The sequence below is a fragment of the Notothenia rossii genome, assembly GCF_949606895.1.
Source record: "Notothenia rossii genome assembly, chromosome: 12".
Taxonomy (NCBI): domain Eukaryota; kingdom Metazoa; phylum Chordata; class Actinopteri; order Perciformes; family Nototheniidae; genus Notothenia; species Notothenia rossii.
The window spans coordinates 18,193,652-18,337,830 of record NC_136911.1 but is presented as its reverse complement, the minus strand read 5'-3'; the positions used below and the strand labels follow the sequence as shown (position 1 = coordinate 18,337,830).

General features: G+C 39.8%; 1 protein-coding gene across 2 annotated transcripts; it reads left to right on the top strand.

The window, feature by feature from the left end:
- Nucleotides 1-65,118: 65,118 nt before the first annotated feature.
- LOC307026122 (cadherin-18) lies at nt 65,119-140,252 on the top strand. Of its 2 annotated transcripts, none has more exons than XM_079661267.1 (12): nt 65,119-65,296; nt 82,419-82,969; nt 94,306-94,600; nt 100,104-100,223; nt 109,050-109,217; nt 110,348-110,535; nt 111,779-112,032; nt 117,504-117,640; nt 120,695-120,816; nt 123,341-123,458; nt 134,917-135,168; nt 139,466-140,252. In XM_079661267.1, the coding sequence occupies exons 2-12, from the start codon at nt 82,736-82,738 to the stop codon at nt 139,975-139,977; spliced, it is 2,400 nt and encodes a 799-aa protein (XP_079517393.1). In that variant the 5' UTR covers nt 65,119-65,296; nt 82,419-82,735; the 3' UTR covers nt 139,978-140,252. The 2 variants fall into 2 exon arrangements, with proteins under 2 accessions (XP_079517393.1, XP_079517394.1); XM_079661268.1 differs by lacking the exon at nt 65,119-65,296 and adding an exon at nt 79,665-79,725.
- The last annotated feature ends 3,927 nt before the right edge of the window (nt 140,253-144,179 follow it).

The following is a 144,179-nucleotide window of genomic DNA, read 5'->3' as shown; positions in this document are numbered from 1 at the left end:
GATTACGTACATATAAACCTTCGGCGGAAACACCCTCTTGTCTGTCAGTGTGATGACTGATTTGATAAAGGTAACGAAGAAACGCATGTCAGGGCAATGTTAGTAACTGCAGTGTGATTACTGAATTATAAAAGTAACGCGTTACACTACTCCGTTACCGACAAAAGTAATATTATTACAGTAACACCCAACTCTGACTGGCACTTAAGGCATTTGGCACGTATATGACTGCACATAGCCTTCCTGGCAGGCTTTTATTTGTATGTTTCCAATTGAGTATTTCTCATACAAATTAAAGAGTGCAAACACTAATCCAACGTGTTTTATCGACTAATAGTTGAAAAAGCCCTCGTTCTTAAAAGCTTAATCCACCCTTGAATAACAAAAAGAAAAAGAGCAGCATCCACTTGAGAAGCCCTTTAAGTGGTTTGCCTTAATGAGGCAATACACCTCTTGACAGGCACCATAATATATACTGTAAGACAGAGTATTACATTGTGTTGAATTAGTAATTATCTATGAAACCCATACTTAAACTTGTATAATATTACATTGAACCTGAAAGTGTTATTCTCACTGGTAAACTAATGCAAAATAGTTTCCTTATGAAAAACCTTTAATAGGCACGGGCCAGCTGAAAGCTTTATGGCTTCTTTCCAACTATAATCTTGATAAAACATCATGAATCAGGGGCACTGCCCTCATAGTGCTGATAATGCTTCTCTGAAACTATTCTTCTGAGCTACGGGGACCTGGGGTAGGAAAAGGAATCTGATGACCCACGCTTTAATTATTTGGACATAAAATGGCCTCATTAATAGTGGTCTGTGGGTCAGACGAACGTCCGTTACAGACATATGAACGTTAAAGTCAAGGTTACAGTAGTTATGATTAAGTATTATCTCAGGAACAATGCCTTTTAAGTGGGTCTCCTAAGTGTTCTATGAATGCTAATTAAGCATGTCTAACAAATTAAGCTAGTTTATGGAGATAATGCACTCTTGATAAATATATGCAAATAAATGATGGTTCCTTTCTGAACTAATTTAAAATCTAAGTCATTTCCTACCTGAGGCACACTGGGGTTCGGGACTCAGGATGTACATGAGGACTCTAAGACGGAGGGTCTTTGTCAATTTGAATCATTTCGCAGTTCAATGATTGCCCCCTCAAGTCTTTGAGCAGCCTAAATATTTCCCACTTTATTACTCATAAAGCACTACCCATTGTATTAGTCATATGCGGGCAGATTGGATTACGCTAAAGCCCTTTGACTCTATCCCTGTTGATTTCCCACGAGGCCATAGAATCAACTTTAATGAATATCCATTTTTACCAAAACTCCTGCTGTGAGGTGCCTTCATTTAACATGTCAGGGGCAATAAATGAATCAAAAGCCCAGACATCTGAAATGACTAAAGGTGGCAGGTTTTGACCAGAGTCAGTAATTTCTGATTAAGTTCCATCAAGGTGAAGGCCTTAATAAAAGAAAATTGCCAAAAGACATTTGAATATTTCACAAAGTGATTCAATGCATTGCTAAATACTTGCTAGTGAACTCTAATGGGTGTGTTACATTCGTGGACATATTTAATAAAGCCAAGAAGTGAACAGTCATATTACATAGCAAGTGAAACGAGGTCACCGTGTAAACTAGACACAGGTTGCATTAACGGTTTGCATCAAATAACACATACAAATTCCTGATTTCACCACTATCTTTTGTTGTTAAATGCATCATTATGTGCTTAGTGTCCTTAACTGTGCACAATCTGACTTATTTTAGAGATGCAACAATCTCAGCTAATTTCACAAAGTTTATGCCATGTTTTAAAAGCACTTAGCTTTCAAATGAAAGCCTAACTCACAGCAGAAAACTTTCTTTTCATGAACTTGAGCAGTCAGACTTTTCCGCTCCCATCAGTAGAATCCTATTGTGTATCCACCAAATAATCCTTTCATTGTGGGCAAATGTATTCCTCTTACTTACTCATTCCTCTCACTGCAATTTCAGACTGTGCTCATTTCATGCTGTCCTCTACCAAATGAGAATTTGCTTTGTGCCACATATTTATATCATACAATATTTATGCATGCATGGTTCAACCCTGGTGATTGCTCAAGGAAATGTCCAAGGTCCCTATATGGCCATCTTTCATTGTCATCTGTTTCTCCCACACATGCTTGGTTCTTGGCCTTTTCTAGTTGCTTGTTGGTGATGAGAGAATTCAAGCTTATTAGACTCAGCTGCTGCGTTTAATAGCATTGCCTTCAATCTTAAAATGTGAAATGCAAATGTAGGCGTGCCGTAACTGATATCTAATCAAATCCACAGCGGTGACCTGACATTATTCTTCAACATGATGCAACTTGGTTGCAATGTGAGTTAAAATTCAGCATGTCTGATGCAGGGATTAAATCAGCCCTACGTGAACCATCAATGGGCCCCCGCTGACCTCCACGCTGCACACTAAGGTTAAGTCTTAATGAGAAAGGCTTTAACAAACGTTTGCTCCTTAAGTTGCAGCACAAAATGTCAAAAACAAGTAGGTGTTTTTATGTTTTTTTCTATTCTCTACACTACAGTCTACTTTTGACATACGAATTCTCACATTGCACAAATGATTGCAATATCAAATTGTGTTTGTATATTCCACACTGTTTTCCTCTCAGATGGCTTACGCCACAGACAGCTTAAAAACACATTTCAGTTTCCTAAAGCTCTTGTCAATAAAACATATAGGCTTTTTTGTATTCAAACCGTCAAAGACAAAGAACCTTGACAACAGATATGTGCTTATATTCCAGTGTCCATGTGAGTAAATGATGTCTGATGCATGTTTTTTGCTAAGATTAGTTCGTTTTAACAGCAAGGTAAAAACACCAAAAGTTATTTTGTATTCTTATGCACGAATGACAATCTATATTTAATTCTTAATGTATAATTTATTTACAGTCTCTGGAGATTGCAGCTCCATCATCGACCTTGAAACAGCTTGAATACAGACACATTAGAGACAAATTATGATTTGAAAAAGATATATTTCAGTTATGGCTTTCCGCTTTCCGCTTTAACATGCAGCGCCATCATTGACCTCAGACAAATTAAAACAATGATAGTTATTGAAACGTGTTTAACTACCGAGGTTGATGTACTGATTTTCATCATTCTCATAAATATGAAACCTCACTGTAGTTTGAATAGCCCCGGCATTTTTCCCAGTGTACTTACTTTTCAATCTGATAACTTCATGGAAAATAATCATTTTACCAACTTTCAGGCTTGAGAATACAGAATTGATTATTCTTTTTTTAGGCGGCGCATTTGTTTATCTCAATGGAGTGGGGACCAGTCATTGTGACAGCATGTCAATTTCAAGATCAATTGTTGCCTCCTTGCCTCTGGCCTTTGCATCACATTACCATAGTAATGACTTTTTGACCCCCCTTTTTAAAGTAGAGATCTACATTCCTAGCATGAGACAAATAGACCTGCGAGTCATGTGTGTTAATAGTCAATTATTCACCATGCCGTACATCAAGAATAATAACTTCACTGAATGATTAGGATGTTTCCAGTTATCTGTACATACGTTTTGTAAAGTAAACACTTAAAAACTGTGACTTGCTCGTAGCTAGATTGATTTTATTTCTGTATATAAGAGTCACTTAAACAATCTGGGGGATAACACGCATTGTTATTTACAACAAGGTTATTGGAAATTGGTGTCATAATCATGCAATGTAACAGTACATCAAGCAGTGTGTTTTATCCCCAGAACACAGTATCAATACTAATACATATTATTTGTACCCGGTGAACTTAAATAGAAAACACGATATAAGAACGAGATGTGAAAATCGTTTCCATCACAACACAAGAAGTTTTGATTGTTATTGTCATTGCATATTGTACCCATATGAATTAATAACATGCATGAATGTGTCATACTCAACACCATATACAGTCAACATTAGCTTATTGCACTATTCAATTAAATAACCAAGAACTGTCATGCTGCTTCTTTGTTTTTAAAGCATACACAAAAGTGAACAAAGACATTGAAATTATTCTGATCCTTTGAGTCATATACATACACACACAAGAGTAAATGACAAAATATGTACGATACAATAGAGAGAAATCCAGAATGAATACTAATTACTTATTTCCTGTCATCTGTCTACTGCAGATGATTCAATCAAGGCATACAATTCTTAAAAAAGTCAATTGAAATAAAAGATTATAGAATAAGATAATCATAATATCATTATTTTAACGGTATGCAACATTACATACCATTCTACGGTACCCCCAACATTTGCATTTTACATTTTAAGAATGAACGCTATTAAACACAGCTGCAAGAACTTGTTTGCTAAAACAGAATTGCCGGATCTATTTCATCAAACATCTGGATTTTAAACTATGTGTATACACATCATCTTTTAGGATTGAAGTCCTGGAGCACTGCAAAAATCCTGAGGGTATTTTTTCAATGTAACGTCCAACAAGTGAGACAATGAATGAAACACATTAGAAAGAAAAGCTGTCTTTGCATGTGTCTCAATGAGTGTGCATACTGTGCTGCTGTCTCTACATAATGTATCGTACGTGTGTGGTGGCTGCATGGGAGCTTTATTAGAAGCTTGGACAGTTGAAACAGTGCTGGCTGAGAACATGGAGAGGGGCCCTAATTAAAAAAATAATTAAATAAGCTGGTCGTCTATTCACAGATGGCTGAGAGCCTGCCATGCAACATGTCCCTCAGGATAGGAACTTGCTGTTGCTGCCAGGCAGATATTTGGCATTTTAAAAACTGTTGGCGAGCCTCATTTGCTCTCACAGCATCCTGCGCTAATAACACCGTAAAGTCCTGGCTGGGTTCATGCGAGAGATGTTCTCCATTCCAATAAAAACGTGCTCAGTAACATTAAAAACTGGCTTAAAAAAGACATCAGAGTCAACAGAATAATCATATGTAAAGACTTAACCTGTTCTACATAAACGCAGCATGTTGGATGGAAATGACTCCTGCTGTCGGGAGAAAGTCAACAATCATTACCGTCAATAAAAACATCACATGTTCTGGAAATCAAAAAGGCTCTGTAAATACATTTAAAGGAATAATTCACCCATGGAGCGACCATTTGAAAGTCAACTGCTCTGCTTGTACTTCCTGAATTGAATCTTTAACTCGTTTGAATCGCAAGTTCCTTCACCATTTCAAGTTTTAATTCTAACAATAAATGTCATTTCATCATAATCATTCTTCTATTCTCAACTGTTTAAAAATGAACCTTTAAGAGATTTATAGATTAAAATGTAGTATACAGTAATGTAGCAGCAATTTAATGATGTCATTTACTTGAATTCTCTGTGTTTTTTATGTTTTGTTCACTATAGATCCACGCAAATGACACCATGGTTGAGTCATTCTACAGAAAAGGTGGAATCTGGGTGATAAAAATCTGCTGAAATATATTCCTTCTAAAAACATCTAAAACCTGTTAAATAGCAATAACTAACTCTTAACTTGATGAATCCACAACAAGTAGAGCTTAAAGTATTTTTATTATTTGTATTATTTGGAATGTCACTGGTGTTACGTGTTACCAGGAAGAAGAGTACAACACCAGTGACAATTTGGAAAAAACACTACCATTTGAACAAAATGGCTGCAATGTGTCAGACCAAATATGGCTTCAGTCAATATCAAAATCGTTTAACTCTTCAATACAATACATTTTCCCATTCAAATGTTCACCCCTAGGGCTATGCAACGAGTAACACTAATGACAGACTTGAAAGACGCACGTAGCATTTGAAGATAAAATGACACCTTTAACAAACAAAGTAAGAAGTATCTAACTTTCCTTATGTCTTTGTCCACTGCACTGCCTCAAATGATCTCTTGTTACAGGAGGCACTTCAGAGACAGTACATTATTTCAAAAATAAAAGCGTTTTGTGTAGCAGTAACACCAATGACATCATTTTGGGTGACTGACATTTATTTGATATTATTAATAATAATTTGCGTTTTTTTTTTTACCATTTCAGTGTTATATTTAATGTTATGTAAATATAAATTAGATTTATTTATTGAAAAAAAATATTTTAAATTAAAACTATAGGCTCCACTTCCATGTATGATCAAAGTGACAAGGCAGTTCCTTGAATTTGGCATTTTAAATAAATTGCAATTTATGTACCATTGCAAAGACAATCTCTTTTTATTCAACATATATAATGAATGTGAGTATTAGGTCAACGTCATGTATTTTGGTGTCTGCAAAAGTAAGTGACAGTACTTCCACCTTTTCTGTAGAATGACCCTTTTCTTTTAACATTATCGTCATGTAGGTGAGCCATTCCGTGAAGAGCCAGAGTGTCAAAATACAACACTATTGTAACACTTTATTGAGCATATTATGGCACATTGGTTCTTCAACAGATAATCGTTTTTCTTCGTCACTGATTGACTGAAGGAAAGAGCCATATCTTTGATCGTTCACTCCCAGCAGCCTTTGTGTTTAGCTCAATAGCAGCAAAGATCACCAGAATGATTTTCCTCATTTTAACAGCTTCACTGATGTCTGTCTTGTAATTTGATTCTGATCTGACCGTGTAGTGTCCCCTCCTCTGTACCTGAGGAGTTGAAGGAGAGCACACATTTCTCCTTGTGTCACCTTAAACCAGAACGACTAGCCGATTGATTTTCCTGCCATAAATCGATGCGTTCGTATACATTCAGCTCTGGCAGATGTTACAGAGTTGTTTAAAGGAACTGGTTCACCTCAAAAATTGAAATTATGCCATTAGGTATTCAGCCTGATGTCAGTCCAATCTCCAGTGAAGCTTAAACGGCCACTAAACAAACAGCGTTCGGTGTTTTCAGACATTATATGATGAGCGATCTGAAAGACGTTAACTTCTCAGCTGTGGAGAGCAAATGCAATATAACGTATTTCTTGTATTAAGACTAAAAAACCTACACTTTCCTTTCAAACTACATTAATGTTTCCCCTCCTATTACTCTTGAATCTTCTGAACCCATGCTGCATTACACATACTCTGTGTATCACATTGTTCACACTCTTGCTTTAAGTTAAAAACCATGTCTTTATGATTTTATTATTTAGTCAATTGGAAATACACATTGAGTATGTTTTAGGGAGGACCCTGATTAGACAGAGCCTAAGGTTTTGGGATGTTCTCCTGAATGTCTGAATTTGTTTTTGTATCCTTCTCATTTCATTAGAGGCCTTGTTTTCCCCTTATGTTACCCATGTATCACACTCAATTCACACTTGTTCAAACTCTTTATTAAAGCTCTGTTTGATTTGTATTCAAACCCAAGAGCCATCATATTAATGGTTGCATCAATCAATCAAATGTTAAATACTTTGTGTGTTTTAGGATAGTGTGTTCGGATGGTAGTCAAATGGCTAGAATTTAACTGATAGATAAAACAGATTTCACTGCAAAAAAATACGTTTTTTACAGTAACAAAAAAACTGAATAAATCTCATGGCCTGGTTATTGTTAGGTTTTTCAAACACAGAAATCAAATTATTCGGATTGAAAATGTTGCTTGAGGTCCTGAACAGACGGGGACTAAGGATTTCAGATCTACCTTTTGTATCTCTGGAACGGCTCGATGTAATGTCTACATTAGTTTTTGTAGTCCTTATCATTTCATTATTTGCCCCATTACTTTGTTTATCTCAAAGAAAGTAGCTGTTGCAGCACTCATTGCACTTTTCAAAGAACCTTTGTTCAGGTCGGCATATTTTCCGTAGATTTTATGATGATGATTCCAGTCTTCGGAGATAACAATCCTCCCTTTTGTTCAGACGTAGCAGTTTAATAATAATCCAGTTGGTCTTTGTATCACAGTCGCCAGTGAAAGCATAAAACTGTTCATTTCCTCCAGCAGAGGATTTCTTCCCCTGAACACCCAACAGACTGGGGGGGAGGGGGGGGGTTATAAAAGTAAATGAAAGCTTCCCCAGTTTTATTTACTGTAGCAGCGCGTCATTCCTGATGGAACATCGTCCTCATATCGCTCTGTCTGTGCAAATGTGTGCTGCATGTAAAGAAAGTCCATCAGTAGCGCTTTGCTAAAGTGCCTGTGGAATCATTTTAAGATTTTATAAATCTAGAAACATCTTTTTGTGATTTCTTTGAGAGGATTATACCTTGTTAAAGGTTGAGCGTTAGACTCATGTTTTGACCATGAAGATAGCTGTGGTCAAAATTAAATGAAGGCCTGATGGCAATGTGTTTACCTCACTAATGAGTTCAGCATAATAATGAACAAACCTCTTCCTATTCACCGAGTCTCAGATTTAAAAGCGCCACACAATTACATACAAAAGGTTTTTGTTTTAAGGAAATGTTAAATAGTCTCAATACATCCAGTAAAAACTGGTTCAGCACTGTAGATACTTTCCAGCTGTGTCCTGATAAATATGTAATACATTTAAATTACCATCACAGCTCACTAAACAGAGCAATTCTCCCTCATTATAACAAATATAATACTTAGTAATAAATCTATATTATGTATTGCTATGACGCTGGCTTTAAAATAATGCTCACTTTTACCCTTTGGTTTGCCATGAGTCAACTTCCAAGTGCAATAAAACACTTACACACTTCAAACAACTAAATGCATTTTCTTTTTATTTCCCCTGGGCTCGACCTCTTCTTTGGAAAAGATCAACAGTTAAGTATTGAAGAGCAACGCAATATGTTTTAGTCTAATGCAGAAATAAAAGATATTGCCCTTGGCTTTCTCTCGCCGTTGTAATTCTTGGAGGTGCAGGCTGCGATGCACGTGGAGGAAATCATGTATTACTCCCTCTTCAACCACTCTCACGTCATCTGAGTCAAACGTTTGGCGAAATATATCTGATGTTACCTTAACAAAACAGACCTGCCTTCAAAGAAATATGACATGGTGGGAACAAATCCAGATTTATTTTAAATTTTTCAATAAGGATTAGATGAGATTCCAGCAGATTTAGAAATTATTTAAAAACATTCTTAAGGTGTGGAAACTGAGATTAAAGGTGCCCTACTATGCTTATGTTTAGGTTCATAATGGTATTTTGTGCCTATACTGTACCATGTCTCCATGCTTAGCCTATCACTTACAATGTGTTGGAGCGCTGGCCAACAGAAGTGCGACTGTAACATAGTGATGTCACTATGCTACAGAAGTAAAGACAGGTGTCCAATGAGATAAATTCACCTTTGCAGACCATTTACATGCTTAAAAACCTATATTACACACTACGGCAAAGGGAATACAGCATAATAGGGCCCTTGTAAACTGAAACTGACATAATTTGATCAATTAATGCGTTACAAGGGATTATTATTTACTTGATACGGGAGAAAACTTTGAATTGATTAAAAAAATAATTAGAACTCAACCACTAGTACTGGATAATTATAAGCTAGGTCCTCAATACAAGGCAAGACATATCCTTATAGATTAACTAGACAGCATGCTACCAACAAATTAACTTTTGTACATAAATAAATCATATTTAAATACTTCATCCATAACATAGCGAGTGTTTTGCGTAATTGCAGCAGGCTCTTGATGTGACAGCATCATGAATAAAATGCAACTTGTTTTGTTTTTCTATGAGTCATGCAGCACTTAAACATTAGAGGCGTGGAAAAGCAACACGGTATATAATTTCCTGCATTCTGAGGCAGAACCTATATTTTTCAAATATGTTTTATTTGGATTCACATTCAGTGGCCTCGTAGGAGTCTGGAGGTTTGCAGATCACCATCTCACTGCTGGCTTGCACAGGAAATGAAAATAAAAATGAAAGAAACAAACATTGCATTTTATAGAGAAAAATATATGTTACCGCACAAATCTGAAGAGGTTAATGTGCTCTGTGTTTGTGGAAAATACATACTGCAGCAGCTAAACATTTTGGAGTGGTGCCATTCAATCTTTCTTAGGTTTCTTTCAGCAGCAATTCAGAACATTGTATTTTATTTTTCCCTCTCAGTTCACCTTACCCGGCCCTGACTGTTTGACTGATTATTTCAAAAATAATGAGCAGGGAAAGGAAGGAAGGAAATCACTATTTAAAATGTACAGACGTCCCTCATCTGCAACTATTCTGAATGTACGTATCAAGCCAATTTCACAGGGCATGATTCAGTGTAACTCCTCCTCCCCAAGCTTTCAAAACATGAAAAACACTATTAATGCAAATCAGTAAAATGATTGAATTTGATTTTGAAATTAAATTGAGGGATTGGGATGGTACATTCCCAATGCAGTAATGAAGGGCCACAATTGTAGATGTCAACGTTAATGTGCTAGCCTTGGCTACTACTGAACAACACAATGGCCGTTTCTCAATCGCGAGGATACTGGCTTGGTAGTCGCATACTTCCAAGTCACTTCCTTCAGAAACGAAGCAAGTATACTTCCAAGCCACGGCTTCGGAAAACAAAGAAGAATGGAACAGGCTAACAAGTGTGCCACTCTCTCTAACGGGTTCAACATAAACTGTACCGAAAATAAATACCTCACGATGTCTATCTAATTATGAACTTGCTCTACTTTTACGGAACACATTTTTGGTGATAACAAATACAACAAAATAACATATTTACCAACACATGTTCTACGCCACTACATACTTACATTTAAATGTGTGCTGTGCTGCATCGGTTCAGCCATTCTCCGCAAGGGTTTTTGAAATTGGTCCGTGCGCAAAGCATTGTGGGGATTTGAAGGACGCGAAGTCTACCCATGTGCAGCCTCGAAATTACCCCCAAACCAAGGACATGGCCTCGGTGGAATTCCAAGTATGCTGGAGATTGGAACAGTCCTTCGGCGGCACTCAATGACGTAGTATCCTTGAAATATTGGCTTGAAAGCCAGTTTCCTCCCGATTGAGAAACGGCCAATGTCTTATGTCTTCTGAGACTATGGAGTTTAAAGTCTGAAAAAGTCACTTGAGTGATATCAATTGGTAGCTAAACCTTATATAAAAGTATTTAGCTGGGAGTTAGCTTTTTTTTTTTGTAGCCTACGAGTCTTTGGTTAGAGGCCTGAAATAACGAGTGTCCTTAACACAAGCTGAAGAGGGTTTTTTTAATGACATACATTTGTCAGTTAATACAATAGGCTACAATACAATACTTTGGGGCTTTATTGATACACCACTTGTCAATGTCTGACAAACATTAGCCGCCTTTTGCTTAGTGGTGGTGAGGGGAAGTCATGTGACTGTCATGTTTTTCCTTTATAGCTGTTTTGTTACAGCTAAGTTTTGGTCTTGTTTACATTTTTTGGGGTATTTTTTATGTACCTATGTACAGTATGGTCGTGGTCCCTTTAAGAGTCAGGATGACATCATCAGACGGGTGTGTCAGGTGATCGTTAGATAGGAGTAGGTCAAGCATGGCTCTGTCTGTGAGCAATGCGTTATTGTATCTAAATAAGTCCATTAACATCTGCATACGTCTTCTTGCCTTTGATTGCATCGTAGGTACGTATTGTTTATTATACTTTTAAAATATAATGCCATTTATAACTGTTTGAGTTCCAGAATTACAATAAATACATTAAAAAGCTTACAGTAAATATAACGAGGCAATTTAGTTCATGATAAAACTATGTTGATCGATATACATTGTGCATATTTTTGCATGTAAAAACGATCATAGAGTTGATTATATTTAGTCTTGTTTATTTTTGTTTCACATCATCCTTGTACCAATAAACCTGAGGACAAAGGTTTCACCTCTTCGGAGTCTTGATATAGGCCTACGGAGGGAGTTTATCTGGCTGTTAAACTATAGCCTCGTTAGCTTTGTGCTTCTGATGATTCCATTAAAAGTGATGTTAATATGTGAAGTTTATTCCTCTAAATGTGTTAGTCACACATTATTTTCTGCACTCATCCAAAATTCCGTGGACAAATGTGGCTTTTTGTTAAGGGAGCCCTTGCAATGATAAGTTCAGGGTTGGCCTATAAGAACACGCCATCACTGCACCACTCTATAACAATTAGGTTTGGGAAAGATGTTGCAATTTACCCGGCATTGAGTCCAATGAAATATTCTATTGAGTGGCAGGGATCTTTATGTGAAAAGCCTCCAGGGCTGATCTCATGGCCACCTTGCATTAAATGAGTCCCTCGCTCGGACTCTGAATTGTGCAACTTTGCTTTTTTAACTGTTTTGTTGGAACTTTAGAGTGTATCTATATATGCTTCACCCTGTGATGGCGGAGACGTTAGTGAAACCCACTGTGTTTTTCAATACCATTGATTTTCACCCTATGTGCACACCTCTGCTCCTAATAGGCAATCTCAGTCGCCATAAGGACAAGAACATAACAACAGAATGATTCATGAACTTTGTTTTACATACACTGTTCTCATTACATTCAGCTTCCGACTAAACTGTGTACCTGCAGTTATACATATCAAACCACACGATGCTCACTATCAAATCAAACAACAATGGTCAACAATTATGTTCTCTGACAGCATCATCTAACCTATTATGTTAAACTAAGATATAATAACAACCTGCAGGAAATAGTTGCTTTTGCAGCCTTATCAACATCTGAGTCTACCAATGCAGCTTTCAAAATTAAACCAGCCAACGGGCAACAATCAATAATATACATTATGCACATAGTGGATGATTGAGGAAGTAGAAATCACTTGGACTCGTGGGAGGAAAAATAAAAAAGGCATAAGCAGGGACAAAGGCATTTTCATCTGCATGAAGAATGGCTCTGTTTGTTGATTCATTGCACTCCGGAGCCTCTTGACTGTTAGGTTCAGTCTACGATGAGTGACAATCACTCAGACTGCCAGTAGCTGTATTTCCCAGCGGCTTAAAATTAGGAAAAACACTGCATGGTCTGGGTATTAAAAAGATATGTTGCTCTGTATACGACCTAAGTACATTGTGCATTCATTTACACTTAGTCCCTTGTGTGAATGTGTGATAAACATGTTGAAGGTTTCTGTATCGTTGCGATTTAGCACCAATAGAGTGCATTGCTTTTATACATTGCTGATTTAAAGGCGAGTCGATGCCTTTGCTTACAAAACCAAACATCAAGCCCAGTCATCAGTTATCGTAATGTGCATGTTGTTGTATCAAGTACAAATCAATGATCCAACACAACCATCAGCCACGTTGATTCTATGCAGTTTTGCTTACACTTTGTATCATTTATGGCCAAAACTATATGGATACCAGTGGCGAACCGTCAGGGCCTTCAAGGTATTCAGAGAATACCCTGGAACACTTAGATAAAACAAACCAAAAATCGATTTAATTATAGAAATAAAATGTAATAAAATGTATATAAAATGAATAAATGAGAATGGTATCTGTGTTGTTGATCTGTAATATTACAGTGTTACGCTGATTTGTTTGTCCTTCTCGGACCAGGCACTACGCATTTCAGTGGTTTTGTGTTATAAAGAAAGCAACCAATCAGATCTTGTTCTGGGTCTCTGGGTAGAACATCCTTCAACCAAAGGTATTCTACATCCTTGATCGAATGCCCTGGCCGTTGCACTGAAAGAGAGCGTACGTTTGGACTGACAGTTTGATCAACCAATCATATATTGATTTGTAGCCAATGGGCGTGTTCTTTCAGAGTTTCCCTCGGTTCCAGGGTATTCTAGAAGGCCCGCTAGTTAACTGGCTCGAGACAAAGGATCTAGATGAATGCGACGAAGCAATTCATGCCGTTTTATTGTTTTTAACGTTGAAATGGCAAGTGCTACAGGTGAAGATGTTGCGGAATTGTTGTGAGTACCCTTTTCAAAACGACGATTCAGTGAAAAGACGGACATTATAACGCGGGGGGGGGGAGGTCCAGTTGTGATAGACACGGTTCGCCACTGATGGACACCTATGTGGATATGAATGTTGTGCGATTTTGTTCAGGGGTTGTTTATGGTTTTGGCAATGTAGCTTAGTTACTATGAAGTTAAATCAAAATTGTAAAGCATGCAATGATATTTATTGTAATTCCAACAAAGAATGATCTAAAAAGTTTGCTAAAAACCATGCCCACAAAAAAAGAACTTGAAGGCTTGAACGCAGACTGCCTTATCGCCAAACATCCGCGACCTTGCTTTCACTTTTCTGCCTGATTATAATATATTGTGGGAATATTTCCCAAAAGCATGTATTGATTCTCATCAATTTGGAAAAAAAAATTAAAGATGGGTGAAGTTTTTTATAGTCAATAAGTTTGGGTCATCTACAAACATTTTGATATCGATTGCAACCATATCGCAATGCCGATATCACTGTTGATAAGTTGCATACCAAAGTTTGTTTTGTAAGGCATTGGTAAAAGTCGGAATAACCTGAATACAGACTGTGTTGAAAAGCAGAGTACATCATAAGTTTCTGTCTGGGTCATTTCACTGATCCTTGGGAATGCCAATCGAGACACACTGTAGTACCTTTGCACCAGATGTCACCAAAGTACAGAATACTTTTGACCTGAATAGAAAAGCGGCCTCTTTCTAATAGCTCAAACTCAACAAGCTGCCGTGGAAACAGCGATAAGTCAAATCCCTCTCAGAAACTTTCCTCAGGGTCTCACCTTTTACCGTGATGGATTGTAGCAGCTGATTTATGATCTGTCAGAGCTGAGAAATTTGGATTTTTTTTCCCTGAGCTGCATCAGGTCATAACCTACTGTCACAGTGTACGTGAAATATCGAAGGTAATTATCTGCTGTAGCTGGTGGACACAGCAGAAGATGGTGGGTGTTCCTGTGATTTGGATGACAACGTGTTACATTACGTACTGTAGCCCATGATAAAGTGGTGATCAGCAGGAACTTGTGGAGGCTACAACTTCCTCTCTGTGCTGTGGTGCTTTGACACTGTAGTTTCCATATTATCAGTTGCCAATCATAAGCAGTGTGGGTGGTACTGTTTTGGATTTCTCTTCCTATTATATTATCTTGAAAAGACTCTTTAGACTTGATAGCTTTTCCTTTATGGTCTAAATATCCAGCTTTCTGTCTTATTTTAAATAGTTTACTTGGAGTTTGCGAACAGTTTGTAAAAGGTTTATTTTACTGTTTTCAAGTTGTGAACCACAACACAAATATTGGACAACCCAAACCCGAGAGAGTTTATAAAACATACTTTTCTGTATACCTGCTTTTTATTGAATCTTTATCAAACCTTACAAGTCTGGAGGACTGGCCTATGAGAACAAAAAGATGAAGGAAATCCAGCTACACCATGACCACAAAACCACCCTCACAAACTAAACTAAGAAATAAAGCAACGAAAACTCGACTACAAGATCCTTCATGTTTAACAGAAATAATAAATAGACATAGACAAAGTTTGAACATTCCGTTTTTGGTAATGGTGACACTAATTTGCATAAAAAATACATGTGGGACATCCAGACAACATTTTAACATAGCTCATCATTTTCTACATACTTTTTCCACTTAGGAAACACTGATTATAAGAATATTTCTGTGTCGGTGCAAAATACATCGTTCTTGGTACAAGACTAAAATGCTATTTTCTTGTAATGGCGGCACTAATTAGCATAATAGCAATCACTTTAAGAATAGTTTTATTGTGTTCCTTGACCCTCAAAACATGGACCTGGATACCTTATTTGTTCAATTATCTGCAATAATGGCTGAGATATAGTGAAAGGTGTAAAAAGAGTGAAACTCGATTTTTAGGGTAAATAAACACTAATTTGGGGAAAAAATATACGTGGGACAATTTGCCAACTTTTTAACATAGCTAATCGTTTTCTACACAATTTTTCCAATCTAGAAAAGCTGATTAGAAGTATATTTCAGGGGGGTGCATGATACCCCCTTCTACTTTGGGAAGAAAAATAAAGCGTAAAATCTTCAACTAAGGATAATTGAGTGCTGCAGTGTCTGGCAGCTTAAGCAAAGAGGGATAGGAAGAGATCCTTCTCATCTAGCCTTCCTTTTATATTGGCCATTAGTGAAGATCAGAAAGAAACACCTGAGCAGAGGCTGAGCCAGGAGGGGCGGAGCCAGGAGGGGCGGAGCCAGGAGCAGATCAGGTGCACCTGAGCAGGGGCGGAGCCAAGAATGGAATTGCCCAAATACAACACTAACACCCATAAAGACACAAACTTCTTGCAGCATTGAATTCTTCATCCAAAATCATTTCAAATTAGTACAACAAGCTATTTTATCTGGTTGCAGGTTTACCATACTGTACAAGCATGTATTGAAAAACCCACATTGTTTATGGAAAGGGAAAGAGTCATGAAAAAGAATACAAACTCTGTTCCGTCTCCTCCTGCCTCACCGAATGGCTTTAACCGACAACCTTAGAGAAAACTCTACAAATCAAACGTGCATGCACTTCCACAGACACACACAGACACACATAGGCTGGAGGTCAAAACAAAGTAGTAATGCCAGAAGAAAAGATTAGAATGACAAAGGAGAGTGGCTTCGATTCAGGAGAGCTGTGGGGAGGAGGACAGCAGAGATGGAGATGCTAAATAATCGCTCTCTTGTGGATAAAATATAACCTCTGCTGAAAAAGAGGAAAACAGTTTAAGGGAGTGACCATGAGATTTTAGAGAGAAGAAGAAAACATGAAGTTAGGATAGAATTCCAGTTAAAAATGGGGTACAAGCCAGCATGTGTATATAGTCACATATGTATCTCATCATTATATAATCTTAACAGTTACTATGTGGTTCAAACTCCTGAATATACATTTAATGAGTCAACATGGATGGATATAAGCTTGCCTGACATTCTATATTATTCCAGTAATTACTTTTTATTGTCAAAGCCGGATTCATATATATATATATATATATGGAAGTGGGATTCTTCACTGAATGGAAGCTGTGATGGTGGAGGTTTTTATAGTTGGCCAACACTCCACTCTGAGAGGATGTGATGCCTTTCATCATCATACTGCAGCTCGTACTTAGGGAACATAAATGAGACGGTGCCCACACAAACAGCAAGTCTATTCCTTTTACTAACTGGGGATAACATTTACTGCAAGGTAAACGCAAGAGCCTACAGTACATCCAAGCTCCTTTATATTCAATTAATGGACGCCCTCAATCTATTGCTGAAGACAGGTTAAAAGAAGGTCAGCCGTCTATTTTATGCATGTCAAATATGAGTAATAAGGTTATTAATCCTCTCACATGACTCAGAAGTAATGCATGCTCTCTTGCTCTGCTCTCAAATGAGAAGAGGGGTCAGGCTTTATGAACTGTAAAGCTAATGCGAGTAGCAAAAAGGAAGAGTAGGAAGAACAAAACAAGATGGTAGATAACACAAGGCTGTGGTTTGGATTCATTACAAAAAACTCAGAGAGCTTGTGAGAGCTTTAATACTTGAAGAGATTAATGACCATGTTGATGATTAAACAATATCCACCTAGCCCTAAACACACAGTTGACATCAAAAGTGTAAATGCAGTTTTCTCAGTTTTCTTGGAACTGTGAATGTGAAAGCCTCCCCTATTTATTCCGGTTTCTTTAAAGACTTTAAATCTGTGTTGTCCTTAAAGGTTAGTTTAGTCAAACCTAAGTGAACGTTTAGTGGAGAAGGTTTTGTTAAATGTTCTCATGCATGTTTCATTTAAAACTTGGTTGCAAATTCACTTTGTGTCAAAGTATTCTAACATTTCACTGAAATCTGTAAAGTAGTTTCTGAGATATATCATGCCCACTCACAGACAAAGAGCTGAGAGGAACAAACAGGACAGAAAACATGACCTCCTTTGCAGAGATAACATTGTAAAGTGCTTTTATCATTTGAGCTTCAGTATCTGAGATGATGCACTTTCCAAGTTCTCCCACCGCAGGTTTGACACAATCCCTTTTGAAGCGTGACCTAACACATGACCTTCCATAATTGCCTGTGTTAGCCGGCCAGGCGCAGACCCTTGACATGGCCATTTGGCCGCTTAGGGCTCCACTGACCAAAACACAGTGGAGTAGAGATATTAATAATATTGTAATCAAGCGTCAAAACCGTGACATTGTGCATGCACAATGGGAGCTCATCCCCTATCGTGGCTAAGCAGCGAATCCCCCCCTCCCTCAGTGGAGCGGCGTGGTGGGAATGGCCCCTGTCTGTCAGCATACAACAACAAGGTCAACTGCCGTTTAGCGGCGCAGCGTTCCTCGAATGGCAGTAAAACAGATCCCTCTGCCCAGGCTGCTGACCTTGTCTTGTTTAATGAAATGTCGTGACCATGCGTAACTTTGTACCCTGTCAAACAGCCTGTGGGCTTGCTGTGTATGAGCAATACAGAGTGTGATTTCCTGATCACCGGACTGTAATACTAAACTGTATCACGGAACAGGCCTTGCCAATGAGCGTGCATGAGTAGTATTTAGGAATTACAGGAGTGGCTGATTGGAGGGATTTGAAATGTTGCATTGATAATAGATAGTGAAATATTACCTAAATGTGAGTTATGTTGCTGGGAGAGAAGGGGCGTTGCTGAACACTTTTTTCAGATTTCTATTCCTCTGCAGCAGTAACCCGACTAATCAGATATGCAGGCAGAGTTAAAGGGCACCAAAACATTACAGCTTGCACTTGCATAATAATACCGATAAGAGACTCATAATAAAATAAAAATACTGTTAATTCTCCCTTTTCAAGTGCCCTCTTGCTCACTCTCACACTGCATCCTTACACCTTTCAACTCAAATGAGGGCAGACTTTACTGCCAGTGAACATGCTTCATAGAGAATGAAGTAGAACTCGGAGAGGGAATGATATTGCGCGATGACTTGATTCAGACGAGAGGAAACAATCCTTGAAATATTTTACCAATCATTAATCCACTCCTAATTGGGTCAAAATGGGTCTCATTAGAATTATGCTGATTCTACATTGTGGCAGGTGCCATGGCAACAAACTATTGATACACATCCTATGTTAGCAAGTATCATTAGTATTTAGTAGGGCCAAATCATTCAGTGATCATCAAATTTTATGATTGATTATATCACTAAAGAGTAGGCAAAGATTCTTCCCTTTTTTATCAGACAGACAGGGCAGGTCTAGCTGTTTCCCTTTAATCTAAGCTAAACTAGGCTAACTTTGTCCTGGCTTTTGGCTGCAGAATCGACATACAAAGTAATGTCAATATTAACATTTCACACACATGCAAGAAAGCAAATTTAAAAGAACTCCCCAAAATCGTAATTGTCCTTTCTGGTGGCTCTAACTGTCTGATAATGGCAAACACAAAGCAAACCAAAGGGCTCAGTTCTACAAGCGTATTTAAATTAAAACGGGAAGTATGTTGCTTATTTCAAGATTCATACTTTCATGTCTAAAAAACACTTCTCATACTGTCTTTTTCGAATTTACCTGTATTCTCTATCTGTCTTTTTAAGCTCTGCTTCTGAAAAAGCCCAGTCTGCTCTAATTAGCTTGCGAGAAAAATAAAAAAGCCCATTCAAACAATTTATAGTACTATAGAACCATTTTTTTTTTTCATGCCTTCTTTCAATCAAGAATGTTCAGCTTTTTAAATGTTGGATTGATTGTAGAATGACTGAGTTTTTCTCAGAATGCTTTTCCAAATAATCCAGATTTAATTCCTGGCTAAATGGAAAATGTTGTCCCATAGGCACCTTCAGGTCAGCCGAGGTTAAGGCCCTCCATGGTAAGGGGTCCCTGCGCTTTGGCCCCTTTGGCCTTTTCAGTTATCCATCCTTCAATGTCTCATGCTGGCATCATGAAAGCATAGAGGATGTAGTTAACAAGCAGTGAAACGTATTGTTCTTCACCTTAGGTAGCTACAATGCTTCTGTAATTAAAAATGGTTTCAATAGAAGGTTCATATTACATCTTTCTTTCATAGGCTGACCTTTTAAGACGGATAAAGCTGAAGGTGTGATTGAACTTTCAGCTGCTCTAGGGCTAAGCTTCATCGTAATCTGAAGCTAAGAGGTCAATTATTAAATAATTCATTCCAATGACAAACTGTATGCTGCTCCTGCTGCTACTGTCACCTTGTGTAACAGAGATGCGACTATTCCCATGGTACGTGCCTCATCTCGTTGAAACATTAGCCTTGAAAGGTACTAAAAAATAGTTTGACTGTAATGTAATTTAGCCCAACATGTCAGTCCCCTTGACGGCTGCATCCATCATTGTCAACCAAGGCTACATCAGTGCAGCGCCCAAGGTTTCGCCAAAGGATACTTGAACTGTGAATGTCTCACTCAGGTGTCTGAAGTCATTTTGGTGAGGAACAGAAGAGCCTAAGTGGAAGTGGCAGGAACACCGTGCCCTGCTTATTCCGAACAAGGAACATCTTTCTGACTGGGAACAGTGATGATACACACACATGAGATATGAAATACCAACAGATGTAACACTCTCCGGTATGTTTAACTGTAAACATGAAACTTAACATTTGAATACTGTAGATATCAAGGTTAGATTAAATAGTGTACACACAGTATATGCTCAGTGAACATGCTAATACATAAAAGGTCTGTTTGTGGTTTGTTTACTGTTGACATTTAAGATCGATGATGGCTAAGCGACCTGGTATTCAGTGGGAGGTTATTTTTATCATATTTCATTAGTGCTGCTCATTAAGTGGAGTTTCCATGGAGCTGAGTGATTTCTGAGACTGTGCCCCCCCCCCCCCCACAACCCCCAACCTGTACCTTTAAGTAAGTCATTAAGTAAGTCAGTCTACCAAAAAAAAGGAAACATCAAAGACTTGGGTCTGCCTTTCATCATGGGGAGGTTGGCAATTTCACAAACCAGTCAATTACAGCTATCATTAGTTATTTAAGTTTATTATATTATTATTGCCTTTTGATATTAAACAAATATTGAAAAAAAAATTAATTAGTGAATAAACACGTTCCACCTTGTTTCCATAGCAATAGCTTCATTAGAGCACACCATGGATAATTGCCACATCTGATGTAACAGGATTCAGAATATTGCTCGACACATTCCTCTTGTTCCTTCCATTTTAAAACTGGGGGAATCTCGCATCCAGAAGACCAGAAGAAGTGTTTAACTCTGAACGATAGATGGATGAAACAATGGGATTAGTATTATCAGGGGATATATGTCCTCCCGAAACATGGAATTGGAAGCTTCTCCTGGAATTATATTAATCAAATCTCCAGGATTGTTATGAATCACTTGATCACCTCTGGGAATATTAGCCACATAGTACATAGATCAACTTTTCAAGAATTTGGGCAAAACTACACTTGAGCTTTACACCATTAGGAAAAAAAAAACCTTCTTCATGATTTATGGCCCAAATGTTTGTTTCACTTTAAATGGCTCAGTAGAATGGTTTATTACATTTTGGTTTTCTTCCAACGTAAAATGGATGCTCAATATCTTTGTATTGAGCCGCGTGTTCCACTGCGTTTGTATCCTGAATCGTGCCTTTGTATAATGTTAATGTGTGTGAAAATGCTGGATCATCATTTTCTGGTACTTCTGTCTTCTTTTGGTTCCACCTTGAACCAGTTCCTTGGCCGAGTGAAAGACACAGGGAAGATTAATGTCACTCCTTTGAAATCTCAGTCACAAAGCTGCAGCACCAGCTCAACCATGAAAATACATCCCGAGTTTGCCATCTGTCACCACGTTGACTAATATCCAGGTCCAAAATCTAGCCTTGAGTTTTACCCAAATTGAAGGGAGATAAAAGAGAGACATTGGAGAGGGCTGATAGCATCTCTGTTAAACAAGCATGTTTTTGTTGTTGCCTAGGCTACGGTCTTGTCAAACCGATGTCCAAACATATTTGACGAGTTGATGCTGGGTTTTAAATACATTTGGATGCTTCTCTGTTACCAGAACTTTTTTTAAATAAATACTCTGACTGCCAGTGAGGATCACAACCATCTTATATAAAGACATGTTTTATTTACCATTAGCTCGATGTACACTGCCCTGATGATAATTCCAACATTAGAACATATTGTGATAATATGAAATCAATAAGCTCCAGGCTAGGCTTGTTGTTCAGGAAAGTGTGGTCCATGGAGACCAAAAGATATTATTAGACTTCCCATTCCCTATATTAGAAAAACACAGTATGTACATTGATGATGCAAATGAAAGTGCTTTAACCTGGTGGGCTTCACGACCATTGAAAGTACAGTACGCTACATTAGTTATCCCAGGAGACTTTGCAGAAAAGATAGATAAAAGTGAGTAAACAATTTATATATGTTAACTTATTCTACCTGGTGCCTATTTTATAAAAATGATGGGATGCAAATTTATGTCACAAATTATTATCTGCCACATGAGACATCAAAGAAGTATTTGAGAAAGTTTCTCTTGCCACCATATGTTACAGAAGTTGAAAACGTGTCTAGAATGTTGAAGCTGTCTGTTTGTCCTGCTGCTGGTTGTCGTTACTTTGGAGGTGCGTGATGATGTCTTACTGCAGGGGGTTCACATTTCAGACCACTGAAAAAACCAGCTGCTGGCAGTGGTATGGATCCATGTAATGTTTCCCAGCAAAACAAGGTGAACTGAGGTTGTGTTTGTCAATAGAAGCTGCCAAGTAAAACAAAAGTCTTAAGTGTGCACATTGTCTGCAGATCTTTGGAGAGATCTGTGTTGCTCTTTAGACTAGGATCTACAAACCTTAGCCGCAGTGTGTGTGTGTACTTGTTTTCCTGTCCAACAGTGGACATAGGTGTCATTACACACCCACACACCAGGGACTTCAGGAAAACAGTGGACATTTTGGAGGTCTTATAGTTTCGCTTGTTGTGGGTCATAAATATTCAAATCTATACTAGTACATGTCTGCATGTGAGAATGAGAACACTGCATGTGCATTTGTCTGTGAACATGTGAAACATTTGTAGTGTAATGTGTGTCAAGTGTATGCTGGCTCACACACAGAAGGGGTTGCTTTGGAGTATTAGGTTGCATGTGATGTGGCCTTTCACGCAAACAAATCCAGATACATTTTTCCTGCAAGTAGCAAGGCTTTTAATTATTTAAAAGGGAGCATTGATTTCATGAATTAGCAAATAAAGGCGAGGCAGCATTGTTGTGCTGTGTGCTTGTTGAGGGGAGTAAGTAACTCTGTCTCTTCTTATCAAGGTCCTAAATTCTCATGTTATTAGACCTGCCTTGTTTTAGTCTCAGAGGAATTTGAGGTAATGAAAGGCATAACAAAATCTTTAAAGGTTGTATTATTGAACAGGAAGCTCTTTCCTTGTTTATTATAGAGAAATCAACGCTTGGTTCTTGAAAATTGTGACGGAAGAGTTTTCTATCAGAAAGCAGTCAGAACAATTTTAGATCAAAGAGAAAAATTGGGCCAGTGGAGCCATGTGTATGTATGAAACATTATTCAAAGTAACTCAGCCCACACATCTGTCTCTTTATATTTCAGAATTAGCCAGTAATGGTTTAGAATCCTCCAATAGTCCCTGATGTGTTCGATGTTATGACCGGCCCGTTGGCCACAACAGAAAAACGTGGAGAGACGTTCAAAGTTTCCAAAAAAACCACGGCACTTTATTTAGCAACACCAAAAACAGGAGAGATGAGGGGAAAGGATCACGGTGGGAGTCCTTCCGCAGCAGGCTTGGAGAGAGTCATGACCGCCCTGTGACTCCGGGCAGCTGGGCTTAAATATTACCTCCGGCCAGTTGTCCCCGATCACACTGATTGGCCTCTTCAGCTCCACCCCATCGCAGGACCTGCAACATTCACACACTCACAGGCCCCAGGCTCTGGGGCCGTCACAGCCCCCCCCCCCCCCCATGAAGTCAGGGTCCCCCATCGGAACTGAAAAACAATGGAAGGCATCGGCTACCTAATCACACTAACACGGCACTGAGCTACTAATCAACGACTAGCTCAGCTAACTAGTGTGTTACGTTTTCTTTCTACTCTTTTTCGCCATGTCACGGAGCCTGGAATGCACCCCAACTTAGTAAAGAGGTTCACCGGCAAAATGCTCCCACTGAGGTACCCAGTATCCCATCCGAACATTCTCCCGAAGCGAACACCCATAAACACGACCCTTCACCCCCACACCAGGAAGAACACCCTCCATCCGACTCTTCAGAGACTCACCGTGAGAACCAGACCAGAGAACACCACATGGCATACAATGCCGCTGTGGGGTGGACCTGATTTTCCTCGTCTGCATGCGCTTCATTGCACGTGTCGCAGCGCACGCTGTAAACACATCAGGCTTAACACTGCTAACCCGGGACACTGGCACCACGATAGCAGGAGGTGCCCCATCAGCACACACCCGACTCCCCGCTATGTCATTACCCAGCACCATGGTATCCCCATCTACGGGCAGAGCCGGCCGCACGCCAACCGCCACCTCACCCTTGAACAGATCTGAAACCAGCATCATTTTATGGAGAGGCACCTGAAGAACATTTAACCCCATACCAAGTGTCGGAATGAACAACCCCATGTACTGTATGTGTCCTCTGAGAACGGTAAGGCAGATGCTAACATGAACGAATCAAATGATCCGGTGTCGCGTAATAGCTTCACCCGCACCTTCTTATCGCTCCCCACCAGAGAAACAAAACCTTCAGTCATGAAAGGCAAATAAGACTGCAGTTCTGGGCTAGATCCCTGCGGTTTCCACTCACTGTCTAAACGCCCAGTCACCTGCTCAGCGACAGGTGCCATGAACATTGCTGGCCTGGGACTACCACTAGTCCCTTCCTGCTCAGCTTTAGCCCTAAATGCACAGTCTTTTCTCCAGTGCCCTTGCTCATGACAGTAATGACACACATTGTCAGGCTCACGTGCACCATGTACATACCCACTGTCTTGCCCAGCAGGTCTCACTGGACGACCAGACCACGCTCCCATACCCGAAGAATTTCCACCATGACTGCCTTGTATGGCAGCACCTCCACCAACGTGTGTCAAAACATAGTCATCTGCTAATGCAGCAGCTTCAGCAGCTGTCCCGAGTGCGTGCTCACTGATATACACTGCAATGTGCTTCGGTACAGAATTTTTGAATTGCTCCAAAATAACGAGATCCCTCAATGCCCCGTGAGAATCAAAGTCAGTTGCCGCACACCAGCGATCGAAATGAGTGGAAATATCCCGAGCAAACTCAAGGTGAGATTTATCACCTCTCTTCCAATTCCTAAACCTCTGACGATAAGCTTCAGGCACCAGCTCGTAAGCCTTGAGAACGGCAGATTTAACTAAATCATAGCCCAAATAGTCACTGCCACTTAAAGATGAATAAGCCTCCTGAGCCCTCCCGGTTAACACACACTGTAACAATAACACACGAGTGGCCTCAGACCACGCCCTTACACCTGCGAGACGCTCAAACATTGAAAAAACTTTTTCCGGATCCTTCTCATTAAACCTGGGAACCAACTTCAAATAATTTAAGTCATCCACTGACCTCCCTGGGGCCCCGCTTTGAGTAGCTGGATCATCAGGAAACAGGACATCAGCCGCTACTTTGCCCTCTCTAATTAATTCCAGTTTCTCCCTCTGAAACTCCAATTTAGCCTGCTCAGTTTCCTGCCTCAATTTCTCCAAGGACACCGCTCTTTCCAGCTCAATGCCCTGTCGCATCTTCTCCACGGCCAACTCCTTTTCAGTCTCCAACTCTATGCGTAATTTGAGCAACTCCTTCCGCTGCTCAAAATTCAACACGGCACTCTGACCCGTTACAATATCCTCCATTTTATACAATAACCGCTGCAATTTCTTAGAGAGGAAATGCAATTTATTAGCCCACCTGTGCACACAGTAGGAATGAACAGCCCCACGAGCTGACTTCCTAACGACAAACTTACTTGATAACTCCCCCCTAGTCTTCATGAGGCGTAGCGGTGGGTATTTATGCACTTAAAGCCCGCTGGACCGAGAGAGGCGACCAGGTAACCGGCAACCCCCCTGAACCACGGAAGTGCTCCCGAGCAAGTTTAGGGAAAAGAGAAAGTGAAGCTCTAACCGCCGTACCCCAACACTATCAAGACCCCCCCAGACAAATCCCAAAGGGGAAACGCCTCTTGAACCTACCAGGGGGAACACTCCTACAGGTATTGTATACACAGGCGGGGCCACTACCTCCTATGTTTCAGCAAATATATAAGAGAACAGATCACAGCTACCGGACAAAAACAAACCTCATCAATACACCCAAACCCGGGACCATACGCGTTCCAAAATAACACCTAGGCACCCCTAGTGTACATATACAACACCATATAAGGCCACATACGTCACTGTCATCCGAGGGAACCCCCAACACGTGACGTAACAGTCATATGAGTGATACGTGCTCCCAGCTTCTCTCCATAAATAAACTCAGGCTACCAATTAGCCACGAACACAGGTTAACTCAGGTACAGCTGACGCCACACCAACCCAACTAACTCCCGGTTCCTACTCACGATAGACGAGCCCCCAGTTGTTATGACCGGCCCGTTGGCCACAACAGAAAAGTGTGGAGAGACGTTCAAAGTTTCCCAAAAAACCACGGCACTTTATTTGGCAACACCAAAAACAGGAGAGGATGGACGAGGGGAAAGGATCACGGTGGTAGTCCTTCCGCAGCAGGCTTGGAGAGAGTCATGACCAGCTGGGCTTAAATAGCACCTCCGGCCAGGTGTCCCCGATCACACTGATTGGCCTCTTCAGCTCCACCCCATCGCAGGACCTGCAACATTCACACACTCACAGGCCCAAGGCTCTGGGGCCGTCACATCGAGTACTGGATAGCATAGAGAAAACAAAAAGTGCCTCTACTGAAACTCTCCCGAAAAACATGTTTCAAAGTTAATAGCAGCACATAAAGTGGAAACTGGCTCATAAATTCCCAACATGTCAGCAAGGATGTAAGCCATGTCATTTCAGCTCATGTAGATTTAAAAGACATTAGCAGGCATACTATGATGGTCTTATGAATTAAATGAGTGATTAAAGAGAGTTTAGTAATCCAAATTTCACACATATGAGTATTTCTGAAGGGATGTCTCAAAGTGGCCTGAGGGACCAGATGGTGTGAATACAATTTTAGTTGGTGGAGAGGAAAGAAAAATAAGCCTGCAGCAGTCCCAGTTTACTTTAATTTAATTGTGTGTGTCCTGTGAATTGCTTTCTGTTCCATAGTAGAGTTTATTATAGGAAATTGAGAGCATTTTAGCCAGTGTGTGCTTCACATCAAATGTATGAAATTACCATAAGTACCATAGCAGTATTTTTTGAGAGAAAAGATTTTGCAATTGCACATTATAGAAATGTGACTTAGGTGTGAAATCCATGTAATAGAAAAACTGTAAATCAAGTGGTTTTCTGGTTAAATCAAGTTTGGTTGCGGTAGTCAGACATTCCACAAGCTTGTATTTTTTCTCTCACAGAGCTGTCAAATGTTCAGGTGTTCAAAAGACCTGATGTTTTCATGCAGGTGGAAATATTTAGGTGTTAAAAAAGTGCCTTTCAGAGGGACATTGTTCAAACTGAGTGAGAAATTGAGTGTGGACAAAGGACGAAGTAGCAATCACAAGCTAGGGGGCAATAAACTAAATGCATAGTACATGAAATATTGCATCTGATTTTCCCACACATAATGCCACAGGAACGCAAAAAAACAACTGCACCCAGGGACACATCTATATACCTGTTTGAATTGACATTTACAGATGGAAATATTACTCATGTATGTATTTATGTGTAAAGGCAAAGGGAAGTCATTCCGGCAGTTTAATTTAACACTTTGAATTTCAAAAGGATGTTTGTGGACACCTGCTATTACATGTATGTCGGTTGTATGTCTGTGCTTCAAGCTGTTGTGAATGTCTACTTATCAGCCAAAGGTATGTCTGTGCTTCAAGCTGTTGTGAATGTCTACTTATCAGCCAAAGCAACAATATTAATAATTTTTGCCTTGCAGGAAGACAGGATGATTTTTTTTTTTTAGCATTTTCCACCTGCACCTGATATGGCTTGCTTGAGTCGTAGCTCCTCACGACACCATTCATCTTCCGCCGGTGTGAGGGTGAAGGACCTGCTCACCTGACTACCACGTATCATTGATTGCAGTGTAACACTATGCGACTTTGTGAGAATGCATGTCACACTTTGGCTGCGCACGACTGCTTCAACAGGCGTACTGTGAAAACATTTACAGTTTAAGGGTCCGTTGGGAGCCTCTGCTTTACAGAGCTGGATCGTTTTGAAAAGAACAGGACGGTTGTGAGAGGTGCTCACTCTGCAAGCAAATGCAATGGTATTTATGGATGACTTTCCACAGCGTGTTTTACAAGCAACCATATTAGGTTTGTGAGTTCAAACAGTATATTTGGCTGCCATTGCAACAATAGCATAAACAAATTCAAATAGAGAGTTGATTTTTTTTTTTTTTTTATAGAACGTCTTCTGCCAGAAGAAATCAGAAAAAATGAATATGCTGTACGACTTGTTTTCCTGTTGTTATGACACCATTTTGTGTAGAAAAATGTAAATCAATAATGAAAATAACATCAAATTACTATCAATTATTAGGTCAAACATATAGTTAGTTGGCAGTTTAATTTCTGCTTTCACTATTGCAAGTAATACACTAGCCCTGCAGTTATTTCTAAACAAGTAAATATGGCTGATCAGCTTATATATTTAAAAATAAAGATAATATCATTTTAATTTATGATGTACTAGATTGATTTGCTTAATAATGAGTTAGGAATATTTCATATAAAGCTATGCTGACATATTAATTCAGTGTCGAGCGACCTATTGTTGAAATCATATAACTTTTTTTCAAATCAATATCTTATAGCACATTTGCAAAAAAACTAACGTGTCTAGAATTTGCACAAATACCTACACCAGGTTTACTAAACTGAACAGTTGATATATAATGTCATATTTTCACAACTTCCAACACGTATCGCATCACATGCAAAATGATCTATTCAGTGTAGAAAATCCATGTATTTTACATAAATATATGACATAGTGTTATGTAACACTTGTGGATACAGCTGTTCCAGGTCAAGGCTAATGAATACAGTTAATGAGGGAAACGTGCCAGGGGTGAAGGTTAAAGGAGGAGAGAAAGAGGGTAGATGGATAGAGTTCATCATGTCCTGTGTGCTCTGTATTATCCTCTTCATAATCATGCTTTTCATTCAGGGCTACATTACCATGGCACACACCCTACAGACTGTCTGATTTTTCAAAGGGCCTTTGCATATTGAATCAAATCAAGTGAAACAGAGCCAGCAAAACTTAATGGGAAATGTTGCTCCTCCCGACAGGCAGAAAGGCCCTGTCATGATTTTAGCACATCACAGAGTCTTCTGTATGACCACAAAACACATTCAATCACTCGATCCAAATTGACTAAACATGCATGCAAATGGTGTTGGTGATTTGAATATAAAAGAAGATGAAATTGATTATTAAAATGGTTTTCATAGCAGTCGTTGGCGTCCTTTCTTTGTGCTTATATGTTTTTTGATATACTACAGGGAATGAACAGCCAGGAGAAGGGGATGTGAAGGCCTTGCTGAGATAAACACAAGCTTTGTTCCATTTTATCTGACTGCTATCTTAGTGAAGGCCGTTTTCATAACCAATCATAAGAGGAACACCTCACCTCCGATTTTTTTAGGCTTTTAAAATGTGTGTGTCCCAACCTGTCCCAGAATTTCCAGTTCATTGGAGGAGCCTCTTGGGTTGACTACATGTATTCTGCTGTGGGTTATATCTTTTTGGGAGAAGAGTGTAAAATGCAACACAACATGTCTTTCCGCTACATTCTGGTCTATTGAGGCTACCAGCAGTGTTAAAAATGTTACTCTGCCTTTAATCTATTTTTCTCTTTGTGTCTAGCTTAGTGCTCAGTGCAATATGGCTGGTTCAAGTACAAAGAAGCTGAGCAAAGACAAGTTTGTCATGAACATTGCCCATTTTCTCAAGTGTGTTAGGTTGAATATTTCATTTACATGACAACAACAGATTACTATCGACCTAATAGATTTGTATACATTCATTTAAGAGCTCTGAGGACATGTAAAGACATTAGGCAAAGCCAAGATGAAAAGACAGAATAATCAATGTATGATGAAACAAGTTGCTTTTTAGGCAATATGTCTCGCTTGCTGCTATAAAGCAGTCAGTGTGGGAGGCTGTGGCTCAGTGGTTAGTGCGCTGAACTTCAAATCAGGGGGATAGCAAGTTTGAGTCCCACTGCAGTCAGCATGTCGTTGTGTCCCTGGGAAAGACACTTCCCCCCAAATTGCTCCTGTGGGGATTGTCCACAGTACTGAATGTATGTCGCTTTGGATAAAAGCGTCTAACAAATGACATGTAATGTAATGTAATACTAATTATGTTTTAACATGGCAGAACATGGAAATGGCAGACCATAATTGTGAGCATAATTGGAATGAAATTAATCAAGCAATTAATAATACAAGTAAATAAATTCAGCAGGGTAGAGGGTTGATAATTATCTAGTAACACACACTGCAAAAAGATTTTTCAGATGGCTTTAAGAATTAAAATCATCATTATCCCCATGATAACATCTTTTACTTTTAAGGATTTTGAATTTAAGAAAGGAATACATTACTTTCTCAGATGCATGCTGCTCAAGGATTGGCTGTTGTTCTGTTTATCGTCCCTCTCTCATGGGGTCATGCTCGTTGCTTGTGCTATACTACTATTCCATGCTAGTGGTTGAGCAAAAAAGAAACAGGAAGTGCAACCTTGAATGGGCTAATCGTTGGCGGGAAAGCATCAACAGCTAGCATCCACAGATATTCTGTCGCTAACTGCTACATGGTTACATTAGCATAGAAAGTTATACAAGAATATGTATTAATATTATACATTTGGTCTTTCTTCTTTGTTTGCCTTGGTGTTCTTAACTTATTGCAATCTGGGGATAGATATTTATCAAATGTAAAACTGCAAAACACTCATTTTAATTCCATTCCAAATTAGCACCTTAATTAGCACAAAGCTGAGTGAAGTAGTTCCAGAAATGAGTGACCCTGTGTACTGTATAAAGAATAATTTAAAATAGATGCCATGGTAAGTTTCACTGTCATGTTCACGATGCAGAATGCATTTGTGAGGAAGGCAAACATCAGTTACGAGAAAGATAGCTGGAGAGGCTTTTGAAGTGAACTGAAATGTAGGCAGGCACCAATGTGTTTGTTTCTTTTGATGGCTCGCCTACTTCTTCGCTCCTTCAGTTCTAATGCGTACCATGTTCAAATCGACAAATGTGGTTTCATTTTAGTCTTAGAAATTGGATTTCACAAAGCCTGTCTTTTGTTTGAGCAACTAGTGTGATATGAAAAGAAAGATGCCTGTCTGAACATAGTGTTTCTAACTTGTATATTTCAAGTGGCTTCTGTGTCTATCTGAATTCAATTTCTTGACAGAGGGAACAAGAGTCCTCTCTTTCACTCTCGGGCTCTGGTTTATCTGCAGTGCTCCCTGCTGTGTTCTTAAACACTGGCATCTGTATCTCTGTGGCAGGGTCGCTGATCAGCTGGGCCGCCGCGGTGGCGGTCACAGTAAAGCTAAGAGCTCCATGTCAATAAGATCTCAGCTCAGCCCTCGAGGCCTGGGGCTGTCGGATCGTGAGTCCCATCACACCACATTGGAAAACCCAGAGAAAACCTCTGAAGCTCATATTAATGTGCTCTAGTTTGGTTTCCCTCTGCAGTCATGTGGTTTGTGTGAAAAAAAACTGATGATTCTGAAAGCTCTTTGCACTAGGGTGGTGCTACAGAATTGAATCAGTATGCTGATGGAATGACAGCAAACAGTGGCCACTCTGATGATTTCTTAGCCAATAATCAGGGACTCAGAGGACCTGTTTGCCTTTCAAACCTGGTGCAAACATTGCTCAGAGAAGGTCAAATCTGTGTGAAGCCTCATCCACTGACTCCTATGACCCTAACAGGAGGATTATGGTGGGGATCATCTCTGGAGCCACAGTGAGGGTCGTGACTGCAGACCTCCAGACTCATTCTCTCACCTTTCCATCAAGATATCATATGTACCGAGTTACCAAGCAATTAAGTTGTTGGGCTTTGATTGTTTTTGTTGTGCTTCATCTCAAGGGTGTAGAGGAGATAAACTGCTGCAATAAATGACACACTTCTTTTAAAGCATTGCACCTTTCTTTAGCCCCGGAACAATCAATACCTGCAAAGACATCAAGTAGTGCTGTAATAAAAACCAAACAAACATGCGGTGGAGAACCTCAGCTAACCCCCGCTGTGAAGTGACGTCACTCTGGTGCGAAAACACTCCCCACTCATGGATGCGTCAAACATCAATCATCCATTACTCGTTCCATTCGTTAGATAAATGTTTGCAACGGTGCTATTGAGATGACAGGGACGCCAGATCAGAAATTCTTAAACTGTTTGTTTAGAAAAGGAACAACAAACATCTGGTCTAGTGTTGGAGAACTCACCACATTTGTTGTGAATCCATTGAATAGGAATCTAATACACACTGCTGGCATTTGTTACATGAGTTTTGATGAACCAAATTAAGTAATTTTTTGGTCATTAGAAAACCACAGTATACTCTAGGTGCCGGAGCATTCAAAAGGTTGAAACCAATGTTTCTATACATTTTCTGACTGAACCACCCTTGTTTCTAGCATTCCTGAATTACTGACATTCTCCACTTTCCCTTGTTATACTGAACTTTTTTGACCTAAAAAATGATACAGTGCCACACAGGAGAACAACAGTCTCAAATTGCATATTGCTTTTCAAAACAAACAAACACTCTCTCTCATGGACCCAAATATACGTTTTTGAGTATGCTGAAAATAACAATACAAGGGCCGCCTAGCTACGCCAAGAAGTGGGGTGTAGTTTGAGGTGCACAAGGTCTGTTTGAATGTAATTTTCAGTATTTCATAAAGCCTCTTGTTGTGAGCCTCTCTTTACAATGAGAGCAAAAGCACCACATTATTTATTTGTTTCCCATTAAAGCAAATAGAGAAGCAACATTAGAGAGACAGTAACAGTGAAGCCATTAGCAAGATTGGAGACTTTAGAGCCAAATTGTGTGTGGCGCAAACTATTAGGAGACCTCTTGATTTAGCACACTGTAAACACAGCAGCTTGTGGCAAGAGATGGCATCTATCAGTGGGAGAGGAATTAATAGAACAATCCCAAAGCACAACTGCTCTCATTGAGAGACACCCTACTGACTTCATAGCATACTTCTCTGCAGCACAAACAATCCCTCACACACACACACACACACACATTTCAGAATGCTAGAAATGTCGTAGGTCCTGGGGCTAAGAAGCTTTCTGATTTACTTTGGTAATCCCAGCTGTAAGTCCCCTTATGACTGCCAGTGTGCACTACTGATGCAACATAAGAAAAACAGAGTGGTTAAAATGTAATTACTCCAATGGTTATTTCCTTTTGGAGGTAATTAGCAAGTGAACATTATAACCTTGGGAAGATTTGTTTTGTATGCCAACAAATGAAGTGAAAATGCACTGTACTGTGTATATAGGGGCTTAGCAATGCAGGCTAACCAATTACACATGATTAGCAGTGGTGTGCCTGTGATATAAATGCCACTGTTAATACAAATCTAATTACTGTGTGACTTTAACAAATGTTTGTTTTTCAAATGAAAAAAAGCAAAGCGAAATGTTCATGGATGGTAAATCATGATAATGAATACAAAGAACTAGACATTGGTGGAATTTTAATCAGTCTACCGTGTCCTTAAAATATGCTTTTTCTATCCTTTTAATAGTCAGTGCTGGATTTAATACAAATACTATGGTCTTAAAGAATATGGATGCTGCGAGGTTAATGGCTATTTGGAAGCAGGGAGCATGCTATATCTTATTAAGAGTTGCTATATCTCCCCTGGAAGGAACAATAAGGCTTGTATGTAGGAAATGATAGCTGAGGCTGAACATAATGCACTATGTCCCGCACAGTAAGGAGAGGAAAAATGGCTTTCATTAAGTTACACTGAAGTTTATACATCAGTGATGATAAGCTCTCCGGGGGGCATCTCACCAGACACAAGATTGAAGTGTCCCGTCTCCCACAATACGATGGAAGGAATGATCTTATTCATTTTGCGCAGATGCATACATAAAAGTAAATTCAATCAGAGGGTAAAGAAAAGACAAAGTGAAAGACGAGCACAACGGTTTATCATGTTGCGCATCATGAGCAATGAACACATATTCTGGGATATGAACACGAGTGATGCAGGTGCTGGAACAATCTGCTACACTGTGGAGCTTAATAATGACTGTTATTACAAAGACCAGATGTTCAGCTCAGAATCCATCCTCTAATTTGATTAGCAAATTGTCAGTACAAAGTAAGGCTCTTTAGGGAGGCTACATCTTTTTGTATCAAGCTCTAATTTAGCCGTCTGCTATCACACGCAGCTTGTAGCAGCGGGGGCACTGGGTCATCAGCGTATGGCAGCCTGTTCAAACTTTTTTCGGAAATTTCAAGCATATGCCAGGGATGCTCTTGTCATTAAAGTGAGGCTTTTAGGATATCTAGGCTCTTAGAATAACTTAGTGCTATTAAGAACTGGACGGCGGAAAACTTCGTACAGCTCAATGCTGATAAGACGGAGGTTCTGGTTGTTGCACCAGAAAAGCTTGCACCCATGATTGTGCAATGTATTGGACCATATTCCTCTGCTGCCCACGTAATTTAGGGGTAATATTTGAGCAATCCGCGTCGTTTGACACCCATGTTAGGCAACTGACCAGATCTTGTTTCTTCCACCTACGAAACATTAGCAAACTGAGAACTGTAGGTTCAACGGCTGACCTAGAGATGAGAATACATGTGTTTATTTCATCTCGCATTGACTATTGCAACGCACTTTTCACCTCTCTCAGCATGTCTGCTCTTGGTCGTTTGCAGGCAGTCAAGAATGCTGCTGCTAGACTTCTCACCCGGTCAAATAAACGGTCCCACATTACGACCTTTATTTCACCTTTACGACCTTTACCTTGTGGTAAATGCTTGTATGCTGCTCATGCTCTTTCTGCATATCATGTATTTCTGTTTGCCATGTATATAAATGTTATGTTCATAAATCCTGTATGTGACGGGACTACGGATGGACACTAGCTCAAAGCTCAAATCCGGCTCATTTACATTTCAAAGCATTATTTTGTATACAATGTTCATTAATGTGCATTGTCCCGGTTCAAATAAACGACTAAATGAAAAAAAAAAAAAAAAAAAAAAACAATACTCAGATCTCTTCACTGGCTCCCTGTAGATTATAGGATCCAGTTTAAAATCCTCACTCTCACCTACAGAGCATTGCACGGTCAGACTCCTGCATATGTGGCTGACCTAATTCATCCGTATACATCCGCCCAGGGGCGCCGTAAGGGGGTGAAAAGTTAGAACGATTCTAAGGGCCCTTGACTGACAGGGGCCCAAACAATTTTAGAACATTAAGAAAAAAATGTTTAAGTAACCAATGTGATGTCTTTTCATGGGGCCCAAAATCCCTGCCGGCACCCCAGGGATCCGCCCACTCAGGTCAAACAGGCTCAGTCTACTGTCTGTCCCATGTACTCACTTTAAGACCTGTGCCGATCGAGCGTTCGAGGCCGCGGCTCCTACCGTAAGCTATGGAACGCTCTGCCCGCTCACCTACGGTCCGCAGACTCTGTTGACTCTTTCAAAAGTGATTTAAAGACATTCCTGTTTGGGCAGGCGTTTGGGTAACCTGTGTGCTTTCATTGTATCCTATGTTTTTATTGTGTTTTTATTGTGTTTTTAGCACTTCTTAACACGTGGCTTGTGTGGTCATTTATTATTTTTTTTGTTTTGTCAAGCACTTTGTCTCTGAAAAGCGCCTTATAAATAAATGTTACTTACTTACTCACCTACTTACATATCAGAAGAAAGGTGTTATTAAATCTGTAGGCTACTGCAAAGCCATGCTGATAATAACAGCGGTTACCATGGATGCTTGTGGACGTCTCCCGCAATCCAGTGAGTGGCTTTTACTGAGAGGAAGAAATGCCACAGTTAAAGTGCCTTGAGATGCTGGTTCCACAGTTAATTTTTAACCAATTAAATCAAATTGACTTGGCTCCGGTTTGATTGTCAGTTGAACAGCTTGCATTGGATCAGTAATTTCACTTCAAAGAGGGTGAAAGAGCAAAGGATACGGCGGAATGGCTAAAGACATGTATGCAAAATGTGGGAGCAAAGAAAAACGACATTTGATGCAAGATGAGGCAAACAAATCTGGTTTCACACTCGAGTTTACCATCGATGGAAGAAAGAGGCGTGTCTGACAGGCTCTGAGTGGCTAAAGCAATCTTAACAAGCCAGCTTTCGGGAAAATTACAAAATGTTAAAACACTTGGTTACCATTTGGACATAGTGCATTAGACTCATCTCAATTACATTTTCAAGCTGTGCAAAAAAAGAGGATGGATGGCTGTATTGGAAAGCTTTATGACTCAGTTTTGCAGTTTCAGGGGATGACAACCGGGTCCTTTCTATATCAGGAAAACACACAGTTTCCTATCCAAGTTTGTTGTTCCTGTAGTAGCTTCACATAAAGCACGTCTGACTGGAGAAGGCTGCGTTGAATGGATAGGGCCAAGGGTATTTATCGGTCAAGATTCACGACCTGCCATCCGTGGATCACTTTTCAGGGTGAAAGTCAGTATAGGACCCGACTGAGCTCCTTTAATTTACACTGCATCAGCTCACTGCGTAGCAGAAGAGAAATGTTACCAATATTCCTGATGTGTTGTAAATCCTCGAGTATGTGGACCAAGTTCTCCAGGGCCACAAAGGAAAACGCAATTCAAGACGGATGACATCTACAAGTATGAAATCTATAGGGGTTAATTATGTTGGTACGCATGCAAAGGTGCCAATCAGCTTAAAGCTGTGCCGTCGGAAAGGTGTGAATTTGAAGACAACGGAAAGAAAAATGGCTGCGGAATGAAATTGGAAAGGTTTGAAAAAGTTATTGCACATGCTGCGGCCCTTATCTTCGCTCAGAAAATCATTTCAGGTGTCTTATCAATGCACTTTTCATTCATTCATCACTTCCTGTGTCAGCTGTGCTTGCTCTTGGAATATAACGGTGCAAGCAAGGATTAGTTTACCTGGCTCCTATATTTGATAATGTGCCGCAGTTCACATACGGGGTAACTTATTTAGCAGAAAATCTATAACAAAGGCTTCATATTGGATTGTGCGAATATGGATGGGGGGAAAAAAAATCGTTATTTTAATTTACCTCGCAGCCCAGAGTGTTTCACAAGTTAATGTGGGGAAATTAGTTTGTTGAGGCTGACAGCTCTGATCACTTTAGAGGATTTGACTTTGTTCTGATTGAGGCATCCCCTTTCTAAATCAAACAATCGCAGATCAAATGCATGGTGTTGTGTCTGTCGCTTCCCCTGATGACGGGGCAGGAAAACAACTGAATGTGTTTGTGTTCGAGTCGTTTAACAACCAATTAGTCATAAAGCTTTAAGCACAATTCAAATGCACAAACTGAGAGCTCACTGTCCTCCCCGCCAGGCTCCAATAAAAGAGCTGTCTGACTTCTGAGGATTTTATTTCCACGCCCCAAAGTAACATTAGTATCAGGTATAAAAAGTCCTCCTGAAGGAGCAAAGTGGTCATTACCATTAGCGTGTATCATAGTTGTCAGTTGTTAGTGGAAACAAGTTGTCATTTTGCATGCAACACCCTCATCAGGTAGCTTGTGATTCACTTTCTATTTCAGTGTTAATGTGAAACTCCCTCGTCTCCCTGCGAGGATTACATGTAATGGCTGTCATACCAAATTGCAATGTTGTGGAGAGAAAAGCAGAATGAGCACATTTAGGTGACAGAGAAATCAATCAGTTCAGCTGGTCCTGTGTAACTCGAGTAAATGTTGGTGGACCAATGTGTCGTGACCTGAAAAAAACCCGAAAACACGCAAATAACAATAATAGAAGAAGATTTAAGTTAGGCGATTTACTTTATGGTAACATTTGGAAGAGGTAGCTACAAGAAAAATGTGCTTTTTAAGCGACAACAAGATGAAATGACTTTTTAAGTTGACATTCTCTCTGCAAAACATCTTATTTGTCTCTCTATCATCCCCTTCCCTCTCCTTTAACAACACCTGGCAGTTGTTTATTCGAGTGAGGGAGTCTGGGTTATACCTTGGTGAGACTTGCTGATGTAAGGCACGCAACACCAGTCTCAAAGAGCATTTCAGAGCTGCTGTACACGGTAAATGCTGATGATGATGATGGTGATGATGATGATGGTGATTTTGTTATCATGAATTGGATTTTTCACTGCACAAATGTTTTAAAGGCCTGTAAAGAAGCAGCACGGTGAGTTCCTTTGTAAGAGTGATTCAAAGCTGCTCTATGATTGCAAGGCCAAACGCGGGGCAGTTTGAGCCACTGTAATGTGCTGTAATTTGACTGCCCCCCTCTCTCTGTGAGAATTCAACACAAAGTTCCTGCTTTCATTAAAATAGCTGCCATTTTCATCACAGCAGATGTCCATGCACTCAGCATATGTGCAAGGTCATAAATCCAGATTACCTACTTCTTGTGTCGCTTCTTAGGCCATCTGGTGTGATTCAAGCAGAGGGCCACACTTTCTTCCAACACCCCCCTCCCCACGACCGTAGAAAAAGGATTGCACGTCTCAGGAATTACTTGGCTACAACTTTGGTCAAATAAAAAAGAGAATAAGTCCATTAGTGAAGTAATATATCCCAAGGTTTTACATGTTTTGTGACTATCATTTGTCCTGGATAGTAGAGAATGAGTGCATACACTTTCTAAATGCAAAGGATTGATATGAATTATCAAGAACGTTTTTTTTGTGTGTTTGCACCTGGGTCTGGGACATCTGCATATGCTCGAAAGTCATGATATGTTCTTTTAGAAACACACAAGTTTACACACACGGTAGGGTTAAGCTTGAGTATGACAGGGAAGTTTTAGTCCTCCAATTTTCCGAATGGCATTTATGATGTTTTTTAGGAAATACTATGTGTTGTTTGATATATACAATTCACGAAAGAATGTACACTTCAGTTATTTGCAACCAGATTTTTTTTAAGGATATAATGTTACCGTCCTAGTTTCCATATTCACTGGAGTGCCTGTTTGGAAATCACCTCCTGGCTACTGTACACACTCTGTGTAAAAATGAGCCAATGAAATCAAAAGGAAAAACAATGGCTGCATATCAAACGCCCTGTAATGCTGGCTCGGCACAAAATGGTATCTAATCTTCTGTCTCTCCTCCGTCTGGACGGATAAAAAGCATCATGTTAGAAGAACTTTATTTGCAGTTTGTAAGTCCCTAACGGAGAGAAAGCCTTGTCACACTGTGAGAAAGAATCAAAAAGCTGTAAATGCCAGGTGATCAATACACTTCCAATATCTAATTCTGCGGGTCCATCTCTCTCCGGACAAAGAGAATGCTCACTGAACTTCAGGAGATTTATAAAAGGTTTGTCCTCACATATGTCTGGGGGTCATAACTAACACCAGCACTTATTTCAAAGTGTATTACACGAAAACACCTAGACACGCATCCAGACAAAACGACAATCATGTATCACATACTGTATACATTACAACTGTATTGTTTTACAAGCAGCCCGTTTACAAGCTCATTTTAAGCTTATAAAAAGTCTTCTTCAGATGATAACTCAGGGGTTATATTGAAATGTTGTTCCATTCTTGAACAGGGACTACTCAAACTTTATTGGTGAATACTACTTGAATAAATTATTAAATTTCCTGAGCATTAAATAAGCCAAACCTTGTGCTACGTGGAGAATTGAGATTTCCTATTTATTTATTTTTCATTATTGGCCAATATAAAGGTATACAACCAGATTGTTTCACAAGCCTAGCTCATAACCGTATCTTATAAAAAGTAATTGCCAGAGAATACCCGATGGGTTCTGAGATTGTCTTTCGGCAATTTGTTTCCGCCGTTTGCTTTCTCAAACAGGGACTGCTCACACTTGATTGTTCAACTCTGCTCTGACTACAAACAGGGCTTTGTGTTACCAAAATACTTTCCAGTACATCTGAATGCAGTGTCTGTTTATAGACATTAGTTTCCAGTATGTTACGCAGGTTTGTCCTTAAACTGCAGGTACAGACTTTGTATTTTTAGTCGTAGCACTGCAGCTCTCCTGGGCCGGTTTCAGGTGCTTCACACTGTCACACTGTGTCCTTGTTGCGTAACATTGTTGCTCAGTGCAGCTTGCAATTTGGACTGTGAGTTTTGAATAAAATCGGACAGCAGCGTTTCCTGTGCCAGGAGGTCTTCTGTATCTGCCAGGGACCGTTGAGGATATGGCACTTCGTCAATGTAGCGGACCGGGAGAGCTGCTGACACCTAGGTAACCCTGGGCCCCGTGATGGAGCGTCCCCACTCGCCAGGTGGACATGCTCGTTGTCCGGCTACCTTATCTCTTCAGGGCCATTCCTCCTGAAGATCACAGGGACTGACAGAGCAGAAACATAGGCATTCCTACAGAAATGTCTGGAGCAGGCAAAGCCCTGGGGAAAGTGTTGGCGATGCAAGCGGGGAAAATCTGAGGCAGCTGGACCAAAGGCTGTCTGGAGGATCCTAAACAGGCTAACAGAGATTCAAAATCTAGCTTGTTAATTACCATCTCTGGGACATATAATGGAGGTTTCCCCGATGAGGGTGGTGACGCATCTCTCTAACTGTTTATGCTATAATGTACAGTGGAACAATTTACAGCACCCTTGGGACTGGATCGATGAGACAGTGCGTTTGTGTCCTGATGCATTATATTTGACATGTGATTCCATATCTCAGGATGGATTGCCATTTTGTGACCAAGGCAGGGCTGTAGTTCGATGTGATGGAAAAATCGTTCCATTACAGACGAAAATAAAGTGTTTTAAATAAGTTCTGACATTGTGCCACCTTCCACTATCCATCTTAATATTTAATTATGTATGTTTGTCCCACAGTGAGAAATTTACACAACCATTTAAAAGATAGATGAACATGTCACTAAATGTTACTACCTTTGAAACCTCTTTAGACATTATTTAAGCCTTTTGTGGAGCAGCGCAGACTCAAGACAGGACAAATGCATACACATTTGCGTTAAGGTGTCACAACTTTATGTCCCTGAGTTGATAAAAAGGGATTATCCAGGTATTTACAGGCCCCAAAAGTGGATGGTCTTAAACACACTGCATGGTGCTTTTCTTACAGTAAGCCTGCTTCTGCCCATGTGGGGTTTTTCCATCCCTGCAGTAACGCTGGACTCAAAAGTCAACGTTTTTCCGCTTCTGTGCCCGGAATGAGAATTTTATTGCACATTACATAGTTTAATGAGGGAAGGGATTAAGATGTTGCCCTCACAAAGAAAAGGATGTATTAGAACACCGGATTGAAAGTGGCTCCGTGGGCCACCTCGCGCAGCATTGTTTGGAGTGAGCGTGATGGAGTGCTGTGTGATTACTCCACAAATCTCTAATTTGGATGTCATTTCTCACCGTGGAGTTTGGTGTTTGCAGACAGGGACTTCTGTTAGCCTCATAGGCGGACGGACAGTTTTCATTACAATTGAGTCAGAGGTTATTGCATGATGTAATTACACTGAGATGGTGTGCTGCCACTTTTAAATAATATGTAATTAACCCTCTCGGAAAGAAACTGTCTAAGATATGACAAAAGTTCAACCTATTTTTTGGTTGAAAGCGAAATAATGTCACATACAGTGAGGCAAAAAAGTATTTAGTCAGCCACCAATTTTGCAAGTTCTCCCGCTTAAAAAGATGAGAGAGGCCTGTAATTTTCATCCTAGGTATACCTCAACTATGAGAGAGAAAATGAGAAAAAAAAATCCGGAAAATCACATTGTCTGATTTTTAAAGAATTTATTTGCAAATGATGGTGGAAAATAAGTATTTGGTCAAGAACAAGTTCATCTCAATACTTTGTTATATACCCTTAGTTGGCAATGACAGAGGTCAAACGTTTTCTGTAAGTCTTCACAAGGTTTTCACACTGTTGCTGGTATTTTGGCCCATTCCTCCATGCAGATCTCCTCTAGAGCAGTGATGTTTTGGGGCTGTCGCTAGGCAACACAGACTTTCAACTCCCTCCAAAGATTTTCTATGGGGTTGAGATCTGGAGACTGGCTAGGCCACTCCAGGACCTTGAAATGCTTCTTACGAAGCCACTCCTTCATTGCCCGGGCAGTGTGTTTGGGATCATTGTCATGCTGAAAGACCCAGCCACGTTTCATCTTCAATGCCCTTGCTGATGGAAGGAGGTTGTCACTCAAAATCTCACGATACATGGCCCCATTCATTCTTTCCTTTACACGGATCAGTCGTCCTGGTCCCTTTGCAGAAAAACAGCCCCAAAGCATGATGTTTCCACCCCCATGTTTCACAGAAGGTGTTCTTTGGATGCAACTCAGCATTCTTTCTCCTCCAAACACGTCTAGTTGAGTTTTTACCAAAAAGTTCTATTTTGGTTTCATCTGACCATATGACATTCTCCTAATCCTCTTCTGGATCATCTAAATGCTCTCTAGCAAACTTCAGACGGGCCTGGACATGTACTGGCTTAAGCAGGGGGACACGTCTGGCACTGCAGGATTTGAGTCCCTGGCGGCGTAGTGTGTTACTGATGGTATCCTTTGTTACTTTGGTCCCAGCTCTCTGCAGGTCATTGACTAGGTCCCCCCGTGTGGTTCTGGGATTTTTGCTCACCGTTCTTGTGATCATTTTGACCCCACGGGGTGAGATCTTGCGTGGAGCCCCAGATCGAGGGAGATTATCAGTGGTCTTGTATGTCTTCCATTTTCTAATAATTGCTCCCACAGTTGATTTCTTCACACCAAGCTGCTTACCTATTGCAGATTCAGTCTTCCCAGCCTGGTGCAGGTCTACAATTTTGTTTCTGATGTCCTTTGACAGCTCTTTGGTCTTGGCCATAGTGGAGTTTGGAGTGTGACTGTTTGAGGTTGTGGACAGGTGTCTTTTATACAGATAACGAGTTCAAACAGGTGCCATTAATACAGTTAACAAGTGGAGGACAGAGGAGGCTCTTAAAGAAGAAGTTACAGGTCTGTGAGAGCCAGAATTCTTGTTTGTTTGTAGGTGACCAAATACTTATTTTACACCATAATTTGCAAATAAATTCTTTAAAAATCAGACAATGTGATTTTCTTTTCTCATTCTGTCTCTCATAGTTGAGGTATACCTAGGATGAAAATTACAGGCCTCTCTCATCTTTTTAAGTGGGGGAACTTGCACAATTGGTGGCTGACTAAATACTTTTTTGCCCCACTGTAATTCATTTAAACACATTTTGTAATTAACTTTCTATAAATATTTTATTGTTTGTGAAGAAGGTCAAAATGTTTGCCCTGAAATCAAATTGTGTTTTTAACTTAGATTACATTGTAGATACTCTAGTTGCTCTTATGTTGTATCAAGGAGCATTGGCTGTAGCAATAAACCAACATTAATGTTACTACGGTAACCACAAGATTCGTTAACTCAACTCAGACTTAAATATTATGGTAAACAACTTTTAGGAAAATAAATGAATCGTCAAAGGTTATTATATTTCAGGGACAATTAATATTGCTTCCTGAATAGATATAGAGCTTCCATCTTGGAATACAATACATGGCAATCATATTGTAATATGATATTTCATAATGTGCCCTATACTGTTCTGTTATTTTTTATCCTTGAAAAGGGAACATGCTTTCCTAGAGTTGATGTTGCAGACTGAGGGAAAGGGATTTATTTCAGCTGCTATATGAACCTGGGAGGTGAAGTCCTCTGCCTCCTCAGGTAAGGATGCTATCCAGTGTCTGTGTGACATAACATCGCTGCAGGGGGGTTATGGGTAATATCGATCGGGCTGGGTGCAACGGAAGCTGGCCTTGAGTTCACAACCAAGATACTGTAATGCTCCAATCTTGATCTCCTCCAGTTTTCAAGTGTCATGTCTCGAGGTCTGTGTGACACCCTCGGGTGAGATGTTGACTCTTGATCTTTCTGGCAGTATAAGGAGTAACCTCTTGAAATTCATGTTGGAAAGAGATGCTTGTGTTGTGTAGAGGCAGCAGAAAGGGCAGCGTTTGACCTCATAATATCAGGCATTGATTACATGTTATTAAATGTTTAGAGCCCTTGTGAGTATAGCAATTATGTCCAGATGTGTGGAACTACAAAAGGGTCAACCAACCCCAAGTGAGAGGAGATTGCACATAGACTTTAAAAGGTATTCAGAAATCTACTAGTGGACCAACCGATATTCATTGACCTGACTTACACACACTGCTTGTCGAGGGGGGTGAGAAGCTTATCCCACCAGATTCCCGGAGCCTTTCAGCAGCAGCCGGCTGGAGGCCATATTTAGCAGCAGACGCTGACATGCTTGACCTCTGCCAGCAAGACACACAAGCAGGATTACCTGGTGATACGCTCCTGATTCTCTAATCCCAGATCTGTCTCGCAAAGATTAGCACAGAGGAAATCAACCACATGCAAGGAAAGGAAGTGACAAGTCCTGACTGCCCCCAACCCTACTGTTTGTTAATATATTTTTTCTTCAACCAAAGTCAAACCAGCTCTTCGTAAATAGTAGCTTGAGGAGCCTATGGCTTTTAAAATATTCATTGAGCTATTTTCAGCTTCCACAAACATTGCTCTCATTAGATAATGATTTGCCCACAAACAGGAGCAGAAGGGAGGTTGTTGTTGAGTTCATCAGAAGGAAAACACCAAAGACAAATAAATTCATATATTTGCTTCAGTTGGAGGTACAGTTTGGTTTATGCAGGGAAAGAATAATTTACATTAAAAAGAATTATCATTTTCACAGGTGTTGATCTCTAAATGTGGACTGTCACTGTTAAAGGGCGTTATTATGTGAGTGGGTTTTTGGCTTGTAAATGTGTGATATGCATTGAGAGCTTTTCTTTGGTTTTATAGAACATTATGAGTGCCGCCTCGTGAGGAACTCACTGTGTGGGAGAGGGAAACTAAAGCAGAACCTGCACACATGAAGGAGCTTGAAACATTTTGAAGAGCCTCACTTCACAGTGGGAGAGCATCTTGTTTCTCCAAGATTATGGAGCCTCACTCTCAAAAGGAAAAAAAGATTGTGTTGTGCCAGAGCAGCCATGACTGAAGGACAAAAGGAATCTTTGTTTATGGCAGATTCAAACCATGCCTGATCTGCACAGTAAATGTTGAAAACTTGTTTATGAAGATAGCTTTTGTCTTCTTTGCTCCAGACTTTTGCTCAAAAGGCAAATTCGTTTTTAATGATTGACTGAGTATGGTTTTTATGCATAACACAGGAGTTTTATTTATATCTATTATGTCTACAATATTACTAGAATTGTTCAAATCTGTGTTTTTTGCGTGTTAACACGGTTCAGTTTCTTATCTGTGGGTATAAACTTATCATGAAAATGTTGTTCACACGCCAGAAGAAAACAGATATCTAACAAAGAAGAGTGTTGTAATTTACACGTTTGGCGTGATGCAGGCGCACAGTGTTGATTGAAGAGTGCTGTGTTAAACAAATTGTGTTCTGTAGTTATTTCCAACACCTGGACTTTTTTCATGCGTAGCTTCACTAAATTCCATTACATGTTACTTGTTACTCTTTTATCCAAAGCGACTTCCATACTCAATACTGTGGGCAATCCCCACAGGAGCAATTTGGGGTGAAGTGTCTCAGGGACACAACGACATGCTGACTGCAGTGGGGTTTGAACCTGTGACTCCCTGATCCCAACACCAACGCACAACCCACTGCACAACCCACTGTATGGTATTGAAATTGAGCAACTATTAGTCGAACCGCATAATCCTGCTTTATCCGACCATTTCTTAGTAACTTTTGAAGTACTGTTACTAGACTACAAAGCATTAGCCAAAAGCTCCTGCAGCAGAAACCTATCTGTTAGTGCTATAGCCAAATTTAAGGAAGAGATTCCACCAATACTTAACTCGATAGCATGTCTGCATGTAGGGGAGGAAACTTATACAAAATGTACACCACCCCAAATTGATCATGTTGTTGATAGTGCTACAGATGCGCTGCGAATAAAATTAGACTCTGTTGCTCCTTTGAAAAAGAAGAAAATAAAACAACATAGATTAGCTCCATGGCATAATGCCGAAACCCGCAAAATAAAGCAAAAGTCGAGACAACTTGAAAGGATATGGCGTTCCACTAAACTTGAAGAATCTCGTTTAATTTGGCATATTACTCTCAATGAATATAAGAAAGCACTGCGTAAAGCGAGAGCAGCATACTACTCTTCATTAATAGATGAGAATAAGAATAATGCAAGATTTCTTTTCAGCACTGTAGCCAGGCTGACAGAGAGCCACAGCTCGACTGAGCCTTCTATTCCCATAGCACTCAGTAGTAATGATTTTATGTGCTTTTTTAACGATAAAATTGTTACTTTTAGAAACAAAATCAATGACCTCTTGCCTTTGACCAGTATAGTGTTATCAACAGCTCCCGGAAACGTAAGTTCTAATAATATTACACTAGATAGTAAACTAGAATGCTTTTCAGCCATAAACCTTGAACAATTAAATTCAATGATTCTCTCTTCTAAACCATCAACGTGTATCTTAGACCCGATTCCAACTAAGCTGTTAAAATAAGTTTTTCCATTAATTAGCACTTCTTTATTAAATATTATGAATAGGTCTTTATTATCAGGCTATGTTCCAAAATCATTCAAAGTAGCAGTGATAAAACCGCTTCTTAAAAAGCACAACCTCGATCCAGAGGTTTTAGCCAACTATAGACCTATTTCTAATCTTCCGTTCCTCTCAAAAATTCTTGAGAAAGCAGTCGCAAAACAGCTGTGTGATTACTTAAGAAACTATGATTTATTTGAAGATTTTCAGTCTGGCTTTAGAACACAACATAGCACAGAGACAGCTCTGGTTAAAGTCACAAATGACATTCTAATAGCCTCTGACAAGGGACTTGTCTCTATTCTTGTCTTGCTCGATCTTAGTGCTGCATTTGATACTATCGACCATGATATCCTATTGCAAAGACTAGAGCACTTAGTTGGCATACAGGGAACTGCTTTAGGCTGGTTTAGGTCTTATCTATCTGAACGCTCTCAGTTTGTACGTGTCAACGATGAATCTTCCATGCAAACCAAAGTTAGCCATGGAGTGCCACAGGGCTCAGTGCTTGGACCTATTTTGTTCACCCTATATATGCTTCCGTTAGGCAATATTATAAGGAATCATTCTGTAAACTTTCATTGTTATGCGGATGATACTCAACTATATTTATCAATCAAGCCTGATGAAATTAATCATCTAAATAAAATTCAAGACTGCCTCAAGGACTTAAAAACGTGGATGACCTTAAATTTTTTGATGTTAAACACGACCAAAACTGAAGTTATTGTACTTGGCCCGAAGAATCTACGAAACAAATTATCTAAAGATATATTAACTATGGATGGCATTAATTTGGCCTCCAGTGAGACTGTAAGGAATCTTGGTGTTATATTTGATCAGGATTTATCCTTTAACGCCCACATAAAATCAATTTCAAGGACCGCCTACTTCCATCTACGTAACATTGCAAAAATCAGGCATATCTTGCCTCAAAACGATGCAGAGAAACTAGTCCATGCATTTGTTACTTCAAGGCTGGATTATTGTAACTCCTTATTATCAGGGTGTACCAAGAAGTCAGTCAAGTCGCTTCAGCTGATTCAAAATGCTGCAGCTCGTGTACTAACCAGAGTTAGGAAAAGGGACCACATTACTCCTGTTCTGGCTGCCTTACACTGGCTCCCTATAGAACACAGGATAGAATTTAAAATTCTTCTTCTCGCCTACAAAGCCCTTAATGGGCAGGCGCCATCTTACCTTAAAGAACTCATTATACCCTATTGTCCTACTAGGGCATTGCGTTCCAAGAATGCAGGGTTGTTGGTTGTTCCTAGAGTCTCTAAAAGTACAATGGGAGCCAGAGCCTTTTCTTATCAAGCTCCACTTTTGTGGAATCAGCTTCCAGTTTGTGTTCGGACGGCAGACACCCTATCCGTTTTTAAGAGTGCGCTTAAGACCTTCCTTTTTGATAAAGCTTATAGTTAGGGCTGATTAGATTCAGCCCCTAGTTTTGCTGATATAGGCTTAGTTTGTCGGGGGACATCTTACTTCTTCCTTCTCTCTGTCTATACCTGTGTACTCTCATGTTCCGATTAACCCAGCTTCCCCAAATTTCTTTCTTTTTGGTGTCTATATACGCCGGGATCCGGAGTCATGGATGATCCTGCGGTCCTGTGTCATGGATTGCGAGTCCTGGATCTTGAGTCGTGGCTGTGGTCCTGGATCATAAGTCCTGGATGGATATCCTCGTGGATTCATCTTCCTATTATACACACATGCATTTCAAAACATTTGGACTACCTATGTTGCAAATGTATTATCTTTTCAATTTACACACGGCATCTATTGCACGTCTGTCCGTCCTGGGAGAGGGATCCCTCCTCTGTTGCTCTCCCTGAGGTTTCTCCCATTTTTCCCTTTAAACTGTGGGGTTTTCTCTGGAAGTTTTTCCTTGTACGATGTGAGGGTCTAAGGACAGAGGGTGTCGTATTGTCATACTGATATTCTGTACAAACTGTGAAGTCCACTGAGACAAATGTAACATTTGTGATATTGGGCTATATAAATAAACATTGATTGATTGACTGTACCACACGCCTCCATTCAGAGCTCGTTATTTTATTTTTTTTATCATTTTATGAACCGTTTGCATTTTATGCTTTTCATATTTGAATAACCTGATTTTGAATTTTAAAAATATTATTTGCAGCAACTCTACCTCCTCATCATTTTAATCTACCGTACTCTGGGCTAGAACAAGTCATTTATATTTCCTGTTTTTCGTTTTTGCTGGCTTTGTCACCAGAAGCTTTATTCAAAACTGTTTTTTGAAATTGAAGTCAGAACTTGACAATGCCTCGGGGACCCAAACTGGGATAAAATATAGTTTCTGTTGATATACTCTTTTTCTGTTTAAAAAAAAGTAATAATGGGTCTTGAATGATTTTGATGGCCAAATAGTGTGTGGTGTTTGAATAGAAACACCTGTCCCCATTACTTGCAGATTATCTCTGTTCAGGGTCAGGTGTGCTAGAGTCTGCAGGCAAAGACAAAGGCACCGGCTATCTCTGTTCATAACATGATGTGGTTAATTTGAAAAAGTTGGAACTTGTACAACGTGGGCTCGAAATGAGTCAGGGTAGATTAAAAGGGAAATTTCATAAAGGCTGTGCTGCTCTGTTGGCGGAAATAATCAAATTAGTTAAGAGTGTTATTCAACAAATGTGAAAGCAGGAACACTCATAAACATATTAATTAGACTATAAATGGGTAGAACTTTTTTGATGTAAGACTTACAGCAGCCATGGGTCGAACAGTAACATTTCTCATCAGAAACAGGAACATTCTGGTGTTTTATTTGATAAACTTAAAGTCAAGTGTGCTAAAAGGACTCAGTGTTTCCTGTGAGATTTTGAATGATCCCTTCCTGTCACTGTTTCCTGTCTGCGGCCCTCTGATCCTGTCGTCCGAGACAAAATTCGAAATACGCAGATGTCTGCCTCCTCTTCACGAGAATGACATCTGACAGTGTGGATTTCCACCAAACAGCACGCTTCAGGCTCCTCTCAGCTCGCCCCGGCCCTTTCAGACATTTAGGGGGTGCTGCTGTAGGAAGCACGCTTGTCACTTTGAGTTCTATCAAACGCTCCTGACTCAGCATAATGAGAGAAGCTCACTACCAAAACGAATCTTGGATCTGTGCCAGTGATGTCTGCAAACTAACTGCATTTACCCGTCTAAGAGGGGGTAGAAGATATTGAAAACGATCCTCTTGCCTGAAGGGATTGTCTCTGTTTGGGCAGCGGCTGACTGGGTATTCAGTGGTGAAAGGACATTATTCTAATTAGTCCCTTTAATGGTACAATCCTCATGTATCCCTGTAATTCTAAGATAAGATAAGATAAGATTAACCTTTATTGATCCCCGTAGGGCAGGGGTGTCAAACTCAATTTCACCACGGGCCACATCAGCATTATTGCACTCAAAGGGCCGGTTGTAAATATAAGACTATATAAAAATACATATATAAATATTTAATATATATAATGTATTATATTACATTATCGGATAGGGTAATAACGTCATAATTAACTAGGTCTGAAAGCAGAAGTCTAGGACAAATAATTGCAAGTCTCTTCAGTGAGAATGTCAGAAAATGAATTAAAAAGAAAAGCCACATTCTGGAAAAAAAAGTCAAAATAAAAAAAAACATGTGAAATATTGAAAAAAAGTGACATTTTGAAAAAAAGTCAAATGAGGGATGCATTGTGGGACATGTAGTTTATGGGCAATGTGCTTCTGTAAATCAGCCTGTAACCATATAATAAACGTTTTATATCATTTGCAAGCTCTTGTGGGGCCGCATAAAATGAAGTCAGGGGCCGGATTTGGCCCCCGGGCCTTGAGTTTGACACCTATGTATGAGGGAAATTCAGGTCTTAAAGCAGCAACAGAGAACATTTTGAAATACAGGACAGTACAGATAAGAGTTCACACAGGGATAATACAATAAAAAAATGTAAATATAAAGTACTGCAATTTAAACTGTCACTATATATTATCTTCATTTTGTAATTTTAGACTTAACACACACTTAACAAATGAAACACCCTTCCACCCCAGTTAGAGATGTTTATTGAGTGTTGGATATCTGTCAATCTTCGCCCAAAATAGGGTCACTTTCTTGAGCTTAACCTTGCTTCATGAACAGAGAAAATGTTCTTTAAAGTTAGCTGCAATACAACATCTAATTCCCCAAGCTTATATATCTATCAAATAGGGTTAAGGGTTTAAAAATAGTATAGTCTAGTAAAGCTGATGTGCAGACAGAGCCTGTGGCGAACGCTGTCTGCCAGAGAGTGAAACCTTTTGACCCATGACTTTCCACCATCCATAAATCCATCCATAAATATCACTGAACCTTTTCCTCACAGAGGTCCCCGAAGAGCTTTCTTCCTCCCAACTGAAAGTCTGAGAGATGTAGGACGACATTTGAAACCCTTATCTTCTGTAATAAAACGTTGGTGTACTTTGAATTGACACATACAAACCAAATATCGATTATTTTTTGTATATAACTCTGTGGAGGTCTTTGCCTGAAGACAGATTCAAATAGAAAGGTGAATTTGAACCTGATGTTACAGCCTTTGCAATGCCACTTAAATCAACATGATATCTTTATCTATATCTACACTAATATCTAGTGTAAACATAGGCACGTCAAAAAGCATATTCAAATCATAACTGACCACTCTAAAGACTTAAATATGACATAGTATATGTTTTATACTAGAAGTTATATACTACTTTTTGTGACATCACCATTTTAACACCTATAATCTCTAAGTAGGTTATGTTTGGGTTCCATTTTGTTTTTGTTGATTTGTTGAAACGGGGTATAAGGAATCTTTACAAATGCATCATTTTTCTTACGTAATATAATTAGTATTACTGTATGTGATACTACAGCCCAAAAATGTAATCCAAAAATAAATATATATACACTTCTTCGTATGTGGCAACATGGTTTGACAAAAATATGAAAGTATTATTTGGAACCGTTCGGTGGTTCAGACAGACACAGGAATCTTTTTTTTTTATACATTTCCCACCAACCATAATACTGTGTATCGAAGATATATTTCTCTTTGTTGTGACTCCTTCTGTGTAGTTCTCATGCAACCTTAAGAGTAGTTGTCATTCTGTAAATCTGTCACCTTCACCTCTCGTTTCTAATATTTGATTTAATCCGAATAAGTATGTTTTTCTGCTGTTTTTGGAAATAAATGCTATTTTCTACCATGATCATTGGCTAGCATTAACCCAGTGATTTGTTTTAGAAGCACAGGTTAAACAACATGTGTGCTATGACATGTGCATTTTGTGGTGTCACTAAGTCATAGAAACTTACAGTATCATTGGATGCATTACAAGGTTATTGACCCATAAGATGAAATGCATCCATGTTTCCAGCGCTAACTTCTTCTGGAGTGTCCTTCCTAATGCATCACATGTTGACCATCATCCGCCAGGCAGTCTCTCATGCAGCTATTATTATGGATGATTCAATGCCTTGTGGTCATTCCTCCTGCCCTGATATTAAAGTTCCGACTCAGATTTCATCTTCAGCTGCAGCGCTCAGACCCAGTATTGATCGCGTCAATGATTCAAAGGCAAAGTGAGTCACCATGCAGCAGCCATGAAGTGACAATAACAAACATACTTTTATTAATAGTATTTCAATTGAGAGGCATTTTGTTTTGGAGCTTTTATCAGTGATGAAAAATACCAAAAACACTTTCTTACTTGCTCCAAATAAAGGCTAAAGTAGTGTGCTGTTTGCTCCGGCAGTGACTTCCCAGGACAGTGACTTTCTCTCTGCAAATAGTAACTTTGTCTGATACCATCATTCCTCAAATCAGTCCTCCGGTAGATTTAGGTTTGTTTTTGGAAGGTTTCTCACCTGAAAAAACATTAGCCACAATAAGCTCTTTTCATCCTGGTAAAGTTCCTTCACTTTGTGTGAGCATAAAGCAGTTATTTCTACTCCACTGATTCTCATATTGAAACATCTTTTATTCACAATTCTAATACAGTATACTCTATACAAGAGGCTGTGTATATCCATGCCTTCAATTGGATGATGTTAAAAATATGTTGTCGATGTATCAATCTAATCGTACTTATATAAGAAAAGGATGAGTAATCTCATTTATGTATTATTATATTTCCTGAAATTAGCAAATGTATTTATATACGCTCATCACTGGGGCTTTAGAAAGGGTTAACTGAAACATTAACAGACAATGAAGTTGACAAATGTCTGACATATGGCTCATCGTGAGAGAGCACTGTTGGCACGACGGGGTTTTATATTGTGTGAAATAGTCTCATATTCTGTGGTTGTCACATTGTAACTCTGTGTTAGGGCCCTTTACATGACCATGCACACTCATTACTTTGGATGTAATGAGGCCCATTAAAGTATGGCCGTACCAATACAAATCCAGAGTCGTGCTTTTTACCGTGTTAGCAGCAGAGTAAGGTCTTTGTTCTTACTTATCTAACCTTTTTATCGTCACATTCATGCATAATACAAGGAGATCCCCATTAACTGTGCATTTGTCTTGAAGACAAACAGTCTCCTGCCCTGCAGTCAGAAACACCTCACTTCAGTTTGTTGAGATAAGTGGATTACATTTGTGGCCGTTTATGAGGCTGTTGTTTTGTACACATCAGCCATTTTTGGATCAATACTTTCTTTTCATACACTTATTAGAAAGGAGCGAGTAATCAAATACTGTAGATCATAATTTTGCATTGCAATGTCAATATTATGTATTATTCAATATGTGGTAATGAGAAATACAGTTGGTTAGCTGACTACATGCTTTTTTACAACTTGAACAGTTCCATAGAATAACAGAAACACGATAACAACAACCGACAGGGCCATTAATACAACAAAAAGCAGAACATAAACACACTCAGGGAAAGTTAGTTTGAGGACAATTAAAACTAACCAAAGTTTATTTAAAAAAAAATGTTCTATTAAAAAAATGCAATCTGTCTGAAACTTTCCAGAATTTGATTTATATATTTTGTAATCCAAGTGGCACTTTTTCAGCTGCTGTCTCAGTGGGACAGAATTCTTTGAGCCATCCTGATTGGTTGCTGCGACTCTATATAAATGAGATCTCCATGCATGAGAGGACAGAGTTCCAGAGGCGCTGCCAGAGGCACCAGCACACAGTGGAGCAGAGTCTCCAACATTAACCTGCAAAACATGTATACTTTGTGACGTTATAATTTCCTCATCTGACTGCAAATGTAACCTCACTCACTCTCATGTAAACACGAGAAAAGAAAGCAAGCCGTCCGCCTGCATTATCACACAGCATGCTTCACACAACATCGCATAGCTAATGGTGTATACCACACCTTCGTGAAATGTTAAATAATTCATCCTCAGCTACATTTCAGGCTTGTCAGACAGAAACTATAACGGGAACAGGGACTTTTTTTTTCAACGTATCCATGGGTAAGAGTTTGGGATACAGTGTAACAGAAGTAGCAATGTGACCTTTGATTTGACTAGGAATAAGTACAATGACTACATGTTCTACAATTATTAAAATGATTTACAAAGAACTGTGATTGGAGTTGTATTTACGTGTAGCTACAGTACCAGCATATAATTACATTTTAGTGAAAGTCCAGATTTGTATTTTTCTTACTTAAATGGAAGTGGATGTTTTTTTATAAGCAAAACATACTTTAAAATGAAGTTAAAGTTTGGATTTGACCTTATTTCGAGTAATATGTTATGGTTGTATGTATGTTCAACGTGAAGCCAAACAAAAATAACAGTATTTTTATACTTTTTGGATAAAGGGATAAGCACACACTGTATTGTCAGAGTTTTATGGCCACCCAGACAAATTAGGAAGTCAAACCCCATGTGAATGTCGACTCGCTTTTCCAAAATGATATATTCGCATGCCACTCCAGTACACTCTTTTGGAAAGTCTTTCCAAACACATTTTGGGACCTGGCTGCAGGGATTAGCTCCCATTCAGCCTTCGGAGCATTTGTGAGTTTGGCCACTGCTGTTGGGAGATAAGTTCTGGCTGCAGTCTGCATACCACTTGATCCGAGACCTGTTTGATGTTCAGGTTGAAGTCCTGCGAGTCGATAATGTACTTCCACACCATAAGAGAAAACAGTGGCATTCATTCGGGGAAAGCCAACGCACAAAAACAGGTTTATAAATCTGGAGGTCTGTCTGATGTATTTTTGTATGCTGTAGTGTTAAGACTACGTATATATTCTTAAGGGGCCATGTACAAACTATTCAAATCTGCTCCGGACCAAAACACACGTACTTTGAGCCAAGTAGACATTTTTTTAGGAGGCAGACATCCTCTCGTAGGCTTAAGACTTTTGATTATGCAGAAGCTTGTGTTTAGGGCCGTCATTCATGTTTGTCGATCTGTTCAAGAGTAGTGTGTGTAAGGTCCCCTGCTGAGACAAATGTGTTTCGTGAAATTGGGCACTATAAAAACATTTGATTTGATATAGATTCAGTTCTTAGATATAAAAGAACGTTTCCTTTCTCACTCATTATTTCTGCAGTTCCTAGAAGATATCTTCAAAAGAGTCCAATATTTAGAGCCTTATAAAAGCTAGCCCTGGAGGAGGTAAACAGGGAATAAAGAGAGAATTCTAGGTCAATTCTAGAAATCAAGGTCGTCATTGTGTTTCCTACAGAGAGACCTTTGACCTCTCAGCTTAGCCTTCAGGTGGAATAGGAATGACAACTTATTTCTAGTACATGATAACGTTTTTAAGTTTATTGTAAACCATCAACAGCCTCTTTTTTTTATGCACGTTAAATACATTTCAAGTCACGACTGTTTTAGTTTAGTTTATTTATTTATAGTGTCGTGGACAGTCCCCATCGATGAACGGTCACAAAAAACAGTAAATGGAGCAGCTTTAGCCAACATGGCTAATTTCCAGCTGTTGTCCCCGGCCAGATGGTAATAGACACCCTTAGAATCACAATACAGTATATCAACCGCATTAGTTAAAAAATATAAAATAAAAAGAATGAAAGACAAGTAAATACAGGCGAAAGGATAACAGAGAACAATAAACAACACATGTTACTCAGTACATGTCACATATAGCACATCACAATCACATAACAGAAACGAGGGGCAACATCCATGATCCCAACATGTAACACACACGCCATATTCAACACAGACTAGTGTGTGCAGATGTGGTTCTCAGTGAACCATGTTTTTAAGTGAGCTCTGAAGGTGGTATGTGTATGTATGTCTTTGATTTGAGTGGGTAGTGAGTTCCAGTTTTGTATTGCTGTGACCGAGAATGATGACTGACCAAAAGTACCCTTCCTGAATGGGACTGATAGGTCGCCACGTGTGGAGCTTCTAGTGGTCAGCCTGGTGTTGTTACGTTGAGTAACCAATGAGTTAAGCGGGGGAGGGGCTGTATTGTGCAGTATTTTGTACACCAGAACGATGGTCCTATACTTTATTAAATCTTCCCAACTCAGGATGTTATGTTTGTTGCGGATGGTACAGTGATGGGAGCTGTTTCTGGTCCATTACTTTGAGGGTTTGTTTGTACAGGGTTGCTAGTGGCTTCAGTGTGGAGCTGTTAGTTTGCCCCCAGCTTGTGAGACAGTATGATGTGACATGATCATTGCAATCATGTATAAACAGTTGGCTGTTTCGGTTGAATAATTCGCCCTGAAGCCAAACTGCAAGGGATGAAGTTGAAATTGACTGTTGTTTAAGAAGGAGACAAGCTGTTCTGACGCCCACTTCTCAGCCACCTTGGAAGGTAAGATGCTAATTGGGCGGTACTTGTTGATGTTCAGATGGTCCCCTGACTTGAAAATGGGGGATACAATTGCAGTCTTCCATGCACTTGGGAATGTCCCATGTAATACAGATGAAAGGCCCTGACACACCTACCCGATTTTGGGAGTCAGAGGCCGTCAGAGGCAGTCGGGCATTTGCGGCGCCCCCCTCAGGTTGGTGTGTCCCGCACCGTTGTTGCTTTATGGCACATTTGCACACCTCCCGCGTGAGGCCGACATGTTGAATCGGCCAAAGAAATCACCCTGATTGGCTGTTGCCTCTTTTGAATGACAAATACACACTACCGCTGCCTGCTGGTCAGGACTGAAGTCTTTCCTGTGTGTTCGTAGACGGGCGGCGTAGCCGACGCAGGCAACGTAGCGGACGTAAAAGTCGGGACGCCTTCGGTACGCGTTCTTTGGTCTCAGCTTGGTGTGTAGTGGCCTGAAGAGGGCAGACTAGGTAATCTTGCAGTGATTTAAGCATTGCAGAATCCATAGCGTATGTGTCCTTAGTTGTTGAAGTTTTACGAGAATTAATAATTGCTTTGGTTTTTAATTCCGATATAGGTTGAATGCTAAAAGACATCTTACTTTCGTCGACTTTGATAATATCTTCTGCTCTCAAGGGAAAGTTCTGTGCAATCTCACCTAGAGTTGATCAAATATGTATTAAAAGCTATGGCAAGTTGTTCTGGGTCTTGCACTAGGTTACCATTCTCTTTTAGTTCTAGCTGCTTTTTTGGCCTGTGCTTGATTCCCATTAAGGTTTTTATCTGTTCCCAAATTATGTGAGTCGTACCTTTTGCCTCATTAATTATTGTTATGAAGTAGTTGGCTTTGGCCTTTCTGATTGTTTGAGTTACTTTGTTACGTAATGAAGTAAACCTATGCCTGTCAGTAACTAATTTAGTTTTCAGTGCTCTTTCAGTGCAAAGTCTCTTTCCTTCATCAAGTTCAATATGTCCGTATTGAACCAAGGAAGTGCATTGTTTTTGTTTTTTCCACTTTTCATTTTTCTGGAAAACATCTCCACTAAATCATGTAGCTTGGTCGCAAACATTTGGCTGTCTGTTTCTACACTACTCCCAGTTAGCATACTTTCCCAGTCAGTCGGTTCCACAGCTTGCTCAACACATTTTTCGGTATTCTTAGTTGTTCTAGAGGTTTGTAAGAGTGGTGGAACCGTTTCTTTGTGAGTTGTAATATTAAGTTGTGGTCAGATAGTCCAGTGATGAAATTAAAGGTTTTATCCACACACTTTATTGCTTAATATTAAGTCTATTTGTGTCTGTGAGGATGAGGTTATTCTGGTTGGTCCTTCTGTCATTTGTGTTCAGTCTAAACTATATGTGATTTGCTTAAGGGCTTTCCTACTTACAATTCAGGTCACCAAGCAGTATTAATTCTGTTTTTAAATCACATGCTTTAAGAAGTTTTTTCAATGTGGTGTTGAAGTCATTATTTGAAGAGGGTGGACGATAAACAACAATGAGCACAAATGACATTTCAGGGGACAGCATTATTTGTAATCCAAGACATTCCAAGACTGTGAAGATACAACGACTTAATAGACACACAATGTCTCTTTGAAATGTACACATATTAATAAAAAATATGAATACTTTTACGTGCAATATCTCCTTGCATGAAGACCACGCATGGTTATTCATTGAAGCTGTTGGCATGATGGAAGGTGTTACATCTGCCACTTCTCCAATGTGCCGATGTGCTGATTTCTCAGTCTTAGTGCTTTGTGAAGAACCTTCTACTTGAAGGTGTCAACTTAAACAGTTTGTCGTGTTTTCATTTTTGTGTTCTAAAAACGATGTTTATGTCAGCATAAATGCTTTCGACAGATATATGTTTTGAGAAAAAAATAGAATCGCTGCATAGATTAAATGTACTTACAATGTTTTCTTTGTAGACTAGTGCATAAGAATTAAACCCCGGATGGTGTTTCATTTTCATTGTTGTGAATATAGTTTGAGAAAAGATTACATTGTGTTAACAATTATTTTTGGAAAAGGATTGATTTATTAAAAATAATTTTTAAAAAATCAAGAGGTTCATCAACAATGAGAATTAGCTGTAGCCCTTCTTAAAACCAATCAGCAGTTTATTGGAAAGTTTGCCGTGCTTTAATAAGAAATGAAATACTTTGACCCACTTCTTTAATGGCACCTCTTGTTTTCCTTATCAGACGTTCATTGTTCAGTCACTCGGCCCATTAAGAGTTTTAACTCCTGACAGCGTCTCCCTCTCTCACACCATTCCCTGTATTCTGTCTTCACTCAAAACCATGGTGCCTCTTTAGGCATGAGTGCAAAGAAATGTGGATTTGAAAGTCAATGACTCATAGCATTGATTTATTTGTGGTCAGTGGGTATATTTCCATTGATACTGGTGTTATTTTATATCAGATATAATGGCAGTTACTCTAACACTCTTTCCATCGTGAATACAAGATTGCTGTAAACTTCCCCTTGTGTAGAACAGATTGCCTTTTGACATTCTCCCCTCCTTCCCACCAGGCAATGCTTGTGTCTGTATAGTAAATCAGATGTTGGAAATTCATAATTAATGAGGGCATAAAATGTGGGTTGGGAATATAAAAAAACCTTGTGTTCGATAGAATATAATCATCCGCTGTTTATATTAATGCATTAGGTTAGAATAATTCTGTATCTTTATATTTGTATGTATAAGAATAAGAACAAGTATTCTGCAGCAAGTATCCTACAGTGTTAGATGTAAAAATACTCAGATTTAATATCTAATTGAAATAAAGCAATGTGCACGACTCCCCGCCGCCCGTGTGTCTGCATTTTCAAAAGCGTGCAGCAAAAACAGCTATTTGTTTGATTCCTGAGCAGCAGTTTGTTTTGGCGGAGGAAGTGCTCAGGGGTAACAGCGCTCGCTGTAGCCTCCACTCAGGGAGGAGTAGTATATAGATTTTCAATGGTGGGATGCGGTGTAACCTTGATGTGCATCAACCACACATAAATTAGAAGTGCTGCGGGAGGCAAACAAATTCCCAGTCCTACTGCTGATGTGTGTCTCCCAGCTCCGGCAGAGCCCGCTGCCTCACCCATTTGTCTGTGTCCACGGCACTTCCCCTGCACACACCCACCCGAACCAGCAGCTTGAAATGAGATTCACTCAAGTGCATAATCCCTCAGTTCTGCTTAGCTGTGATTAATTGACCAAATATCTCTTATGTATGGAGGGTCCACAGAACCAGCTTGCACCATTTCATAAAAAAAACCACATCGCAAAGAAGGTCCTCTGAAGTTTGCTAACTTGAACAGAGAACACATTGTAATCCCAGTTTGTCGTTAAAGGCTCCTCTTCAATTAGCCCCCCTGGCAAAATAATTCACCGACCTGTCAGACTAAAACACGTCGAGGAAATGGACATCATGCAGAGAAATGGCGCTTTGGATCGATACTTGAGTAACCCTTATACAGTAGGCACTGTGCTGCTTGTTGTAAGGAAAAGGGCATTTGTGTTCACAGACTCATATACTATATGTGCAAAAAGGCTCTCCAGGCCCTCACTAATAAACCATCAGTGAGATCTATGGTCTGTCCACCAGTGTCACTAGGGGTGAATGGTTTGTACACAACTATTTGATTACTATTTTTTTCCTAAATCATTTGTAAATGCATACACCCTGCATCAAACCCGGACTGAAATGAAATGCTCTTCCAGCAAGTAAATGTGTATGAGAATGTGTGAAATGTGATAGTGTCGATAATTGACAGGAAGTTGAGTGTGATTCACAGAGGATAATAGCTATTAGTATGAAGTCTTCTACCTACATTGGATATTTCCGCTTTAACACATGCAGTATATCTTCATAGTCTGACTAATGAATTGTTTTCTGGATGATGGCCAGATTCTGACAGTATTCAAAAGAATTGGATGTGCCATAATACATTGATGAGAGAATCTAGGCAGGTCTATGCCTCGCGTGCTGATAACCACAGACGAGAAATGTTCAAATATACAAACCCATCAAAACGTTCTCACAGTGGCTTGTGGAATACTGATTGGCTCTTCTTCTTTGCTTTATCAGTTCAGAGTAACACACCCCAGCCACGCTCGTCCAATCAAGAATTTAAATTATTCTCTGATGCATTCGCAAAATGAAGTGGTTTGAAAACTTATCACGGAAAGAATGAACAATGATGTGATGATTAAACTCTGACACAATGATGTGGAAGTGAAATATCATCTGGCTCATGCAATGCTTGAGAAAGGTTTGAGAAAAGGTCATGATTTGAAATATTGATTGTTGGCCTGAGGTGTGCCACACACTTTGAACAGAACATGATAAATTCCCATCAACTACTCAATAGTCTAGGCTGTTCTCATGCACTGTTCGTACCTACAAAAAAACATATGGAGCGACACACCTGGGTATTTCCTTAAAGGTCCCCTATTACACTATTTTTCATCCATATGTTATAGGTCTCAGATATACAAAACATGTCTCTGAAGAGTTTTGCTACCAAACAGATCATTGCAGCATCCCATAAACCCCTCTGTTTCAGCCCTGTTTCAAAAGTGCTGATTCTCTGTCTGTTACTTTAGATGAAAATAAGGAGCCCCTCCCCACGCTCCTCTAAGAGATATTTGGTTAAAAATAACACAATGGTGCTGGAGATTCGGGTGATAAGGGGGGGGGGGCTACCTTGGTTGGTGATTGGCTAATGGTTACACAAGCCAAACAAATCGTTATGACATCATAAAGTGGCCAAAATCTGATCAGCTCATTTACAGACAGGTTTTTATATAAATGGATCAGAATCTCTTTACACAGAGGGGAAACATGTTTATGTATAAAATACATAAAAAAGTGGATTTTGCATAATAGGTGACCTTTAATTCCTTCATTCTTCAGGACATAGGAAAAGGATGCTAAAGGAGATACAAAGGGAAGCATTGAAGCTCCTTTCCTGTGATCTAGAGAATTCAAACAGCTCTTATAATGGGTGACACATAGCTATTTTTGGGTAATTTTATGCCATTAAAACACTTAAAAATACTTTTCGACAGCCAAGCAGGCTAATATGTAGGCCCACCATAATAAGGGGAAAGCAGCCTCCAATGGTGACTGAAAAGTTGTGCAAAAACAGCTTTAAACCTTTCATAAATAACATTTTTAGTGACATAGGCAATCATACTTGTAATGTTAACATACAAAGGCCTCAATGGGTTTCTTTACTTGCAGCCCCCCAGAGTCTAGGATCCCCGTATTGCACTGCAATTTATTCAACAACAAAAAAAGCCTGGTTCAAGTTAGCCAAAAATTAAAACACCTCCAGAAGTTACAGAACATACATTTTCAGGAGATATCTTCTGAACAGATCTATGAAGATACAGTGATCATCTGACGTTTGGCCCAATTGCAAACAAAAATATCAGGAAGTGTGTTTCTAAAAATGAGTATACTCATCTGCAGTTTCAAGGAGACTCATTGCTTATTGTGTAATACACTGAGCACATCCACTGTAGGGCGTGTTTGAAGCTGTGTGCCAGCTCTGGATGTGGAGTAGACACACAGATGTGTTGGCAGGAGGAACTCGGCCTGGATGATAGATGGAGCTGGAGGCACTGTGCTCTGACGTCTTCGAGACCCCTGCCTCTCCATGTTCACTTCCATACCTCTCATCCCACGTCCCCTGCTCTGATGCCTAATCTGTGTCCTTAGTAAGCACACTCTTTAGTTTATAGACCTTCACCCCCCCTCCTCCATGACGCATCACCCTCCATTCTCTTCATGTCTCCTCTGCTTCCTAATTGATGGGTGAGCACTAACAAGTCGCCCTCCCTCCATCTCTCCATTGTGTCCTGGTCCTGAAGGGCCAACCCCCCCCCCCTCTCTCTCTCTCTCTCTCTCTCTCTCTCTCACACTCACTCACTCACTCACTCATTTTCTCATGTTGTCCATCTCCTCATCCTTCACCCCCACACACCCCTCTCAGTGCCCTGTTCATTATTCATTAAGTTTCCCTTTGGATTCAGAGAGAGAAAGCACTGCCGAATTCATGGGCAGACTCAACAGCAGGCCCAAGGGTACCTGAGCTCAATTAATGTGTGTGTGTGTGTCTCTCTCCCCTAAGAGAGGAGGAGAGGAAGGTAGAAAGAGAAGGACTGACTGACAGAATGACTAAATGGTTGACAGAAAGATATGGCGAGAGACAGAGAGTGAAAGTCAAGGGATGAGAGCATCCTGCAGAGAAAAAAAAAAGAGTTCTAAACAGCGTAATTGGGCTTTGAAACTGGAACAGCAGCAAACAAAGTGCTGGTTGCAGCAGATGATTATATTTTGAATGTAAGTGTTGCCTTGCAGAGAAGAAAGCATGTAGGAGCAGATTTACTGACAGTAAAAATGGTGTAAGAATTTGAGAGTTAACAGTGAAAACAGTGCTAATTACAACAACAGTGCTAACAGTTTTAACCAGCCAAACGATGGTACTTCATGTCCATGTCAGTCAGATTTGTACAAAAATACTTTTTACTAACATTACGAAAGAGACATCTGTCAATCAGTGTATAATTTATTTGCAGCTAATTCAACTCAGTGTGAGCACTTGAATAGCCCCTATGTGGTCCTAACAGTTATAACTTGTGCCAAAAGCCAAATCCAGATACATTTTGCCTCTCCGTGGATTTGACAGAGCTGAGACCAGACATTAATGTAAAAAGTGAGGAAACTGTGGGCTTAAAACACCTTTATAGGAAGGTGTAGGGAAAAGCTCAAAGTATAACATATGTTGGGGGATATCCTGGCAGAATATGGGAGTAGCTACACAGCACATTACATTCAATACCATTACCCTCTGCTCCACAAGTCCAAAGTCCAGCAATATCAAACATTGACTTTTTGATTTTTGGTTTAGTTATAGGATATTCCTGCACGGTAAAATGTTATGTTCAAAGCAGGTATGCCTGGTGTTTGGGAGACTGTGAATTGAACCATGCTCCTGTAGATCACATGTTTATGTTCTGGTTTGCAAAGAAAAGAACATCTTTGCTGCAACAAAAAAAAGGTTTGCACTTATTGTGGCATAGCTTGTCCATGCTGCAAGGTCCTCCGACAGATAGCCAGACTCCAAACCTTGTTGAAAGGCTGTCAGTGACACCAGATGTAAATACAGTTGAGAAGTATATTCACGGATGTCCATGGTTGCAGATACAACTTTGAATTTGAGTAAGCAATGCAAAGCCTTTTCGAAACATGATTAAAATCAAAATGTTATTCTTCATTGATCATCTGCTATGCACCTGAAAAACATCAGCAGACGCACCCTTTTCTTTGTGAACAGGAGATATTGTATACATACCATGCAGGATATGGATACTGTAGTCCCACATCCATTCACATCCGATTGATAGGGGGGATCAATGGATGTGCTCCACTAGCATCCTTATTTCATACGTCTGAGGTCTTTTGTTTGACTTGATAAAGAGCCTTTAGTGCTCAACACAGTCATTTTTGAAAGGTAGGTTGAATCATGTGCTATTTAAATTGCCTCTCAATAGCCCAAAATAGTATGCTAATTATTCTTTATAAGTGTTGAAGGCTTACATTTAAATTAAACTTGCAACTTTAGAATATTTTATTAGATGTTTTAAGTATTGACCTTACTCTTCTTACGCTTCTTCTCACTGGAGTAATTGGTGTCTGTGCTTTGTTTATGGGGATTCAGAAAAGATGAAAGTATCTCTAATCATTACTGAGAAATATAAACTAGATAACCTTGAAAACACTTTGTTTATTTATGTCTAAAAAATATATAATCCCTGATTTCCATATTTGTTTGTAAACAGAAGAATGGGATGTAACTTTGGAAGAATAAAGGCCATCCCCATAAACACGTTCTGAAACGTCCTGATTTAAAATTCTTGTCATTGGAGTGGAACATTTTTAAATGTATTTCCTGTTTTTAAATGAGAGAATCAGTGCAGCATATAGTGTGCATCTCATACAGAGTTTGTGCCTGCATATATGCAGTTGTCCTCCCTGTTGAAGCTCTCTATCCTACTGGGACAGCCAGGGAAGGTAAGCTGTGTCTAGCGCTATGCGTGTGTGAGAGTGTGTAAGAAAATGAGATAAGGATATCGCTTCCTGATCACTATCTTATATAATCACGTGTTAACAGAGGAAGACAGGAGCAGAGCAGGAGAAGGAGATAATGGAGAGAGAGAGGTAGAGAGGCATGGGGGAGGCATGGGGGAGGCACGTGGAGGCCGGTCCGAGCTTAACAGCCATGGATTGATCTGTTAACCAACCAATCAGATGCCTTCCTCGGCTTCAGCCGCCGCAGTAGCCGGGCAGGATTGGAGGAGGCTCCGGAGGAGAGATTCGCACACATGCACCGGCTCGGACGCACACACACATGCACACACACTGTGGAGAGAGGGAGAGTATCGGCTCTCTGGAAGCCGTGCAGTGAAGCTCTGCCCGGGAGAGGAAGGAAGCTTTACTTTGCACCTGAGACACGGAGCGAAAGATAAATGAGGAACAAACTCAAACTCGCGTGCCTTTTCCTTTAATATGCTGCCATGTGTGTTCAGGGGAGTTCACGCGGAGAGGTAAGAGAGAGGAATTAAGTTGTTTTGCTTGGAGCTGTTATCCGTATTAGAGTGTAAGTTTTTGAATGTGCACCTGTGCGCGTAACTGTCAGCGTTGCGCAGGCGTGTGCCCAGGCGTGTGCCCCCGCCTATAGGCTACTGTGTTGTTGGCATATGAATAGGAGACTTGTGCGGGAGGGCATGTGCGCGCGCTCGTAAGCGGTGAGTTTGACTGCGTTTGCAATGGGCATCCCGGGAAAAAATGCTGTGAGGAGAAAAAAAGCAGGCGATGTAAGGAGCAGCAAAAGCGTGCGCACTTTCTCTCACTCATTCTGGGGATATAATGAGTGTGTTTGGCTCTTGTGCGTCTCAGTTTGATTCTCCTAAGGTGTTTTTGCACACACTATGGAGTTATGAATGATAGACAGACTGCTGTAACAGAGTGGGAGTTGGAGGCTACCCGATCCATCTGATGCGTGTGCCGCACCAGGGTAGGCAGACCGAATTTACGCGCACTGCAGGAAACAGAGTCCACTCTGAATGCAGCCTCTGAATAAGTCGAGCTTTTTTCTCCAACATCCACTCTCTGTAGAGGGAGGAAAACACAAAGACTCGTTTTGAGTTGAAAGACTGAATGCTTTGACAGGCGTGTGTTCAGAAAGCCAAGTGACAGATGCTCAGCTGTCCCTGTTAATGTTGCATTCATGGGCTTCTGGTGAGCATTAGGAAAAAAATGTTATGGCTGCCAATCATTAGTATTGCAAGGTGATCACCTCCCTGGTGTGTTTGCACATTTTAAGAAGGACGGCAAGGGTCGTGTGATTCACTGGCATGTTGTTGGGCCACAGCAGAAGCTGTGTGGTATGTTTCTGAATAGTTTACAGAATGACTCTAGTATATGAATCATTGGCTCTTGCAGACCTGAATAAATCCATGTTATTTACATGTATGATCAGAAACAGTGCTTTGGGGGGAATTCATAATGTTTTTCTTTCTTTAATTGGGGCCTGAGGACATGTATGCTGTAGCAGTTCTTATTTAGCCACTTATGGTGGGCTAGGGCTAAAAAACAACGTTTTCATAATTACTTAACTAATCAATTCAGATAACTGGCTCATTAGTTAGTCTACATTATGTCAGGAATTAGTAAAAATAGTCCAGTACAATGTTCCAGATTCCATTTACTGAAGCAAATCTTCACATTTGGAAACATTTACCCAGCAAATGCTTTCATGTGTGCTTGATAAATGTCCCACATGATCTTTCAGTTAGTAAGCATTGGTGATTTTTTAGCAGGATGATATTATGTTTTATGCACCACATACCTGTAGGCCTGTTTGGCATGTACGGAAGGCATACGCCTCAGGAGGCCCCCTGCTGAACATCCGTCGTCCATCCTTTCAGAGCTAATTCATTCCGATGTATAAGCCATTATCACTGACATTTCCCACATTTCACATGATCAAGCGAGGAAGATAAAACAGCAGCAGCACTATATAATTACCGATCTTTACTTGGAATTAACCATCACAACTGCAGAGGCAGGGTTAGCCATGTAACATTAAAAGCCATAACGCAGTACGTGTTAGCTTTGGGAGCAGAAATCAACACCTCATTGATATGTTAAACCAAACATATTGCAGCTTTCCAAGTTGTAAAGAAGCCTAGTAATTGGTGTTTGAATTTGACATGTTGTAATGGTATGCAATTTTTCAAGTAGGACAGACTGGAATTGATTGACAACATGTAAAAAGACCTAGAAAGCAAGCTGCAGTCTGGAAGTGGAGCTCTGAGTAATGGTTCTCTGGATTTTGATTTTGTTTTGATAAAAAGGACATAAGGCATTGGCAAGTTAGCATGGCTAAGAGAGGCCTTCAAATTGCTCCGTCAGTCTGACAGAGAAAATACAAATATTAAATATACAATGGCACTCTAAAACACTCATACTATAATAAACTTGCTTCACTGTTTGCAGGCTATTTCACTATTGAATCCTATTAAACACAGGAAAGCTCTTGGCTGAAAGCAATCCAAGGCCAACTGCTAATGTTTTGAAAAGCCAAAGGTGGCCTCAGTACCCTTTATTAGATAGTCTTTGTTTACATAATTGTGTGCGTGTAATTCAAGCCTGTGGATGTTTCTTTGTTGGAAAAGGTTACTGAGCTAATTCAACAGTGATTAATCTTAACTGAAGCAGCAACAGTGTGTCTGTTTTACTTAAAAACACAATCCAGTGTTCAAATAACTGTGTTTGATGTTGACATTATGATAAATGCACAAAGGCCAAACTGAACATGTTAATTACTTGCATTCCTGATTCAACGCTAGTTACACAACTGTTGTTTGTATCAACTCAAGAATAAAATATGTTGCGATTATCAGTCACTTATTATGCTAGTCTTGCAACACAGCAGACATCTTTAAACTGTATGTATACCTAAGCATTGTGGAATAACTTCACATATAAATAACATAAATGATCCTTTTAGAAAAGTTTGTATGAAGTCACTTAACGCTAACATTTGTATGTAGAACAGTTTTCTCTCTTGAAGGCCAGAAGTAGAAGTTAACGTTCATATTAAAGTTAATTTTAAGATGCACTTAACTAAATGTACAGAAGGTTCTGTATGTGGCTCTGGGGTAGTTTGAGAACATGGTCCTGAATAGCTATCCTACACTCTGAAATTAGTTTTAGCAGTGTCTCGTCAAAGAAAAGTCTGGCTGAACATCATAATTTGGGGCAAAAAAACACTTCTGTTTAAACTAATGACAATTGTTCTTGATGGTGCATAGACTGGTCTTGCAAAATTAATGAGTGGCGTGAATTTGTTTTATTTTGAATATGTCCACTCGGGTGTGAGCCAAGGTTTTTCTGTGTTTAACCTAGCTTGCTTACTGTAGCGAAACTTTGTACATAACCAGTGGGAAAACATGCAATAATATCGTCTCGCATAGCCAGACCTATAAACCTCAGTTTAGCGCTATGTCAGTGCTAGCTGGGAGGTTATTTTTGTCATTTTTCTATGTTGCTCTGGGTTTCAGAAACGGTAACACTAACAAAAAAGAAGGAACACTTATTTGGCTATGGGCAGGCAATGGCAACCTTACAGTATATGCACAGTCTACTACTGAGAAATCGCTGATGATGTCAGGCTTATTTTTTTCTATCTTGCCTCAGGCTTGGTGACTAACAGAAATCCTCTGTTGCAGACTGAAGGTGTAGAGTTAAGGGAGGCTGTTATGAGATGCTATACGTTGCACTAAGGGAACTGAAGTATTTTTAGCATCTTTGCATCTGATGCTTGTTTTCCGATACAACCCCAACATCATCAAGGTGGATTACTAAATGGCCCTGATAGTGGTGCTATCTCTAGATTGTGCCTTATGTATCTTTGTAGCAAGCCAGATGCATCAATGGTCCATGCAGAGATGATTCCCCCCAGGTGGCTGCTTGATTATGGCAAAAATCATAATCTCGATTATTTGGGTCAATAATTGATATCACGATTATTAAAAACAATTATCCATTTACTTTGAAAACATCAATTTATTGGAGAACAAACATTTGAACAGTACGTTTTTGACAGTTGATTAACCTGAACTTTAAGTATAATTCAACTGAAAAACCAATACAAAAAAAAATTATTTGAAAAAATAAAGAAAAAGTAATTGTTGTTTTTGTAATCGTTGCAAGCCATAATCGTAATTTCGATTTAAAATACGATTAATTGAGCAGCCCTACTACATGGTGATGGCCTCCATGGTGATTCTATCATATCACTAGCAGACTAGACAGGATAAATAACAGTGGATTATTGTTCCAACAGCACAGTCAAAGGGCCATTCAAAGGATGAATCATGCTCTCATCCAAACATCAACAGTCTCTCCCACAGATAGCAAACCAAATCTGGTCTTTCACTGTCTGTCTGCCAACCAAGACTGACAGTCCAGGGGTTCTCTGCAAGTCAGAATTAAGCTTTGAAAAAGTGTTTATAGATTTGGTCAGACATGCCATCTTCTGAATGTGACAAGGTGAAATAATCCCCTGCTTTTAATGCTGCACTGTGATGTTATTGTGTGGTTTACAAAGATAAAAGATGGATGCATTTTGTCATTAAGTTCCTTATCAGACGTGATGTCTACACACACACTCCCTCCCTCCCTCTCTGTCTCTCTCTCTTCCCCCAACATTGAGCATTACACATGGAATAAACATTGTACTAGAAATCTCTGGCATCAGTTGTTTGGGATAAATTGAATAGGACAGCAAGAGATAAGATTAGCAGGGATAATGAAGGAGGAAAAGAGAGGCACCTTCTGAAGTCATTCACAGAAAATGAACACAGTTTTGTTCAAATCTATTTGTACGATTGCTTCCCACAATGCCTGCAGAATATTGGGGAAAAAACAGAGACAAGTACAACAAGTACCTGTTTTGGTTAACATTTATTTTTCTGTAGCTGAAATATTTCAACAAAATCTTCTGCTGTAAAATCTTCCCTTTTTTCCCCCTTTTCCCTTTCCTCGTTGTTTTCAGCTAATGGTTGACAATTAGTTGCTTTGGTTGTTTGAGGATGACAAGAATGATTGTGATTGGTCGTTCGCTATGCTAGCATGTCTCTCATTAGCAACATGATGTGTATTCAGGAACTCTTTCATCGGTAAATAATGTTCTAGACTTGTCTCGTAAATTAGTCAAGGAAATGTTCTTTTGTAACAAGTAGCAAAGGGTTGTAGTATGGCCTTTTTGAGTTACTTTGCCTTACCTGGCATCACACATCCTGTGATATGACCATTCATTGCAATGTCAATCCTTAAATAATTGAAAGTGCAGCACTGTTTTGTACCAACTTTGCAACAAAAATCAAGCAAAAACATTCTCTAAGGTTGCTACTTTAACCCCATGTGTTACTCACTCACTCTGGAATCCAACAGCTTCACAGGCAATACATGACTATTATCCACCTGACAATGAAGACATTATTGACCAATTGAAAGAAAATCTGTGGGGAAGGGAATAGTAGAAAGGGATAAAAACTGCTGTGCATTCATCGCCACTTAAGACCTGTAGATGCAATGGTATTGACATTTAACTTATTTGTTCTGCTGTCCCTTATGATATTCTCCTGCGTGCACCTCTTGAATGCCTCACATGACTGGGTGTCCAGATAGACTGATTCCTGTAAGGATTTGCAGTGACATTATCATTTGGAGTAAAGAACCTTCATTGATCAGACTGTGGCAAATCCTGTCCGCTACTGAAATGGTCTCTTATCAATAAAGTGCTTGTCACCTTTAAATTTATCAAATATCCCGGTTGTCAAACACAACACACAGTATTGTCCTTCAATGGGGAAATGATTATTTTCATAGGTCAATACTGAACATTGTTCTTGAGCTTTCCAGAATTTTACTTCCCTCTTGGGAATATTGCACCCTTTGCAGTTCAGTCCAAACTTTTTTTTTAATGGAAAGAGTCAGTATGCATGTCCTTGGATTTTCTCACCAAATGTTTATCTGATTGACTTCACACTGTGTGGGTTTATTGCGTGACATCTACGGGACATTCATCTAACAGTTTATCTGTCACTTGTTGAGTGAGATTCATGGGACATATTATTGACATATGACTGCTTGGGGGCTGACATGATGAGTTGTGGGTTGGAGGTTGGTAGTTAAAACTACTTGCTTAAAGGGGGCCCATTATGCTCATTTTCAGGTTTCACAATTGTATGTTGTGCCTCTACCGTGACATGTTTACATGCACATAACCTATATAACACACTACAGGAAAGGGATATCCCCAAAACCACATTGGGACCCCCTTAAAATGACATTTTACACTGCATAAATGATCCCCCCCTTACTACTAAAACTCTGGGATTGACCCATTCTAAATCTTTAGAACAGGAACTGTTCTACAATTTTGGGTTAAAAAATATTGAAAACACTTGAGTTCCTGCACTAAAAGATCCCAGTGTAGGAATGAGAGGTGAAAGCTGTGGTCATTGTCTTACAGGCCAGGAGGTTCAGGAGGCTTAAATAAGCATTAGACAAACAGCAATCAGGGTGATCAGCTGGTGAGAGCTGCAAGATGTTTTCCATGAACTCATCAGCTCTGGAGGTGTGGTGGAAAAGCCTAATCAAGCAGAAAGTGAGAACACCTTGGAGGCATTTAGTTTGCTTTCAGGGAAACCAAATGTATTTAGAATAGAGTTTTCTTGATTAAAATCCAACAGAGCAACCTGGCTCATAATATCCACAGAAAGATACATTTTCTGTTCATGTACATTTAATTCCCCACGTTTAGAATATTGTCATCTAGCGGTTCCTTTTTTTTTGATTTTCAAATTTCCTACTTTGGGACACACTGCAGTCTGCATCATGCTGACATTGTTGCACTTTGACTTTCTTCAGTATGGGTGAAAGCAACATTAGAATGATTCATCTCCCACTCTCACTGTCAGTGACAAATGGGCAGCAAAGTGTTTCTTTAAAGAACACTCAGCACTGGGAGAGGAAGTCTGGCTCTCATCGTGGACGAGCATATTTATGAGGCCAATGATTATGACACTGTGATTTTGACCTCATGAAAACAATCAATAAAGTTGTCCCTATTTGGATACTATAAGTGAATTAATTTAAATTAAGAAAGCATTAAGGATTTTTATTTAATTATCAGTCAAGACCTTACCTTCAATATTTGAATTTCTGTGTTTTTCAAGACTTGCACGCTTACAATCTTTTTACTTCAAGAAGGGGGCGGTTACAATTTTCCAGCCATGCAAAAAAACGTTATAATATCCTTCACATCAACAAGTCTGCAAAACATCACTGTTTAATTTGTTGTAGAAACACTGCTCTGGCTTACACTCCAAATTAGCATTGTGTGGTTGTTGTAAATTATTTTTAAATACATAATAAGAAATGTATGCCTCCAATCTTCAGCAGTGTTTGATTAAAATGTAGACAGCAAAAAGCTGCTGAGGATTCAAACTGTGATGTAGCAGGGAAATGTTATATATAATATAAAGAAATGCAGCTGCAGACAGATGAGAATATTCTCTTTGTTAAGTTTTGTAACCGTTTTATGGGAATAGTGTCAAACCAAAAAAAAATGCATTTGATTGCCAATATGCTGCATGAATACTTAATGGGATTGGATTTCCATCTCACATCTGCGAGTGTTTGCTCAGAGACTTTGCCTTTTTTTAAATAGCTCTTAAGGATGAACTTTCATTATGTAATCGCTGTGCGTTTCTGCCGAGGATCCTTGGGGCTGCCTCCCAGTCTTTTATTTTGTTCTCTGCTTGAAAGCATCGGGGTGGTGGGTATGCCTTTTGGTCCCATTCGGGAGGTTTCAGCTCCTTCAAGGGAAGCCTATGTTTTATTCACCTGGGCAAATCTTTTATCATACTTATCCCCCAATAGATTCACATTGGAGGCTTCAGGCGTTTCCCGAACACTCTTATACTCAACAGTGTACACAGAATAAACTGGTAGACATCCAGCATGTTCCTCTAGGAGAGCTCAGCAGAATATACGTAGCAGACACTGTTGAGTTTAAACTAAGGTGATGGTGCAGTTTCTGTCGCTACTATTTTTAATCCACAATATTGAAAAATCTGAAAAGGTATTCAGTGGTTTGCACTGAAATGTTCTGTAATTCTGCACAAGCAACATTGCTTTTTAATTTAGGGTTAGGGTTTTAGGAACTCAACGGGTTTCATAAAAAACAATGCAGCATATTTTACACCTTCAGTGTTTGACAGACCTTCGATTTAGTACAAAGAATATAGACTAAAAAAATGCAGTATCGTGACAGAGAGAAAAAGGCGAGTCACGTCAGTTAGTGGTAGGTGTCGCAGGAAACCCTGATACGTGGCACTGATAAAACATTAGTGTGCCGTGCGCCTGTCAGACCTGCTCACCCTTAGCGTGCAGCTCCTGGACGCTGAGATGTGAGAGAGATGTTAATTGGACCGACGCTTTATGAGAGTGAGAGGAGGGGAGATGGACGAGGCGTCCCTACTGATTCACAGATCTGAGGTGGAAGAGAGGCGAGCCGCAGGGGGACTGTCCGCCAGAGTGAAGACCACAACGGGAATGTTAATGCTGCTTGAATAACTCTGCAAAGGGCTGAGTTCAATCCTTTGTTTTATAAACAAGCTAGTCAACCTATTTTCTGGAAGTTTAAATGCTATGTATCCTATTTGAAGGGTGCCTATATATATGTAGATGGTGGAGTATCAAAAAATGGCCGAGCAAATAGAATCATTCTTGCCTCATTTTTCGAGCTTTCGATATGATTCTTTGCTTTGCTTCTATTTTGATACATTTGCACACTGTTTCTTCAGGAAAACATTGCATAATTCATACTGTCAGTCAACACTGACTGTACTCCCTTTGCAGTTGAAGTAGTGTAAGCAGACTTCCTAAGAACCGTCTCCAGGATTGGGATTGAACCATTCACTTTGTGGCAACATCTGCCGGTTTCCTCGCCCCGAGGACTGTGTTCGTTAGCTAGAGCTCTGTTGCCAAACTGTCAACACATGTGCCAACGTGTCAGACGCCTCCTCATGTATGGAAATTAATCTCAATAGGCCTAAACAAACATCCGTTGCCAGGAGCCCAATTTAAAGCTCAATATCCTCCTTATACCAGAACTTGTTTTTGAGTTTAAGGTGTCTTACAAAAGAAGGAGAACATAAACATTCACCAATTATAACAATCAGAACATAACCTCTCAAATCAATATATCAAAACAATGCAGTCAAAGAATACAATTACAAAAACAGAATCAGGGTAACAACACTGGTGAAATATTGTGAGAATCCCATTAGTAAGGAAGTCAAGATTCACGTTTACCTTAAAATTTGCTTTTTTTTTAAATAGTTAGCTCGGTTGTTGCTTTCTTTGTTGCGTTACGGCATAAAGATGAACAAGTAGAATATAGCATTCAGAATCAAGGATTGTGGTCATCCAGAGATTTCTCAGAAAACATATTCTATAGAATTTTTAAAAAAGTATTTGTCTGGTTGATTAATCAGTCTGATAATTGCATTTCGATATTTTTTCTCCAAATCTTGCAGCCCTAGTTCTGTGTTAATGATGTGAAGAAAAATAAATGTCAGCGTGAAAACACCATTATCCCCCCGGCCCACACAACATACTTTACTCCCTCCTCACACATCCCTCAGACTGTCTACAGCGCCAGATTATTCTCTATTTGCACAGTGAGGTGGCATATTTGTTGCTCCTAACACTCCCCACAAGTCTCTGTAGGCATTTGAAAATCAGTATGGCGAGCATCTGCGAAACCTCCCAAATCTCTCGCACTTCTATCCACTCATGAGGGATTCTACCTGGCAGCGAGAAAGCAAGCTTATCTGTGTATGAAATGCTAATGCGAATAGCCTCAGCCGTACTTTGTGCATGAGAACACACAGGGCCCTCTCCTTGTTGCAAAGCCCACCTGCTCTGTGTTTTGTTAAACGGAAAGGTCTGCCAAAATCTTCCAGCCTCAACCTGAATTTAGACTTCTGAGAAATGAAGAGGACTGAGATATGTAGGTGAGCCAAATGTATTTCCTTTTTCAATCCGCCGTTTTCTCTTGTACTAGATAGAGCAAGACTTAAATCCCGGGGGGCGCTCCGTCGGGACGTGTTCTTTGGTGTCAGTTTGGTGTCAGTTTGGTGTGTAAGGTCCTTAAGACGTAAAAGTTAGTAAGGATGATCAGCAAAATGAAAGTAAAGTATTAGAGGTAAAAGTAGGTAATGTATAAATATCTAATATAACTTCAAAAAAACATCCCAAAAAATATAGATGATTAAAAATAAATTAGAACTTACTTAGTTACATGTTTATTGATGCTGATACAGTATATTATCTGCCAATTGGGTAGGTTCTGCTAACCAGCTAACCAGTTCTTCTGTAAAGTGTTTTTTCCGTATTTTATTTTAACGTAGAACAAAAATGGAAATAGTCCCGCATCATTGCACAGTACTTTGAGTAAATATACTTTGTTACATTCCCCAACTGGTACCAAGGCAATATGCTAAATAATCAATGGGTTAATTAGGAAAGACAATATACAGACCAATCAATAACTGATGAATGATCGCAACTTTGAGCCCCTCGGCCAACATGTGTCAGTTTCTTTTGTGGAAGACGCTTGCAGAGAGAAATAAACTAAATGATTTTGATGCGAGTTGGAAAACAGTGTTTTTCCCCTGCAGTGGCCAGCAGATGGGTGCTGTCTGCTCCATCCTGGCTCTCCCACTGTATGATTGGAGCTCAAGAATCCAACCATTAAACACACAACAGATGGGACATTTTCCATCTTCCAACCCGCTCTCATTAAGCAGCCAAACAACATATAGTGAGGTTGACGAGTGCAGGCATATTTTGTAATTTGACACCAAGAAAAAAAAACAGAGAACTCCTACTTCCCAGATATAATTAAGGTTGTTTAACTTGACATGTTAACACGAAGAGATGAAACCATCAGAGTCCCGCCGCTCTCATCTTTGCAACCTTTGCGCTGCCGAGCCATGTGAGGAGCGCTGCGTTTAGTTTGGAGGTAATCAAAGCTGAGGGTGAGGACAGATGGTGTTTGGAGGGTAGTCTACTGGAAGGACAAGTTGCTGTTGACTTTAGGAGACATGGTGGGAGGGGTTGACTGACACACCAGCCTGCCCACATGACTCAGTGGGAGTCATTACTGCAATGAGCCTAATTACCTTCAGGCCTAATCTGTGTTTAAAAACCTGCTGCTTATTGCTTTTAATTACCCACAAGAGCAGAAGAAAGATTGAAAAAGCGACATTGTAGCATTTGTTTTGTTACTACACGAGCAAATAGATGCAGGGATAGTTATATTATGTCATTATTTCAAGCTTCGGATGACTAGTTGTTGCGTCCGTGTAGTCCTGTTTTCTCCTGGACTGTTTACAAAGAGGGCTTTAACTGTCCTTGTACGTACTCTACAGCACAAGTGTGTTTGACAGCAAAGTATTTTCATTCTATTTTTTTCCCAGCCTGCACCTTCATTTAAAATGTTACTGAGACAGTTGTTCTGCCTGTAGCCCGAAAGGCAAATTACTCTCAGCAGCATCACTGAAGGCAGAAAGAAAGAGAATTGATCTCCAGATCTCTGTTTTGCAAGATGACGGATCGAAGAGTGTTATCTAAATAGCCGGTTCATGATTATAATAACATTTGTGCACCATAATTACACACAGTCATTTTGACGTGGGGTAAACAATTATTTGAAAAAGCAATGGACTCATTTCCCAATGACATTAGACAAGTATACCTTCCTTTTTTGTCGTGTCACGTTCAACAGCCCAGGAAACCTGGTTAGTAAGCAGTGCTGTTTGCTTCTTTTTTTAAATATGTTTTTTATTGTCTCTTTCAAAATGTTAAGATTGTTGGTGCAGTGGAAAAGATGTACAAAGGGAGTTTTGAATAATTTATTCGATTTTATTTCTTCCCGATTTTAAATGAAACGTGTCATGTTTTCCACGCAGTCAGATTTTAGAGGGTGGCATGAAAGAGCCCTAACCCTAACCCTTGAGACCATTCATAGAATATGTATTGTGATCAAAGTTGTATTGTGCTCAAGTTAACTTAATATATCAATCATTCTCTTATGGAAAAATACTCAAGTTGATTGGATTTTGATTCATAGCAATGGAGTTGTATCGAAGATGAGTGCTTGGGAAACTATCAGGATAGGGGAATTGCAACCATGCCATGTTTGTTTCTGGGCTGAAATTGAGGAGAGATTCTGGCTCAGCAACTACTCTCAAGGTGAGAAAGGCTTTCAACGCATGCTCCAGCAGAGAATCTGTAATAATCTAGACATCTTACATCTGTTGTTTTCTACAAAACCGTCATCACACAAGAGTGGGTGATGCTTACAGTATGTGCCAAAAAAAACGTTCCACAAAGAATCCTGATATATAACTAAATCATGTAGCCTACAAAAAACAACCTAGACCTGAGTGGAAAAAAGACAAACCCTGAAACGATCCTTTCAGCCCCGAGTGTTTTTGTAGGATGGCTTTGTAGAAATACTACAGACTGCTTGGCTAACCCTCCTGAATGGCTGGCACCTCTCTTCAACCTTTTTGTCTCCTCCAATTTTGTGGAAGCTCCAGGGTGTGCCGCACATTCAGAGGATTGTCCCACACTATCACACTAATCTGCTTAGTTTCACAAACAATGAGCTGGGTCACATCACCCAGGGCACAAAGCATTTTTTTTTTAGGTAGTGATCAACGAAATGCATTTTTGTAATTTAGTCAAACAGGGCTATTATCACGTGGCATTAACTCTTAAAAACATGTTATTTTATACAGCATTTACAGTAGCTGAAAAGTACATTCTGTGATGCCTGCTATTCACAGTTCAACACTTGAAGAGTATATGACAGGTATAGCTGCTTTTATGTCTAATGGACTGTATAATTGTGTCATACTTTTTGATTCTTCAAAGAGCCAAACCAAGATGGGAGTTGTTTTATGTGGTGCTGATATATAATGGAAATCCAAGCATAAAGGAATTGAAAGAAACACTGCATACTCTCTTAATGTCAATAGAAATGATGTGTAAAAAAGTGTTTGATTTGTATGAAGTGAAACATCTTCAGGTACGTAAGTAAGTAAGAATGAACTGACACTGAGAGAAAGGCAACAAGACGTCGCATAGAAACAAACCAAATGTTGTAGTTGTTTCGTGAATTAAACAGCAGAACGTTTCTAAGTGATTCCCTTGTTAGTAATACTGTGTTATAAAACACAAGCCTCTAGCAAAACTCAAAGTATTTCCTCACATGATTTCCTCATTTAGATGAAATCCTTCTTTTGATATTCAAAATGTGTATTCTTTTTTTTTTTTACTTATCCTGAAACACACTTGGAAATGTCAGGTTATTTATCACATCGAAGCAAAAACACGTATAAATCAAATTCCATAAGGTACACCTGCTCATTCATTTGTAAAATGTTCTGCAATAACAAAGGTAATAATACAAATAAACCACCAATATTTGATCTACGCACATTTATATTGTCTCACTGTATTTATTATTGTATTACCCAACAGCTATTATTGACACAGCGGCCTTCTATTCCAGCGCAGACGAAGCATTTTCCCAGCACAGCAAAGCTATATGCCGTAGGCAATACAAAGGGTATTAGTGGCTTTAGATGAGGTGCTACAGCTCATATTGCATATATCTGTGCAGAGGGTATTTTTAGTCTTGCATTCTATTTCCAGCAGGTTCATTGAAAGCTGCTTCTGTAACAACAAACACGTAAAGATAAATTCATGTTCAGGCATCAGGAACATTTAACAGTGAGATTTCTGTGTCACAAATGATCTTATTTTACCCTCTTATTTTATTACCAACAGGTCTTATTAACGGCTGCAAAATGTTTGTATTTGCTTTATTTCCAGGTGAGGGGAAGAGTCAAGAGTCTCTGTGACTGTCCCTCTTTGTTCTGAGGACAGAGCAGTGGTTCACTGATATGTGTTTTGACCCGCCCCAGTCTTCTGCTGTCTGCTGTTTGACACCGACAGAGAGCTGATGCTGTGAAATCGAAAGCAGAGGGTGAGCTCTTAGCAGGAGCCCGAAACATTAGCTATTAGCGGCAGGAGACAGGAGCCCCTCTCTGACACTCTGAATCGAGGTGTATGTCTCTCAGCAGCTCTGTTTCGATTGTTGTCTTCATTTTGCATTATCTTTCTGCCTTTCTCTTAAGTATTTCACCCCCTGCTCTGTCATCAGTGGGCTATTGGCTATTCCATTTAGATTGTTTACATGACCAGTTGATTGGCTGTTATTGAGTTGTCCCTATTCCATGAATAACTAAGGAGACAGAGACCGTTTTGTATCTGCCTTTGTTTTCCTTCCCAAACCAGCAAAATGTAAAATAAAGTATCAGAGGAGCAAAGAGAGATCCTTTACATTAACTTTAAAGCATGGACACATGTCACGGCCCGTCTACACAGCGGCGTGCGTTGAAGCTTTCCGGCGGGCGTGTTTGAAACTCGACCAACAACCAATCACATGAATCTCCCGCCCCTGACACACAAGCAGCGGTTTGATTGGCTAGAGCTTGTATTGGCATATGATTCGATTGGCTGACGCTTCTGCCGAGGCTTCAAAAGTTGAACATTGCTCAACTTTTGCAGCGAGCCACGCTAGCAACGCTCCGCTTCGCTTCCCACAATGCAGTTCGGCGAAAAGTGACGTCATCCCATTCAAAGTGAATGGTGAAGCTTTCAACGCACGCCGCTGTGTGGACGGGCCGTTACTGTGGAGGCACACAATACAAATATGGACAATCAAATGTTCATAATAGGCCACTTTAAGGAATCAGAAGGTCCCACAAGACGGTTAATCTTTGAGTTGCTTGCTTTGACCGACGTATAAGCTAAGGTAATTCAGTGAATGAGTTCATATAAAATAATAATAATGCTTTTAAAACACAGACAAGTCAGACCCCCTCATCATTTCTGAATTCCCTACCCGTATGTGACTTTCATTTCCAAGCCCATTGAATCTTTTTTAAAATGGACATCTTTGAAAACAACTGGGCCCTGTAGTTTTGAAGCAAACATGGATCAAACAGCAGTAAACAGTCCATTTGTCGTTGTTTTCAGCATCGTTATAATACACATTTGGTGCTCTAATGAGCGTTCCAGCAGCAGAACGGTGTACAAGGGGAAGTAAACGACAGATCCCTGTGGTAATGTCATAGCATGTCATCCGGTGCAACGATGTGGCACATTTACAACACCAGATCAAAACAGAATTGCATGTGCGTGCAAATGTAGCCACTTTTGTATGCAGCCTGCCAAAATCTTTGTGGCTGCTGCTGTGCATAACCCATCCTGTTAAACGCTCCACACACATAACCACGCCTTGGGCAGAAGGTCGCATTAAACAATGTCATCATCATAAACAAGGGAAGGAAATTATTTCCATTGAATGAGGCGGATACTGTTGATTTTATGAATCCATTAAATGTTTTTTTGCTGAGAATCTGCATGCTAATAGCTCAATTAAAATACTGATTGAAGAGAGGTGAAAGTGGAACCAACATAAACTATATTTATTGTCTTACTGACTCAGCCACTTCACTGTGTGGCTGAACTGTGAAGTTATCAACATATATTGAAACAAGAGGAAAAACCTTAAATCTCTAGAACAATTATTTAAAAGTATTCTTTGCAGCACTTGAAATCGTTTCCCCAGGAATTGGAAACAGAATTTGGGCGTAGCTCTATATGCAGATGAGAATCTTTCCGCAGATTACACGTGTATCGTGTGCGGCAGAGTATTTATCCCTCTTTGCTGTAATCTAAGTCGATGTGGAACAGACTTTGCCTTCCCTTCCCCTGTCTGGGCTGGCATTATCACTTACAACCGTGGCACTTAGTCAAAATCACCAGCAACTATAGATGAGCTGCATAATTTGCATGTAGAGATATTTCAAACATGGGGATTAGTCGGTGGTACTAAGAAAATCCTAATCCATATATATGTAAAAATATTTATATTTATATGAATGAATATTCTGTGATTATCCTTCAAAGTATGTGGCAGTCTTAAGTTGCATTAATGCCTCATTTTAGCGTTTCTCTCTAAGGTTGTCACAGGCATTGTGTGAGATAGAGAGCAGAGCCCTTTGAAGTCTGTCAACTCCTATATCCTATTAAATATCGAATATATGTTTGTCCTCTCCATAATCCCCACAAAGCTGCTATTCAGCTGCAGCACTTTGAATGTTGAACGCTACAGCTTTAAGTCACTTTATTATAATGATCAGTTTTAGAATATGCCCAAACTTCTTTTAGCTCATGTTTCTCTTGTTTATAGTTGGCTTTCAAAAGTCTAATTCCTTTTTGACAACTTTGTAAGGAAGCATTTTGGTGACACAGTTTTTTAAAAAGATGATCTGTTTGAACTTTAACACACTTTATTCTGCATCTAAAAGCGAAATTAGGTATTGTTTTTCAGATTTGAGTTGTATATCAAACACATTTGCAGTACTAATATATGTTGAATATGCAGTGTTGAGCTCCATGAATCTGGTTATGTCAACCTTTGAGCTGAACCTATTTCAGAATGTTTCCACAGCAGGTGTATTTCTGTGCATCAGTTTAATCCCCAAAGCCTGGTGGAGCTGGTGATGTCAGCAACAATGCTTTTGTCGCGTTAGCAATGTTAGCATCCTTAGTGCAAGCTTGAACTTTACGTACTCTGTCTAAGAAAGGCCTCACAGCTCACTGTTCAGAAACCTAAATTAGACTCTGAAATCATTGCTATGTCTTTAGTTGTGACATCACACCAAAGGGCAGAACAGCAAGGTCAAACTTTGCAATTTCCTCCGATTCAAAAGTGAGCCGTGAGGAGCGATTTTATGCTTCAGCAACTCCTTAAATAATATATCCAACTCTAAACCCCAGCCCAAGACTAGATGATTCTCCATAATGCCCCTTCTTTAAAGACCACATAGTTTCTCATGCAGGGGTAATGCACATTCTTTCAGAAGACTAGCAGAGCATCACTATTTTTTAATACTTCATTGCCATCTTTACTATTTTGATTGAGAAAAGCAGTTTCCTTCTGTCTTTTCTATTCCACTGCCTTTTTAAAATCCCCCCTCCGCCTCACGTCTTAGTGGCTTGATGCCCGTCCTTATCATAGTAAGTGTATTTCTTCCTGCCGTGCTTATTATTCAAGCACACAGTGAGACCCACAGTATGCCCCGCTCATGTTAAAACATCCAAATCAAACATTTCCTGATGTTTGTTAATAAACCAACTCATCCTTTGAGTCACAGGCCGGCCCTGCTCTGAAACATGACTCTTACCTCACGAGGCATGGACAACCTTTCAATAGAACTGCGACTCATCAGGTCTGAACTTGTTTGTATCATCCGCACAACGGCTGGAATAGTAAAACTAGAATACTTTTTTGTACTTTGTCGACCAGTTTGAAGTGCGTGTCCTCATCTGCAAGGATTTACGAGTTGCGATTTAATTGGAGGGAATTAGTGGACATTTAGCTTCTAATATCCATCAAATTAATCTCTTACTCTGTGTTTCTCTCTCCTTCTCTCCCAGGATATCCAGAATGGCTTCCAGGATTAACCTCTGCTCTCGGTAGAACTACCAGAAGTTCACGTCCGTTTGCACAGCATTTCACAGCCTGGGAAATTCCATAATGTAAATATATCTTGCTCCTTTTTTTCCCTCATTAAACCTACGGCTTTGGGAGATGAACCCTAGAGGATCTACCGGGAGGGCTATTTCCTTCGTTTGGATTTAGAATTATCTTTGGCTGGGACTACGGTAGCGGTGGCTGGTTGTGGCGGCGGTGGTGGTGGGAGGACCTTACCACCTTGGAACACGGGATTAACTTTACAAAAGCACGCGCCACCATGAGGATATCCGCCCCCTCCTGTCTCTGTCCCTTTCTGGTCTGCCTCTGTTTCATCCAGAGGTGCTATGGGGCGAGCCACCACCTCCCCGCCAAAGTGCCCTCTTTCAGGAACGGGACCAAACTGGCCAACGGGGAGACGGAGGTGCATCACAGGCCGAAGCGCGGCTGGATCTGGAACCAGTTCTTTGTTTTAGAAGAACACCTGGGAACAGAAGCACAGTACGTCGGAAAGGTAGGAGTTTGTATTGAACTGACTTGCACCTTCACAACAAAAATAAATCTTTTGATCTTAGGGAACTTGGCTTACTTGGCGTTTTACTCCCTCCTGTTGTTTATTGAGAAATGGGTTACAGCAGGAGCACTTTGTTCGACTGAGTTAGACTGCCACGTCGGCATTGTTCACACTATTTTTATCATCTGATGTTGAAATTCAGAGCTCATTTGTGAATATGTGTTCAATTTTTTCTGTCTGTCATTACCGTGTCGGTAAGAATTCCAGTCATGATGTCCAAAAGCGTTCTCTCTGAGTAATTAGGAGCGCCTCTCAGCATGTGAGCCACTTGGGGGAAGCCAGCTTTGCAAGAGTGGATTAAGTGAGAATAGCCCTCTACATCTCGCTACCTTTGAAATGAAAAATCAGATTTGGTGTCTGTGGGAAACGCAACCAGATTTGATCTCTTGGTGGGAAATGAACCACCACAGATAGAAATTGGACAGTAGTGCGATGGGGACATGAACAATAAGCCGGGGCGCCTCACAGTTAGGAAATGGTATGAATATAATGTCAGAGTGACTGATGTGTCTTACCCCAGAACAGATAGTTGTGGGTATTCCTTCCGTTTGTGCATATAGGGGTGTAGCATGGTTGTTGGTGGTGACTTCTCTGTTAGCTCCACAGTAAGCCACATGGAGCTGGTTAAGTCCTCTGTTTGCAGATTGCCTACCCTTATCTCCTGAAATGTTAAAATGTGTTTCTCCGCTGCAGTGATCATTATTCTAGGCACTCGGGCACAGATTAATCCCCTCAACTGCACTCGGAGAGAAAGAGAAAGAGAAAGGCAGCACGCTCCTCTGACTGCACATATGTCTGCATTTCAACAACGCTGCCATTTGAAGGGAAAATGAAAGAAAACAGGGATGACATGCTTGGAGAAAAGTGTGAAAGGGAAAAATAACAACAACAGTAAATATCACTTTCTACCTCAAATGTCTGTTTATTGAATAAACCTGGGGTTTTAATCAAAATCGTCCTTGTGAAGCTGGGAAGAAAGGTTATTTATTGGTGAAACATGTTCTTGCTAATATTATTTGACGCGTGAATGAACCATGAAATCCCACAGTGCAAACAAAAACAATCCCGCAGCATCTACGAGGCAGTGTGTCCAGAGTATTAGACGTTACCGAAGATTTGCAGGATGTTCAAAGCGTCAGTTTGTCGATGCACTAACTGCATAAATAGGTGGTTACTCATTTAAAATTAAATTTGTCCACTGCTTTAAAGTTCATGAGTGTTTGGTTTGCTGGCTGGTGTGTTAGTCCTATCTTAAAAGGTGTTGTTGTTCTGTTTGTGTGTGTGTGTGTGTGTGTGTGTGTGTGTGTGTTTGTGTGTGTGTGTCTGTAGCCTGTGCCGCAGATGAAAGCAAAACAAACTGAACAGCTAATCCTGGATGATAATAAGCACTGAGAAGACACACATAAACATTATTAAGGAATCAATTTGACATGCACGTTTAAAGAGATGAGGTCTCCAGATGGTTAGCACAAAAAAACCATTTAATTATCAGGGTGGGGAATGGTTTGCGCTGTCCTAATGTGGCCAGGAGACAGAATGACCCTTAATTAGACGAAGACAGGAGACGGGGAGGGGGAGGGGGGGGGGAGGAGGAGGAGGAGGAGGATTAATGCAGTCTGCACGTATTGTGCTTTGTTTTTTTCTTCCCCCCTTTGCTTGATTCAAAACTATGGACATTAGTGAGCCTCAAATGAGCAGTCTTTGCCGATAATTGCTATGACCAAAAATACAAGCTTTTAAAAACAGACGTTTCATGATAAGATGCGTGGAATATTCTAGACTGAAATGGAATTTCTAAATACTACATATAGTCAACATTTATGCAGATGTTTGCTAAGAAATCTGCACGGTCAATCGTTACTCAGACATATCATAATGTTAAGACTCAGCCTTGGCATCCGTGTGTGTGTTATATGTACTTTTTACAACTCTCATACAAAGGAGAGCAAAGACTGACTGCTGGGAATAGGTGAAGCGGCCAGCCTGTCAAGAACATCTTTAATCCCCAGGAGGTATCCCATAATCCCCAGTGACACATTTCTGGGGGGCTGATGCATTTGGGAAATGACAGCTTTGTGCATGAGTGAGACGCAAAATGCTTTGGTAGGGGACAGGGCTTGTCCAGATACGAGACAGGAGACAACCAACTCTCCCAATGGGACATGTGGACGTCTTCTTGTCAATCATCTCAGCGTGGTGCTTTGAAGTCGCTCGGCAGGTTACACACCTTGAAAATCCCCCAAACCCTGAATGAATATATATTGCAGTGAGTTGGCTTCTGTACCTTAAATGGAGAACGTGGTGCAGATGTTGTAAAAGTAGTCCAACGTGTGTGGCGTGTGCGATGATAACATGTTACAGTAAACACGTTCTTCTGATTTGACAGAATGGGTGCTTCAGCCCAGTCCAGGAGGAATACCCCTCCTTGTATCCTATGTTCATTTGCAGAGCATAGTAGCAATCTCTAAGAAAGGTGCTTATATGTTTTATTCAAACATCTAAAACTGTCTTCTTGCATGCACATTAATACCAACAGTGGGAAGAGACAAAAAAAATAAATAAAGCAAGATCTTTAGATGAAAAAGTGTTCCACCCATTATTTGCGACGCAGTAAACAAGTGTATGCACATTTGGATGTTTTCAATGCTAAACCACTGAAGTGTTATATGAAATAACAAGGAGCATTTCACAGCTGATGTCACATTACAACTCTGCATTGTTGGATAGAAAAACATTGTGGAAATGTCAGAGATAATACTTATCAACCTCTGAGGGTTTATTCTGACACTGAGGCATTCATATATGAGTGTGGGAGTGCATATATATGTATTAATGTGGTAGGGCTCCAACTAAAGGTTTTTCATTACGGATTCCTCTTTTCATAACTGTTTTTAATGTTGTATAAGAAACACTTGAAAATATAAAAAATAAAACCTGAAGCAGTTTTCTTGAGCTCAAAATGATGTCCTATAGATTGCTTGTGTTGTTAGTTATAAACACAAATGCACTTACTAATAATGGGAATTCTTTGTTTTAGGAAATTGCAAACAGAAATCTCTGTTTGATAAATGAATTAAAGCAGCCTTCAATATGTTGTCTCTGTGCCAATTGAACACCTAACCAAAACAATATGCTGAAAGACACTAACAAGTTGGGTACAAAACGTAATATATATCAGATTATATTAATTTAATCTATTGTTAATATAATATTTAGTGATGCATCTTTACACATTAAATTAGCTCTAAATCACATGTTGTACATTCAGTTCATTCTCCTCGTTATGAGTGCACATGTGTAGCAAAGAGATGTTCATGGACTTTTCTCATCTGAGGTCATTTGGATTGTCAGTGTTTGTTTGCAAAGGCTCATCGTTTTCTGGTCTGGAATATTTCTATGTATCTGTAGTGCTGTGTCCTTGATCCGGTCACACGTTGACCAATCAAAACATGGTAGAGAATGAAGCTAACCCAGTGAAATACAGTTGAACTCCCATCGATTTGCAGGAAATAACACTTGAAGCGTATGTCTGCTGTGTGTGCAGGCATGCGTAACATCCTGAGTGCATTCCCGTGTCTTCTGGATGGAACCTTTTAATATATTTGCACTATTTAGACACTTGAGACTAAAGCCATTTTCCTTCACCCAGCACAAGGCAAAAAACTTGATGGTTTCATTTCTGTCTCGTTCAAACATCGCAGTTACAGGCAGAGCCATTAAAAGAGTGTCAGACTTGCTTCCGGGTCTCTAATAATCTCATTACTGTACATCAAGACGCTTGCATCCTGCTGGGAAGACGACTATTCATTCTGTGTCTCCCCGCAGATGTCGAAATAGAGGACAACTATTAGGGCGGGTCTCCGTGATGTTCATCAAAGGCTCGTCTCCAGCACGCCCCTCACCTCATCACTGTCTCTTGATGTACGGTCATTACGCGGGCGCTCCATCATCAGGGTTTACTGTGACTGTTACAAATCAATCGCGGAGAAGGGGGCGCTCAGAGGAGTTGATTGGGAGGGAGCTCGGCCAAATTGTGGTATAATAATCAGACAATCAAGCACGCCCACGTAAAAAGTGATTAAGTTCTCTTGAGTGAAGTATAAGAGCCAAGATTTAATCAAAAACGAACCACCCCCCTTACTAATTGCAAATATGAGGGCACAGCAGTGCTCATTTCTCCTTCTCTTCACCCCATGCTCCACTCAAATTGCACATTGTTGATGGAATATACGCTTCACATCCAGAATCCCACCTCGCATTTCTGCTTCTGCAAAGCTTTTAACATCAAGGCAATGCAGCTTTAATGAATCGTTTTAAACCAACATGTTACTGTTAGTCCAAACAAGTTGGATTTACAAGAGGTGTGGAATCCTAACAAAGAACAAACATAGATTGCAGTGATGCGTGTACAGCTATTTGTAGCTTTGGTGCGTCAATACAAATGTGCTGTGCCCTGGTGCTGCCCGTAGGCCCTCCAGCTGTCATACGGTTGATGCTTAAATGAAAAATCTTAAAATCAGCACAGAATACATTCCTGGCATTCATTTAATTGTCACATCCAGGTGTTGTACTTGTCCTTTTTTTTTGCCTGCTTTGTAGAGATATGCTTTTTGTTTGCCTTCTTGAACTCGTTCCACACTCGCTCATAATGGGTGGAACAAGCAAGGCCAGCTTAGTCGGCACATACATTATGAGGATCTGTACAATGGAGAGGGCAAAGCTGGTACAGAAGAGAAAAATAGCTGAAGGTCAGATGTATGATGTATGAGGATTACAGCGTATACTTCACTGGGGCGATGTAATTGTGAAGATTGTGTTACATGTCATGTACCACTTTTCCAAAAAGTTGATATGTCCCTTGCTTCATTACAGCTACATAGAAAGATGAAGTCTTTTTTTGTTGACTCCACCTAAAACAGGACATGATTTATGACTGAATTGCAGCAACTTATAAGCATTTTGGCTGATTATCAGAGCACCATGTGGCCACTCAGCTCTATATCTGTTCAGCAGGAAAATTGGCAGGAGTAGAATAATTGGCATGGTGACTACTAAACCAAAACTGAATCCTTTGATTGTGCATGTTGTTGTTTTGGCTCAGAAATTCAGCTTTTGAGACTTGTTTTTTCCATTATGGGTGAAAAGAAAAGTGATATTCTACTACTTTCAAAGCTGTCTGTAGGATATCCTGTTGTATATAGTTGCTGGATTGTTGTGTATAGATGTTTGATGTACCAGATAGCTGCTGGGCATGTTATTCAAAGGAAACAGAAACTTTCAAATGTAATTTGAGTCTTTCTATCAGGCCAAAATACAATGCATATGCTGGTTCCCTTTTAGTCAGTGGGAGGTTTTGATGCTTTTCTTTTTGTCATAAATGACGACTGAATATCTTTGAGTTCTCGGTTGGATAACACAAGCAATTTGAATAATTTACCTCAGGCTATAGGAAATTGTAATGGCCATTTTGGTGATTTTCTGTCGTTTTGTAGCCATAATTATTAAGCCATTATTGTAGCCAGCTTAATTAAGAAAGCAATCACCAGATTAATGCCTCGATGAATAATTAGTTACGGCTATAGTTAATATGTAATAAAACATCCCTGTGATTGGGTTTAAATATAGTAAAATATGTGGAAAGAGGCCTTTACTGATACAATATCATTAAAATATGTCCTTATCTAATCGTTCCAGTCAACTTGGTAAAAATCTCTCAAATTTCAAACATAATGAAAGCCAATCTCAATGCATTCTTCTGGTCATTCTGGTCATCCATATTATATGTCTGTGTGGTTATTAAATCAGTTAAACCTGATTTAAATAAATCACAGTCGCAGAGTGCACACATATTTCTGTCTCTTTGAGTTCGTATGAGATGGAAAGATTAGTTGCTAACCAATCATAAGAAAACTAAATAAGTGCTTTGAATTCTGTTAATTGTGTTGAGTAACACGGGAGCTGTTCGCGCCTTGTCTTCTTATTCATCAGTACAAATTTCCCTCTGTGCTCTACTAAAACATAATTGGTGAGTTGACTTTAATAATCAACTCTGACGGAGCGAATGATTGACAGAAAAACTATAATCATAGGTAACAAAGCAGGTTTGTTTTCATTTATTTTGTTATCAAGCATTACCACACGTGTAAAAAATACAATTGAATGTATTACTGTCTTAGTGGCACTGATACATTTCCGATGTGAGGATTGCTTTCCTTGTCTTCTCCCTTTAATTGGCTGAGACGCCTGACACGTTGTAGACAGAGACAAACATAGAGTTGTTTTTGACTGTGAGCCCCAATTAGCTTGTGAACACAAACAGTTTATGGCTGCTCTCGGCAATGAGCACACGGACACCAAACACTGACAACACGTAGCTTTCTGACAAAATAAAGAGAAACTACCCTTTCTCTGGGGTTGCTCCTCTGGGACGTATGATGAAATTATAAGGGAGGTTCTCCTTGAGATTGGAGTTTTTCCGGCGACGACTTCAGAGCCCGAGTCTCTGTTGATCTCTTTAAACTCAGAAGTGCATTGCCAGCCGCCAGCCACATGCCTGTCATCTATTCCACTTTAATAAAGTCAGTCGTAGAGACGGAGAGATAAACACAATCCCTTGTTTTGATGCCCAGTGGAGAAAAGGGATCCCTCCAAATCTTTCTTTGGGGGGATGACAAACATTTTTTCACCTTTATTACCATGTCTTCCTGGACTTCACTGATCGTGTCTATGAGAGATTTTCTTAAATTTCCATATATTACATAAACTAAACATCAAGCCATTTTCTTTCCCCTCTCCCACATTGCATCATATAGAGCTAGTGTATGTTATTATATTATTCAGGCCTGCTCTGTGGTGAAACTAAATTGACACTTATTACATTAAGGCAAGTTGTCATGAAATGTTCTCTGTGATCAAATTTAATGAAATATGAATAAAATATCCCAAAGCTGAATTTGAGATGCAGGAGCAGCAACCTCTGCAGAATAATGGAGCCCTGCTGTTGAAATTATGACAGCAATTTGCCCCGAGCCCAGTTTTGTACCATCAGCTTTGAATAAGAAGTGAAAATACAAACTCTCCTCTGAACAGCAGTGAAGGAGGTCTCTGTCCAGGGAAATTTGGATGCTCAAACTGGCCTTTTTCCTGTATTTGGTATCATCAAGCAGTCACAGATGGTGAGTAAACATGAGAAGGTGGTTGTCGGTTAACTTAAAGCCAGGAGGTAAATCAGTTTCAGATCTAATGCACTTGGTTGTCGTATGTTGTCTAGTATTTCCGTGTAAGATTTATCTATATCAGGACATCTTTAATTATTGACCAATCACAACAGAGCAGGCCAGCTAACCAATCAGAGCAGGCTGGACTGTAGTTTTAGACAGAGGCAAACAAGCAGTATGAGAAATACTTTTTGAACATTAAAGCATGGAAACATGTCACAGTAGAGGCACAACATATTGAAGGTTACAAGGATAGTCCATTATAGGCTACCATGGACGATATGGGTGATTGTAATACCAAGCAAGACCACATTGAAAACACCCTCACGTATTCCTTTTAAAGCATGATTCCTTATTGCTCTTTTCTGATTTTAGTGGTGAACAGCCTGATATAGGTTTCAATCTCATCTGGCCTGACCCTGCTGTACTTTAGCCCACGATGTTTGTGTAATGGCCCGCAACCTGTTGACACTTTTATCACCAATAGATTTTTTGAAGGAAGTAGTCGCCATATGCACCATTGGTTCACACTTTGCCGGGCATGATTTATTGGCTCCTGTGAAAGAAGTCAATGGCTAAATTAGCACTCTGTCTGCAGGCGAAATTCCATTTATGAGTGCTGCTGGACAGAAGTGGATATATCCTTGTAGTAGTTATGGAAGTGGTCTGTCAAGAAACTCTGGTTCTCTGAATTTAAATGATTTCATTTATAAGCAGGAATTGATCATCAAGCTAGAGCCAGCACTGTAATCTACAATTTTCGAAATGTCTTTGCCGACATTAAAAATGCAAAGAGTGCAGAAATGGGCCAACAGAGCGATTGTTCCCCTCCACCCTGCTGTGATGTTTTCTCCTGTTCATATTTGTCACCTTGAATTATGGGATTCATAATGGTACAGTGTAGCAACTGATTAACTAGCTATTTCAGCAGGATCTTGAAACCTTATCTAATTACAGGCCTGATATTTACAGCGGGAAGGAAAGATGGCTCTCATCAAGAGTTTAGTGTGCAATCAAGAGTTTGGTGTGCAATCAGCAGCGGCTTTCTAATTAGAAATGTATTCGCTAGCTCTGGTTTGATTAGAGGTGGCCTGAGGACCTCCTTCGTCCGACTTGTTTAATGACTTGGTAGTGTGTTTACTATACCTCTCTTTTTCAATATAAATATGTACCTTTTGGGGCTGTTTTCATTGGGAAATGCTCACGGGTTGGCTAAAACCAAGTTTCAGGGTCAGTTAGGTAACACAAAAAGTTTCCCCACTGCACATACCCATAATGCCCTGCAGGTTTACAGGCTGTCTGCTCAAGTCTTATCTCCCAGCAGGGATTTCTGATGGTTGCCCAGTGCAGGATTAGCAGTGCCAGAACAGTAATTAATCACGTCACAAACAGACAACCAATCAATGAAACAGTAAATAACGGTTGCAAAGTGTAATGTTTTAAATAAGGAGATGATTGATTGTTTCTACATTTGGGTCACATTGAAAGGAGAGGATATTCAGCTCTCGTCTGCACTTCAAAAAGCTTTGTCCTAATTCTGGACTGCACCAGTATAATGTGTTTATAACAAAATCCTTTTTTTTTATATTTGCATGGGAACATTATGTAAATCATAATGTAGCCTATCAAGTAGAAGTAGGGCAGGATAATGAAAAATAATTCACTGTGATTATACGGTATCTGTGTATTTTGATATCAGTTAATATGAGTAAAAACTTTAGAACAAGATAAATTAGGTCACTATCTCACTAGGCTTAAAGATTCCCTTAATTTAAAAAAGCTCATTAGTACATTTGGAATCTATTTAGATGAGTGAATTATGTAAAAAAATAACATAATTCAATCTTATCATTGTCATTGTCGACCAATATAACTTCTAACAGTATATAGAAGATTCTAGTTGCCCTATTTAGGACATTTTATAATAATCGCCCCAATTATATGTATCAGCAGTGATATTACAAAATCACAATTACTCTCAATCAAATCAGCAGTTACAATCATTGGTTGATATGAAAAGTCATCTTAGTCTGAAGACTTAGTTGATGTTACCCATCTACGCTTTGAATAACCCTGGAAGAGAGTGTGTTCAAGTTTTATATATATAAATATATATATATATATAGACATTTTTATTCATTGGGATAAACCCCTTGAGATGCACCATCTCATTTTCAAGGGGGTCCCGACAATAGCAGCAACTTACAGACATACATAAACAAAAATACAAAATGCAAGACATGACACACAAGACAAACTACATACAGTCTGTTAAGTGAAATTCAAGCAATGCATACAATCATTACAATTTGAGACAGTCGAGCAAATCAGTTTCATCAATATCAGTTATAACAAGTACAGACCAGTTGAAAGTGAGATAACAATGCATGTTTAAATATACCCAATGATGCAAGAGATCTAATAGCAGCAGGTAAAGTATTCCAGTCAGTTGGGGCTTTATTTGGACCTGAGTGGATGCGATGTATTACATATTAAAACACATATTGAAGATTTTGCCGGTAAACAATTTAAATCCAATGTGACTACTTACTGCTGCTCCTATTTGTCCGTGCTTTGTCATACTTCATTTATTCACTACTCGTCTTGAAACACATAATTAAACATTCTTTATTAATACATTTGACTAATACACCTGACCTGGCTGATTTTCCCTGTGTGTGTGCGTTGAGTTGTTTGATGTTGTGGGAGAACTTGCCAGACCGTTATTATACCCGACAGCGACAGATACCTCAAATGAGCATTCAGTAGAAACTGACCCAGCTTTGTATTTGGGTTTTAATTGTGATTCTGGTGTCATTTTATGTGTTGCACTTAGCACACTGATGTTAATATCATTTCTGCTTATCCATACTGTGAAGATATTAATTACTGTGGGAGGGAAACATATTACCTCCATACAAACAGAACAGGCATTATGTATTTGCTGTATGTGTATCTTTTGTTCTCCAAAGAGTTGCATAAATCATGTTTGAGACGAGACCGAGTTGGGATTCAAAGGTTGTGTTCACAGCTTATTGATGTGCATCGACAAATATGAAACACAAAAAAACCACTAGTACGTAACATGCACAATAAATTGTTCTGTTATGTTCAGTTGTGACACTTCCCTGAGGAAAAAAAGTTTAAAAGAAAAAGATTCTTAACATGTTTTATTCATGAGTGGAAATGAAGTTGTGTAAATTATCATGATGCCATTGCGCCCTAGTTTGGAAATCCAGTATTGTAATATCTATTTATACTTTACTACAAAACAAGCTGAGAAATTGACATGAAAGTCTTAATCCTCTTGGTTTCAATTATGGCCCTTATTCCCCTCTCTCCTGGTAAGAAAGAGCCAGAGCGTCTTGTAAGGAATTCCCCAAAACTTGAATCTTGAAAGAGGAATCTCCTTAATGATTGCTGAGGTACAGCCAGGCCTTAGATGGAATATCCAATAATGTATTATGAGACCCAAATGTTGTGAAACTGAAACCTCGGCGCTCTTCAGTGCATTATTGCCACAAAGGTTACTGCTATAAAATGGGTGGCTGTGGCTCAGTGGGTAGTGTCCCTGGTCAAGACATTGTCCACAGTAATAAGTATGTAAGTCTTTTTGGATAAAGCATCTAACAAATGACATGTAATGTAATGTAATAATAAAAAGCACATATTTGATGGCCTTGATGAAGATTATATTAAAGTGTATCAGTGTGTGTATACGGAGAGATACGGCTCCAACAATTGAGAAATGCCAGTCAAAATGTCTAATATTCCAAGGTAACAATTGGCTTGTGTTTGTAATTCCAAAACTAAGAGATATTCAATTTACATTCATATACAGAAGTTCATTACATTTGAGAAGATACAAAGTAGATAATGTTCGATATTTTAATTAAAAATGTGTTACTATGGTAATCATAGTGTTCTCTCCGTGCATTACTCATGCAGCCTTTGTACATCAGTGCACGGTGTTCTTTGAATCACACTAAAAACAACTCAAAGAAATTATTTGTCAACGCTCGATCCTCTGTATTCACACACTCTTTCTCTGGTTTGCAGCTTCACTCTAACTCGGATAAAGGCGATGGATCCGTCAGGTACATTCTGAGCGGGGATGGAGCTGGGAATATATTTGTTATCGACGAAGTGACGGGGGATATTTCCGCCACCAAAAGCTTGGATCGAGAAAGTAAATCACATTATGTCCTGCATGCACAAGCCTTGGACCGCAACACCGAGGAGGCGCTGGAACCAAAGTCGGAATTCATCATCAAAGTACAAGACATCAATGACAATGCACCAACATTTCCAGATGGACCCGTTGTGGCTACGGTGCCGGAGATGTCTGAATTGGGTGAGTACTGCTAAAAAAATGTATTGTGATTGTCAGAAGCAGGAAGCCTGTGTTGGATGGGTTGAAAGAAAAACGGAACTTGAGTGTTTTTTTTTTTTCATGTTTCTAATCCCTTTTATCCTTCAGGTACAGACAAGACTTTTATGGCAAGACCTTTGGCGAATGTACCCATGTTATAGACACATGACTTAGTGTTGAACCAAGAATGTAGTAGTAGGAAGAGCTGTGAACAAACATGTTATTACCCTGTGCACTATTGTGGTTTGTCCCCTCTTTGATAATGTTCTCCGGAAGGCTTGATCTTCTGTAAGCCAGCCGAGTCCTCTTTTTCATCTTTGTTTGCTGGTTGCTGTGATGGTTTCCCGGGTGGGCAGGTCTTTATAAAGCACTCAATAGTGCCTCCGCAGCAATCCCTGCCATCGAGACTATGGAGTCCTCCACATCATAGAGGAGAGAAAAAGCCTTTCTCCACCTCCTCTGAGACTTCTCTTCGTAAGCCCAGCATCATGTGGGCAAACATCTATTTTTTATTTCTTTTTTGTACCGTTCTGTTTTTAGCCGTGTGAACAAAAGCTCACCCTGTTCTCAGTCCAATGGATTCTGCCTCTCAGGACAATATCTCCGAACATATGGACGTTGTGACCAATCATAAATGCTAGCCAAACTGCTGTCAGAGCAATTTTTGCTTCTTCTGATATACCGTATAATTTGTAACATTGACGCTATGGTGAAAACATTCCATTCATATCTGTCCGTCTTAAATAATCCCTCTAGCTTCTGAAAGGATGCAGAGCTACTTATTAAAATATATAAGAGGAAACAGCTTCATCAGCTTCTTGCAGCAAGATGGAAATGTGCAAAAGCGATTAAATATGCAAACCCCGATAGACCTGTAGGCGCCCTCTTTATAAACAGTCAATAGCTCCCTGGTTGAATTCATGAATATTCATGAGCAGAAAAGTCTTAGCCACATGCAACTTTGCTACTCTGTGTATTTGTTACTAAATTGGATGTGTCAAGTACATGTCTTAATCTCTTCAGAGTGCTACACTGTATGTCCTGACACTTTCTACGTGGAATAATAACTATTGGCACATACTGAATATGTGTGTAGGTCTAAAGCTACTGCTGCAGCTGAAAAAGTTCCAATGTTGTCTGCAAACTTCATCATCAGTTGCACATAAAGAATCAATCACCATTGAAGACCCAAGGGAGGAAATCAAGGACTGTGAAGGGGAAAATAATTAGCCCTTTATTCCCGCCCCCTCTTTTGCTCTTGTCCATTAAAGTAATTCCTCTTTGGTTCAGCATCTGCAGCGTCAAATCGGCTGTAGCAATCAACTGTCCTCACACTCCAGAGCACTAATCCCCCAGCATTTGTCAATACTGGTGCTCCGAAGTGCAGAAATGGCTGTCTGGGAGTGTGGCAACTAATTGGTTGCGTTGTTCCTCTTTCCTGTCTAAATTGATTAGCTGGGCACGTGCCAGGAACTCAACGTTACCGTTCCATATCTCCTATTCAAAAGTACAATAATATTTTCTAGAGTGCTAGATAAAAGGAGTATCAATTTCTATCTACTGTACAGTATATCTCCCAGTTCAGAAGTCTCTAAATGGACATAATGGAGATGGTATCACTGCTTTTCCTGTCAACCAATTCACTTCTGGGAAAACATCTTGTTGATTGTGGTTTCAAAAACCCGGAGGCAAAGGCCGGTGCTTGTTTAGACGAGAGGTTAAGATTAAATGAGTGTTATCGGAACTAATGCACCGAAATGGAGCGGAATAGCACATATGGGTAGGTATAAAACTGTTTATTGACAAATAAAAAAGACATTTAGGATCGCATAAGGCTTGAACAGGTACTTTTTTTGCCCTATTTGCTGGTGTTTGCTGAGATCCATCATAAAACCCATATCATTATCAAATCAGTTTTCATAGTTGTTGGCAGTCCTTGCTGAACACACACACCTGGCTGTGTATCAACATCCATCTTACTTCAACCCAATGAGCCTCATTCAACAACTTGTTGACTAATTGCTGCTTCATTGCAGCACACATCAAGTACATGTTCTTTTTAGTTTTATTCCTGCAATTGGGGATGACCCGAGGCTCGCTGAGGCATGATGAAAAGAACCTCCCAGTGGTTATCCGCCTTCAGAAACCTTGATCTTTATTAAGTGTATATATCCTGTGGTCACGGCAATCAACTCAGTGAGGTCCTCAGATACAGATCAATTGAAGTAGATGATGACATTTTTGTAAAAAAAGGGAAACAGTATGTGACTGGGTTCAACATTCAATGTCTTTTTGAGTGAAGTAGACTATAGAACCTGAACATTACATGTCTGGTGCTTTCAGAACCGGGCAACATATCTAATATGAATCAAACCAACAGAATTGCATCGTGAATGCAAGACAATTCTATAGCGAATACAATGTGCAATCAAAAATTATCGTATTAGGGTAAGTGAGGGCGAAAAACTATTGCCACTTTTAATACTGCTCTTATCCCTTCTAAAGCTTTACATATATTATACTTCAACACTTACATTGAGTAAATTGAGAGCAATTGAAAGCACATTATGCCGTCCTTTTTGAGTGCAAAGTGAGTGCACTATCAGTTAGATTATATAATGATCTGTTTCTACAATTTCAAAACCTGGAAGATGATAATATATAGTTATAAGTTGTATAGAACAGGGGTTCCCAACCTTTATTGTACCAAGGACCGGCAGATACATTAAAACAAATGTGCGGACCGGTTGTCAATTTTAACTGATTTGAATATTTACTCACCAGGTGGCAACAGAGGCTAATTGAATTTAACAGCCTGAAGAAATACCAATATGCATCCAAAACATATTAACAACATTTAAAAGCAGGATACAATTAAAACAAAAAAATAGGACTGCTTTACAAATATTAATATAATATACAATATAATATAATATAGCCTAATATAGTTGGCAACAGTGGCTAATTATATTTAACAGCCTGAACAAATAATAGAACAATATGCATCCAAAACATATTAACAAAGTTTAAAACCAGGATACAATTAAAACAAATTAGGACCACTGTACACATATTGATAGAACTGAAATGTCAGTTCGACCCCTGGACTTGTTTGCCAGCCATAATAACCTATGGAGTTGGCCAGATGTGTGTAAATTACTGTTCATGTTAATTTGAAAACAAATGCCATTGTTGGACACACACAAACACACCAAACAGCCATTTCATGAAGTGAAGGAGGTTTTACAAATAAAAAAGTAGCTTTACACCCCTGGCCGCAATGTCCTTAAAATGAAGTCCGAGTTCGAAATATAGCTCAAATAATGTATGCACTGCCATTTCCCCACATAAACATAACAGTCTGCGATGAAACGGTTGTCTCCTGTGTGCTCCACTTCCTATTGGCGCACTGGTAACTTTCTCTGCGCATGAGAGACTGAGACCTTATGCTAACCAATTTTGATTTATATTGTATGTTTTGGATGAAATAATATGACTGGTATAGGTGCAAAAATAAAATAAAAAAGGTCTGCAAATATTACGATAAACTCAGCTATTTCGCGGCCCGGCAGTAACCTCTCCGGGGGGTTGGGAACCCCTGGTATAGAAAATGTTGTGTTCTTGTCTGTGCTTTATATAAATATGTATCATACAAGGTCACAAATGATCATGCTCTAATAATACTTATGCAAATAAGAACAGAACAATTTAAGGTTCATCAATTAAATATGTACTAAGCAATTTTTCCCCCCCAAAAAGGTGATTTGGAAACGACCCAACTTCCAAAGCAATCCCAGATTTAAAAGTCAAAATAGTTCCAACTGCATATTTTTGCTGCAAGGTTGACAGACTCAGTGGAGTACATGGTTCATTACAGTCTTTCACGCTGCTCCTTTAGGTTTCCAAGAAAAATAAATCGGTCATATCTGTTGCGACACGATGGAATTTCACTTGCTTAATGTAATTTCTATTCCTAGAGGTTTGTGTCCATATCATTTACAGGCCTAGTAAAGTAACATAGAGCTCATATGTCTCCTAACATAGTCATACTGTTACGGTTGAGTGAAGGAAGCAGGACCCAAATGCAGATAACTCTGATTAACCTTTATTTCAAGGATAATGAAAATAACTCGTACAAAACAGAACACTCACCGGTGAACTCAGTCACCAACAAAAGACGAACCAACACTGAACACAGGAAGAGACGAGACTAAATACAGGGAAGGGTAATCACGAGACGAGAAACAGCCGGGCAGGGGAGGAGAAACACAAGGGCAACAGGTGAACACAATCAGACAATTAGACACACCTGGGAAACTAACGACAGGGAGGAAAAACACAGGGAGAAGGACCAGACAATCAACAAGGAGGAAAACACCCATAACCAGACATACAAAACTACAAACGTGACATATCATAAGAATCCTGACACATACTTTAATTCTTACACATAATCATGCATTAGATACGCTGATAAGGCAATTACAATGCATTCATCATGCAATGGTAAGGGGTTAATGAAGCTTGCAAGGTTGTTTAAGTAAATGCCAATTGTTGTATTGAAGCCTAAATGCTTTTACACAGATGTATTTGAATAAGAGTTATACATGAGCCCTCTCTCTTAGTTCTCAAATCAGCTGTCTTGGTTTTTGAAATCTCTTGCAATGAAAAACCACTTGAAAATTCAATATGCGGATTGTAACTCATGTCTCCCTTTGAAGGTTTGACAGCTGAATAATGTCCACTTTCCTGTCACATGAATCACACTTAATAAGCGCATATATGACTTATCAATCATGAACACCAAAAAAACTATCTTTAACCACAATATTTTCCCATTATTATCTTTTTTAAAGAGATTATTTGGCATCATATCTTGTCAGTCTTTGTGATAAATATGCATGTGTGTTGGTTTGCCAATTGTTTCTCTGGGTTGTATGAGGACTTTCTATTTATTTATTTATTTAGTGTTAAGTATTTAGTTTATTGTCCTTCTGTAACATGTTTATTATTTGGCCCACAGTAATCCTCATTTGCTTTAAATGTACCAGACCTGGTTATTTTCAAGAAGGAACCATTACACATTCAATCACATCAATGTACCGTAATTCTCTTGCAGCAGTATGTGTTAAAAACGTCTACTTTGATGAACATGTATTTTCTCCCGGAATTGTTATGTTTTGTGTTTCATGTGAAACCAAAAGTCCACCTTGTTATTATTTTAATTTACGTCCGTAGTTTAAATACCGTGACAAACCTAACCCTAGGCCAAACCATGATCTTTTTTCTTAACTACAAAAAAGTCGTGCTGGTTCCCAACGTTTAAAACTGTTACCATTATCCCGGAGATAATCTATTTCTCTCAAAGCATAATTGGCAGTGCAGTTTAGAGTGCTATTCTGTAAAAAGGGTTGTTAACATTTGAAAAGCATTTAAGAGGGTCAGTAAATGCCATGAAATAACTATGCTGTGTTCTTTTTTTTAGGCACTTCGGTGTTGCAAGTAACTGCGTCTGATGCTGACGATCCCACCTACGGAAACAGTGCCAGAATAGTCTACAGTGTTCTCCAAGGACAGCCATATTTCTCCATCGACCCCAAAACAGGTGTGGTATAACTGCATGCTTAGACAAAGTCAACCTCCATGCTCTTGAAAGCATGGTAACCATAACTATAAATGGCTTCAATAACGTTGTTCTTCAGGCTATTGTTGGTCTCCTAAAGTGATGTGTGTATCATGCTGTAAAAAATGTGTACCGACGCTTCTCTCAGTGGACATCCTGTTCTGTTATTGAAGCAGGTCTGACATCATAAAAGCCGCAGTGGAGTTATGGGCTACTCATGAGACGGTTATATTGTTGAACACGCAACGCACTCTTTGTGGGCCATAACTAACTCCTCAGGGGTCAGAGAAGACATTTGTAGAGATGCGTTCAGAAAGCCATTGTTTTTAAAGGAGGGGAAAAAAGCGGCAGAAGCACGGCATGCAGTGCTCAGTGTTTTTAAAGTTCATCTATTGTCTGAGGGGGCCACTGCTGGAATTCTATTAAATCTTTATAAAGAGTCTAAAGTGCATGGGATATAACTTGTATATGATGTGTTGTTGTGAGTGTGTGCATGTCGGTTTATTTCTGATGTCTCTTCATCTCAAAAAAGATGCGATAGTGATTCTGAAGTCTTGCATGTTTTCCCTTGCTGCCGGTTAACCTGAACAATTCACTTGTAACAATTGATTCATTGGAGTCTGGAACAACTCCTGGCCCCTTTGAGACCATGCCGCCCATGTAAAACATGAATTCTTTGCTGAATGAGCAACACAAATGAATTGCTGAATATTTTTGAGTTTGCCTCGAGGGGGAAAGGCAGTGGGGATTGATGAAGCAATTTCACAGCAGTGTGGTGAGGCAGAAGCAATGCCAATTTTTGAACGAAAGCAGGGTTTTTTCGCACGCCACGCAACATGTTTTCTCCAATCGACTGTATATTATTTCAGTTTAAATCTATTAACATCACCTTTTAACCGCAAAAGTCATTATGCTGCAGTCATTTTCTTTCCGTTTTCCACATGCAGCGCGCCTTTGGACACGTCAGATGGCTTGTTTTGCTTGAGCTGACTCTGCATCCTGTCTGTATTGTAATTCAGTGGGGGGCGTGCAGAGGAGTAGGGGCGGTGATCGAAAGCCTAGCCAGCTGCACTCTGCACAACACCATTCCACCCACAAGTAATCATTTATACAAGTCGGCTGTTGTTTTCGCTACTGGCAAAGCAGCCTCCTCCTTGGAATTAGGACAAGGAACTCCTGCGGTCGGTGGAAACGGCGCACATGGAGGAAGCTGCACTTGCATGTGATCCTTAATATGCAAAGTCTTAACGCAGTTGTGTTGGCCCTCTGCCCAGTTGAGCTGAACACTGGGGAGCTGAAGCTGCTCCTGCATCTGTCTCACAGAGCATTAGCTTACTTACGCCTCCTTATATCCACATTTACCTGGCTCCCAGCACGCTAAAACTGCGGAGACACCATCTTGGGGACTTAATGTATTATTAAACACCAGTTTGCTAACACACACACACACACACACACACACACACACGGACAAATCCTCGACCTTGGTGTGGTGCCCTGATATAACAAGGGACAGATTTGATTAGAGATATCCATGAGGTAAAGGGATGGTTTAAGGACAGGTGGTCATGATAGCATTTGGCTCATACGGTGCAGGAGGAATCCCCAAAGGACCGTCTCAGACTTGACCCAAATCCTCAGCGAGCAGTTGTACCTGTTTGCCCCTGGATAAGTGGTTCGGATTACATCATCTCAAAACCATCAGATACCAATATGACAGGCCTGTCTGACTGTTCAGACATGTTATTGAATGGTTCATTGACCACAGTTATAGTACTGTATATCTCATCCTGATACATCCAATACTCCTTTAAGTATTTGAATTACATTATGCCATAAATACTGCATGGCTAATTTGATACTAAATACCCTGTCTCGTCATTTAAAAGAAAAATTGCAGTTGACTTTACAGTGAAAAATCACATGGAATAAGCATTTGAAATTGTCTTTCTTAGCAATATTAGAATCAAACAGCCCATGACCATACCACTTATGCTGCTTATCCTAAAGAGCCATATCAATGAAACTAAGATTATTATTATTATTATTATTATCTGCTCAGTGTTGTGTTATCTACATCATTTAAACAAAATGCCCACAGACAATATCAGCAGACGGTAGCAGACAGTTTTTTCAAAGCTCTTTAAGACGCTGACCGGGCCCTTTTAAATCTAGAGGAATCACGGTTGGACAATTGCCCAAGGTATTTGGTGTTCACATTGGGACCACTGATGGTTTCCAGGTTGATTTGCCAAACACAAGACACCAAAACACTTTAAAATACTTTAACCAAACCAGAGGCAAATCCCAGTGGACATTCTGTATTTTCAACCCTAACTAAGACGAACATGCCCATAGCTGAAAATAACTCTGAGGTCATATTTCTTAACAGACTAATTAACTCAGGGAACAGCATTAAGGCAGCTCATAGTCTCCGCTCGAAATAAGACCCAATGATGGATGTAAACTTGTAATTGATGCATCTACGCTTGTGTCATGCACCATGCATACGGGGAGAGATATGAATTTAGGATTAGATTTACTTGGCTGCAGAAATAAATGAGCATGACACAGAGTTTGTAAATACAGAAATATAACTGATACAACTGATAATGGAAGGCCTAGGGGGGAAATATGGGAAGAGGAAAACAAATGTGCCAGTGTTGCACTGCCAACATAGTTTTTACATGGCCTAACAGTTATTTTTCATTAATAATGTTTCCAAAGTTGTATGTGTGATTGAAAATTTGAATGATAAGATTGTTGCTAGCCATATTAGGTGCAATTCCATAGAGTAATTGTGTAATAATTGATTATGTTAGATATACATTTCTATCATAAGAAATCCAATTGACCTGGCAATCCCACACAATATTCACACATATTATATTACACTAAAACATGTCATGCAAACCTTTCCCACCATGTGCAGATTTGTGCAAATTCAAATAAGAGTGTTCCATATGAACCAGTGAAATGTAATTCAGAGGTGTTTCCTATTGAAGCACACTGATTTGCAGGTTTTTCTTCTAATTGCACACTACAACATGAAGGCCACTACTTATAAAACATTCAAAGAGTAAAGAGCCTAATCAGTGAAATAACATGGTGCAGTCTGTGGCTGGGGTATACAATGTTCAGACTTGTTATTCAGTTACAATTGTTGCACTCCCTTTCTACCCAGAGTTAATGCTGTCGGCATTTTACAAAGCACATCTCTAATAAACTGGAATAATTAATATAATCAACTAAATAGATTGTAATATTTGGGTAAAACATTTGGGCAATGTCCTTTTATTGTTTTGTTGCAGAGAGTAAGTTGAGAATATTAATAACACAATTAAAATACAAAGCTAGCAGGCAACTAGCTTAGCCTAGCACGAAGAAAACAAATCAGTGATGGTATGAATCTTCTCGCAACATTTGCACAAAAGATAAATATGTTTAATTTCCAATATCTCTAACTATTCCTTTATATTATCAACATGTGATGATTTTTACAAAGATGCTCAATGTTGACATAATTTTTCTCACAGGCTAGATTAGATTATGTTAATGTTTTGCGCTTTTGCAGTAATGTTGGTGAATAGCTAGAGCGGATGAACAGCATATTAGACTAGCTAACTGAACCTGAATGTTGCCTGGATTTGACTGGATCGGAAAGCTTTGCTATTCCCAGCATGCGCTTACAAAAATGGAGTACCAGACTAGTTAGAGATGACATGCTAACTGTAATGAGCCTTCTCTGTAATGGATTGACTTGATTACAAGATTTGCAAATCTCTAAAGTGCAAGCCAGCAAGAGGTTCCACATATCTCATCAGAACTACGTCCTAGATGTTCTTCATTTATCTTTTTTATAGTCGGATCGTATAGCTCCTGTCTTTAAAATCGCTACTGTGCATCTGTCACTTATACACAGAGACGTCAGGTTGTTCCTCTTGAGTGTTATGGGCGATATGTTCCCCACAACCCTACCCTATCAGCACTCGCTCACACACACATATGCAAAGACACACCATACTGCAGAGGTCCCTCTTGCATTTCTAAATGGGCTAATTTCTCTGCTGATCTGGGATTTGGGAGTTTTTTTGAAGGAGCTGACACAGATCAAGACGTTCATGGATTAAGTCTTACCTCTGCTTAAATCAAGGGAAAAGCTGACACTTTGGCAATGTACTCTTGAGGAGAACAATCAATTATTTCAGTTGGATATTTGATCCAAACAGAACAATCTTTTTTCAAATAAAAAGGACTACTTTTATGATTTCTTTGAATTGTAAAGCTGCTCTCGTTGGTGTTATCTACCTTTTCTACGGAAGTGCAGACACACAGGGATAACATCCTATTGGATGAGCCAAAAACCAAGATTCCTGAAGCTAGAGATTGAAGAGCGCTTCAGTAATCTCCTATAATCCTTTTTGTTCGCGCAGGAGATTGTCCTTCTTTAGAAGTTTCCAGCCAGACAAAGAGCTGGATAGTGTGATGGTATCAACTCTAATAGACTGGGGAGGGTGAGGAGGAGGCTAGCCACCTTACTCTGTCAAATGGGTGCAGGTTCAAGGAACTCAGCTCTCTCTCAATTATTTTTTAAATTAACTGACAAGCTCTATAGAGATTTAGCCGAGACTATCTGAGGTATTACGGCTGAGGAGTGGTCAGGAAAGGGAGTTCAGGGGTTTGATCCTTGTGTCAAAGCACTGACATACCGTTCAGATACTCGCCAAGGAATATACCCTTGGGGCTATTTCTGTATTTTAAATCAATTTCTGTAGACCTGTGAATGGGTTTCCCCCCAAACCCTAACCTGTTGTCTTTGTTTTTGAATTGTCCGAAACAGCAGAGTATTTGTTTGTTTGATGACTGCAGTAGACAACAGTGTGTAGACAATTCCCAAAGCCAAAAAATAAAAACTAATACTTTTAGTGTGTGCTCATTGGTCCCTAAAACGGACTGCTGTGAAATATTGCTCTGGAGCAATGCGCCTTTATGAGTACAGGGGTAATAAGAGACTTGAAAGGTCAGATCCTCTGTCTTGATGTTGTTTGAATGGAAAGTGTAGCCATTTGCCAAGGTCTGTATGTTTCAAAGACCCCAGGTTAAGTAATGCTACTTTAAGACTCAAGTTAATAACAAAGTACTTCCAATAGAGTTTGCAGAGCCTGTATCATTAAAGGGAAGTGGCTGCAAGCACTTTGATTAGTTTAGAAAGACAGAAACGCAGTGGCTCCATGCTGAGACCTGACATTTGAAAAGAACAGCATAGCAAATGGCAATGCTCGTGTTGAGATCTTTGGAATATTTTATGACATATGTTGAGTTTCGGAAATAGAATGTTTCTATGGGAACGTAATAGAAAAATAATAAAAGGACTACTTTTACATTGTATGTTTTTTGCAGGCTTTTTGTTCATTTTTCTATTTGGGCCACTTGAAATAAGATGGTTATTATGTCTATAATATGTTGAAGCTGTCAAAGAGACAGCTTTTTGAGGTGTAGTCGATGACTACTAAAATCAGTCTTGAATGCCCGATGACATATTGGTGTCTTTTATTTATTCGCGTTAAACTCGTCTGTCTGGCATTTCAAACGGAGAGGGCAGCATGTTAATCTGTCCCGTCAACTCGGGCAGAGTTCAAACTGAGAACAGTGTGTCACTGTGTGCTTAGCATTTGAAAGGCTGGATGTTCCAAAGTATGATTCAGCACCGCCTCACAGGTCAGGATGCTCCTATTTCATAAGGCTAATCATTCAACTAGACCTAGAGTTCTAATATAATACCACTAAGATTGCTTTTAAATCAAGACATTTTTCAAATTGAAGAATAAAATTAATACATTGGAACAACATGAACAATGAGTAGTAATGGGTTAATGTAACAGTATTACGTAATCAGGTCATACAAATATTTAATGACTTTACTGTTATGTTTCTAAAAATGTGGGATTACTAGCAGAATTACAATGTTACAATACATTTAAAAATGTAGAACAAAATACTTGACACGACAATTCATAAGTCCTAAAACACCAATAATAACACTAATTACAAAAAGTATTATTCCTTTTTTGGTATTTTTGTTTGCATTGCATTTTTTAATAAAGAGAATCCATAAATACCAGGAAGTAATCAGTTATTTTTACATTGTGATGCTTAGGTTACATTACATTTTATTAAAGGTAGCTACAGGTGATTGTAACTAAAACCATCTAAAGTAAACCTCCCAACCCTGAACATAATAATGCAGCTGTTATAAAACATTGTTAAATAGTGCCAGGGAATGATCTACCTGGCAGTCAAAGTAAATGTATTTGCTTTTATATTTCTGTGAATATAGCCGTGCAAAATATTTCTGTGTGTGTGTGTAGCTTGTTGCCCCACTTAACGGTTGTTCTTTTATAGGCAGAACTAACACACATGAAATCACAGCACACGAGCAGGAGGCACTGCCAGAGTCGATACATCTAACACACTGAATCCCCGCAATCTGCTTGAAAGTACCCTCCAAAGAAGTGGCTAAATCATGTTTTGCTTTATCTCAAACAATCCAAGAGAGGAATTTACACACAGTGTACTGACATTTTACATTTAAAAACTCTGTTTGAACCAGTCAACTGATTCTGTCTTTTTTATGAAAAAGTCTAGATGCATCATCCACTAGAAAAATACGAGCAAGAGGAATCAATAGGTTAGAGTTTATTCACAACGCTGTGGATCCTGCGGCAGAGAAACTATTCACAGACCATTCATAGAAGCTTCATCTCCATGTCAACTTTATTTTTTAAAGGTTACATTCTGGTGATTACGAAATTGTCCGACATTAGGTCAACGCTCAAATACAATTTTCAGCAGAACACTGACTCCCAGTTCAAACACTTCTGCTCATATAACTCTTCTTCGTCTATAATGCCTAAATATATTTTCAATGCTGGTCTTTCATGCTACTATATGTCATATTTTTTCAATTTTTCTTGATTCTTTCCTGATGAGTTCAGGTCCATTAGAGGTGTATGGGACCTGAGCCCCAGCTCAGTCTGACAGATGATGTGTAACCTAAGATCCCCTGGATCTTAATACTGTTGGCTGCTTTGCTCCTTGACCCACTTTGAATGATTATTCTGTCTTAGGCGAGTGGATTAGTTTCTGTCTATAGAGTCTGGAAGAAAGAAAGAGGAAATTGACCTATTGTAAAAGCACAGCCTTTAGCTGCCTCCTTGGCAGAATTAGGAAATCATATAACTCCATTTAGTCGCTCCAAAATGTATTTTTTTGTGAAAGTCAAGCTGTTAAAGTATTACCTTTTTAAATGCAATACTAAGTTATCTATACTAAGGAAACTTAAAAGACATTGACATAACTGTAAAGTGAAGATCTGTCCTCAGTCACATGATCAGTTACCTTGAATATCACACTTAATTGGCAGCACATAGTAATTGACTATGAATGCTAGTATGTTATTTCAAACACAGCATGAGTTTTTGAAGCACTTATGTGATATGGTATCAAACATGTTTAGGATTTTGATGTAACTGATTACCGAAAGAGTGGCCTTTTAACAGAAACTGTTATTTTTTGCCAACCAGGACAAAGTACCCAAACATTTGTCAACACCAATTTCAGTCAAATCGTCTCACTTCCCGGGAGTAGATTGAGAATACCCAGTGGGAGTGGAGCTAGAAAACAACCACACCCAATTTGGTGTAAATAATGGTCAAAATGAGGGTTTTCTCCTGGCTATAGTGATGTTACTGATGCCTTGCTTCATTCTCCAAAGCCATTTTATGAAACGTCGCTTGCTGTTGTGATTTCCACTCGCAACATGAGGTAACAGAAGTCCATTTCAACCATCATGATCAACACCATTCCATTTCCTCCCAGGTCTCATCGCTCACCGCCAGTCTTTGTGTATTATTGCAGGGTTCACAAGTTCACAAACACACAAGTTCAATGGTTGCCACAGGGTTTTTATCCCCGGGGGAAAAACGATATTTACACAGAACACTGATGTAACTGGTAGAACATATTAAATCAGGCCCCATGTGGTGCTGTGTTTTCAGGAGCTTAGATGGTGAATTAACCCTCGAGCACACCCTAAAAACAAATGTAGACAAACAGCAACGTTAACATGTCACAGAAAGACATACAGACAAATAAATGTGCAAGACTTGCAGCTATTACATTCAATAAATAACCCAAACGAGAAAAATGCCGTATTTGGCTTGTTATTGTGTTGCAATTTACTTCTGTACAGTTTCCAAAACATGGCCAGAGCTGCAGTAATATATCTCTGAGTTAGCATTGTGAAAGTTCATGGTTGTGTTATTGTAGTAATAAATGTGATTGAGGGGGCGCCTTAGAAAGTTACATTCTCCCCCGGTCCAAGGTTGCATAGTCATTTCAGATATAAGCAAAAGTGGTGAAAGGCTAACCTTGGCATTGAACATGCGGGATAACCAAAGATGGAAGAAGACGCAGACTTTTATGGTGTTAGTGTTTAAAGGAAAGTGGTGCTGTAAGAGAAGACTATAACTGAAAAAAAGGTTTTAGGGGGTAACATATTAGTACAATAACAGAAACATCTTGAGAACAGGAACATTGTTATATTCACTCTCAGAGCTTCTTGTAGAAAAGGTTTTTCATCTGTTTTTGTCTTTTTGTTTCTCAAAATACCCAACTATACATTTACAGGATATGTATTTTCCTCGCTCTCGTCTGCAAAGTAGTTATTATCTTTCGCAAAATGTCCGTTGCCATGAAAGACCTGATCCTAATTTCAACTCAAATGGTTTGTTTTTCTCCCCCATGCAGGGATCATCAGGACGGCCTTATCTGAGATGGACCGGGAAGCCAGAGAACACTACACCGTCGTTATCCAAGCCAAAGACATGGCGGGCCAGGTGGGGGGGCTCTCCGGCTCCACCACCATCAACATCACACTGACGGATGTGAACGACAACCCACCAATGTTCCCCCAAAGTGGGTATACTTTTTCTTTACTTAAACACAACAGCTTAGCTAACAAAATACAAACTGTAGTTCACATTTGTACAGAACAAAAAAGCAACAGTTAATTGAATTATAATTAGGCTACACTGTGTTTGACCCTAGCCTCTATTTAAAGACCCTGAGAAAGAAATGTGGTGCCAGAAGGCTCATTCGGGAAAATAACCAATGTAATGGTTATGTAGACCTATTAACCTGAATACATAGTTTATATTCAATTAAATGGCCAAGTCGTTCATGGAAATCGTATCAGCTTGTTCTCAGCCAGTTTGGCCTTGAGCAGCAGGCCTCCACCACAGAAGCCTGAGGCAGTCAAATTACACCAAGTCATTTCTAAAAGGAGACTGTACTGTGTTTCCTTGTTGGAGATGCTTAGCAAATGGATGTGACAACGCTATTATTACATATTAAAGACAAGTTAATAAACTGTGAAGGACTCTTCATTTTAAAGACCAAATCAATATTTGTTGTATTTCCAGTGGAAACAAATCTTTAAATGATATATTGTTTTGTAGATGCAATGATTAAGCTTAGATCAATCTTTAGGTTTTAACGAGCAAAGCATTATTAATTAAGGCTTTCCCTCTCGGCCCTTTTTGACATTCCTCGCTGTTATACTCCATTATTATGAGTCAGTCATTTAATATTGCAATAAAAGTTTCCATAATTAGCTATATGAGACCAACATTCATTAAAAGCTTCTGTTTTTGCTGTCTGAATTATCTCCATTTTTAATGATAATTGTAAGTAATGACAAAGTTGTGATTTGTTGTCTCATCAAGACAAATCCCCCAGTGCTCTGACTTTTTTATGTCTTGCTGCAGTTAGAAACTATTTCAAAAGCATCTAATTCATCTGAATAATCATCCGCCTCGGAGTTTGATCTGCTCCATTGCAGCGCTATGAACCTTGGTTAAGCATTTAATGTCGATTGAACTGTGCAGAGTAAGTTTAATGACATTTCCTCGGGGACAGATAGTGACAGAATGAAGTTGCTTAGTGTAGCCCTTTTTGGAAGAACATTCAGACAACGTTGCGGGACAAGTCAAGTCCTGTTTATAGGGTGTTCTGCTGTCTCTTAACACATGAAGGTTCATCCACAGAAAATTACCAGCTGTACGTCCCTGAATCGGCTCAAGTAGGAAAACCGGTGGGGAAGATCAAAGCCACTGATGAGGACCTTGGCGTCAATGCAGACATCAAGTACAGCATCATTAACTCCGAAGGGGCCAACACGTTCTCCATCTCCACGGAGAGGGACACGAGAGAGGGGATCATAAGCCTCAAAAAGGTAGGCTGTCTACAAAACAAAAATGTGTGCTTTCAGAGACCACAGAGTGTGCTAGGCCTCCTAAGGGAGCCCCGAACCAGGCTGAAAACCAAGGGTGACTGTGCCTTTGAGGCGGTGGCCCCAAGGCTCTGGAACTAACTCCCTCAGAAAATAAAAACCTCGGCCTCAATAGAGATTTTTAAGGGGCAGTTAAAGACCCACCTCCTCCGACAGGCCTTTGGGCCGTCGGAGGAGGTGAGTTAGTAGCTGTCTTTTACTGGTGTTTTATCCTATGTATTACCTGCTGTTGTTTTATGCCTTTTATTCTACATGTTATAGTTGTACTGTGAATTGTGTACTCTACTGTAAAGCACTTTTTACATCCGTGTTGAGAAGGGTGCTATATAAATAAAGTTTTACTTACTTGCTAACAGCTGATAGAAGTAATGCACTTTAAAGGCCACCTATTATACACAATCAACTTCTTCATGTCTTGTATACATAAACATGTGTGTAAACAGATTCTGAACATTTCAGAAAAAAGATTCTCTCTCTTTTTGTCCTGATCCATTCATAGAAAAACCTGTCTGTAAATGAGCTGATCAGATTTTGGCCACTTTATGATGTCATAACGATTTTTTGGCTTGTGTAACCATTAGCCAATAACCAACCAAGGTAACCCCCCCCCCCCCCCCCCACCTTATCACCTGAATCTCCTCCTAGAGCACCATTGTGTTCTTTTTAACTAAATATCTCTCAGAGGGGCGTGGGGAGGGGCTCCTTATTTTCATCTCAAGTAACAGACAGAGAATCAGCACTTTGGAAACAGGGCTGAAACAGAGGGGATTATGGGTAATGCTGCAATGCACAACTTGTTTGGTATTTCAAGCCAAACACTTCAGAGACATGTTTTGTATATATCTGAGACCTATAACACATTGATGAAAAACAGTATAATAGGGGTGGTAATTCTCTAATAAAAAAAAACATCCTATTCCAAAAGATATTTTATAATGACTTTTGAAGAACTGTTTAACTTAAATCAAATCATTAATGAGGGTTCTATATGCAGCTAAAAAAAAAGCATGCACTATAATTGGATCTCTTGTCAAAGCACGTGGCACTAAGATGTCCAATTTGTCTAATCGAAACACATGCTGTTAGCCATGAGTTAGCATTCACTTCTCTACACTAGTTCCATCCCGATAAAGTGTATCTACTTAGTACTGTGCTAATGTATCCCCCCCTCCCCCCTCCCCGACAGCCTCTTAACTATGAGAGAAAGAAGACCTACACTCTTCACATCGAGGGGACCAACACACATGTGGATCCTCGTTTCTCTTATCTCGGCTCCTTCAAAGACACCGCCACCCTTAAAATCACAGTGGGGGACGTGGACGAGGCTCCCGTATTCTCCATAGATCATTACATCATGGACGTGTACGAGAACTCGCCGAGCGGCACGGAGGTGGGCGCCGTAACAGCTCGAGACCCCGACAGCAGGAACAGTCCTGTTAGGTGAGACTCTTGAACTCCTACGTCTGCAGAGATGATTACAAGTATTCAGCGGCTTTATGGCATCCTGTCTCTTAGTTGTGCATCATTGAATATAATTGAAGATCTACATTTTTGTCTTGTGTAGCAATATCACACACTGCGGAAGCAAAGGGGTAGAGAGGGGGTTGTTAATATTATGAGACTTATTTAGAGGCTTAGTGGTCTTTCATGCGGCCAATGGAACTATGTCACTTTGTCAACTAATTGGCTCTCGCAAATGTCATATTTTTTAAACATGTTTTTTTCTTTGCCAGATTGGTATCTAGAAATGTCCAAAAAAAGGCTGGTCACCATATCAGTTTGGATTTGTTTAGTTGGTAAAGCCTACCATTTTCAGCCAATCATTTTTGTTATTAGGGTTGGTGCATATTTTGCATAGCTGAAATCATCAGGATATTGCTTGCTTATTCATTCAGCTTTTGATTAGTTTCCTGCATTTTGGTTTACTAGTTGGATGTGTTTTCTGCATAAAAACGGAGGTGCCTTTGATTTGTCCTTTGAGGTTTAAGTCTAATGAGATTATTTCTACCTCCGAGAAATGTTTGTCTAACTAAGACTCCAATTTGCATGTCATATCTCTGCCCCAAAATAATGTTTACTTTTCGATATTTGCATTTTTCTAGCATTCATTTGGAATCTATTTCTTAACACTTTGGTTTACTTTCTTAGGTATGTGTCACTCTGCACTTGTAATGCATTATTTGTGATACAATTTCATCATATGCAATATTTTCTTTCTTTTTGCACCATATGACAATTTCCCTAATATTCAGACTGCAGATGTTTCAGATACTAGCAACAGTGTTTCCCCTAGGATGGAGTCATAGCAGCGGTGCTAAGGCACGTGGGCCCAAAAATCGGCCCTGCCAGTACATACAGTGGCAATGTCTCAAGATCTAGCAAAAATACACCTTTATTGAACATACAGTAACACAAATAGTACAAATCCACATAACAAACAATCAAAAACGAAAAAGGGTCGCCACTTATTATTTTTTTAATAATAAAAAAAAAAGTTATTTTATACAATAGCGCCGCCGCTATTTGTATATAGGGGAAACACTGACCAAATAAGAAACATTATGTTAAATAGATTGAAAATGGTGCTGCATTATATTTAATAGCTTCTTTGTTTGTTCCTGCGACTCTTCATGCCCTAAGCATTTCACGTACCCTCTAAATATCAGCAATATACATTGTGAACCTGTCTCATTATTTGGCATCATCTGATGGATGGTTGTTTTCTCTACAAGTCTGAAAGTAACCTGAGGCAATACAACTGCTTAGCACATTAGTATGCATTCAAAACACATACTTGTGGACTGTTGAAAAAAGATTGATGTTACCCTGAGGCAATGGACTAATCCTAGGTGTTCGCTCTGCACAGGTAGCTCGCTTCGTGCACTGCTTGTGTTAATTTGAATTCCCTGCATAGCCTCAGTGTAAATGATGGAGTAGCTGTAAACATGAAGCTCCTTGTGAGATTAGGTTTTACTAATATATCAATAAGAAGTAATTATCTGGTGCTTTTACATGTTATAGTGCCACAGTTCAAAGCCTTGCTGTAGGATGCAGCGCAGGAATCCTTAAAAGCATTCACCTCTGGGCATCTTTTTAAAAAAAAGTTGCTCTCTCTTACAAATATCTTCTCATCGAGAATCTGACAAGGAATTATACATTTCTATTGTTTTCCACTTTCACTTAGTCTACAAATATTTAAACTTACTCCAGCTCTAATCACAACTACCAAATATGAATTTATTTTCGAAATGTTAACCTTTTTAAATGTAAGTTTGTTTACTTAATGGCAGATATATAAATGTTTGGTATGTCATTGATTAGCCACAGATTTGATGTTGATACTAGAAACCAGGAAATAGCCCATTTGTGCCCATTAGAGTAAACATGAGAAACGGCTCTGGGGGGAAATAGTAAATGGTGCCATTTTGAAGATATAATCAAATTAAATGCTGTTAATGTAATGGCTTTTGGCACAACACATGTGGTTTATTGTGGCTACATGTGGACATTTGTATCATTAAGGGCCAGAGTGGCTATTTTGGAAACACAGTTTATTATAGACTTATTATACGGGCTGAAGTTGAAATTCCAAAAAAGGAAATTGATCCCGGCCAAAACGATTGAACACAAATAATCGCCACAGATGGTACTAGTGTTGCATAAGGGTTAAGAACAGTGTCTTATGCCTGTAATAATGTCCTGGTGATCTGTTCAGTTCTGCATGAAGCTCAATTTCAAATGGGAGAAAGACTCGGGGTAAAATGACTCTTTGAATCATGTCGGTATTTTAAGACTTTGTGAGAGATTGGATGTAAACAAGAAGTTAATCTACATATGAAAGGGTTTCCCTGCACTCCTTGTGGGATACCTTGTCCTCGGCCATTCCTACAGAACATCACTCCCAATGTTCAGCTCATAAAGAGGAAGCTAACGAAACATATTTCCATGACAGACACTTGAACCCAGAGAAAAAAGCAACTGAACCACTGCTCCCCGTGTTGGTATCAGAATACAACGCAGCAGGGATCAGTATTTGGCTCTCTTTGATCATCACAAGTCTTGCCAATGAATGCAATAAAATAAACATCTTATTGAAGTGACATTTCTAATCTCAGTCTGGTCTTGATATCTAAATAAGCTAACAAAGACTTGACAGCTCATTGCCTCGGGTTGCTCTTAAATACATTATCATAATCATAATCAAACCGTTTGAAAAGTTGACTTTGAAGCACTTCATGGACTCGAGTCAGCCCCAGCTTCAGCTTGTATTAACTGAGTAACATGCTTCTTGGTAGAAGAAGTACATAATTGGACATTTTCAAAAGTATATATGTTTTGTTGTGTTTTGTCTATAACCCATGAAAGTTACATTTCACTTTTTTATTGAACTAGCAATTGTGTTGTTTGGTTAAAGGCAGCGTCTTTCTGATCTGCTATGCTATAGGCTTTCAGCTGTCTTGATGTTTGCATACTTTTACACAAACTATGCCAAAGATGGAGGCTATTATTGTGCATATGGAAATATGAAGCAGTTGTTGCAACAAAAAAAAATGTTTCCCTCTATTAAGCTGTTCTGGAACATAATGAATGCATGATGTAACATTGTGTTCTTTTAGCTAGTTCTCTGCAGAAATAAGAAAATAACCAAAAAATAAATGCAACAAGAACCAAGATGTATCTGCAGCAGCAGTAAAAACAACATGTTTTTCTTCTTCTCTGCGCCCTAAACTCACTGTTACTGCAACAGCCTTCATGCTCTTATCATTCCAGAGCCTTTAATACATCTTGACAACATTTCTACCGAGGGAAGATATAAATGCAATCCTGGTGTTAATATCCCTGTACCATTTCCGTCATTCATGCTAGCTGCAAACGGAGGCTGTATTACTCAAGAGAATTAATGCTGGATTAAAGGTGTAAATTGTTCATTCAGAGATACATTAGGTAACACACAGTCAATGCTCATTTCGTGCTTGAACTTGTGAGTTGAGCAGCAGTAATGTTTCCGCTATGCTTTCATTGGCTGCTTTTCTTTAGTTTGATAACAGCGTGGCGAGAAAGCCATTACTACAGTGTAAACATTACCAGCAGAACTTCGCCTTTTGTTGTTATTAAATATTGAAGGTAACTGCTCTTGACTTATAAATATGTATTTTCAGAAAAGAGTTGAAAGTCTATTTAAAAGCAGTAGGGTTTATTCTATTAATTTTCTTAGGATAAGACTTTGAATACCACAGAACCATAACAGCATCCTCTTTGTTTTTTTGCTGGTTCTATACAGTACACTGCTTAGTTTTGGTCGACTGAATTTCAGTTTGCTGTGTGATATAAGTAAGCAAATATGTTTTCTAATGCCTCCAGTCATTGCTGAAACACATGAAGTACCTGCATTATGTTCTGAGGCATTTAAGTAACTTCTATTTGGCTGAAAAGGGCACCGATTTAACACAAAGGATAGTTTACTGATAAAGAGCAGTATTTTTCAGTTTCTGAAAACAGCCTTATAATGTGCTATGTGGCTCTCTAAAAAGAGCTTCCCAAAGGTAATGACAACAGTTATCTCGCATAGGGCTTGTAGACTGCTAACTACGCTGAACAAAAATATCTGGGGGGGGTCCGAAAAGTCAGTATCTGGTGTGAGGGTTAGGGTTAGGGTAATGTTGTGAATCGAGTGGCCCATGTTGGTGGTGGGGTTATGGTATGGGCAGGCGTATGTTATGGAAGACGAACACAGGCCACTCGATTCACAACATTACCCTAACCCTAACCCTCACACCAGATACTGACTGGTTTTCGGACCCCCCCAGACCCCCCCCAATAAAGCAAAAATGCACGTTTCAGAGTGGCCTTTTATTGTGGCCAGCCTAAGGCACACCTGTGCAATAATCATGCTGTCTAATCAGCATCTTGATATGCCACACCTGTGAGGTGGGATGGATTATCTCGGCAAAGGAGAAGTGCTCACTATCACAGATTTTTTCCGATTTGTGAACAATATTTGAGAGAAATGGTTATTTTGTGTAAATAGAAAATGTTTTAGATCTTTGAGTTCATCTCATGAAAAATGGTAGCAAAAACAAAAGTGTTGCATTTATATTTTTGTTCAGTGTACTAACAGGAAGAAGAGTGAAACAATTGTATATGTGTAGTGGTAAAAAAGAAGTTAGGGTTTGTGTTATAACAATATATTGAGTACATATCGTCACTTAGTGTGATAGACCAGCATCACCACATTGCTTCTATTTGGACTGATGCATTTGTTTTACATTGTTGTTCTCCCCATGGTAGGTGCTTGCCCTTGTACTTTGTAAGAACATGCTCGTCACTGATCAATTTGACAGTCCTGAAGCGACGCAGAGACTACGCGGTAAAAGCACAACATTTACCGACATCAACATTCAGTTTCCGCCCCGTCAATATGCTCCAACAGATGGACAGACGCAATGAGAACAAAAAGGGAAAATCCAGTCTGTGTTATGAATGTAATAGTCTGACATCGAAAGCTCATAATGGACAGACACAGCCAAAACAAACTTTTCCGCCATTTCCTAAAAAGACGTCAGTAGCAATTTTCGGACAAATTCAAAGATATTTGAACCGAAAGCGCTTGTAGCGGTCGTGCCAAAAAGTCAGAGTGTTTTGAACCCCCTATGGTGAAGCACTATTTTCGAAACACTCTCTCCACAATGGAAACAATTGACAAAAACATGCTGGCACTAAGAACTAAAAGGACAGTTTTTAACCATCAATCTTGACACTTTTTAGACAACATAATGTATGCTTACTGGACACTTCCAACTAACAGTGTCCTGCAGAATATCCAATGTCCTCTTAATCGTTTTTTCTTGCCATCACTGTGATTTTTGTATCTGGAGTGGATACATTATTTTACATTGTCCTTGCATTAATAGGTACTTCTTGGACAGCAAAGAGGAAGGAGTGCGGTACTTCAGGATCGATGAGAGCAGTGGATTAATACGGACCACTCAGTCTCTGGACAGGGAAGACATGTCCTGGCACAATATAACTGTGATGGCCTCGGAGGTTGGTAGGTACCCAGGCTTCTTTCCTTTAACTCAATGTGTACAAGTGGGCGAGGGGATATAATGCACCAGCTGCGTCTCTATGTGGTTTTTCAAGAGCGGGCAGCATTTTTATCGTAAATAAGTGTAGCCTACAGATGCATCGGGACATAAAAATTGTTTTGACATTTTGTAATAGGGTAAGTTAATGAGGAGATATTGAGTTACGCTCATACCACACAAGATATTCTCTTCACCTTCTGACATCTACATATTTAAACACCCGTGTTGGATACCTTCAGGGACTGTAGTAAACACATGAAATGCTATTATCCAGTTGCCGGAAAGAGGCAGTTAAATAGATTGCTCTTTCTTTCCACACTCATCTTGTTTAGCCCCGGGCTAATAGGAGACATTCTAAATCGTAAGCAAAATTGCATTGAAATCATGGTGAGCTTTGTGCCACAACAGCGTGATTTAAAGAAAACCAATTCTGAAATGATGGTAGGTGCTGGAGACATACAAAAAAGGTTTCATCCCTTTCCCACAAGATAACAAGACAGCCTCAGGGGGTCATATAACCAGAGAGCATTCCTGGATCAAAATCACAGTGTGTAAGATAGGAGATGAAATCAATATCAACAAAATGGAACTTTAAAAAAAGAAGAAGGAAATACTACATCAATCTGCACTGCAAACCTCTTTGTTTAATATCAGAATAAAAGCACCCTTTAAGCACAGATAATTGATTAGCAAGGACTGCCCCTTATTCGTCAACTAATCAGTGATTCTTGTCTTTTTCAACTTGATTTATTGGTCATTTTGAAAAGCTTTTTCCATGCCAAATGACCTATTTCTGAGAAATATATCTGGTCAACTAATCGTAATAGGCAAATAAAACTGTCAATTGTTAACCTTCTATCAATCGCACTGTGGCATTCCTATACCTGTTCACAAGCTGCAAGATGTATCACTAGTATCAGTAATATCCAAACTACAATAGTATTTAAACACAGTATACTTATTAGTTATAGTGGGAGTAGCAATTAACATCTGGAGAAAACAGGGAGTTATGACTTCATTTGCATATTGATTGGAATGCATTCAAATAGGTTACAGTGTATTTTTCTTATAATTAACTACAACATCGAATTAGTCCCAATTGTTTCAATGTCCTTTCCTGCATTGGAAATTAATTAAATCAATGCAGGCCCTGCTAACTTCAAGAATTGCTATCAGGTAATTTGGCTAATTTGTAATCACAATTAGGCAAATATCTTTCCTACCAACAGAGGTGCTGCATGCTAATGTTTCTTTATCTCTCCACCACCCTTTAGTCTTCAAGGGTACAATTACAATCCAAGACACTGTCAAAATGCAAAGTTATAATTGTTAGCAGTACTGTATGTAAAAGAGCAAGGACGCAGAGTCAGAGACACAAAGAAGTCAGTTCAAAGACTTTAACCGACGCCTGATAGCCAATTTGAGAATGAATGCATGATTGAATTTCACTGTTGGTTTTAAAATTATATTATGTTAAAAAAGAAGAAAAACACTCGTATCATTAGGTCCAGGTATAAAAACCAAAAGAAGCATGTACTAAGTAGCACAAATACTTCATCAACAATACAGCATTTTATTATTTTCAAACCCAGATGTAGAAAATAATGACTCTTTGCATAGTATTGCTAATAGCAAATGTCCTTATACATTCCTATATTTAATGCAACTCAGCGATACCCATACTTGTCAACCCTCCCGATTTTCGGCCTCTCCCGGTTTCCTCCCGGGGTCATATTTCTCCCGCATTTCTCCCGATTTCTGACAAAATCAGATTTACACACCACTGTTTCCACTCGGACTTTAATACAGCTACACCATTGTTTGGTTTCCATGGTAACACGTCTCTTTAGTAGCGCGCGCAACTCAAAGTCTGAGAGGGTGAGGCAGATATTCACAGAAAACAGAACAAGAATCGACAACTACTCTACTCTCTGCTCACTCCTTTCCTGTAAAATACAGGTCCAGCCCACAAATATGCTCCATCAAGGACGGTGCTACAGGCCGCAAGTCAGTGCACTTACAAATACAATAAGCATGTTAATGGTAATATAACAGCTCCGGCGATCCACTAGCACCCCCTTCCCCCCGCCCCCCCAATTTTGCATTTTGAAATTCTCCCGATTTCTGAGGTCTAAAGGTTGGCAAGTATGGCGATACCCCGGTCTGTTTATAATACAGTAGTTCCAATGGCAGACTTTCTCTAGACACCAACAAAACACCACGCATGTAAACCTTGATGCACAAGATAAAGTAAATCTGGAAACCTTAATTTAATAGAAAGAGTGCCGCAGCTGCACGACTTCTTCATATTGAAGGTTTTTGCTGAGCGAGCATGCTATTTCTCATACTGTACAACAGACTCACACCTGGAAGCTGTAAAAAGGTTATTTCTCTAAAAAAGGACCCAGGTGCACCAATGGTTCGAAGGTTGAAGTGCCCTTGAGCAAGGCAGCACAAAAATCATGGTGGGTTGAGTTTTTAGGCTGATGGAAGACTAGGTTATTGTATTTGCCAATATTTAATCATAAATCTATAACTGTCTATAATTTGTGTGCAAAATGTAACACATTCTGTCAATATTGTACTTACTTCATACAAGCCTCATACTGTATATTTGAAATCATAAATCTGTATTCCATAGGGCAAATCATTGTTCCATAATGTATTTCTAATTCCAGTGGTGGCTATTCTGTTTCCATTCAGACTGTAACTTTAAATTTAAATGAGGATGTAAGGCTTCCGATTAACATGCCTCATGAGTTGCTTGTGAAGCGCAAGGGGCAAATAATGCATCACAACCAAGCACACCAATGGGAATATGCTGCACACAGATGATCAGATGTGCTTTCAAATCCAAAATTGCCTTCTGCATTTCACGTCCCTAACTGCTTTATAGTAAAGTAAAAACCCATAAGCCGTGCGACGAGAAGAGCACAGTGTCCCAGTTTAGAATTACAGTGGTGATGCTCTACTTTGTTATTAAGGCTTACATTTGACTTTCATCTCCTCTGCTGCAGACAACCCCAGCCTCCTCAGCCATGTTCCTGTTACCGTCCAGGTGCTGGATGTGAACGACAATCCGCCAGAAATAGCTACAGACGAGGAGGTCATTGTGTGTGAGAGCTCCAGGCCGGGACAGGTGAGCATCTAGGATTCAACTAGAACAATCTGCAACCACTATTTCTCCTCCCTTATCTCTCCACGCATTTTCAAATCTGTCCACCGCTGTGCTGTTACCTCATTCTCCTCCCTGCCTGCATGCATTCTCCTCTAAACTAATATTTCCTTGGGTAGTTTGGCCCCTCACCGAGCTGAGCAGTAAGAAACAGCAAAGGCGTGTGAGCGAGCTGCTTAATCATCCAAAATGAGTATCTCAGCAGCAAACCATGACAGCATTAAATCGGAACTCATTCCAATTTGCTCTCAGTAGTGTTTGATTCATTCAAATTAGGAAGGTTTTTGAGATATAGAGCAATCAGCAGCGTGAAAATGGCTAAAAAGGCGCTTTGGCAAAGGATGATGGAGTAAAGGCACAACTAAAATCATGTTTGATAGCATTTTTTAAAGCTAGTGAAGGAAAAGTTTGAATTAAGGTTTGCCTTACATTTGAATTAAGGTTGCATTATAGCCTCAGGGTTCTTGGCCCATGAGGGATGTGTGGGAAGAATTCTAACGTCTGTAATGAGACAGTGGCATACAGCCATTTAACTGACAACCTATGTGAAAAAATAGAGCTGCTAATTGATGTTTGAGCATCTGTCTGCATTTGACACCAATGTATCGTATAACCCTAACCCTTAAACAATTATGTTACTGGCAATGGGAATGTTGATTCAGAGTATTCATACGTTGCCCTATTTTAAATGTGGCCGGTGCCAATGTTAATAGCATGTTAACATCTAATAGAACACCAGGTGGTGCGTGGATGTGTCTGAATCAAATGTGTAATCACACTGATATGTGCTAGCTAGAGGTGTACAAACACGTCTTTATACACATATTTGTAAATTATTTTGTTAAACCAATAAAATCACCCGTCTGTGTTTCTTCACCTGAAATGGGTGTGGTTTATATTGGCACGTCATACGGTTCATTTCTTAATTCATGTTTTAGAGATAGGAAACAGTCCTCTAAGCTCACAGATTTCTCAAATGAGACCGAGGACACATTAAACTGCCATTACGCTCTAAACCAAAACTTACATTATGCAGAACTTTGCAACCACTCAGAAGCCAACCATGGGTGTTGTATCCTCAGGCAAGCATTTAAAACCAGTATTGCTTCCTTTCTTTCCAGACATCCCATTATCGTGAGTTCAAAGACTAATCAAGAGGCAGTTAGCTTTATACATTGATGTAAAAAACAAATTCACTTTGAATCCACACTAGAAGAAAGATAACTGTCATACTCAGCCAAAAGCATCCACAAAGGGCATCCTAATACATCAGAGTGAAAGACAGAAGCTTGTGCAGGTATAGCAGCAGCACAACAACAACATCGCAAATCTCACATTGGAGATGAAAACCCTCCTTTAAAACCGAGGCTATCGTGTCATTTTTCTCTCAAGGCTGGCTCCCTTTCCCACTGTCACTTTGAGGTTTACCAATTAAGAACTACAAGCTGACACAAGTGGCAGCGAGGTTGCCGTGAAAGCACTTCTGTCATTTCTAGATGCAAGCCTACACAAGTCAAATTGTTCAGAAATCCGAGTCCGTGTCTGTAGTTTAAAGCAATGTTTTTCAAAGTGGGGGCCCCGACCCCCCGGGGGGCTGCCAGGGGGCACCAGGGAAGGGTCACGCAAAGTTTGAGGCAAAGGGGAATTTTTATTTTTTTTAAAGTTACATTTTTTTATTTTTTTTATTTTATTAATAACTGCATATCTATCAATCTATGTGTCCTTTGATGCCAATCTTTTAATATGTTTTGCTTATTCATATATATATATATTTTTTTTAAATCACATGACCGCCCTTCAAGCCAATCAGAATCGAGCTGCCGCTACTGAGAGTGAAACTGAGTATCTGCTCAGCTTTTGGAGCAAGTGAGAGCTAGTGAATATTTCGCTCTGCAGCTGGATGAGAGCACGGATGTAGCAAATATTGATGTTTATATATATGAATATAAATATGTTTATTGTTAATATTACTGTTTAAAATTATATAATATTATAAAGACAGAAATCACTTTAAAAATGCTTAAAAAAAATGTTTACTGTTGATATTACTGTTTAATATTGTGTTAAGAATGTTTATAACAGAAGACACAATGAATGTAATGAATGACAAACAAAAGATAAATACAAAAAATGTTTAGAAGAATAACTGATTATTAATTATTAATACAAATATATATTAAGAAAATGTATTAAGCTGTATGATTCATTTGTCATATTCTCCATCATACTGTAATTTACTCATCATTTAAAAAAAAAATTGCAACAGGGGGGTCCCCGCCAGACGATAATGCTATCCTTGTCCTGGTCCTTGGTCCTTGGCATTGCATCCTTGCATGGCATGCATCCTTGGCATGGCAAAGTTTGGGAACCCATGGGTTAAAGGACCTCTGACCAATTATGAGCATGCGTCAGACAATTAATCAACTCCTTGTCCTGAATGCAATCAGTGACAAGTGTTCCACTAATTAAATGTGTTTCTGAACAACAGGTGATCCAGACCGTCACTGCGGTGGATAAGGATGACTTTGCCAATGGACAGCGCTTCTCCTTCGCTTTGCCCAGCCAACTGCCGGTTAATCCCAACTTCACCCTGAAGGACAACGAAGGTAATCAAAGTAATCAATATGTTTGTTTGCATTTCTTATGAGTTTTGCACTGTGCCTCCAGGGCAGGGCTTCACACTCATTGCTCACATTTCAAGTTCCAATAAGCTGTACTGATTTCCCTCATACCTTCGAGGTGCAATGGAAATATGTCAACCGGTGGACATGCGGAGATTCAAATGCCACCGGGACCTACTCAAAGTCGGGTCTCGTGACACATAAGAGTCATAGAAGTTTTGGCGAGTTTGCTCATCGTGTTGTCAAATGGATTACTCCCTCTTTTACTCCCCCACTCCGGCGTGCCTTATTTTGTGCCGGCGCAAGGCCGACAGTAGATGTTACCATGGCAACCGTCTCAGTCTCAGGTGAATTCTCTCGCCGCTAAGATGGTCTGCAATCACGGGGCTTTTTGAAAGCTCTCAGCCAGAAGATCTCACAGATGCCCACTGAGAGGAGGAGTACACATCGCTCAGGTCTGTGAGGCGGAGAGAGAGGAAGGGAGCGCGAGAGAGATCAAAAAAATCAATTTGATAATAGGAGATAAGTCTGTTTTAGCCCTTGGTCCAGTTGCTTCCCACCAAAAGAAGACTTTACCTTGCCTTCTTCGACCATATTGAGTTAAGTCTGGCTGCGTTCATATAAGTGGCACTCAGAGACTTCCCTCACCTCCTGCCCACCTTTCGTCTTGAGGGGCGGAGAAATGTAAACAAAGCAAATATCGACTTCTACCATGCTGCCTCAAAGACCCACATCTCCTGCAGGACAAAACATTATCATATGAGAGGGTTAAATATGCTATGAATAGATCATTCAGCAGCAGTTTGTTTCTGTTTAACACGAAACCCAGTAGAACACACCCAATACATAGAAGTGTGATGGGATTCTTGTGAAGAGGAGTGGAATATTTGGTGATCTTTTTGGGGGTGTTTTTAGGCTTCGTATAAGACCTGGAGCCAAATTGACACAATTTATTTCCCAGCTATTGGAGATCTGCTATTTTGGCATCTCTTTCAGGGTTGTGAAAAACACGTGTTAATATTGTATATCTTTCTCCCTTGGTTTCCCTCGGGGTGTTGTTGAGATATACCTCCACTATTGCATGCAGAACATCTTTCACTGATTTGTCATATGCTGTGTTAGGAAATCACAGTGTGGAAAGCTAATAGAAGTTATCAATGAAAAAGTACTTGTTAACCAACAACAACCTGGCCATGTCGACTCAGAGCTGTTGCTCCTTGTTTGTTTTGCTTTCTGGATAGTAATGTGCTGTTTACACGAGAACGCAAACGGTTGTATCCGCTACTTTTCTTTTTCGTATAGCCCGTTCGTTCACACGAGGCCGTAACGGAAACGTGGAAACGGACCCCGCAAACGATAACGGGTCACAAGGTAGATAGATCTGCAAACGGAACGCTCTGGGGGGCCAAACGGCTCTGTGTGTACGTCCTATACGATCATTTCCTGATAACGGTTAAGCCATAGCCCCACCTCTCCCCACCTCTGCTGCTCACTGCTGTGGCATGGTCAGTAGCTACTGCTACTGCTACTGACCACGCTACAGATGTTAGTGCAACATCTACAGCTACTCTACCACAACCATCAGTAACAAGTGGACATGGAGAATTACATGAACTACATATTGCTAAATCCACCGCGGGGCATAAACAGAAGGGGGGTCTTCTTCGCTGCTTTTGGTGTATTTTGTGGCAGAAGTACAGCATCACTTACAGGCCCGGCATATGTACTACAGCGTCTCCAGCGCTCCCGAGCGGTCTCGTGTGAACGGAATACTTTTTTATATCGTATGCGTTAGCGTGTAAATGGGGTCTAAGATGTTTGCCGGGTTAGGGTTATTTTGTCCGTTATAAAGTTGGAAATTCAATTGAAATAATGTCCTCCATGGCGGTCATTCCCAGAACTTTCAATCAGAAGTTGTGGGTTTGATCCCAGCCCCTGCAGTCAACATGGTTATGCATCCTTGGGCAAGATACTTGAAAATCAGAAATGGCATGGCCAACTGTGTGAATGTTAGCTTCCCTGAGAGAGTGGCACATTGCGCTGTATGAAAATGGGGTGTGATGGGTGAATGATGGCTTGTAAATGTAAAGCATTTATAGGGGTTGTAAAGACTGGATAAAGTGCTACATAAATACTGTCAATTTACCATTTACTCTGTCAAAAGAGCCATCTGCTGCAAAATATTCCCAAAGCATTTGGGAGGAAACTTTTCTTTCTTGAAGGAGTGATAGAAGTTTTTTTTGCTCATCGTGTTTAAGTAATGGTGCCTTTCAGTTTGGATGAATATCATCCCACAAGATGTAGTTTTTCTCAAAATATATCTATGATATAATCCCATGTGGGATGGACGATGATGTGTCATGACACGGATATAAGAAATTGTTCAAACTTTTTGAATTTCCAAGGGAGAACTTAGAAAGAAAAGTGAAGTTTAAGAATGATATTGTGGTCTAAATTATTCCCTTAAGGATAAGCTGTCCTTCTGGAATAAATAGGCCATGTAACTAACAGTTTTTACTCTCTGTTTCTTCACAAGGCATACTTTATTTAACCAAGAGAGCTGTTAAAGAGCATGTTCTGATTTGGAGCCAGAGCCGGGCGGTAAGTTGACCACATGAAAGCCTCCAGTTTGTTCTGTTGACCACAAAGTGAGCTGCACTGGAGCAGTTAAATGTCTTGATCAAGGACACTATTTAAGCTGCTTTTACACAAGGAAAGTGGGTTCTGCTTCAAAAACGACACTCTCTCAAACACACGTGTACTATATGTTACATTCAGCAGTTTATGTATAAAAGAAAGTGCAATTCTTGAGTAAAAACATTATATTACAGTGATTACCTTGTTGCAGTGGTGCAGCAATGAGTCATGTTAAACCCCATGCCCCCGGGGACGGGTGCAAAACACAACAATATTCATGAAACTGTGTCTCAGGGCTTCTTAACATTTAACAACCTATCAGTGGCGAACCGTAAGGGCCTTCAAGGTATTTAATTATATAAATAAAATGTAATAAAATGTATGTAAAAGGAATAAATGAGAATCGTATCTGTGTTGTTGATCTGTAATATTACAGTGTTACGTTGATTTTGGTGTGTGTCTACAGAAGGTCCAGTTGTGATAGACACGGTTCGCCACTGCAACCTATTAATGTGTCATACCCACTTAACGGGAAGAAACTCAGCTAACTGAGGATATGAAACATTTTTACAAAAAACATTTATGTCAATAGGAGTAGTTTTCATATAGAGTGTATGGGAGCTTCCGGTTTTGGGCATGCTGGCTGCGCATCACTCTCATTCACCAATGGTAATGTTTCGATGGATCTAGGAAGTTCCCCTCGATTATATTGGTTATAACGGTTTAAAAGTGGTGTCAATCACCAAAATCGACCGATGGGTTCCAGAGATATGGCAAATACACCCAAATGACCCTAGAAGTGGGTATTTTTTTTTCTAAACCTCTCTAAAAAGGTCAGATTTAACTTGTTTTGCATCAATCTTGATACAGGGCACTCATTATATGTTATAGTTTGGGTTCCTAAAGCTTTTAGTCTCCGATTCCCATCATTCAAGGGTGGTTTTTCACTATAAGTGTTTTGTTTTTTTTTGGACGGAAACTATCATTTAAATGTTTTTACTATGTTCAATCTGAATTTACTTTAAAATAAAAACATCTATATTCATTCTGACGTTTCTATATCCAACTCACAGGCGTATCATTGCTTTGAGAAAAAAGATTGTTAATTTACCCCTTTTAGAAGTGAAGATATAGTCATTTGTCCTGGGCATGTCATTTTCGAGCCTGAGACCTGAAAAACAGGCTTGGGGTTTAACAGGTTAAAAACAAGAAATTAGCATTGTACTAGTTCCGGTTTAACTTTATTTTTGGTTAGTCTAAAATACTGTTGTACATATGTAGTATAGCCACAGTCATGAATTTCAGAAGCTTTAATGTGTCACAAACACAGTAGTTGCCAAAAAGTGTCTAAATGAGTCTATGAAACGTCATCAAGCCAAACATTAGCCGCCCTTAGCTTCGGCGGTGAAGTCATGAGGTCATGTAGTTTCTATGTATTTCTTGTCCACCTACAATAATTAGTAATTACTTGTCTCGAAGTTTCTCTTAGCCTATCCATACTTTTCCAAACACCAAAATCCCCCTGAATTTGAAGCTGCTGCCATCTCCAGTCACTTGGTGCCCGCATTTGCATTCACACTCCAAAGAGGTGTCGGAGTCATATAGCGTTCGGCTGCACTTGGGTATGAGAAGTTGCTGTGTTCACAATATATTTGTGGGAGAGAGCGAGAGAGAGGAACACAATGTACCATACTGTTGACTCCTGTGTCTGATAATTAAAGTAAGCTCTTCACACTCAGAGCTGCTTCTTTCTTTGTAGCGGACCAACAGTTGGTGGCTGCTCTGTGCCAGAGCCTAATACCTCCCTCTGTTGTTGTGCAACTGACGAAAATCCCTCTGTCACTCACACCACTAACTCTCTCATGACCTCCTTTCCTGCTCACTTCACAGTAAGCTCACAATGGGACTCATGGAACTTGGAGTTGGGTTGCTTTGTCCACAGTTTTTGCAGAAGGAAATACATATTTGGTAGTTTAAGAAAGTAATGACTATTATAGGAACTAGGGCTGTTTCCAAGGTTATACATAGGTCCTTCCCATTCTCCTAAACATGATATCTCAGGGACACCTGCAAGAAAATGTCTGAGAATTTAGCTTGACACACATCCACCTGACTCAAGAAAATAGAAATAATTTGATGTAGAAAGGAGGCCTCCCAAAATGCATGTTTGGCCAAAACTAATAATAATAATAATAAAAATAATGATGCATTTTATTTATGGGCGCCTTTCAAGGCTCTCAAGGACACCTTACAGAGCATAATTAAAAACAAGCAACAAAGAAGATCACACAGTAATACAAGACTTAAAACAAATACTTAAAAACAACAATCAGTTTAGAAAAATTATTAAGATATTGAATATGCCAGTTTAAAAAGGTGTGTTTTCAGCCTGGATTTGAAAGTTGATAGTGAGTCCATATTGCAGATGTCTTGTGGGAGAGAGTTCCAGAGACGGGGTGCAGAGTGGCTGAAGGCTCTTGACCCCATGCTGGTCAGGCGGGCAGAAGGTACAGTGAGTAGGAAGGCAGAGGAGGATCAGAGGGCACGAGAGGGAGTGTAGGTGTGAAGGAATTCAGAGAGATATGGAGGTGCAAGAGTGTGAAGGGCCTTGAAGGTGAGGAGCAACACTTTAAAATCTATGCGGTATTTAACGGGCAGCCAATGGAGTTGTTGGAGAACCGGAGTGATATGATTAATGGAAGGTGTTCTGGTAATGATACGGGCGGCTGAGTTTTGGACTAGTTGAAGCTTACGCAGGGATTTGTGAGGAAGACCAGAGAGGATGGAGTTGCAATAATCAATACGGGATGTAACGAGGGCGTGGATGAGGATGGCGGTGCTGTTGGGTGTAAGTGATGGGCGGAGGCGGTTAATATTGCGGAGGTGGAAGTAAGCAGATCGAGTGATGTTGTTGATGTGAGCTTCAAATGATAATGTGCTGTCAAGGATGACACCCAGACTCTTAACTTGGGGGGAGGGTGGGACTGTGGAATTGTCAATAGTGAGGAAAAATGTGTCAGTTTTGGCCAGAGTGGATTTGGAGCCAACTAAGAGAAACTCAGTTTTATCACTGTTTAGTTTTAAAAAGTTGGATGAGAACCAGGATTTGATTTCCAGTAAGCAGTCAGAAAGGGCAGTGGGGGGGAGAGTGGAAGTGGGTTTGGTGGAGAAATAGAGCTGGGTGTCATCCGCGTAGCAGTGAAATTGGATTGCGTATTTTCTGAAGATATGGCCGAGAGGTAGAAGGTAGATGATAAATAGGAGGGGGCCCAAGACAGAACCCTGAGGAACACCAGTGAAGACTGGATGGGAATGTGATTTGAAGTGTTTGAGTCGGACAAAGTGAGTACGGCCGGAGAGGAAGGATCTAAACCAGGTGTGGGATGTGCCAGTGATACCAATGGAAGACAATCTGTCAAGGAGGATGTGGTGTGAGATTGTGTCAAAGGCTGCAGTCAGGTCAAGGAGGATGAGTATGGATAAGAGCCCAGAGTCAGCCGCTACCAGGAGATCGTTTGTGATTGTAACCATGGCCGTCTCTGTACTGTGTGAGGAGCGGAAACCAGACTGAAATTCTTCAAAAAGATTATTGTTGTTCAGATGAGTGTGGACTTGGGCTGCAACAGTTCTTTCGAGTATCTTGGAGAGAAATGGTAAATTAGAGATTGGGCGGAAATTATTCAAGTTGTAGGGGTCCGCACCTGGTTTCTTGAGAATAGGGGTTATTGCACCTGTTTTGAGGGATGAGGGGACGAGACCAGAGGTAAGGGAGGAGTGAATTATGTCGGTAATTAAAGCGGAGAGAGAAGGTAGACATGCTTTAACGAGGTGGGTAGGAAGGGGGTAAAGCTGGCAGGTGGATGATTTGGATTTACGAATGAGATTTGATAGTTCAGTGACAGTGAGAAGTTCGAAGCTGGATAGTGGGGAGGAGAGGGGAGCATACGGAGTTGAGTGAAGTGATGTGTAGCTAGAAGAGGTCAGTTGCTGATGAATATTTTTTATTTTGGCCTTGAAAAAACTGAACACTCATACAATTATTCATATGCCTATGAAAAAATAATATATTTATGCTGTAGTAAATGCATTCGCTACTTCATTGTGAAATATGTATAGTTTTGTAAATTGCAGAGATATTCTCATCAAAGAAAAAAATTAAAGAGAGCGGAAAATAGTATACGTGTGTTGACTCAGAAGGGAGAACTTGAAATAAGAAAAGTTGCATCTGCATAAAGACATTAAAATGGTCACAGAAAACATGACCAGAATTTAGGAAATAAAGTTATCAGATATCACATTTGTTAACAGCTATCGTGTGTTGAGCTAAGTCAGATCAGCCTCATTGTTGAGTATCCATTGTAGGCTAAAAACTGAAAACACAGATCCATCCGTAGATGAAGATCAAGGCCTGTCTCTTTCTGCAGAACTGTGATCTTTGTTTGCGGAGATGAAGTCAATGCTCTTCCGAGTTATCTTGCAGACAGTTGATGCGGGTAAAGTGCTCAATGTGCTGCATTAAATGAAGGTCAAATTCCTTCAGCATAATAGGCACCACTAAAGCTGCAAAACAAGCGGGATGCTTCTGCAGGAAAGCACTTTGCAACAAACCTGTTCTGGTAAAAGCCCTTTAAATATATACTGCTTTACAATGACTGAAAATCGAAACACATCTTTGATCTTCTTATCTGTCACGTTGTGATGACATTTGCTTCTAAAAAGGCAATTAAACAGGGGCTGTGATCTCTAAATAAGCCACATACTTAAATAGATCAATTGGTTTCTTAAGGAGTCTTCTTCCAGTGTACATGGAGAAGACCTTATCATTTTACAGTTAATCAGCGGTGTTAAAAGAAGCGCTGTCAAGCCATTGATATGTGGGACGTTTAATTAGCTTTTATGCCATTCACACTTTACTTGCATAGGCGGTGTTTCTGCTAGATTCCCAAACAGTGTGTTATGTGCTGAAACGGCATAGATTGGGTGAAAAGGGCAGAGCAGCTTGCTTTCGTTAAAACTTCCAGACAGCTATCTATTGTCAGACTCCATGGTGTTTGATAAGCCTTCCTATTATTTAAAGTTCAGAGATGTCCCTATTCAGTGTTTATGATTTCAAGATTCCTTTATTATAAATAAATATATATTTGTTTATGATAGGGCTATCAAAATGTTTGCACTAACGATTAACCTGAAAACTTGAATGTGCTAAAACATTTTAGCACATTCTTTAATGTTTTAATAAAATGTAATGAAGTGTGTGTGTGTGTGTGTGTGTGTGTGTGTGTGTGTGTGTGTGTGTGTGTGTGTGTGTGTGTGTGTGTGTGTGTGTGTGTGTGTGTGTGTGTGTGTGTGTGTGTGTGTGTGTGTGTGTGTGTGTGTGTGTGTGTGTGTGTGTGTGTGTGTGTGTGTGTGTGTGTGTGTGTGTGTGTGTGTGTGTGTGTGTGCATCACGGAAGGTGTGAACCAATTTCGTTCCGCACAACAGAGGAAAATAATAACAGTACTCTGCAGACCTCTTTGATTGTTACAGCACAACATACTGTACTGTCCAAACCATAATTAACTGAATACACAAAAACACAACCTTATGAAACAAACCACACTGACAGTGTAATTTTGCTGTTTCTGATCACTAAGTGCTATCTGTAGTCACTGCTGGGGGGTGTTTTGTAAAGCTAAGCATTACTGAGTCAGACTAATCCTGATTGAATGCAGGAGCTTCTTTTAAAAAGGTGATTGCTGCATTTGTCTTTAATCTGCTGATTGTTATTCTGCATGAAAGGCCTGTTATTACCGCACCAAAGTATATATAAGTGTTTGGACAAAACTGCACTACAGACCTACATTCAAAACTATCAAAAAAAATGACATGTAACGTTACTTATTTGTCCTTTTCTCTTCAAACATTCTGTTTGGTATATTACTTTTTGGGTTATGCAAGTCTCTATTAAGTTATTTTGATAAATTAAAGTATTTTTCATTTCAAAATGTTATTGAATGCCATTTTCAGCATTTCAAAAACAGAGATTTGCTCAGTTTTCTATCATCAAACATTTATACATTCTGTTTTTTATGAGAAATACCTGAAGCACCTACACAGTAGAATTGATTTGTTCCTTTGCATCCTGAACAACATTAGTTTAGAACCTTTACAACTTGACCAACTTTATATTCTGCTCCACGGTGTATGTCGTGCTCTAAGTGGCAGCTGGAGAATAGCTTCGTGTTGAATCCCATACACGGCACCTACACACACCCACCCAGGTTCACACAGAATCAGCTCAGAGCATGTGTAGGCAAGTGTGAAGTCTGCAGAGAGGCTGATGTGTCTATTGTTGGGGTATTTTTGGATTCCATTTTTAAATAACACATATGTTCAACAATGAGTCGGCTTCTTGTCAAAGGGTAATTGCATTCACTATAAAATAAGTTTCTTGAATGAATTCAATCTAAATGTTGTTCGACTTCGTTTATTGTGTCGTTTGCAACTCAAAATAAGGGATGTTATGGTTTGATACCGTTATAACGGCTTCATTGTCTTTTCATAACAGTAATAAAATGATTATAATCAAATCAAGTATTTGCCAATTTTATTATCTCATGCTGTGAAATCCCACTTATCTTCATATCTTGACATGGAGATACAGGAATGCATATAGATCAAACAGTTATGCAAGTGATCATGCTAATGCTTCTGAAGAACGTGAAAAACATTGAGTTGATTTTCCAGTTGCTGGCTTAACAAACTCAGTGCACAGGGAATTCCAAATGACTGACTAGAACCTCCAAAACATGCATATGAATGCCATTTTATGTGACTCCAAATTTGATTGCTAGTGGTGTGCAAAAATAACACGGATCAGAATGTGCAGGATCGTTTCAAATGAAGTGTGAAATGCTCCTAAAAGCATATTTCCCCTCATTTCCTAGGCGGTTACCTACCTCGCACTGCGGGTAGCGTCACATGCTGTCAGAACACGTTAAGCGTGCTACCTCCTGCAGTCTCTGCTCTTATGAGGCTGCAGATTGCCCACCTCACTGCGGCATTAATCAACAAACGCACAGCTCTCCTGCAGCCACCTGCGCCGAGCGTGGCTGAATGTGAAATTAGTCGTAATTGATGTGCACTTCCTCGTGGTGCTCTGTACAAGGACCTGTGCTGCCGTGGGTCTCTGCTTCAAAGTGCAGGCTGTGACGGAGAACACACCGCCCTGGTTGTCTCTCTTTGACTCAGCTCACACACACACAACCTCCTCCATTCACCCCCCTCTTCTCCTCTCATCCTCCGACTCCCCATCTCTCCTCCTTGCAATTTGCATCTTGCACACTGCACTCCCTCTCTCACACCCCCCCTCCACCCCATCTGCTTGCTGATACGGTGATACTGCGAGTCTGACTTAATAAAGCTTGAAGTACATGTTGTCATTCCAACTGTCGATCATTGTAATTATTCATAGATAGAGCAGAGATTGGAGTGGGAGGCGAGGTCTCAGAGCAGCAGAATGATGCAGCGGCAGAGGTGTTTTTCGCTGGGTGGCGAAGTGAAAGGTTGCCCTGTGCACGATTCAGCATTTTCCCAACTCGGAATATCTTTTGTGTTTATTTATCGTGTCATCTAGTCAGTCAGTCATGTGAGGCCAAGTTAAAAAGGAACAGTTTGCCTTGAATTTTGCTGGTTTTTAGTACGTACTGTGGTAATACTCTCTATTGTCCATAAGCCATGCTAATTGGACACTTCTCAAATATAAACATGGGGATTTCCTGCTGAGGTAACCCCTCGCTAAGAGCCTACACACACCTGTAAAGATTGTATGTCAAACTCTTAATGGCTAATCCTCAGTCCAGTGTGAACTGTTGCTGTAAGCTTCTTAGCATGCATTTCTTAACCAAAGTGAAATAAGCTTGTTGCGAAGGAAAATACTGAACAGCTGCTATTTTTGCGCTGACGCCCCAGTTATAAATTAGACCATTTGTTTGGTTGCAGTTTGTAAGCCAAAACAAAAGCCAAAATGTGTCTTGCATCTGTTATTGTTACAGTCTGAGTCTGAAGGAGACAAGGCTGCTTACGTGGGCTACAGTATAGAGGACATTGTGAAGTAGTCTGTACAGTATGTTATAGATGTCCTAGCTTTTTATAAAAGTCCATCTGAGAGGGACAACAAGCAAAACACAATCCTTTCCATTCCACCTTTTTTGTGTATACAAGAGTTGCCTCCGTGTTTATTTACTTCTTCCTCTGCAGAATCATCTCATAAAACCTTGCTCTCGGGTTCCCTTGTTTGTGTTTTCTTCTTTACAAATGTAGCACTTTTATCTCTGTTTATCTACCTGACACGTTCCCTTAGACGTCTTTTCTGCGCGAGCCCAAGGTGAAACTGCTCTTTTGCAGCGCATTAAAAATAGTAAACCAACTACTTTGAAATGAATTAGCCTTTGCACACAGCGAAGCCGTAGTTTGAATTAAACCAGCTTGAGATACTTCAACAGCAAAAATCACAATTCACAATGGGAAATGTGCTTTATTGGATTATTTTATTTTTGTTTGGCTGAAGATTGGTACCCTTGAACCCAATGTCAGTCTGTTTATTTTTTTTCCGCTGGCTTCAATCAAATCAAGCTTCTGTTGCACTGTATCTAAATGCTTTTAACGTTGCTTTATGTTGAAATGTGCTGTATAAATAAACCTGCGTTGCCTAGACGAAAAAGATAATTGCAGGTCTTCTCAATTGAGAAGAAAGAGGAAATCAACAATTAGACATTTAGGCCAAGGGGTCTAATTTCCCTAAACATGTTTTTTTTTATAATTATAGACAGCTCGGCCAGCATCATTGCCAGGCGGAGGCGCTTCAACCAGCAGACCCAGGAGCTGTACGAGCTGCCCATCGTGGTTTGGGACGGCGGGGAGCCCTCTCTGAGCGGCACCAGCACCCTGACCCTGAGGGTGTGCCCGTGCCAACGCCATGGCAAGGTCCGGATGTGCCAAGGCGAGGCGTTCCTCTCCTCCGCGGGGCTCAGCACCGGAGCACTGATCGCCATCCTGCTGTGCATCGTCATCCTGCTGGGTAAGTAAGGACAGCCACAGCAGGGGAGGGGAGGGGAGGGGGCGCCCGGGGCCAAATATCCTGAGGGCATGGACACAGGATGTGAACCATAGAGGAGCAGCGAAGGGTGGAAGGGGGTTTTTGACAAGGGCAGAGGAGGAGAGAGGGATGAAAAGACGTGCGGGGACACAGGGAGAATTAAGAATGAGGGTGAAAAGAGTTGGAGAGGGCAGAGGTGGAAGTAAAAGAAAAGGAAATAAAGGACAGAGGAGAAGGACACAGAAGGAGTAGGTTGGAGGAGAGGTGGGAACAAAGACAGCCAAAAATGGAGACTGCAGGGTCGAATGTGTGATTCACACAACTGAGAAAGAATGAACCTACAGTGGTTGGAGGGTGGAACTTGGATTTAAGAGCGAGCCAGGATTCATGTGCAGACAGGCGGCTTGAAATCAGGAAATCAGATTATACTTAAATCACATTTGTTGGCAATTCGATCCATATGTGCTCTTTTACTACGCATCTCAATCTTCCTCCCACACGTTTAACATCTCATGTTGTGACTGAGGAGAAGCATGCGGGAATGTGGTGACAGCCAATAAAGAGACAGATTTTGGACTTGTTCTGCACCATGACTCCATTAGGCAGGAGTGGCAGCAGCAAGTAAACACGCCTTCAGTCAATGAGTACGTGTGTCTTGTTACCATAGCAACCAGTCCTGCCAAAGTGATTATAAATAAATGTTTAAAACATCTTGACACTTCGAATGTCAGCGTTTGGGGTGGAAGACGTTGGAAAGATGGTGCAAAATCCAAGGTCAAATATAGCAGAAGTCCAAACAAATCTCCTGTCAGAGCATGCCTCTGCAAACCAAACCGCAGCAGGACATGATTTGACAAAACTGTCGAACAACACGCCTCAGCCTATCTGCTCTCCCTCCTCTCTTCAGTGATTGTCTCTGGACATTAGCGCGTGAAGGTTATGCATATTCATACTTGCTGTTTCCTCCTCCATGCCAAAGCCTCTGGCTGCGGCGAACAAAAGGCCATCACCGCTGTTCGGAGTGAGAGACACACGCTGAATCTGTAATCACCAACAGATACTAGTTAGGACAGAGAGAGATAAACAGCAAGAGGCAGGATATGATCACACTTCTTTTTTTCGTGTTGCATTGCGGTTCACACTTTCCAGTAACAAGTGAGGAGTCTCACGCTCGGCTCATATACTGGACAGAGGTCTGAAATCCTGTCACCTCATATTACACATTTTGTTATTGGGTTGCGGGCGAAATAAATCAGATTTCACTCCATTTAACACCCCATCATTTGACTTGACCGTACAATTGTTTCATTATTCCCCATCTCTGGTGTTCATAGCAGAAAGATATAGCGGAATGTGGGTGTCTTGGGGTAACGCATGCTTATTATCTGCACTGTCCCCAGTTGTTTGCCTGTCATGCATTTCTCTCACTGCACTACAAGGCTCAGTATCAACCCTCAATACTTAATGGGCTCATTTACACCTGGTATTAACATGGGTCCCCCTTATTAAGCCTGCACCAACTCAGAAAGGGATACAAATATAAATCTCTTAGCTGACTTCACACATGACTTGCACAACATAAAATATTGTCAAGAAAAAACATTATGGATGAATTCAAGTGACTTTGTACCAACACAGACCAAATACTAATGGCAATTGTAATATATTTTATTTTAGTAAAAAGGTAATTTTAGGAAATTACCCATAGCCATGTGCATAAGTGTGCACTGAAAAAGTGAATTTTGTAATCACATCCTCTTTTAATATGGTATAATAACTGGTCCCTCAGTCTAATCTTCCATAACAAGGAGACATGTAGCATGGATGAGACTCCTGCAATGGCTCCTGCTGCAGAAATACATATCGGCTGACTGGGGTAATACTGTCTGGTGCCATAAGTGGTGTAGTGAGTACCAGTTAGACCTCTACCAGCCCTGGTGAGGCAAATGAAATGACCTGAATGGACCATCGAGGGAGCATTAATGTAAAGGGTGTAATACAATATGGTGTGCACAGTGGATGGGAATAGACAGCAAATACAAGCAGACCACAAACTTTGGAAACTGCAGTTTGGCATATGGAATGCTGTTCAATATTAAGGCGGTATTAAGTGAGTCATTATTTTCATACCGAAAAGAGTAGCCAAATAAAAAGTAGCTGAGAAATGTATTGAAAAGCCAAAAATTCTGTATTTCCTAGTTCTGCTGACAATGATTTACCCAGCAGATTCTCAAATCCTAACATTGTTTAATTGGTTTCCCATAACTGGTTAAACAATAAGCACTGTCCCACAGAAATTGTGTTTTTCACCTTCTCCAACCCCACTTGAGGTAAAGTGAATCTGTTTTAGTTTTTTTGTATAGTTTAATCACATGCAGGTTAGGGGACATTTCATTAAAAACACAGACGAGGAAGCGCACTGAACAATGAAAGATATGTAGATAGATGTGTGTATAATAACATAATAAGTCATAAGGTGTTTAAGGGAACAGTCAAACAAATTGTTGTGCCTAATGGAAAATGTTACTTTCTTGCATTCCACGTGTAATGTCCCATTATATAACTGCCACTCTTGTTTTGAGGGAAATGCATCATGGCCTCAAGTGGTGCAGTTACTGGAATGAGTTTTGGGGTTCCACCCTGCGGTTAAAGCATGAAGAAGTAGCTGTGGGTGTATGAACCCAGACTTTATAAATTGGGCAAATAATTACATTTGAAGACTATACAAATCATAAGGAGAATAAACACATAATTGTTCAGTTTTGAAGTTCCTAAACCTACATCTATGTTTTGTTAAACCCTAATCCTATTTTAAAGTAATAGAAGTATTCAATATATTTTCTGTCCTACCCTAGTCTCTAACTCTTATGTAAAGTAGTAGGGAACAACATCTATGTGTTGTCAATCCTAGTCCCTAACCCTACTTTAAAGTAGTAGTGGACTACATCTATCGTTTTCAGTCTATTCTGGTACATTTCATCAGTTCTGCCACAGTTTGAGTGGGATTATTCACACCTGCCTCAGAGAACTGAGAAAGAATCGGCTGCAGGGTTTAACTAAACAGCTGAAGCTTGGTGTAAACACACCTTTAGTCTGCTCCGAGGCTTAAGTCGTCTTTGAAATTGCTTTACAGTATGCCTCTCTCTCTCCATACTCTCTACAATATGTATACAACAAATGTGTTGCTTGAATAAATACAGTAGATTAGTCAAATGCATCAGTGCATCCTTGACGTTATGAAAGCCTCTACCTCTACCTCCTCTTAATCCAAAAACCACCTTCATGTCTCTCTGTTGAGCTCTCACCTTGAATGTGTTACGTCTCACCCCAGAGGCTGATCATAACTTTGGTGCTATTTACAGTATATAAATAAACCTTATAACAGTTTTTTATTCAATAACAGTGTATATTCATCTGTTTTTATTCATACCCCTGCAGGAACGCTGATATAGCTCTGTGGTCTGTTAATGCAGCATATTGAACTCCTTTTAGATATTGCACTAATGTACAAATGTACTCTGATTCTATAAGCTTTTCATTAGATATATGTCACTGTTAACATCCTGCAGAAAGGTCATTATTAACAAAAAAAGCCCTTCAAGATAACTCTCATTAGATGTACGAACAAGTTCCAAGCTGTATGTAGCATGTCATCAAATATTCCTCGGCTTCATGACTTCATTAGCAGATGGAAAAGATATTTCACACTGGAAGCTACTTAGCTTTCATTGTGCTATATTTTCTCTAATGTGTCACAACAAGCTCATTATTTCCACGTGGAACTCAAAGATGAGATATTCTTCCATATATTGTCACATGTTCACTTGATATTCACTGGCTGTTTAAGCTGGATGTTAGATGAAATGTTCCGCAGATAATGGTAATGTGTGTATTGTCATCATCTCAACAGCTTGTATTCAAAGTAATATCACAGCCTTTGCTAATGTCAGCTAATGTGCTTTATCGATTTACAAATCTTCAACGCTTGGCTAGTTTTAGTGTCCTGAGGGAAAAACAGATAAATATGCACAAAATGTCAGCTTGTGTTCACTTCCAACGTTTCTGTAATGTGATAGTCTTCTGCTAAGCACTTTGTCAATTTAATTGTTGTGAAAAGCAATTTTCTGACTGTTGACTATAATCCAGAGTTATTACATATTTGAGTTTATTGTACGAAGTTAAATACTGGAATAATGCTCAGACGTTGCAACCTATTGATTTTTGAGGGATATTATCCTCACCACTGTTAATTGAAACAAAGAACGCTTCTCTTTTGCAGCCATTGTGGTTCTCTTCATCACACTGAGGCGGAGCAAGAAGGAGCCGCTTATAATCTCTGAAGAGGACATCCGAGAGAACGTAGTCACGTATGACGATGAGGGCGGAGGCGAGGAGGACACCGAGGCCTTCGACATCATCGCCCTTCGTAACCCCGCTGCCGCCGAGGAATTCAAGTTCCGACGGGACATTCGGCCGGAGAAAAGAAAACACTGCGCGCTCAACCGCAGCCACCGGGCCGTAGCAGTGGAGCTGGATGAGTCGGATGTGCACGAGTTTATCAGGCAGAGACTGGTGGAGGCCGACATGGATACCAGCGTGCCGCCTTACGACTCTCTCCAGACCTACGCCTACGAGGGCCAGGGCTCCCCCACGGGCTCCGTCAGCCCTTTAGACACTCCCGGAACACAATCAGAGCAGGATTATAACTACCTAGACAACTGGGGGCCCCAGTTCCAGAAACTGGCAGAACTCTACGCAGAGGCAGAGTCAGAGTCAGAGGTGACCGCCTAGTCTGGGATAGCCCTCCTGTTTGAAATACATTTTTCAAAAAGCGAACTATACGAACAAACAGATGCTTTCAAACTGTTCCGGTGGTTTACAACTGTTGAACTAAAAAGACTGCTCTATTTTTTTTTTTCATTTTGTCAATTTGAGCCGTTCATCTGGAAGTATCGAAATAGATTTTGAGAGTGAAGAACAACAATATGGGGGGAGAAGGATATTTTCCTTGGTGTATATTTTTTATTGCTCAATAAAGTCCTGAAATCCATATGAGTGGATATGTGAAAAAATATTGCAAGTTTGTCTTCTTCCTCCACAAATGGATACGCAGTGCAGCATTCGGTTAAGATTATCATGGTGGGAGGCATCTCTAAAGTGTTTACGTTCCACCAAGAAGAGGATAATGCTGAATCTGCCAAATGCACAATAATGACACCTCCACTCGATAACATGTTTGTAAGGCACATTTTGTTTTTTGGCAAAAGGGTAGGCAAGCCAACGATTATTATACAATGCAACTTACCGTTAACAAGTAGCATTTTCATTTCAAGCATTATACCCATCTGCTTTCCCAACACACAGACCTACTGTAAATTATGCAACCTTGGTACCCTGGAGTTTCCCCATGAACTCCTCATGGGCCTGAGCTTTCCGATTCAAGGGGTGTGTGTGAGCCCTCTATAGGAGCCAGTGTTGCTGCTGCGCTTCATTAATTTGTTCGTGCTTGAAGCTTTTTGCAATAAGACCACTGGCCCTGAGATATGGTATAAACCCTTACGAAGGTGCAGAGGTACAACAATACTTTGTCCAAAGTTGAATACAACGCTTCAATTCAACCAGGCTTTCTAGTATGAAGTCTTACAAGGACAAATGACAAGTGTTAAAGAGAATACTCAGTATGCATATTAAACTAGTTTAGTTTCTTTCGTGTGCTGATGTTAACTGTAACTGTAGTTCAACAACGAAACCCTTTTACATGTTAATAGCACTCACAACACGTGACTTCTACATATTCAAAAGTATTGATGAATTTAATTTGTTGAGTGATTTGTTCAAAAGAGGGTCACTTGCGGTGGCTACAACGGCCCCAAAACACTTTCAAAAACTATGTAAATATTCAAACACAAATGTGCCAACCCACATGCAACACCCTGCGCATGTTTCATCAAGTTGGTGAATGCTTTCTAAATGCTGCGTACCTGTTGTCAAGTTGGTGAAGATGTTTCTTATCTTTTGGCACATTTTTGTTTTTTATATTTGCATCGTTCTAGCATGTAGCGCGTTTCTCTTAATGTATGTTTTTTTGACTGTTCTGATGCGTTTGCCTGCCAGCCACCGTAGTTACTTCCTTGTTACCTTCCAAGTAAAACAGGTGTAAGAACATCATATTCACCAAGATCATATTCACAATGCTATTGATGACCTTAAAAATGTCTAAAAGACAAGAAAACCATGTGATTACCATTTTCATAGCAGGGAATTAGATATCCAGTTCAACTCCAAACGGTATGACTCGCTTTCATTTTGTGCTATTAAGCATCTAGTTAAACAGGGTCATGTCTGGAAAGTTCAGTAGCTGCCACCAGAGGTTAATGTCTCATTTGGCAACTAAACTCTCAGCTCTCTGTGTAACATTGAAAGGAAACAAGAAGTGCCCAGGCACTAACACTAAAGACACTTTCACACACACAGACCACAGTGTTTCTGTACCTTCTGATTAGTCATCCCCACCCAGCCCGGACTCTTTTGTCCTGTCATGCTCCTGTTCAGTGTTGGTTGCGTCAGAAATGCTAACGCTGGTCTTAAGAAAGAAGAAGGGAAGATGATGAATATTTCAGACACCCCACTGGTAGCTCCTGACATAACGACTCTCTGTGCTCGTAACAATCTTCCGTCTCATTCTTCTTCCTCGTTTTCTTGCTCATTATTTCCCTCTGCTCACAGAATGACTGTTTTTGTATTTTTCAAAATTGGGTTGAAACCAGGAAACCAGCATAGAAATGATTCAACATCTGTCAGTAGCCAAAGGTCATATAAGCATAGAAGTTCTCGACATTCGGTATTTCTTTGCTTTTGTTTTTTATTCAGGACATTGTGTATTTTTAAAAGTGTGTTTAGATTAATGATCATATACATGCAGCTGCAATCAGTCTTGATCCTCCACTTTCAGTATTTTTCTCATCCCATTTTTTACAAAATCATTCTTTCATTCTCTCAAGAGAAACCTTGCTCACAAAACTCCAACTTTCTGATATCTGCCAGGCCCCTAAAGTGTCTTTCTTTACCTCAGGCTACAAATATACGAGCACCTGCCCTGGAGGGCATTTTTGTAAAAAGAAACTGGGAATTTAACCGTTTTGGAAAAAGGGAGACTTGCTCTGGGAGATGGAGAGCTGCCTCCTTATAGAGATAGTGCCCTAAATTCAAAAATGGTCTGTTGGCAAGAAATAGACAATTATTCAATTTCTGTGACCTGAATCAGAGCGCTGCAAAACATTTGTTAGGAGATTTCTGAGGAAAGCCTCTCAGTTGTACACTGGTGTAAGTGAAAGAAGGTCAGTGTACTGATTTCACACATGCAATCAGTATGAATAAGAGTGAAGAGTGTTTTTAATATATGGCTTTGGAGAAGCTTTACCAAGTCGGTAAATAATACTGTCAAAGTCTGTGTGTTCTAGTATTAAAATTAAAGGAGTCCAGCTTGCTGCTTTATTTTTGACCAATCCATCCAGGAACTTTAATATTGTAGAGCATGGTTTAAAAATCCAAACACGAATGTTGATGTTCTAGTCAATAAACAGCCCTGAAGCAGGAAATCATTAACTACCTCTGAATGATTTACTTGCACCACTAGCCAATTTCACTATATATAATTAAGGATCCTATTTGATTTAAAGGCACTGAATGTGACCCCTAATGGACAACATGGTCTCTACCCTGCAGTGTTTTCATGCCAGACTAATGACGGGAAATAAACATAATATCCTCAGCAGATGCAGTGTTGGTCTATTGTACACAGCATGTTCTCATCAAACCAATGGGCATGCAATTTGTGTCGAAGATAAATCTTGTGGCGAATAAAGCTTTTTAAGGAGGTTTGGTTGAGGGATTTTTCATCCATGACTGGAAAAACTAGTCTTGCGGCGATTAGTTACTTGTTCGGTAATTAAGCATAGGTGACACTTAACATAACAAGTTTCAACTGAGGAATGAACTAAGATGTTAATTAATTAAAAAGTGGTGTGAACTTTCCAGAGTGCCAAATTGCGCTTTTGTTCAGAAAATGAATGGTGAGATAAGTTTTAGACACCGAGAGGGGTTTACATGGATTGAACCGTCACTCCCTGAATAAAGATTTCTTCCTTTTAGAGCCACAATCTTTCAAAGCCCGGCCCATATGTTTCCCCGATAAGGCAAGGGTAATATCTCACAGGCGCACGAGGATATGTGTTGGGGAAATAGCTCCCAAGGTTTTATCTTTACTGAAAAGAAGCAGAATGTATTATCTAAGAAAACACCAGGCCAATTGCAAGTGGTGATGGTTGCTATGATATTTCACCGCACTCTTCACTTATAACATCCTTGTATCTGTTGGATAAGCAGCCACGCATCACGCACTTTGTTTACAGAGCAGGCTTGCACACCAAAACAGATTTAATTGCACGTTGTAGGTCAGGGATGGATGTAGATTTATGTGTGTCTCTAACTGCCTGAGAGGGCTGTGGAGTCATTTTTTTGTTTTTTCACTGGGTTGTGTAAGCCAAGACCTCAGGGCCAGTGCTGCTTTCGTTACCGTTTGAGGTCAGAGGCTTTCTCAGAAGGTTTGAAGCTTTCACATCGAGTATGATTTAATAGAAGGAGGGCTTTGCATATTATAAATGTTCATGACTCTGGAGTATGCAAAGGTGAATTGGAAATAAAAGATCAAAGAGACTAAAAATCCTTTCAAATTCAAACTTGCAATCATTAAAGTTGTTTTACCAGAAAGTTTGGGTAGTTGCAGAGGTTTGTTTGCTGTTCCAAAATGCTTTGGAAAACTTCATCTTTCAACTCATAGATGCAAAATGACTTCATCAGTGTCACAAGTTTTTCCACTGAAGTTGATGACTGTTGAGGAGACGTAATGGGAGAGCTGTATGCCTCTGAATTCAAGCTTTGAAAATGAGTCGTTTTAGAAAGTACAATTACATAATTCTGATTGCTGAAGCCTG

What these genes read in the sequence shown, in the direction of transcription:
- LOC307026122 (XM_079661267.1), top strand. Translation starts at nt 82,736, where the DNA reads ATGAGGATATCCGCCCCCTCCTGTCTCTGTCCCTTTCTGGTCTGCCTC. An exon ending in TGTGATGGCCTCGGAGGTTG is followed by an intron (nt 117,641 to 120,694) that starts GTAGGTACCCAG and finishes CCTCTGCTGCAG; the next exon opens with ACAACCCCAGCCTCCTCAGC. An exon ending in GTGCATCGTCATCCTGCTGG is followed by an intron (nt 135,169 to 139,465) that starts GTAAGTAAGGAC and finishes TCTCTTTTGCAG; the next exon opens with CCATTGTGGTTCTCTTCATC.